The sequence below is a fragment of the Helobdella robusta genome (genome assembly GCF_000326865.2).
Source record: "Helobdella robusta unplaced genomic scaffold HELROscaffold_12, whole genome shotgun sequence".
NCBI lineage: Eukaryota > Metazoa > Annelida > Clitellata > Rhynchobdellida > Glossiphoniidae > Helobdella > Helobdella robusta.
In genome coordinates this window covers 3,414,462-3,548,938 of record NW_008703664.1, presented here as the reverse complement: position 1 = coordinate 3,548,938, position 134,477 = coordinate 3,414,462, and the positions used below count along the sequence as shown (strand labels likewise).

The window sequence follows — 134,477 nt, the reverse complement described above, 5'->3', positions numbered from 1 at the left end:
GAATCAGAGAAAGGTACAGAGAAAGTTATGCAAACCACAGTATTTATAAAAAATTAAAAGGTTAATTTTTATTACACTTTTTCTGCGAAACAGCACAAGGTGCAAGGTGACCTTAACCACCAGGCCGTCACGCCGCCTACAATAACGGACTTCGTTGTGTTGAAGAATTTTTAAATACAAACAAAACAAGCTCTGGTAAAAATAGTTAACAAAAAAGAAACTGGAAAAACGATGAAAGTAAAAAAAACCACGAAAATAATTAAAAACAGCAAAACTGATAACAACAGGATGACTAGTCTTACTAGTCCTGTTACGTTACAAAAAGATGACTCAGAAGCTTTAATTGAGATTGATTGCACTAATTTTTCACACGTATAACATCATGCTGATTATTTTAAAAGAATGACTAGAGAAAAGTATAGAACCTGAGTGAAAAGCAAGCAGATTAAAAAAAGGTGGGAGTACACAAAAAACTTTGATTTGCGATATGTGGTGATGTTAAAGGATAAGTGTTGTATTAATTTGGATAGTCTTGATGGTTGACTCATGATAACTAATCGCCTATTAATAGTGTTTGCCTCTTTGTCTTTTGTCCCTAATGGTTAATTGTCACTTAGGGTCATGTACAATGAAGTTGACGGTAATAATTGAATTTGATATGTGCTTCAGTGGCGGATATAGGGGCCAGTGCCCTTACTGTTGTTGTGTTAAACGTTAGTAAAAGTTCATGTTTAACGGAAAAAGTAGAGTTTTTGAAGGAAAAATTGACTTTATAAGCTCCAAAAAATGGTAAGTGAAATGTTGACAACATGACCAGAGCTGGCCTCCCCTCGTTAAAATGTTGACAAATTTTGCACACTAATATTTCATGAACAACAAGCACAACCAAACCCGAAAACAAGTTAGTATCCGCCCCAAGTTACAACGTAATTTTTGTATTAAAATAGTCATAACTACTAAGTTTTTTGCACGATAGCAAAAAACAATTAAGATCAGATCAATGTTACCTACTTAACGACTACCAACAGGTCAATGTTACCTACTTAACGACTACCAAAACAGAATCGACTCAAACACCGCCCCGTTAAATGCTCAGCCCACTATGCAACAACAGCTCTTGAAATATACAAACCTTTACAACTGCCAAATCAAACTATAACGTATTTGTGTATGGACAAACCTAAGAGAATTCACCATACGACTTAACGAAAACTAAACGGAATATTGCGTTATCAGATCTTCGGCTTGGCAGCGTCAATAATCACGCGACTCTGCAGGTCTTCCGATTCATAATCTTTGAAGTGTTATTTTTGTCGCGATTAGAAAAACAACGAAGAATCACAATAATTCAACGTGGAAGAAGATATCAAAAAATTGTTGGAGAAAATGTGGATAGCCTTTTCTGGTGTCCATTTTTCGTCTATATGCGATGACAATAAGAACGATATCTCTGGATAATTTTAATTTGAACGATTTTTTAACGTTGAAAGAACAATAGAGATTTGACCAATCAATAATAATAAAATTATTAATTGTTCGATTTCAGATTGGAAGATCGTGTATATTTTACAGGGCATACAAGCGTATTTTTGATCAAATCAACTGCTTTTAGAGACAGTTTCAGTATACAAATTTTATTGTTAAAAACGTTTTGAGCCAACCGGCGGTCAATGCTATCATATACTTAAAACCACCTAACTGAATTGTACGCTAAGAATAAAAAACGCTAAAACTAATGAAAAAAATCTGGCTGGTGTGATCACTGAACTTAATGATATTGTGCTACAGAAATAGAAAAGGATATCAATGAAGTATCCTTTGTAACAAAGCTTCGATCCTAAAGTGATAAATTGATTATAAATGTGAATCCAATAACGCAAATAGAATATTGATAAAGTTAGAGTAAAAGGTTTATAAGAAATTATAAAAGACAAATCTAGCGTGTTCATGAAAATACTTATTTAAATAATTAACTCAATTGGAAGTTGCTACTACTAAGATTCAATGAACAACTTTAAGCAATTTGAACTCACAAAAATTTAAAAATTAAAAAAATCAATGTTAAAAAATAAGAATTTGGCAGATATATATATATATATATATATATATATATATATATATATATATATATATATATATATACACATATATGAATGTTTGTAACGAAAGGAATGATGGATTTAAGGCATGTATAAACAACACTAATGGGAAACATCATTTAAAAAATAAATGATACAATGATAGATATAAATATATATGCTTTTATATCCTACAATATTAGATTATCTTAATGTACATACACGTATACAATCTATATGGATAAAAATAGTCGATCTGCTCATGCAGATACGGTCGGCCAGTACGAGTACATAACTTACACCATCTCTCTGCACGGACAATGGTGCATGGCTCATGTACAACTTGCTCATGTACTCATACTGGCCCACAGCATCTGCCTGAGCACGTCAACTATTTTCACCCATATTTTATATTCTACTTACTTTATGGCATGTATATATGTATGGATAGTATATGTATATAATATAACTAAAAAAATAATAATATATATATATATATATATATATATATATATATATATACATGTATATATATAAAAGTGTGTGTGTGTGTGTCTGTACATACCTGTACATAAAAATAACTCCATATGAAAAAAATCCGTTAATATCTAGAAGCTTATTTGATTTGAATATGTAAAATATGCAATGGGAACATAAAAAGTTGCATCAGTAAAAAATTGTAACAATGTAGCAAATATACAGTTAGCTACTTCGTGTAAAGGTTTATAAAAATATTCGCGGGTACATGATGTTGTAACTACAAAAATAGGGTAAAGCTCAGAAAACAACATAAAATTTTTGAAGTAAACATCACTTCAAGTTTAGTTATCTTGAACAAAATATAATTTAAAACAGGCATAGACTAAGGTCCTTTTTACGAGGCCCATGAGCATCTTGTGATTTAGTTTTAAATCTAAGAAAAATTAGTTTTCGTGCTTTTTACATTTAAAACAAAAGTTTTCAAAGCGAATGTGCAAATGTTATTAAAATTTTGCCATTTCAATACTTTCCTTTGCCACTGAACTCTTGTCAACATTTGAGTTCACTCGAATGTTTTTGCGAGAAAAAATTTTTTCGAATAAATATGAACAAGTCTACAAATAAGCAACTTCGAAATAATTGCAACTTTAACTTCTTAAAATCATTATAAAAAGATAGTTATATTTAAATAGTTTCATTTATATTAAAATATTTATATACATAGACCTCAGTAAAATGTTTGCCTACTCTCTGTTTTAAACATACGCACCCATCGATGGGAGGAAAATTTTAAGGCACGTTGTGTGCAGATAATATAAAATAAAAATTACACTTAAAAACATCCTTCTTTCCAATCTTCATTAACTCCGTGGCGTGGAGACGACGTGTTATCATAATCCACGCTGTTGAGTTTAATAAAACAAAAAAATACATAAATTATTCATTTTAAGGTTAAAGAATTACGACAAAACTAATAACCAATTATAAAACTTATATTTAAGAATTGACCAGAAATACTTTGGAGCGTGTTTTTAATTAGTAGAATCATTAAAAATAATTGAAAATACATCAAAATCTAGTGGTATTTTTTATACTGGTAGTATTTTTACATATAATCAAGAACTGCTGAATACGAACTTTCTAATTGGTCTCCCACCTAATCTTGCATTTGAGTTAACTGTTGCAACAGGAGATGGCTTCATAGGCGATGCTCCATTCATTGGCAGGTTGGACTTTTTCAAGAGTGGACTCATTGGAGTGTTAGACCTCAAATTAGAAACCGTTTTTATCATTTTATTAACTGGCGGTTGTTGGTTGGTAGACCTAATGCTGGATGGTGCAACTACCTTACTGCCCCTAGGAGGAATTGTGGTTGAGGTATTTGTTCGCATGGTGCTGCTCTTCAGAGTAGAATTCAACCTTGATGTATTAGTAGCCAGAGAACTATTTTTAGGAGCACTTCTAGAAATGTTAGAATTACTTATTTGTCTTCCAGCAGTAGCCGAAAATGTAGATGTCTTTGACGTTATGCCACTCAATGTGATAGGCTTATTAATGCCGCTTGAATTTGTTGTTGGTCGGCTAGCCGGGAGCCTGGAATTGTTCAATCCAATGTTGCTAATACGACCTCCTGTTACTCCAATCACTGATGTTGCTTTTCCTTGCGATGGATTCGGTAGCTGTCTTGTAGGTGCAGCAGACCTGGCTTGGCTGGTTGGTTGTCTGGCAGCAGCCAGTGATGGGCGTCCACCTGTTCATGATGCAAATGAAATAGCGAGTCAGTTAGATATAGGTCACACATTACATAATTAGAATAAATGCATATAGTGACAACCTATGGTGGAAACATTATTGATGCCAGTTCTTGTAGGTCTCGATAATGCTGCTGTCATGTTCTTCGTTTGTGGTGGGGCGACCGAGAGACCCCCCCGATTCATTACTTGAGAACTGGGCTGATTTATTTATTATAACAATAAAACGACTTGTAAAAGTACAGGAATAATTTTAAAAATTATTAAAAGATTTAAATAAATTGTCAAAAAATCGTGGAATGCAAAACAAACTGTTCTGGTATTCATTGGTTTTTGGACTGGTTTCATCATATGAGAAGTAACAATTGGCTGCGAGGTAGTTCTCACTGGTGGCCCTGATTGTATGTGCAACGATGACGGTCGAGTGTTATTTTTTACATTCACGTTCAACAACCTCGAGCCTTGATTTGATTTTGCAAGACTCATCGACTGGTTTCGATTTATGTTGGGTAAGCTTTGCTGATGACTGTCACCATTAGATGGGTTGGCTAAAAATAACAACCACACCTTGGTTAACAAAATATTTTCATTTATGTTGTTTTCACTCAGCAAGTGAGTCATTGAATTCTTCCATTCAACATCATGCATGCTAATCAATAAAATTTTATAAGCAAGAGTTCAGTCTGGTGAGCTAGATTAATTTTTAAAAATATCGACAGGAAAATTTTCTAATTACAAAAACAACTTACCAGCTAGTCTTCTTGTAGTGTGTTGATTAATGTTGTGTGAAACATTTGGTACACTCTGGTAATCGGACATGTCAGGTTTATTGAATCCAGTTGATTTTTTCAGCATTGATTTGTTTGTCGATGACTGCTGCTGCGATGGCCTCGAGACGGTGAATGCTTCTGCAAATTTTTATTACATCAATTTTTAAAAAATTCAGAATAAACTTTAAATTCCTTTACATAACTTTCTAATATGCATCAAGCGCTCACTCAAACGTTAAGAAGATAGAGAACAAATGCATTTCTCTCCTTCAATATCATCACATATTAACATTCAAATTTAATGAAATGTGGTAGAAAACTGTAGAAAAATTAGGAGCGAACCCTTTCGGGCATTTGTGCTTAGATGTCCTGAAGATGTTGATGCCAACTTGCTCGGCTGCTTAAGTTTGGCAACTGTCATCTGCCTACCTCCTTGGTTACCTAGTTGTGCAACAAGTTTTTCTTTATTCATCATTCATTATTTACTGATGCAAAACATGAATGTACCTGAATTAATAACTTCATTGTTAACATTCCCAGAAGATTTATTCAAAGCCATTTCTGAAAACATACAGAGATGAAAATTAAGTTGAATAAATGTTATAACTTCATACTAACCAAAATAAATTGCATAAAAATTACCAACCCATTCCACTGTTCACCAACGGAGTACTGAAAGACATCCGGAGACCTAATGTGAAATTATTGAATACAAAAATTAATTTAAGATATTATTGAACAAAGTCTCCATACCATTATGACATTTTGAAATGCAATATTTTTTCATTTTAGAGTTATAATAAAAATTTAATTCAGGCATTTGTGTCACCAGAAACTCAGATCAATTGAAGACAACATTTTTAACTATGTTATCATTGATTTCTATAGCCACTTCACTATTAATTTCACTAGCCATAATTTTCAAAATTATTTCATCAAAATTTTTCCTAATTGTTCCAATATTAATCATATTATAAACACACACAGGTTTTCGAAAAACTCAACAAATGTCAATTTTGTATACGATGAAGAAGATATTTTATATATTGATTGATTGGCTTAAAAAACCTTAGATCCATCCGTGTTTGTGACATTTGCAACAGTTTTTTAAAACAACAATCACAACCAATTATTTCACCATTTCATTAAAATACAATCCCACAGCGACGATATAAAAAGTTTTGGGCCAGGATTAGGATGAGGGATGGATACACATCTCATCTAACACCCTGAATGGATCTCCAGTTTTGCCAATTGACTGATTGATTTATTGATTGAAAACATAATTTTGAACATATAAACAAACTCTGTTCTTGCAGTTTGGCAACATTTTGAACGTCATTGACATCAGCCAAAATATATCCCGACCCATACAGCAGGTTACCATTTGAAGTTGAGTTAGTTGAATTCATCTTTGTGAATTCAGCGTTGGTTGTGTGTGGTAGTGCCATGTCCACAGCACGTTGCTGCATGCCACTGTTCTGAAGCTTTGCAACTGATAAATCCCTACCAACTGTGGACAAATCTTTATTGGATGTTGACAAAGGTGGAACTCCAATAATTTGGGTGACAGTACCATAATCTGTGGAAGAGTCCAGTTTGGCCCCATCATTTCGTTTCGGTGTTGCTGACTTGTACAGTGTGGCTGAAATAAATATTTCTGAGTCTAGACTTACAAAATTTCAGAAATTTCGTTTTCTAAAACTGGAAAAATGGAACAAAAAAACAGTAATGAAAAAACTGGCAAGATAAATAACATGAGCTTCAAAGTGTTAAAATTTGTTTTTGAACAATTAAATTATAACACTATACGTAATAAATATACAGTATCATTTTAAGTATCCAACAAGCTTGCGCCTTAAACAGCAATACAAAGTTTATTCTATATGAGAAAAGAAATTAATATTTGAATTAATATTTTAAGTGTGTCCAACATAATAACTAAAATATATATACAGTAACTACATTTTCAAAATAAAAAATTAACAAAACTACTGGGTTGTAAATGAAATGTGCTAAAACTGCATAAACAAAAATTACTATTAGTAATATTTATTTTACAATGGATTTACAATATAATGCTTTTTTGAGACAACAATTTGTTGACTCTCTCTTCACTGAATTGTCTCAAAGTAATAAAAAGATGATTGCAAATAAGCATTCCTGCCAGCACCTAAAATTGTTGTTGTCTTTGCAACCATTTTCATTTCCAATGAGAATGCAAGTCCACAGTACAACATGTATTAATGTCACTTTTCTGATGAAAATCAATGTCATCTGGTTTATTACCATTTAAACAACCATGCTCAGATATCACACATCTTGTACATGATACCATCTAACAAACCCAACAATCATTTTTGCATCATAATCCTATTTCATATGAACCTTTACACAAATCTCAGCACAAGTATTAATGACCAAAGTAAAACCTATTAATAGTGATATCAATGAGCTTTATATAATGGAAGAATATGACAAATTATTTAACTGCAGTAGAAGAGCCGCATATAAAAGTAATGTACAAAGCATACTTGATGATCGATTCAAGGATGCAAATTTGTTGTCCTTCACTGAATGTAGAGGCTTGCTATCCAAATCATCTTTCATCAGCCAGTTTAGAGTGTTTGAGTGGGTTACCATTCCATTTTTTTGTTTTGTTAGCCTAATAAATAACAGTTTGAATCGGTAAATAAAACTAATCATAAGTGTCAGTGCATCAAATTGACATCTCTGTAATTTAGCAGCAAATTCAAGCAAAAGTATTAACTCTTCTAACTTCAGCAAAATTCCAAAGCTTAATTGGATGAATGATGAATTGTTATTAACAGGCTTCCCCCCAATGCTTGCTATATTTTTTTCCATATCCTTCTTATCACAAAAAATGCTACATTCAGATTACTTATTAAATAACTAACCATAATTTATAAACCGATAATTCACATAAATTACTATTGAATTCTGTTTGTTAAATGGCCAAAACTTAACCAATTATTATTATTATATATTTAATTTTTAATAAAATTATAAAAAAAGACATTTAAAACTTGATTAAATATTAATCAACTAACCAATCAGAATCTTCATCAAGAGAAAGTCCATCAAGATCTAATAACCCCGCTGATTCTAATGCTGATTTATCAAATTTTTCATCTGATATAAATTTATTCGAAGAGGAATGGTTATCATCACTGTTCTGAAATTCATCATCTGATGCTAACCCAAATCCTGGAACGTTGTTATTGTAGTGATTATTATTTAAATAAAATTTTGTATTCTTCTCGTCGTCTGAAAACAATTCGTGAGTTGAATCAACTGAAGTCTGGAAGTTTAAAGTTTTGCTGTCCAACAACATTTGTTTATCATCAAGAATTCCTGGAGAAAAAAGTGAATCATCACACACTCCACCTGTACCTATATTACCGCTTATACGACGGAAGACATTTTTGGAGTTGTTTCCATGAGAATTTTGCGCAGACATTTTAAAAACTAAATTTAGCTTAAAATTTATAAATTAAGACGAACTTATTTCCAGAATGTTACAAGAGCATCATCCCACCCCACAACTTTTTGGAATTTATCAACAAATGAAACGTCAATTAAGCTAGATCCATGCTCTAATACAAATTAAAAAAATAGTTTCAAAATCTCGCGGTAACACGCATATACTCACATAGAGAGTAAATATTTAATATATTTTTATATATAAAGAATTGCAATTATTCGTTCATACATATTGGTGGTAGTGGTAGACTATACCAGCGTGTCGATAGTATATCAAAATATCTAACTCCGACTCCGGCCCTTCAAAATATTTTGACACCGACTCTTTCTCAGGTTAAAAATTTCAGACTTCGACCCTTGACTTTGACTCCCAACTATGACTCTGGGTTCCGACTTCTAAAAAATTTTCTAAATAAAATTTCAGTTATTTTATTACAAACCTTTATTTTTAATATTAAAGATAATTGCATATCGATATACACAATTAATTATCTTAAAAAAACATGATCCTAAAAAATAATTATAGAAACAAAAATCAAATTCATACTACTTTTTGTTTTGGATTTGGATAAAAAATATCCTTTTTCAATTTCTCAAAAAATTCCGGCTCTGACTCCGGGCAAAAAACTCCAACTTCAACTGACTCCAAATTCGACCAATTCTGACACTGACGTTTTCTGCTGGTATTTATCTTTAAATGTCTATCTATCCAATTTATCTAAATTTTGGACTCCGACTGATTCCAATTTCGACCAAATCCGATTCCGACTCAGACACTCAACATAGTACCGACGTTTGTTGCTGGCATCCATCATTGGATATCTATTTTTTAGATGTAGGATGCAGACGAAAGGGTGACGACCAGGAAATGATCTGTCAAGAACGACGATCTCAAATCATTGCAACTTGTTACACAAGAAAAAATTACTAAATATGCAAATTCATTAAATAAATCAATTAAAAAGTAATAAAAATAAATGAAATTTTAAAAAATAAATAAATATTTATTAGTAAACAATAAAAATTGTTAAATTTGATAAATAATTGTTTACGGAAATAGAAGAATTATTTTAGATATAAAACTAAAGCGCACTGAAAATACGCGCGGAGCGTTTGTGTGCCGGTATAGGTATTTTAAACATATAGTGACAACTTTCTGCACGATTAAGAAATTTAAAAATTAATCTAAGTCTTTAAAAAGTTGTGGTCTTTTAGTTGCGGTCTGTTGCATTTTTTGTTTCGTAAGTTCAAATTAATTTCAATTCATGAAAATGTTCAATAATACTGATATAAACGAATCATTTCAATCATCGTATTATTGGTTGATCGTCGCTGCGTTTTGTAGCATAGTATGGATCGTTTATTTAACATACTACAACTCCAGAGTGGTTGGGTTTTTTTTAACTCTTGCCATAAATCGCTTTCTCAAGTATGGCTATTTAAAAATTGGTTGGTTGAGTTTTTTTTTTACAAGTTTTAAATGTTTATTATGATTGATTATTAATCTTTTTAAAAATTAACATTTTTTAACAGTAAAACACTGATTTATTTATTAATAATTTTCAATTGAATTATCTTAATAATTAGCTTCAGTAATTTAGTTAGTCGCTTAAGTTTTAAGTGCTAGTGTTGGTGACCTGAGCACAACACAACAAGTTTGACGGCTGCAGCTTAAAGTTAATTGAATATTTTAAATTTATTTTTAGCAGCTTAAAATAGAATTAGAATTTCAAAATTATGATCATGATTTGATAATGGATGTTTGGTGATTGATCTGCAGATTTGAATTAATTTGATGACTTCCAGCTATTTGAACAGCTAACTTCTTTTAAATAGTATTTATCAACTTTTATTTTGCTTAATTGTTATTTTTTCATCTTCTTCGTAATTTGTTGTTATCCGCTCTTTCCTTTTTGTTATTCACCTGCATTCTATGTCATCAGTTTTAATTCCTTGTTATCTATTCATTGTCCATATTATACATTCTTCTTTTTTCACCTTTGTTTTATGGTAAGATTTTGTTGTAGGTGTTTTTTTATTTGTCTGTATGTACTATTTTGATAAAATATCAATATTAGAAAAAAATTTATTTTTAAATTCATATGCTTAGAAATTGCTTGAAAAGTAGTTTGTTCAAGATAATTGGGTTGCACTAGCCAAAATAAATTAGTGTAAATAATTGTCATGATTTAAAAATGACAAAAGTTTTTTGATCATTCAAGAATCAAATATTTTTAGCGGATGAATATAAATTGATTTATTAAATCAATGGCATACAAAATAAATAAAAAGCCACAATTACCCAAATTTATAAATAGTTTGAACATAATAAAGCTAAAAAATTTTCTGAACATTTCATCTTCAGCAAAACTTCATCAGTTTTATAACATCGTACAAATTTTAATAATTCATAGTTGATTGATATTTAAACTCTTAATATACCTTTTTTGATAATATTTATTTACAATTAAATAAACATATAATGTTATCAATTACCAAATATTTTTAGGCTCATTTAGTCTGTCTGTTCTGTCCGGGAAGATTATGTTTAGAGAAGTTTTATGGATAACTGAAGATTACTCAGTGAGATTAAAGCTTGGTTATGCCATATTCAGATGGTGGCAGCCACTCATCAAAAAGGATTTCAATGAAGGTGAGCTAATCTTTTAATTTTTATTTATTTCTTTGACAAGGCTTTAGTTTTCTTTTATTAAATCATAAGCTTGTTGTTATTGTTGTTGTTGTAGTTGTTGTCGTTGTTGTCGTTGTTGTTGTTGTTGTTATGATTCGTCTGGATGTGTGAGATGATGGGTTCATATTCTCATTTGCATTGTCTGTACTTGGCATATTGGCTAGACAAAGTTAGTTTCATGACGTACGAGCAGAAATCTTTACAACCAGCTTGCTGGATGTAAATGAGGTAAAAATACAAATATACAAATAAATCATGCATAAGCTAGTGAATGTATAGCAAGTGTGTATTAGTAACACAAAATAAAATAAAATAGAAGCTCCTTACACCATTAACAAATGTTGAATGTGGGAGTAAAACTATTCTATATGGTGAAATATGCAATTAATCAGTATGCTTTGCTGGCCTAATGGCAATTGATGCAGACTGTTAACAATATTTTTGGAAATAAGAGAATTTTTTTAAAATTATAATTCTATAAAAGATAGAAATAATCTTAGTACGTACAGCATTTTTTGAAAAAAAGGTTTGTGTGATAGTGCAAGGAGAGACCATATATAATTTTGCTTTAATTTATGTTATTTTGGATTCAGATAGGATACATGTTGCTCTGTTAGTATTAATTTTAAGACCCTCTACTTACATGCAAATCATCCATAATTTTAATTTAATAGTACAGTTTTATTCGATGATTTGAAAATGATTAAAATAGTGGTGTCATTCATCTGCACAAAGAGTAAATTGTAGTAGATTTGATGACTTAGTGATGTAGAAAGTCACATTATTTCAATATCCATGGGATGTTCTGGATTGTACTGGAACAGCTGAAGCTGTCGTCGATGGATGCAACGAATTAGTCTGAAGGACCACATCAAATCTACCGAAATCCTGCGTCGTGCTGGTTTAGATGATATAAAGGACGAATGCCGGCAACACCGTCTGCGGTGGTTTGGTCATGTCAAACAAAGTGGAAACAGTGCCATAACTTCTCTTGCAGATGTTGAAGTACCTGGCACACGTCCCAAAGGCCGTCCAAAGAAGTCCTGGTCGCAAACAATCGAGCAAAACATGAAAGCTCTAAATTTAAATGAAATGGATACAACTGGTCGTTTAACGTCCTACCTCAGGAAACTGGGTTTCTAGACGCTAAATGAAGAATGGATACAACTGATCGTCTAATTTGGCGCAAAAATTTGATGGCAAAGAAAACAACGTCCTACCTCAGGAAACTGGGTCTCTAGACGCTAAATGAAGATTGATTGATAGATTAGTGATGTAATTAATAAAAAGAATAAATAAAAGATACATTAAGGGCCCTGGATACATTTTTGTGGAAGATTGCTCTACATTGAAGAATGTGAGGATTTGTAATTGTCAATTGAAAAATACTGTGATCTAGCTTGTCACAAGTCTTTGAAATATTAGTAAAGGCACCCAAAGTCGACAACTCTGTGTCAATATTTTCCCAGACATGTTAATATAAATGCAAAATATCAAACTTTGTAAAACTGTTTTGTTAAACCGTATTGATGACTGCAATTAATGATGTTATTATATTTTAAGAAATTTGTTAAATGATAGTGAACTAATTTTTCAATTGATTTATAGTATGTAGAAATTATAGTGATATGACGATAATTGGAAATATCTTATCTTTTTTTATCTTTACTTTTCGAACAAGTATAAGCTTTAGTAGACGTTTTCAAGCAGTTAATAAAACCATTTTGTTGAAATGATTAGTTTTTGCAGTATGTTAGAGGTGTAATTATTGGCAGAATAATTTGTTTTACAACTGCATTAGACGAATAGCCATCTGCCACTGATGGAGCTCCTACAAGTTAATAAATTTCATTGGAGTTTTTTGAAGTTAGAAATTAAAAAAAAATCGCTTGATAGTTTTTTTCGTTCTCAAAAATTTGGTGTGATAAAAGAACATTGTTAAGAGCTTCACAGATTTGTAATTTATCATATATTTTTTGGTGTAAAATGCATATATATATATATTTATATGTATATTTTGTAATTTAGTTCAATTGGTTCATTGTTTCAGATTTATCTCATTCTGACACTCGACTGTCACTTTATTTGGAGAATGTGGAATTTCATTTGTACAATTATTCATCTAATTTCTCGGAACTCGAAAAGATTTTTGGGCTGGATCAAAATATAATACCACCAGACAAATTGAATACATCTCTACATGATGACAAGTCCAAAAATGAGTTCAAATAATTTTTTATTTTCATTTTCTAGATTTTATTATTGTTTAATTTTTTTTCAAATTTTCTTCTTTTCTGTTTGGTATGTTTATGCAATTTCGCATCCCAATAAATTCTAGCCATCACAAAATATTCACTCCTCCTTGTAACACCTGTATAAAAATTGAACCATATAATGTCTCAAATTCTCTCAATATTCAAATTTTATTGTATGAGTTTCAATTTCGGAATTAACATTTTTTAAATATTTAATTTTTTCAGCATTGCATAATATAACAACGAATTTGACCATGAACTTTGTTTATACTTAATAAACAGTAAAAAAAACTAAATTATCATCCATGAAATAAAATTTGTTTTCATTGCTATTTTAATTAATATTGATAAATTTAGTTAAACATTTAAAATTATCTGTTGGTAATAAATGGTCTCGTTGTTGTAACATTCAGTAGTTCAGCTGTCTTGCTGAACAAGAAGAGATGGCAGTGGAGGGACTTGATACCTGTCATCAAACTTGACATTTCAAATGTTGGTCCCTCAGTTTTTAATTCAACTCTTCGATTCTCATGATGTTAAAGAAATCTCAATATTGTTTTAAAATATTATATTATTGTTATTTTAATATTTTTTGTTCTTTCTTCAATACTATTAGTTTTTGTTTGGGTTTTCAAGTATGGTTTTGCCAGATGTATTTAATGAGCTTTCAGTGAATTATTTTCTTTATGATAACTTTTTTGTTATGTAACTCACATTTTGGTGTGTAATAGTTAAGATCTAAAGATGAAAGGTTTTTATGAACTGCGAAGTATTTAAATGAGGATAATTAGTTTTGATGTTTTTAATTACAGAGTCGAATAATTTTTGGCAATTACCTAATGCCTCAAAGTCTGATGATTACATCAAGGGAAATGAGAATGGTCTACACGACAAAACCATCCTCAACACCGTTTGATTTGTTCATGCACATCGTCAAGTGCAGAGCAGACAATTTTAAAATTATGCTGGTTCCCAGCCCTAAATATTCTGGCAAGGCTGATGAGTAAGTGTGGCCATGTTTCAAGATGATGGATGCCTTTATTCATTGTTTTGTATTATGTTTGTTTTGTTTAAGTTTGAACTTAAATGGAAAAAGTACATTTTTTTTTCATTAATATTTTTGAATAATAACTTTCTTTTATATTTTAAACTTTACCAAAATGAGATTTTAGAAGACTGGCAAATTAGATTTGGTGTATGAAAATTGCTAAACTTTACCCTTTCTTCGTCATTTAATAAGTGCATGTGTATAACAACTCATTAAACTTCTTCATGCACTGACTGAAGGTCCATTTCATCACATCATCACAATTAATTAATTAACTAATTAATTAATTAACTAATTGATTGATCATTATATGTAGGCCTCCACGTTGCATGGGAGAAGGATTTGCCCTTGTTAGGAGTAGCAACGTTGAAATTTATTACTATCAAGATGAACCAGGTTCACCTGTTTACAACAGTCAAATTCTTTTTTAAATTTTAATATCCAACAGAGTTCTAAAGTATCTGTTAAAATCTTAAGAGTTGCTGCTATGTAAAAATTAATCTCAGTTGTTGTTAAATCCATAAATTCGTCGTTAAAGTTTCATAGCATCGTTTTTGTAGGTCTGGTACCGTATGAGCCCGAAAGTGTATATCTGGCTAATGGTGACGTGATATCTGTGAGGACCTGGCCCTGTTGGGGCATGGACATCAAGTGTGGCAAAAACACTGACTTCAGTTATGGTCCGTGGTGTGAGAGGCAGAGGTCAGTTTCAATTTTCATTGGGTTCTAATCTAATAGTGTTTTTGCCTATTGCATAGTTCTCAGTGGCACAAACGGTTCAACCGTTAAGGTACGTACGGTAGGTACGTGAATATATCTTATTGACGCCACTTTTTGCAAAAGATAGGCCGACGGACATCTACATTTAATTGAAGCTAGTTACTGCAAATCAAGACCAGTCATCTAATCATTATCCAAGATGCTTATTTTTACGTTTGATTGATTATTGATTATTTTTATGTAAGATTGATTGATTTTTATTTTAAAATTCATATTAAAAAATTTGTCAGGGAGTTTTTGTACAAATTTTTCCTACCGGCAAACTATGTGCCACTGAAGGCCAGTGAACTGCCACAACCAGGACAGCTGAGAGTTTGTCGAAGTTTCGATTTTAAGATGAGTGTGCAGAATGATGTGACCTTTGACTTACTTTTTACCAAGCAAACGGTCAGTAATCTTTTCTTTATTTACTAAATTCAGTAACGTTTGGCTTTATAATAATTTTTGTAAAATAGTTTGCAATAAAAATTTTTATGTAAGTTTAAAAATATGTTTTTTAATTTTTTTTTAGATATGTTATTGATAGCTATTTATATTGAATGTACAGGAAACTCAAGCTGTGCACATGAATTTCAAGCAGGGGTCATATTTAGAATTCACAATTCCGTGGTTCTTAGATGAGCCCCAATATACATTCACACTGACGGGCCAGCTGATGCATGTCGATGCGAGCACCAGTCTCATGTACAGAAATCTTCTTGAATGCGAAACATTAGAGGTGGTTCCTTTATTATTTAGTCTTTTTTTTAATTTAGACATATTTTTGTAGTTCTTTTGCGTTTAAAAAACTCTTACATTAGCTCAGATTCTGTGTTGACATAACAAAATAACATCTCAGCGATATTTTAATGCTTTTAATAAGTTTCAACCTTGACGTCATGGCATTCACTGCATATTTTTTAGTTCTTTATTTTTGACTTTTTGATGACCTAGTTTATATTACGGCCTGCCTATTTAATGTTTTCTATGATGGTTGTTTTGTATAATTTTGTACGATCACGGTGATCCCATCAATCTTAAGTTGTATATATATGCATGTATATTGCTCTCTATAGTTTTCATCTGCAACTACCCGTTATATTATATTCAACCCATTATTGTTTGTTATATTATGCATTGTTTGGAGTAATTAACGGCTAAGTCATTTTTTATACTTAGGGGCAAGATAAAGCTAAATTAGCCACTTGGCCACTTCTCTACATTTGTTATTCATCAAAGTTGGCGGAAACTAAACACATCTCAGCATCTATTGCTTGGTCTCAGACCATTGAAACATTTTTCATTTCAATTTATTAAATGCATTAATAACCATACGAGAATTTAATCATACTCATTTTTAATATAAATTATTTAACTTTAGTTAAATTATTTTAATAAATTTTCAGTTCTTCATTAAAGTGAAATATTCAACCTACTGGAATGATTTTCAAGATTGGGTGTACGATCTAACAGCTTGCCGGGCCACAGCTCATCTGCTCTATCAACATAAAATCTTTTTCTCAGGTATTCGTCATTGGATGCTTCTGCATATCATTATTTCCTTTGCTGTTCTTCCACGAAATTGCTCTTTGAAAATCGCAATTGCTCTTTTTACATTTTTTTCAATTTATATTTTATTGGATGATTTATTTGTGGTTGAATAATTTCAGATTTGATTGATGACTGGTCTAGCAAAGCGCATCCAGATATCTATTCCTTCATACCTTACAATGTGAAGTTGAACTTGATGATCAAAGAGTTTGAGATTGTGGTGCTCACTAATGAATGGAACTGGATTGATTGCTTTGGCACGTCAACAGAAAATGGCAAGTGATCTCTTTTTATCGGGGCTTATGTTAGATTTGATTGCATTTGTTCTAATTAATTTTGGAGGTATTACATTCTTAGACTGTTGTGCAAGGTTGTTAGTGTGTTTTAGATTTGATCCATTTAATATTAAGGTTGTTATTGAGTTATTATTGTACAACAAGATGAACTGATGTGTTTCACTTTTTCAATTTACAATTTAAAATTGTCATTAGATATATTAAAAAAAGAATGATATAAATAGAACTGGGCTAATTTATAATAAAAGAAACCTTTGCTTAAAGCTTCTCTGAGTGGTTAATGATTTACAGTAGTAATTTTTCGTCTTTGTAGAATTTTTGATGAACAACATGATGGTCAGTTAATTATTGGCATATAAAATAAATTGAACAACTAGCAGTAATATTCAATGATGTTCACAATGTTATGATATTTGTTGATGGCAACAGTTGTTTATACTTAACGATACAGCTCACATAGCAGTTACTGGCGACATGTTTGACTTGACTTTGCAGCTACCATTTGATGATTACCTTCCAGAAACTGTTGCTTGTAAACTTTTCATCAGGGTATTTATTCTCTTGTTTCTTTAATTGTTCATTTATATTCAACTGACTTACGTGTTATAAATTTGATAGATTTTGATTATGATTAAATCATTTTCTTTCCTCTCTATTACGTGGCCGTTATTGTAGAGGACGCACTTGGCTCTACATTGATAACTCTGCTTGACAGGCCACTTGTGAAAAGAATGTCCAGTGGGGTGGCGAAATATTTAGCGTAAAACATCTTTTGAACGTTGTAGCTATAGGCCTGAAAATGTTTGTTTCATAGTGTGATGTTCCTATATCAATAACAACAAGTTTAGTGGCCTCTCTATGAATTGAGAGTTTTGAACATCTCATTATCATTTAACCCATTAAATTTATAAGGTTATCTGATTCAATTATATGACATAACAGCTTAGTTCATGTTTGTCACTGGTGGGAGCTCAAAGGAAACCTCGCAAATTTTATGCTAACAGCCGCAATTTTTCAATAATAATAATAATAATAATATTAATAATAATAATATTAACGTCATTTTATATAGCGCCATGGCAAATGACTGATTTTTTTAACAATTGTATCTTTGACAATTTCAATCCTATATATATATATATATATATATATATGTGTGTGTGTGTGTGTGTGTGTGTGTGCGTGTGTGTGTGTGCGTGTGTGTGTGTGTGTTTAGATGAACCCGTGTGTGTGTGTGTGTAGATGAACCCATGGAAGTATTTTATTTCTTAAATAGTTTTATTTTTGAAATAACTCAATGTTCATGATTGTTGATTTTTGTGACAAAACAAATCTTATTAAACTTTCTTTTTTTAGAAAGTTTGATTCATGTGTCAAATAGTTGTTAGTTGAAAGTGACCTATCCCACCAGTTTCTTTTAACTTATTTTTGGTTTCTTTAATAAACGAATAATAATAATAATGTATGTATTTATGTATATAAATATTAGTTATATATTATATTATTTATTTATTATATATAAACATTATTTATATATATTTGTATATAATATATATTAATGATATATTGATCCAGGGAGAGTCAGCTGAAGGGTTTGTTTACCTTCCTGAAAATTATTCAAGTCGCCACATGTTGATCGCCATGTCCGACCATTTGAAGTTGCTGTCGAGAGAGGGTCTGGTCAAGAATGAGGCTGCATCTGAGGAACCAAAGGACAAAAAATGGCATCGACTCTGTTTGAAAGAGTTAGTAACTTTTTTTTTATGTTATTTTGAATTTAAACGAATTTTTTAATATTTTATTTAAAGCTGCATTTGTATTTTGATAAACGTGTGATTTTTGTGATGTTTCATGAAATGGTTGATAAGATTATAAATATATATTAGCAAATTAATGCAAATAATTTATGTAGGATTGATGGATGGTAACTTAGAATTTCAATCGATAATACTGTTATGTCATTATTAATACAAAAAACTTAAATTAAATTTTTCAATGTTCCTTGTTTATTTACTTTCTGGACTAATTAACACTTGATGTAATTTTTCCAGTCGTGATTTGCTTTGGCTGTTTATTAAATTTTAAAACGTTGTCATCAATGGTATGTTGCAATTGAGATTGATTTTCACCCGTTAATATTTCTTGACAGAAATGGATGGGTCGATGTAGTGACTTCTCCTATAGTTGCTTTCAGCATGGTCTACACTTATCATCCCATGCCTCTGCTGTACACTGGCAAGGAACTTGGTTCGTTCAATACCGAGGAAATTGATGCTGAAGAATCCATCTTGATTCCATTCAGACTGATCCCACTTAGACCTCTCAGGCCTCAAAACCCCTCTAAAAAGAAATCTAAGCACCATTCTCAAAACAAGACCAGTGGGGGTGACGATGAATTTGATGCATCTGAATTGGAGCCAGACAATATATCAATTGAACTTGAGATAGGACCGTCTGTTTTGAAGGCTTACGGATCCCTCGTTGCTTGTGCTTTAGAGTTCAAGGTGCGTTTTTGCTTTTACCTATAATCAGTTTTGTAGCGAAATATGTTTTGTATATAACATTAAGCCATATTTTATTTGTTTAAAATAAAATGAGCTTCGTTGGTCTGCTTTGTTGAAGATTACAAAAAAACTAACAAATTTCTACTGGCATCAATTTGTTATCTACAAACTGAACGTAGTTAATTTAACAAAGTAACATTAATTGGACTGCTGTGTCTTACGGATATTAATTCATAAAATGTTTGGTCTTGTTAGCAGAGCCGGCCTTAGGCATAGGCTAACTAGGCAGTTGCCTAGGGCCTCCGATTTTTAGGGGCCTCTCAGTGCAGATTAAAACAACTTTTTTTTAGAAATCCTGCTTCGAATTTTATATACCTAACTGTTTTATTTTTAATTAATTGCAGTATTATGCAGGAAGAATTTATCATAAAACAAACGTATTCAGGTTGAAATTTTTTAAATGTGTAAAAATTTCCTGTGCACATTTTAAAAAAATGTCGCTTGGGGCCACCAAATTTTCTTTGCCTAGTTGCCTAGGGCCTCCTACTACCTAAGGCCGGCCCTGTTGTTAGAATGCTCATCGTCGTAATTCAATTTAATAAATGATATTATATATGATAGATAGACGTTATGATGTTAGTTTGGTTTTTGACAAACTTTCAAATGTGTGCATGGGCATCATTTAAAATGGAGTTGTAAAGTTGTGTCTTTGAAAATGTTTTTGAAGTAATGTTACAAGTGGTTCAATATACCCAAGTTTAAATAAACTAGAACTTTTTTTGAACCATTCAGAACTGAGTCTGAGTCCATCTAATCAGATTCTGTTTGATGGCTGGCTGTTTAAGCATTTGAAATATCGAAAAAATGAATTTGTTAAATTTTCATATGCAAAAGCGAGACTGTTAAAAAACAGTTATTATTATTATTGTTATTATTATTGCTAAAAATTATCTTTAAAAATTTTCAGAGAAGTTTGAAAAAATTATTATTTTCTTGTTCTGATTGATTAACATTTCATTTTTTGTTTTATGAAATTAAACAAATTTCTGAATATGGTTGGTTTTATTAAACAGTGGCAGTTTTTTTTATATAGTGAAGTGTTTAACTTTCTCACCCAGGAAAATTATTTAGGTTCCTATCAGAATTTCACAGATTTATCTAAAAACGTGGACTTTTCAAATATAAATGTCCCATATAATTTGGGAACGGATGATGATGGTGTTAAATATTCCTCAAAAACAAATGAAGACACATTCAGAAGTACCTCTACATCAGTTGACAATTTTGATGCTAGGATGTACAGGTCGTTTAACTTGATGTTCCATTTGACACTGCATGACGTTCAAGGACATCTTGTTAAGGTTATTATGCCATTATCTATTTTTATTATACGTAGACGTGTTCACGTTTTTATTTGAAATTATGAAAGAGTTTGTTTGGTTTGGAGTTAGGCATAGAAGAAGTAATATGAAATTTGAAAGGACTAACTATGTCTGCTGAAGTCTGGATCCAGTCAGCGAACCTCACAAAACTAACACTGTCATAAAATCTACCATCTATGAATTAATATAGAACATTATTTAAAAACATTCAAAAATTTTTCAAAAAAATATTGGTTGGTAATTTAACACAAAAATTTTGAATCCATAGGTACAATCATTAATTATAAATGGGGTTTCATAATTTCATAACCTTAGTAACAAATCTATATAACAAATATTTTTTGTTACAATATTTTATATACTAAGTCTTTGATAAAAATTTTCGATATTTGACTTTAAACTGCTCGAATGATAGAGACATATAGCGCTGAACAAACGATGATATATATGATGTATTATACACAAATATTAATATACATGATATATTATATCACTGCACAAATGATGATATGGTATATTATTGCATTGCCCATGTGATGCCCAAATGATGCTATATATGGTAAAGCAAACATTATGTATCATAGCACAAATGATGATGTATCATAGCACAAATGATGATGTATCATAGCACAAATGATGATATATATCGTACAGCAAAAATGATGCATCATAGCACAAATGATGATTTATATCGTATAGCAAAAATAATGTATCATAGCACAAATGATGATATATATCGTATAGCAAAGATGATATATCATAACACAAATGATGATATATATCATATAGCAAAGATGATATATCATAGCACAAATGATGATATATATAGTATAGCAAAGATGATGAATCATAGCACAAATGATGATATATATGGTATAGCAAACATTATGTATCATAGCACAAATGATGATATATATGGTATACCAAAGATGATGTATCATAGCATAAATGATGATATATATGGTATAGCAAAAATGATGTATCATAGCACAAATGATGATATATATGATATGGCGCAAATGATGATTCATTATAGCACAAATGATGATATATATGATTTATTACAGCACTGCACAAATGATGGTCCACCATGTCCTAGTGTATTTATGGAGAGAATGGTTGTGGAAGTTGACAAAAGATATCACGAAACCATGCTCCAAGTTCTCTTCTCACCAATCATCGTTGTTTGCAAGGATAACATTGAAGTTGTTTTTTATTTGAAATTTTATTCTTTGTGCTTATCATTATTGTTTTTTTTTCAAATGTTCATTTCGTAACGAGATTTTGATTGGGTTTGACATAATTGATATGAATAATAAGCGGATTTTTTTTTCTAATAAATGACAGAGACTTGACCAGCACTCACATCTGCAGACGGGATATTTAACTCTGTCTGCCTTGCAAGTATGATTCCTTGCTGCTCTTTAAAACTATATTTTCAGTGTTTTAATTTTAATTATTAGGTTTTATATTAATCCAGAAAAATGTTGTTTAATATTAATTGTTAAATAATAGAAATTTCAATGCAAACTTTAAATCGTGTAAAAATAATGAATCTAATTTTAAATGGATTGAACGCTGTCTAAGATAAGCTTGAGCTCATATAAACCATCTTATTACTTTTCATCTACAATGATGGATTTATAATTTTTGATGCAGATAAGAGGCCACGCCATGTTCTCCCACAAAGGTCTGCCCATTGATTCTGAAACTTTGGAATATGCTTGGTTGATTGAAGTAACGATGGGAGATTTTGTTGGCAGACTTACATCTTCCCAGGTTTTTCTTTTTTAATTTTGTTGTTTTTTGTATTTGTTACACATTAATTGATTTTAGTTGATTTGCACTGTTGGATATGATTTTTTATTTTTCTTGTTATAACATGTGTAATTGTAGTCTGTTGTTATGCTGCTGTTTCATTTTCAATGGTTTGACTATCTCATCAAAATTTTGAACAACCATCTTTTTTATTTAAAGTTTTCAGTTTATCAGTTTTAATTATAATTATCCACATAAACAGACTTATATTAGAATTTACAAAATTTTCAGTTCAAAAAATAAAATTCTTTTCAAATTGAATGAAAAAATTGCAGTTACAGATTATTGTAGAAAGTTTACAAGCTTTCGTTGTTATGGTCAGTGACAAAGAGAACAAGCTGGTTCGGCCCCAGGAGTTTCCCCCATGTCAACACATGGTTCCTCAACCAGAATGTACAAAATCATCGGTGATCAATCTGAAGCCATGTCCCACAGTTGCTGATCTCAAATATGAATTCGTCAGGTTGTCTGTGGATTGCATTGACTTCCATATGGTTGAAGCTGGCTCAGCTCTTTCCCTTCAGGTTTTTTCATTATTCTCGTGGTTTTAATGATCATGTTTCTATTTTCATTAACATACTGATTTTCATTGATGTTATACACTCAGATAAACCCGATACGACTGGCGAAATGCAATATATTCAATTCTAAAACAATGGAAGGACTGACTATTCTTCTTCCAAAAATTTCTCTGAAACACTACGTGTCAACTCTACCAATAGATATTACAACAGAGGCTTTTAACTCAGAATCCAACACCTGGCTTGAAAGTGGGGGATTGAAACTTGGTCCAATTCATATCGACTTAAGCAAAACGTTGTTAGATCTTCGACTTCTAAATACTCAACAAGATTTTTTACGCTTTCATGATCAGAGATCCCAAAGACTTCATTTTCTTTGGAACATGCAAACTTGTGGTTGCGTTGGAGGTTGTGCTTTCTTTGGAAACAATCGTAACGGGCCCAAGTTTTTTAATCCATCTCCTGACGACTACAGTGAGAATATTAATGTAGCAGTACCGTATGTTACTGATTTTGTTGATAAAAGTATGTCATTCGGTTTTGGGCAAAGTTTATTGAGAAATCAGGAATACGTATTTTGTCAAAATTGTCTATCAGCCGCTGATTATTTGAATGAAATATTTGCAATATTACCAATGAATAAACCTTCCATTTTTAATGATTTTTCGTTAAATGGGGAGTTGTCTGATAAATATAGGCGCAGTGTCAAAAGTGAAGCGGCTATTCATAAAACTGAAAAACTTTCAAATGCGAGACCGCTGTCGTTGAAAGAAATTGATAAAATACCCAGACACTCTTCAGAAAAACAATCTCATTCAGATCACTATTTCGTCAACATTCCATCTAATAGCTGGAGAAAATCAAAGTTTTTACAGTTTTCTACTGGTTCTTTACCAGCCACACAATTGCTGGACTTAAGTTATTTAGGAAAAAGTACCAGCAAGGAGATTTTGTTAGGTAAAAAAGAAGTAGAAGAGAACACAAAGAAAGGTAGCAGTACAAAAATTGGATCTTACAAAAAATTTGATGATATTTCTTCAAGGTTTCACTTTTTTTTCATTAATCTTCTTTTATTAAGCATTTTTCAATTTACCAACAGAGAAAGCTCTAAAATTACCGTTTTGCCTAGTGATTCTAAACAGTTGAATGATAAAGAGGCGTCTGTTGAATTACGGTCACTACCATCTCAACTAACAGCAGAAGAAAAAGATGGTCATATTACACCAATTTCATTGAGTGAGAATCCAAAATCTCTTATAGAAGATCTAGGAATGAAAGTTCATTCCATGTTTGATAAGTTCCGTTCATCAAAATCTTCACACATTTTTTCAAAACAATCCAAATGGCAATCTGAGAAGGAATTGCGATCGACTCCAACGTCACCAAAGGTTTTTATTGATATTTGTTAATTTTTGTTCAACCCTACCCAGATATTATGTTGGGTATTGTTTTTTAATTTTATTATATATACAAAGGCTCGATATGTTTCTGTATGAAAAACTCGAGATAATGATAAAAATGTTTTTTAATTTTTATATTAAGCAAAATATAAAAGAATTTACAGCGCTTTTTACTAAGCCCTCAAAAGCACTTTTCGACTGGAATCCAGGTCCGGTGAAACTCCAGCAATGTCATTCCAGGTTGACGTGAATGCTCTGGCAAAATTTTCTAATTAACTGGTCCAGAGACGACAAAACTTTTAGACTCTATTACTAACTACGTTGGTGGGACTACCAGATAATTAAGTTCGTTTGATAAATGTATCGTCTGTAGTGATGAAACGTATCGGTTTTTTACCTGAGTTTGTCAGACAGACACATAAATTGGACATATTCCATTCAAGATTTTGAAAACTAAAATGGCTATCATGATTTTATTCTTTTTTTAATAGGTAACTAATAAAAATTTCGCAACATTTGACTGCAAGGATCAAATTGTAATCTTTTTGAGACTAGCTCGGCCGCACGATTTCGAATTGACTTTAAGTGATCATTTAAAATATTTGATACATTATAAAGAAGACAGTTACGGAAATCCAATTTAAAGTTTTTTTGAGGGAAATCTGAATTGACTTTAATTTACATAGTTGAAAGCAACATCGTTTGGACAGCATTCTATTATGCTCATGCTACTGTCAAAAATAACAAAATAACTTTAAGATTAATCACTGTGGCGAAAAATTTTAGCTATGTTTAAATCTTATCCAGTTGCTGCCATGTGCCCACCAGTAGGAATTGTTTTTTGTTCAATTTGATTCTATGATACATCAATTCAATCTTTTTTCAAGTTCGTAGAAACAATGAGCAAACCAAAATCGTTCAAATATTTCGAAGATCGGAAAGGAGCAAGCACGATATCTAAATTCAAAATTTTCAATAATATTTTTGGAAAAACATTTGCAATAGACAGTGAAAACAAACAGAGCCTTGTGGCTTGCCTGGGATAACATTTTCGATGTTGGTTGAAACATCGTTAAAAAACCTGCTGTATACCTTTAAATAGACAGGATCTAAACCAGGCAGCAACATTTCCTGAAACACTACAGGATTTCCAGAAGCATTGAATGATCCACTTAGTTGAACGCAGCAGTTCTGGAGGACCAGCAGTGTAACATCCTTATCATCCATTGAAGCGTACAAACCAGATAAAACATCAACCAAAGCTGTCTCTGTCAAATGAAAGTGCCGATAACCTGATTGATAATTTGGCATAAGACCGTGTTCATTCAAATGATGCAGAAGCTGTTTGATATTTTTTGTCAATCGGAGATTTTGCCTCAGCTGCTGAATTGCTGTTTGTGTTGATTGATGATGAATTGTTTGTTGACTTTATGTGCAAGTGAGTCTGAGCTAGACGCCATGTTGTTGATTTTATTTGAAAATGCTGGTAAATGTTTATTGTGAGATTTTTTAGCCTGTTATAGTTGTTGTAGCGACTGAATGTTGTCGTTTTTGAATAAGTCAAATTTGATTGTCATGAGACTTTCACGGTAACAATGTTGTAATTTTAACAATTAACTTTACTGACACTGGTGTTGTAACTTCAGAGATCTCACTTTTGCCGCCAGTGTTGTGACTAGCACTATCCGTAAGTTCAAGATTTCTTATAGATCAACACAACTGCTTCAAAAGCAGACTTGTTTGAACGTTATTTCAAATGCCGACAGTAAATCACAACTACAACCTCACTCCTAACTTTTCTATCAACCTCGCTCCAAACCTCGCTACTTTCACAATGCACAACTCCGCTTATATGCAGTTTTACAATCGATGACAAATATAGCTCTGGACTATTGCGTACGCTTAGGCGCATCAAACGACCTTTAAGCAAACATACTCTTCAATGTCAAGTTCATTTCTTTATCCACTCAAAAATAGACTATTGCTATAGTCTATATTACGGCCTGTCTGGTGTAAATAAAGCTACATTGCAGCCAGTGCTGAATCAAACATTGTGCTCTGACAATTCAGGTTTACTGTTTGTACCTGACACAAATTTGGCATTTGGTCAAAGAAATTTCTCCGCAATGGGTCCTGCTGTCTGGAATGGTTTGCCTAGGAACCTTCGTGATCTTGCGTTGTCTGTTATTCAATTTCGTAAAAGGTTGAAACACTATATTTTTGTGCAAGCTTAACGGTGCTAATGTCTTTTTCTCTCTTTTTCATTGCATTGCTTTAGAAAAGTGCTTCGCAGTGTACTGCAGTAATCGTAAGCGTCAATTTTTATTTTTCATGAAATTACTTTCTCTCGCGTTATATTATCAGCATTATTTTACGGCTGCTTACCAATTTAATTTATAATTTATTAATTTTATTTTATTCTCATTAATTTCTCCCTTGAAAGTTGAGCATCGATGAAGTACATAAAGCGGAGAGCAAAGTGAGCATGTATGAAGTAGCTGAACACAAATCTAGTCACACCAGTTCAGAAACTTTTGTATCGGCTGCTCCTGATTTTGAAAATGTTGAACCTGCAACAGGAATTCTTGGTTCAGTATACTTAGATGTTGCTAATATTTCAGGTTTTAAACATTTCTAAAAGTTTATAATTTTCACTTTTTTTGCTAAACTAATTTTTTATATATTCCTAATTTTTGTAATGAAGTTTAAAAATGTTATAATTTTTAATTTAACTAGATCGTGTCAGCTTTTGTTCGCCAGTTGTTCTTAAAAAACCAGCGGTCCTGCCACCAGTTCCATCAAAATCTGTCGTCAATAAATCTGTTCCGATTCCACCATCACATTTAGAATTCACTCCTCAACCTTCGTCACTACCAATCTATCCCCCATCTCCTCTACCGCTGCCCCCTCCACCACCACCTCCATTACTGCCGATAACTGAATGTCCAATTCTTATGGAATGTTATAAGTGCTACATGAGTCAAATGGTCTGTCACAATTGGAACTCTAGCTCTCCTGTTTCAACAGTCATGAACATCAACCAGCAGCAGCATCCTGATCTCGTGTCCGAATATTCAGGAACGAACCTTGTTGCTTTTGAAAGTTGTGTACCTTACTTCATGTGCTCCAGTAGAGGCTTTGATTGCGACTCCATTGCTCAATTCAATGCTGACGATGACGAGTCCAATGTTGATTTTGTGAGTTACAAAGAGGATTCCACTTTTGGATTGAAGCTCGGACATTTTTCATTTTTCAATGGATTCACTACTGATAAAAAGCGTAAAGAAATTTTACATTAATTTTTTTTCTTATTTATGTAATTTATTTTAACACAATGACGATAATATCTTTTATTCAAACGCTACCTTGTATTTTAGCCATATTTATTCGATAGATTAAGAATCATAATAAAATGACTGGAAAATTATATACAATAGTTTTTTTTATATTTTAAAGCTCATTATATGTAAATTATTTAATTTTAAATGCAGACAAATATAGCTTTTGTTGTTTATTTCATTAATTACTGATTATGTTTGATTGGCTAATTTTAGCGGATTTCGCAAGTGAGTTAACACTGAATGACTGGGTAGCAGTTATCAAAGTGAAGCAGTCTCTCAACATCATGATGTCACCGCTGATGATGGAAGCACTACAAAGGCAATCGATTTTTCTCTCCCTTTCTTTTCCAATTGATTCTTCAGTAACTTTATTATTCCGTTAAGTTTTTCCTTTTTTTAACAATATTTGCATTATACCAAAATCTTTACCTTTATTTTGAACTATCCCGGCAAAAATCAAAGTTTTGTAACATGCCAATATGCGACGCAGGTACATAGAATCAGCAACTCCTTACCTCTGCAGCGTTCATCCGTCGACCATTGTTGACATGCTTCACATGAAGTGCTTGAATACTGTTCTCGATCAAGAGGATAAGAATACCACTCTGCCATCTTGTCTTTCGGACTGGGGTGACAACAGTGAAACGACCACAACTAGCATCGATAAACTGCAACTCAATAAAATTCTCATCTACTCTTACAACTACCTCAAGTTTGCGTCTAAAGTTTTTCAATTTTGATTCACAATGTTTTATTCTATTTTATTTATTACTAATCGGTTCGTACTAGATTAACATACACAATTTAGTGAAATAGAAACAGAATTACGTTGCAAATTAAACGCTAAATAGAAATTACCCGATGTTAAATGTTACCTCATACATACATTAAAGATGCATTATTGAATTACTTGATTTCGTAAACAACTTTGATGATTCCAGGTTTTGAAGTTATAATGTACGTTTAATCACTGTTTAGTAATTAAGGGTCATAATGTTTATTCACTTAATCTCTGTTGATGAGCAGATTTCTCTAACAAAATTGCTAGTTTAGTTAAAGATCAATTGCGATGGTTATAGCAATTTCATGTCAACACTTCTTTAGATTAGTTAGATCCGCTGGAGATAATGAATTTTATCTTATGATGAACTTATGCAGATAAACATATTTATGCTGCAAGTATGTGTCTTAGATGAAAGTATATTATCAAAGAACTGCACACAAGTGAAATCAAATAAATCGGATGTTATTCATCCTCAGTCTGGGTTGTCAGCTGTTGCCTCGAAAGGCGGCTTGTCACCCCCTGAAACCATTAGTCTGTTTTCAGAATTTAAATCAACGAAGAAGGTCAACAAAGTTATTACTCAAATAGCTAAAATTTTTCATCATGATTCGGAGCAGACATCAAAATTTAGAACATTATCTTTCAACCCTACTAAATCACCGAATATTCCAAGCAAAAATAAAAAGAAAACACTGAAGAAAGCCGGTGAAGTGACGTCAATTTCCTTATTTGCCATTTGCTATAACAAAGTTCAGCTGCAACTGTTGAATACTACTGAGATCAAAACTACCACCACCATTCTTTTGTCTAATGCCGATTGTCCAAAAAATAAAAAATCTGCTCAAATGTTAGTGATTCATTTTTTTATTCTGAATCTGTTATATTTTGTTTATTGAAAAGTTATTACCGTGGAAAAAAATCAGAGCGTATGTTATCAAATATGCAAACAAGAAAAGATTATACTCCATTATATCAGTATTCTGAAAATTTAATTTACTTGTTACTATCTCAATTTTTTGAAATTTTTTTTTGCAGTCGGACAGTATTGATTAATTATTTTTTCTTTTAAAACGCATCAAAACTTCATCTAATGTTAACCGAAATCGACTTCTTTTTAGTCCACTTTACGTCACCAATTTTTTCACCTTCTTCAATATGGCCTTCTGAAATTTTTTTCAATTTTTTTGTCCTTCTATTGATCCAGGTTATTTTGATCTCATTGATGTTAATTTAGAATCGTATTAATTAACACCAAGGAAGTTTTTCAAGTTTTTATTTTATTGTTAGTTCTTTACCGGTTGCTGCAATCAGGCCAAAGTTTTTTTTTACATGAAAATTTTTTCAAGAGGAACTTTTTCTACATGTCGTCTCTCATCATTATGACGACGAGCGTGAGCTTAATAGTGAAAGTCAACCTATACATTAAACTATTTTTTATTCCTATTTTTTCCATTGTACTTAATTCTTTTTCCCACAAATCCACCTCACTCTACCATACTTGGTGCCTGTTGGATCAATGCCTTGATCACTCTAACAGGGTTTTTCCTTGTTAGAAAAGCAGTGTGTAGCCTTTTTCATATTTGAAAACCCTTATTGTTAATATTTTCTCAATCAATAGTTTTGTGTTGAGTAAAATGTGTTGGCGTTTTGTTTTATCTTATTTTTCAGAATTCTTTTTTTTATATCTTCACGAGCTTCTTTAGCATCTTAGTTCGTTTTTGTGACCATTATTAATTACGACTTTGCTCTTATAGAGTTGTACAATAGCATGTTGAATGTTTTTTTCACTCAATAAATTGTACAGGGACCCAGCAGATTTGAACATAATGAGCATAGCAAGTATTGGAAACAAAATAGGCGTAGGAAGAAAGAAGGCACAAGATGATTACCGCAAGCTGATTAAAAAGACAAATACCAGTACAGTCAAATGTAAAACATTTTCTGAGGCTCGTAAAAGTAATTCAGTAATCCAAGTGGACATTAAACAACTTCATTTGCAGTTAAGGAGGTCTAAAAGCTTTTTGAGCAATTTGACTGACCCATATTCTTTGACTGCCATTCCACCAGCGTCATCGAAAGTGTTTTTCAAATTTGAAACCGAACTTCGTAATTGCAGTTCACACAGTTTGTTCAACGAGATTCCATTTTCATGGGAGCTTTATCAAATAGCTGAAGGTTTTTTATTATTTTTTGGTTTTGAGAAATATATTTTTGTATTTTTTTTCATTTGTAATTTACGTAGTGTGGATTTTTTTAATTGGGCAACTGTACAAGTACTAATAAGAAACTTTTTAAAATAGTGGAGTGAAAGAATAGTTAATGGAAACAGTGACAGAATGTATTTATGTTGATTCAAAGACAGTGGTTGAAATGGATGGAAGAAAGATAAGAAATTGGTTCGATGTGGGGTGGAGCTGTGGATAGTTGGAGGAGGGTCATGATGGGGAGGCAGTGTGGCTGATGTTGTTCATTGTGGTGGTGGATGGTTGGAGGAGGGTCATGATGGGGAGGCAGTGTGGCTGATGACATCGTTCATTGTGAACGCTGTGGAAAGGACATTAAAAATAATTCAATTTTGTTGGGAATATGATAAATGGAGCATGAAAGTTAAAAAGTTAAAGTAGAAGCGTTTCAAAAAAAGAGCTTGTTTCAAAATGTAGGTGATTCAAAATGTAGGTGATTCTAGTATTAATTGTACAAAGGATGCGTTGTGGAAAAAAAATGAGACTACCTTGAAAAATTATAAAATCAACACTATTTACACAAAATAGAATGGCGCAATATATAAGATACCCATCAAAGTTTTTAACTTTGTAAAGAACCAAAGAAAATTGAAAATAGCTGAGAATCAGATGTTATGAAAAATAACTGAAATTACGTGGCAGTGTTGATAAAAATACTCTCAGAGTAGATTAGCGGTCTTTAAGAGAAAATAAACCAAAAAATTTGAAATAATTTTTTTATAAAATTGTTCAGAGGGACTGGATTAGTAGAGGTGAGCGTACATTTGTAAGAAAGCTAACAGCGAGTTACATTCCTGCCCGTAGGAGCTCTCCGGTTTTCGCCCTAGTATTTTTTAAAGCTGTTGTTTTTATTTTATTTTGTTTACGACAAAGGTTGTTTCCTTTATAATATTAATTTAATATTTTAATGAAGCGGTTGAAGAGTCACCAAAGAAATGTTCAAATGATACTCAACAAATTGAGATAGGGGATGTCATCAATTTGTTAATGTTTGAATGCGGTTTTGAAGACATTAAATTTACTTCTGCTACTAGAACTGGCTACATGGAAAAAGCTAAGCTACAAACCACGCCTAAAGATAGATTCAAATTTTTCCAGCTTGTTGATAAAAATCAACCTACCACGGCTACTTCAACTTCGTTTATGATGGATGATTCTTCTGTGCAAAATACCATTACAAAAAATGCTTCGTGTTTTGGCGCACCAAAAGCTTTATCAAAAAGTGCCAAACCACTTCAAATGAATGTTGAGGTTGTAAATGATAAAAATGTTAATGCGGGAATCAAATCTAGCATAATTTTATTGGAAAATAAGGCAGCAGATAAATCAAATAACAATACAAATGGGGAGACTTCGAAGGAACGAGTTCTCTCTTTCTCAACTGTCGAAGAAAATTTTGCACCTCCACAAACTCCAGCTGCTACTACATCTACTGCTGCCAATGATGCAGATAAATTTAAAGAACCAAATAGAGATAATCCATTGAATAACCAAGAGACTAAACTAACTAACAAAAAATTAACCGGGGATGCTTCTAGCTTTGGCCTCCAAATAAAAACGGTTTGGTTCAATTTTGCTGCTCCACCGGCATCATCGAAAGAAATAAAATACGCGGCAAACAAGTATTTAGATCAACTTTGTAACTTATTCTTTCATTTAATTTTGTGTTGACTATTTTTGTTAGGCTGTTGCTTTTATGTTTTCACTGGTTACATCAACGAATGCCTCATGGTAACATTAATTTTTAACAATTTAAATTTTTAGGCATGATTGGAACTTGTTATCCACAGCTACTCCGTCCATCAACGCATGGATGAATCCTTGCCACAAAGCCATCAAGTCAGCTCAGCTAATGTTCAACCGGTTCAACAAACGCATGCACTCAGTTATGGCTTGCTTGATGACTGGAGCTCTAGATATGCAGAACATTCACCTTATGCCCAAGGTTCAAATAAAAAATTTCAAGTTGACTTTTATTTGGTGAATTATATGTCAACGCCAGTTTTGGAAGAAAATAACTAATGCAGGCACACTTGTATGAAATTGATATTCTTTGTTTGGTTATAATGTTGACTAACGAGGAACATAATGATTGTATGTTTTTATGTTATATTTCATTATTTCAACTGCAGAGCAAGTATAATAAAACTACCTGGGAGTCAAAATTTCTGCAAGATGATCCCTCCTGCCAGTTGGTGACAGTCATGCGAAAGTTCATCCATGCAAGTCACGTTGAAGACATCGAGAAGTGTATGGCTGAAGATGTCATTCCTCCAAATGAAATATTAAAAAATGGCATCATGATCCTCATCAGACAGTGGAAGAATGTCCTCTACCTTCCGATGTTTGATGAAAACACCTACAAGGTTTATTTATCATGAGAACAAAAATTGGCTGGCAATTTCGTTATTTATAAAACTGAGTGAGATGTTTTCAGTTTGCAAAAACACATGGTCTAGACATTTTTTTGTGTGTAACACTATTTAAAAATGTTCAATTATGTCTGCCTGTTAAAGCTGCAGGCAATTGTTCCAAATACTGTTACTAGTGAAAACATTCCAGTATTTAATGCAACGTTTAAATTCTGCTCATGTTCAGAAATGCATAAATCTAATAAATTAACATAGAAAAAAATTAATGTATTTATGCATAATTTTTAGTTTTAATGGATATGAATGTTTTTTGTGATCGTTCTCGGTCAAGAAGAAGTTTATTATTTAATTTGTCTACCAAACGACGCTCAGGCCAAGAAGAAGGTCACAGTAACATTTGCACTTCCCGTCATGGATGACAACGAAAATGAGCATGAACAAATTTATGAACACTTGAGGCATGAAAGTGATCATCATAATTCATCGACAAATGCAGTTACAATGGAAGATATGGATGTTAATTTGGACAATGTGGACATCATAGACGAGAGCACATCACTTCTCAAAGCGGAAGGTGGCTCTGTTCAAAAAGCTACACCTCAGTCGTTTTCGGAACGCCATTTCAACCAGCAGCGTCAATCTAAAGTGGGTTCTGGCTCACATTCGGTGAGGGACGAGTTTATTGATGATCACAGCAAGCAACAAAATTTTACTATAGTTGAAGGTTCCAGTTTGTTTCATTCAGCTGGTAAGTTTTGTTCTAATTCCCAAATTTATTTTTAACTTTAATACAGATTTCTTACAAAAATTTGAAGTATTTTTTTGAAGGGAACAAACTTCCATTCACAGATTCCATGACCCCTCTAAAGCAGAAACTAACAGACAATGATGTCAGTAATTTGACATTGAACTCTGGCTGCACGAGTGACCACATACTTTTTACTAACAACATCAATGAATCAATGAACAACGTTCATGCCCAGCAGCACACTTTCAGTGACGTTTTGTTTCTCCCTGCTTCCAACACCAAGAGTCAGCAAAAACGAGACTTGAATGAGTGGATGAACAAACAACACGAGTACATAAACAATCACAATATATTTCAATCTAAAGGTCAGGAGAGCAGCTTAAGAGGTCCAGAACAAAGATATCACTATCAACAACAGTTGAATAGGCAGAGAATAGCGCAAGCAGATCCGAAACAAAATTATTGGTCATTTGGCACAAAATTTACAAAAAATACTGGTTCGAGTGATGCAAGCAAAGATGGCAGAGTTCACTATCAAGCTAGTTCCACTTTTCAACTCATTGATGCCCAGGTGTTTAGCATTTGCGTTTTTTCATCCTAGATTTTGTTATTAGTTAATTGATTTTGCTATTTATTTTTTGGAAATCTGGTTTGACGTTTCACTAATTTTCTTATCGTTAGGTGTTGTTCAAACCTTTGTTGGAAGCAATGGGTTTGGGAATGAAAGCAATAAAGATGTCGTCAGTGATGGAAAAATTTGGGGGAGAACTTTCAGTACTAGCTGATTTGAAAGAAATCAGAATTGACATAGTAGATTCAGAAACGATGATCAGGTCGAAAACGTTGAAGAAACGTTTGATAACAAAATCTACTGGACTAAGAGTCAGACCAACGTTTTTGTGCAAATCATTTTGTATCAACTTGTCCATGGTAGATGTTTTTGATTTTGAAGAAAATGAACAAGCAAACAAAGAGGAAGATGAAAAATTAAAAGAAGGTGGTGGATTAGAAGTTGGAGACAGTGGAAGAAGCACGCATTCTGCTAGAAATTTCGGTAACAAATTTCTGTTTTATCACAAAATGTTTTTTTAAGGAATTATTATTGCATGATTTAAACAGAAATATATTCTGATTATTATTTTTTCCAACAGACCACGAACCTGTACTTTTAAAAACAGTACATTTGTTAAAAGATACTGTTGAACAAATTGAAGTGAAACCAACCACTACTAAGGTTTTTTTTATTTCAAATTTACATAATTTTTTATTTACTCCGTTTGTTTAATTTTTTCATTTCACGAAGGAATTGATTTACTTTGTTTATTTCTTAGGTAATTTTTGGTTTGACAAGTCAATCGGTTAATCAGCACGTTAATATGTCTTTGTTGAGATTGGTCCATCAGTTTGTCACCATGGTGGAAAATGTAGCTAAAACAAAATCTGACCTTCAAAGGGACACACCTGAAACCTTCAGCACACCTCCATCTGCTGGCATAAATGAGACGACTTCTCCATTTTTCACTCTTAATAATCCTTCCAAATCTCAAAATACCGTTTTAGATGCGCCTAAATCTAAACCGTTCTTTCCTGGAGCTGAATCGAATGTCAAAAGGAAGCACATTGATAAGCAACTTGACAGTGTTGAAAAGGGATACGGGGCATATGCAGGCTACGAGCAAGAAGACATCAATGTTTTGCCACAGTCGTTGAAACGACAACAGCAATCCAATGTTGCAGTTGTCACTAATGTTGCTACTCCCGTGTTAGCAGGAAATCAACACAAGGTTCTTTTTTCTGATATTAAAGAAAATACTCCAAAATGTTGGAAAACCATGTACCACCTCATTAATCTATACAACAACATGCCCGAAATGATGAAAACAATTGAAAGGTTTGCTTCTTTCTAAAACAACCTTTAATAGTTTATTTTATTTTTTATTTTCATTCAAAATTATTTATTTTTGCAGACCGGCTTTGTCAGTGGTAGAAGATGAACAGAAAACAAAAATTGCAGGCCATGGATCTCCTCCAAAGTATGCAAGGTTTAAGAAGAATTGGTTCACTAGACCCAAGAACTCTGCTGCCAATCAATTTACTCAAAGCTAGTCACATATTATTAATCATGACATAATTTTGAAAAGTTTCTTCTTAGTTTACCATGACAATTGTAAATTTCTAAAACTTTTTTCGATTTTCGAAACATTTATCTTACTTTTTAACTATAATGAAGTATATTTGATTTCGTTTAAATTCAATTTTCAATAACATTTATCCAGATTTATTAGTAAAAGAGAAGATATCTGTGATACTTTTCGGATCAGTCCACGTAAATTCTTTCAGCATATCTGCAGTACTTAGTGGTCTCAAGTTGCAAGCTGAACTTCAAAACTCAACTGCGAGTTTCACGCATAGAGAAAAAATAAAAGGTTTGCAGTTTTTTTAAAATTTTTTTTGACATGATGGTAGTAACTAACTAGTCTGCTAGAAAATATCTTCTGTTTTGTTTCAGTGAGTGCTGGCGTCATGCTCACGTTTATAATGGAAATTCCATTCTGATAATTTAATCAATCTTTGCTAACATATTTTTGAATTTTTGAAACACTTTTTCATGTTAAATTCTCTGTTTATGATTACAGGTGTAACAAAAAAGAAATCAACAGAGTCGTCGGCGTTTGTATCTACTGATCAAACCACAGTGACTCTTCTTGAAGGAATGCAATCTTCCATACAACAGTAAGTTTCCACGGAACAGTCCTTTTTAATTCTGTATACAGCTCTTAATGTTTAGCCGTTCCCACTGCTAATAGTTTATTAATAATTTTTTAACTGATTATATAATTTTAAATTAATCTTTTTGCCATAAAATAACCTGCACACACACACACACACACACGCGCGCGCGCGCGCTCGCGCGCACACACACAAATGAATACAGTTTCACAAATTATAATGTAATGTATTATAATGTAATGCTGGAGTTTTGATGTGACCTAATTAATTAAAGCATGTTTAATACATTGATTTTTAAAACAGTAGCACTAAACTCGTTTTGAACTTTGGAAAAAATTAATTCTATTTTAGCTTAAAACATAACCTTTAGAACTGTAGTATCAGTGAAAGTGTCAAGAACAAGTGGTTTGTTTTCTTCGTTCATCAAGAAAGCAAACAACAACAGCTTTTGTCTTGCATCAATGGGTGTGGTTTCCATCAACATTCCTCAACACCCAGTTGCTTTGCACACCATGGTAGTTCACAGCTCGAAAAGACTGTCCAACACGCTCCAGGAATTCATAAAAATGCCCAGCAAACATGCAAAGTTTGTTTTTATCCTTTTTTCATTTGATTATAAACACATTATTTGTTGTTGTTTTTTAGTATAAAAAAGTTGTTGATAATTCAGCAGGTATAATGTAGAGCTAGTTATTTCTGGCAGTAAGCTTCTTTCGACATTGATTCTTCATGAAAAAACTGTTTAGCGGCGCGATGGTGTAATTGTTAAGGTGCTCGGCATTGTTTATGCAGTGTCCGGGTTCGAATGCAAAAAAAAGATCCCCGCCTATCACATGCAAAAGTGTGTGACGCGTTGATTCTCGTGTATTTATGCACCGTGTGTTTGTACTAATAATAATAAAGCGTCTCAGTCGCTTGCCATGGCGATATACAAAATGATATTATTATTATTATTATTTATTATTATTTCCAAGACAGTGCGATCTGTTGAAGAAAGTTAGTTTGCGTTAAATATTATTTCATTTTTGTTACTCCGATGAACCGTTTTGGCGCTGTCGATCGTTTAACGGAAATATTCACGACGAAACCGAGCGTTTCCGCATTTTTGGTCACTTTTGTATGGTATAATCTTTTCACAGTGCAAGCCAACAGGGGAATTGTTAATTAATATTTATTAATAATAAATTAATAATTTGCATGTATTTATGCACTTTGTTGATGGTTTCATGAAGTAAGTTTATTGAAATTCAGCATGAAGCCAGGGGACGTTGTGGACACGCCATACACAGCCACGTTCAGCCAGCAAGAAACAACACCTAACTTCTTCCATACGTTCCCTCACCGCTCACATAGCTTAGCTGCCTCAGCTCTTCCTCCGTCTGCTGATCCTGCATACTTTCAACACAGTACCGCCAACAACACTCCTGTGGAAAGAGTCCTTTTGAACAAACCTACCAAGAAATCAGCATTTACTCTAATGGAAGTTCATTTTAAAGGTTTGCTGAAAGGGTTGGTTGTCGGTGCATCTCTGCTACCATCTTTGAAAGCCCAATACCAGGTTTACTGAAAATCTTTTTCATACTGGCTTATCTTTTTTTCAATCTTGAACACTTTTAAATATTTATGCATCCACATTACATTGATAAATTCTGATTATCAGTTTTTAATATGCTATTATTAATTTGATAAAGATGGATGAAGTCACAAGTTTTGGTGTTGCTGGTGAACATTCTCATTTCTTTGTTCATCTCCAGAAACACTCACTCAGTTTTAGTTCTATGGTTAGTTTTTTGTACAATTTTTACAATAATTGCTTATTAGTACAGTTTTTGTGTTATATTGATTGAAATTTGTAAGAATTGGCTTAACATAACATTATGGCTTTGTAAATTTTGTATAGCTTGAAATAGTTAAATAAGTTAAAGTTGTTTTGCATTTTAGTGTTTTTTTTTTCTCAATACATGTAAGTATATAAAACTTTTTTACTTTTAGCAACGCTCAAAGCAAGTTGTTACATTTTGTGGTTTTATTTGTTGATTCGATCTTAAGGCATTTATAAAGTAATTAAATTTCTTCAAATTTGTTTAAAACTTATTTTTACACTTTAAACTTATACTTAAGCAATTGTTATGCTATCATTTTACGACTGGCCACCGTATCAATAAATAGACATTAGGAAGTCAGAATTATGTGTGGAAACAGATTGTTGGAGATAGATGTGTAAGTGTAGTGCCATCAACTAGCAAAATATTTTATATTTTTTCTCACTCATTTCTCATTGGTCAGATCTTTTAATTATGGATATATTATTTTTTATTTATTTAGCACTTCTGTTACGACGCATGCTAGCATCTTAATTTCAGTTTTATATGTTCTTCTGTAGTCAATCTGTTTTAATCTTTCCATATATTCATTTTCTTTCATTGTAGCTTCTTTTTATGTTAAAACTTATTTTTATTTTTCCATGTAAACATATTAACGTAATGTTATTAATTACCAGTATAATTCATGGCTTGATTATTGTATTTCCGTTTTACACACACACACCAAACCACACACACACACACACACACACACACACACACACATATATATATATATATATATATATATATATTATTAAGAAAAATTTATTTAGCGCCAATTAAAACCTCCCAAAGGCACTATCAAAATAATTTAGCATCTCTTTTTTGAACATGCAATTCATGTAAAATTGGCGTCAAACGGTCAAAATACCGTCTACACGTTTTGCAGCCCTATTTTTGAAATCTACCGTTACATTTTTTAATATTTCTAAACAAATTCTGGCAATTTTTTTCAAAAATTTAGCAATATCTTATTTAATCTTATAGTTGATATTACTTTGTATCCACTGGTTTTCATAATTTGGTTAGAAATATTGAAAAATGTAATAAAAAACTATCCAACGCTAGTAATTCGGTAGACTTTATAAATTACTGCTTATATATATACTTTAGTCACAATATTTTTAACTGTATTTCAAATTATATATGTGCGTGTGTGTGTACGTGCGTGTGTGTGTACGTTCGTGTGTGTGTAATAGAGAATAATTATTTTGTTATGTGCCTCTGTGAACGCGTAGATAGGTATGAAATGAATATACATCCTCTCATTTTTTTGTCTTTTCAAACAAGTTAACTTACAATTTATTTCAATATATATACATATATATATATGCATATATATATTATATATATATATTGTTAGATTAAGTCGGTTGGTATATATATATATATATATATATATATTATGGTTGTTAAGGTAAATATCAACGCTCAGCCGAGAAGCGCAAATTAATTTATTTAATTAACTACATATTTTGACAATATTTAAAAATTTTATTATTATTAACGTTATTATTATTATTATCATCGCTGCGGTTCTTCTATGCTTTATATATATATATATATATATATATATATATATATATATATATATATATATATGCGTTTGTACACTTGCATACAGGTGAATACTTCATCTAATGTTCCAACTTCAGCAAGCATTGCCATGCCTCCAATTCACATTGAAGCGGAATACAGACAGGACTCTTCGGACAGCAGCAATCCAACCGACTGCCCAACAAATCCGCTGGTCGATGGTCTGGAATTGAGGGAGGGAAGTTATTTGAAGGCAACTGCTGAGGTGGGAGCATTCGAACATGTCCTCACAACTGATCTCTTGAACCATCTCGTTTTTGTTCAGAAAGTTTTCATGAAGGTTTTTAAACGTTGAATAAAAATGACATCCTAAATCACATTTAATTTGCTAAAATTTTTTATTCTTTGACTATTCAGGAAGTAAATGAAGTGGTACAAAGAGTTTCAGGTACAGACCAACCTGTGGCACTGTGGACTGAAAATATGCCGCCGATTGCCGGCCACCATCGAAAACCGTTGCTCTATTCGTTCTTATTCAGATTGAAGGCATGTTCTTCTGTTGAATGTTTTTGAAGTTCATTTTGTAATTTGCTCAAGTTGGATTTTTTATAGTTAATTAGTATCTTGTAATTTTACTCTTGAGTTACCAGTAGGAGTAAGTAAAATGTTAATAAGGTTTTTATATTTTTATTTGGAAATATTTTTAATTTTAGTTCTTTTTTTATACCAGCAGAACGTTTTTAAATTAAAGGTAGTAGTTAAGAAATAATTTATTACTGAACGAAACCGATTTCATTGTTGAGTTTTTGTTTCATTTGCAGTAGTTTCCTAACATCACGATTATTTCACGGGTAAAATTATACAAATTAACTAAATTAAGAGTCGTTGCTTAAATTAAGTTTGTAATGTTATATCAGTTATGCTTTATTGTATGTTTTGAGATTTCAAAACAACAACGTTCAAGATACACAAATGGTAATTTTTTTGTCATGGTTGATTAATTGTGATAGAATACTTTATTGCATACTTGCATCTTTAAAGCACAATGCAAGACGTTTTTTTAATGAAATTGCAGTCTTCAACTTTTTTGATTTCACATTTTTTTAAACTATACTAAATTTTGAAAGTATTTTTCTCTATCAACAGAGCATTCAGATAACAGCAACTACACCTACGAACAATGCTGTAAGATTTGAAACTGGAAAAATAGATTTTGAACTTTCAAACCGAGTTCAGAGATCTAGGAAAGAGGGAAGTCAATCTAAACCACATGAATTTAAATTACCAATGGAGAACAGGGTTAACAAATTATTTCTTCATTAAATGGTTCTACCAATATTATAGAATCTTTTATTTGTAATTTTACTGCTCAACTTGGAAAAACATTTTAAACTTGTATCAACTTTATTAAAGATTCCAAAAGTGTTTTTTCAAGTAAAAGTTGATCTGAATCTGGCTCTGGGTACTCTCATTAAGAATCTGATGTTTGAAGAAGCAGAGGCTGAATTTCCTCACCTCGCATCTTTTGGCACTAGTATCACATTGAGAAACGCTTTGCAAGTTTGTTAATCACACTACTTTTTTTATTTTAACATCAAGTATTGAATAACTTCTTGGACTGATGTTTCATTAATATTAGCAATTGTTCAAACATTTTACACTTTATTTTGTCGTTTGAGTAGGATGAAATGATATCAGGAGCATCGTTGAATCAAGAAGCGTTGCTGATAACTCTGAAGAGACCTATTGTATTCGTACTTCCTTCCGCATTCGATAAAGGTTTAACGTTTGCTATTACTGTTGTTACCGTTATTACTATTATATTGTAATAATTATTATTTTATTAGTCTAATGTCATTAGTATTCTTAAAGTTGAAATGCTTAAAAAGCTTTTCTTGGAGTCAAATGAATATGAGACTTAATTGCATAATCTGCTATTTTAATTAGTTCGTTTTAGACTTCCTATTATTTTAAAGCTGGAAGCATTTCAGTCTTGCTGACTGTTTTTAGTTGCTGTCTTTCATGATTTTTTCCAAACAAGTTATAAAAACTTGCATAAAAGCAAATATTTGTTAAAGAGTGACGTTTGCTCTAACATTACTATTTTAAAGTATGTTAATTTGTATTTTCAAATAAAATTTTAATGCTCTCAAATTGCTCGTTTTGAAAATTAAAGCTATCCTGGTTTGGCTGAATTATCGCAACGCATACGAGTATTGGACAGAACAAAGAATGGCTCTCAATAAAGAAATTCAACAAGCTACCCAACAAGTATTAAAAACTAGATGATTTTTATTTACATTCAAAGCTTCATGTACTCCGCGCTGATCACTAATTGTTGCAAGTATCGTTCTGCTTAATATGGTAATAATTGCATGATGCAACATTCTGTTTTTGTGCTTTGCTTGGCTGGTGAACCAGTCTAGGCAGACTACCATCTCAATAGTACATTATGAGGAGTACCCTCATGCGAGTCTTTCATAGATGTCTGTTTCTCAGTTGGCTTTTTTAATTTAAAGCGGTTTTAAAACATTTGTTTTTAAGATTTATAGTTGTTAAAGAAAGCTTGATCGTATTTATTTCTTGATACTTTAATATGTTTTTATTACCTAATTTTATTATAGAGTTTTATTTGTTGAATAAATGTGTAGTTATTAAATTGGCTTTCAATTAATTGGTCAATGTAATTGAAGAATTTTTTCTATAATGTTAGTCGAAATTTGTTTCAACTGAAAGGTCCTGACTAAACTTCCACCTCTTGCGCTCTCTGAATCTTCCTTGGGTGTTCTCTTCCTTCAAATGACTATCGATGATTTGGGCATTTGTTTGCCAATTAACCCTTTCACACAGGTTAACACGAATTTTAACGTCAACTCTTAAAAATTATTTTAAATTTAATTTTAATCCAAAATTTTTATCACAGACTATAAGTTGTTTCATATGTAAAATTTTATGGAAACAATTTTATAAATTTTTTGCTTGGTAGAAAGGGTTTGCCGTCACCAGAGAGGATTCCGGACTGTCGGGAGCTTTAGTGTTAACTTTAGAAAGTACTCAGATATCTGCTTGCTCCTATGGCTCATTCGTTAGCAAGGGAAAGTTCACAGGTTTGAATTTCTTTGCTTTTTTTGAAATTATAACGATTGATTTGCTTTAGAAAGAATAATTAGTACTTATGTTTACAACTGAGTTTCGTTGCGTTGAGTTCATCATTCAGTTTTTCATCACGGACTGTCATATAGGCAATTGTTGATGAACATTACATCGTTTTTTTTTACATTGTTTTGCACACTACAACTGATGTAAACTAAACAATGTATATTTTAATTTCAAGATTTCTGTTTGAGGTTTGCCGAAGATTTTGAAGTATCATGGGATGATTGGAAGCCTGAAAAAGCTTCTCATGAATGCATAATGAATGCTTTAGTTGTTCCAAACGGAACTTTTGAGATGTGCTCAAGAACTACTAACAGCAGACAAACCACCGTTTCAACTCAGCCACAACAAAAGCAACAGCAGCCGCGCTATCAGCCTCAGCAAGAATCTCCAACAAAGCATCAAACGCCGTCGTCAACACATAAATCCAAAACGATGCCCTCTGAAAACACTGAGCAGATGCAGCAGAAATGTGAGACAACGAACGCAAAGTGGATCTTGAACATTTTGTGGCAGATGAAAGGGATAGACATTCATCTTGATACCAACATTGGAAAGCGGTTGAATGTCGTATGGAATACACTGACTTCGTTAGCTGGAGAAGCTCAGATACATGATGCAATTATCAACAGCCGCCAGAATATATCAATTAAGGTTAATTTTATTATAACATTTTTCCGACATCATTGGTCTGATTCGGTTTTAAATTGTGTTTTTTTCAATTTAAAATTTATTTTACAATAATTAGGTGGAACAACCTTCTCGCCAAACTAGTATATTTTCATCAGAAGACCTTCCGGATTTTGTTTATGATTTGTCTCTTGATCCCAAAACAAGAACTCGTCTGATTGAAAAGGAGATGAATGAACAAGTTATTTCAATTTTTTTCTTTTATTGATTGTTGAATTCATTATATTGATTTTAACAGTATAGCATATCATTATATTATTATTATTATTATTATGGAATTTTTATAGCGCTGCTTGAAAAGAATTTTCTCAAAAAAACTTTAGTAATGCTGTAAGAATCATCATCTTTATGTTTAACGGTTCATGGAGTGTACCGCCAAACGAAAACATTTTCACTTTAATTTTCTTTTTTCTTATTAACTCTTCATGTCCAATCACATCTTTTTCGTTCTATCGATCTCAGATCATTCCATAGCAACTTCATTACTAATCTTATACATTGTGGTCAAATTATAAATTCGTCTGAATTTACTTCTGATAGACGCTTTTTCAATTTTTGGAAATTAAATGATATACCAGTTGTAAGAACCTTCCCTCAAACCAAACAAAAGAATTTTCACCGGAAGACCTGCTTCACTCTGTTTTGCTTTCTTTTTCATTCCTAAACAGAAATTCATCTGATTGGGAAATGTCGTCGTTAACTCAGGAAAGAGAAAAGTCATCCACCACCAACAATTAAATATCAGTTTAAGACTACACACATGCATATACTCCTCAAACACACACACACACCACACACACACACCACACACACACACCACACACACACACCACACACACACACAACACACACACACAACACACATACAGACCCCTTTTTTATTCTATCAATCTCAAATCATTCTTTAACAATTTTTTCACTCATCTCATACTTCGAGGTCAAGTATAACTCCTAACATTTTGTTATACCATGCCAGCTCGATCAATTTGTGTTATATTGCCTGTTTGTTGACTTTTTTTCAATATTATGTTTGTTTTGGACAACAGTTGTTAAGAATAACGTTATTTTTATTTTTGTATAAACTAATCGGGCATTCACTATAATTAATTTACCATAACATTTTTGAGCGTCAGTTTTTTACGTTGTTTACTTGACTTGGTTTCTCTAATACAGTTTTACATAGTTTTTGTAAAGCGTAGAGTTTGTTAAAAATTTACTCAGGCCAAAGTGGTGCAGGACTTGAAGAGTTTGAGGGCCAGTCAGAACACCATTCAGGAAGAAGAACGAAAGCTGCAGGGTCTGGAAGCTGCTCTCTTCCACGATTTCAGGCAGGACATCATCAAGAAGTTTAGGTGAAGGCCGCTTATATTTTTTTACAGTTATTTGCTTATCATAATTTTGTTTTTGACATATGATTTTCATCGTTCAAACGTCTAATTCTGGCAAAACCTCACACTTGCCAAGAATCTAAGGAAATAAGGAAATGACAGTTTTGGGGTAAGTGTTTAAATTTACTAAAAAAAAGTCAAAATGGTTAGCAGAATAGTTAAGATTTCATTGTTTGCTCTGTTGCTCTAACCTTTAAAGACATTTAAATGCATCTGTTTAAATGTTTTTTAAATCTCATTTTAACTTTATGAAACAAAAATCTTATGTTAACCGTTGTACGAACTATTAATGGATAATAAGAAAATTTATTAAGCGTTTTTTATAAGAGTTCTCAAAAGCGCATTCAAAAACATTATTAAAAGAAGGTTTTAAATTACCTACTGGTAAATAAAAAAGAAAAATACTGTTCTTATTCTTATCAGACATTGACAGAAACAGAATAGCTTTCATGATAATAATAAGTCATTTTATTAATTATATTATTATTATCATCAGAAAACGAAAACTCTCTTAATGATTTTATTATAAAAATTGTTTTAAACATTTTCTTATATTTAAAATTGTTTTGAATTTACACTTTTTAGAAGCTTCGTTTCGACGTTTATATCTGAGAAAAATCTAGGCTTACGTAAGACGTCAAAAAATGTTGAATTTTAACAATTTAAAATTTAGTCCAAAATTTTAAAATCAATTGAACCTTGGGATAATTAAAATTTTTGTAGTCATAAAAAAGATTAATACGTCTTTAATGTTAGTAAAATCGAATTTTACATTTTAAAATTATCATTGTTAACATTAGCAGCAGTTAACATGATTATGCTGATAAAAATAAATATTTATTAAACTTTTGAGAAAATACTATTTTGTCAGATCTCATCACAATCCCAGGAAGACGTACGGGGCCAGCAAGTTATCAGTTCATTCACTTGATAACAGACATGTTTTGAAAACCTCCTCACTAGCCCCAACCAAAGTAGCTAAATTTATTTTTAACAGTTTTATTTTAAAAATGATTGAATTGTTAACGCGTGTCATTGAAATTATTTGAGCACCAACAAGCGGATTACGAAGCACTGTCCGTGCCTGTGACAACACCCCAACAACCACAGCAACAAGCAGACCAGCCGGAAAAGGAATTGGATGTTGCACCTCGGCACACGAACTCATCCACTGGGCATTATAGAACTCAGTCATTTGACGTATCGCAACTTCATTCGTTAGGAGTGAGGGGTGCAAATGCTGCACAAATTGCCGATAAACCAGATTCACTCTTATTTAAACACTTTCCAAAATTAGATTTTCAAAAATCAGCGGGACGAGACTTGGTCGCTTTTGAAGAGGAGACTTCGCCTGTTGTCGACAACAGATCATTACTACAAGAATATGGACAGCAAACGAAACTTCAGTCTGATGCACTGCCCACATTTGATATACATTCAGATGAGGATGAGGATGAATATGAGTATTATGATGACCTCGCTAGTTTAAATAACCCATCTGATAAAACTGACGCGTTAGTTTTATCGTACAAATATTTTATCATGAAAATGTGTCTTTTTATCAACGTTAAAAATTTTGTTAATTAATTTATTTGATCGATGGTGTTGCTTGGTTTAAGTTTTCCTTCATTTAATTATCGTTTAACAAAACGCTCTCTATTGATATATGCTAACAAAAAGATCTTCCAAGGTCACTGCAGTTATGTTTTTACATTTGTCACTTTTTCCAACACCCAAAACAACGCTGAAACCAATTTGCTCATGTCTATTCGTTTATTTCTTTTAAATTTTTATCTTAGCGCGGCTAAACCAACTTAACTAAAACAAAAGGCTCACACAAAATAAAACAATTAACATTTATACATTACTATTTTTCCTGATCGTTAGCTCTTGTTTCCTCCAGCAGTTTCTTTCAGTTTTTCTTGCTTTTTTTGCCTAGACGTGAATTCTTCATCCACATCAATGTATCAGTTTTCTAAACATTTGAAAACACAACCTATCACAGCTTGTCCATACTTATCCTATTTATTTGCAGTCCTTAAAATCCCACTTAACAGCGATTATTTGTCAAATCTTCTACATCTAGCATAGCCTGTATCGGTATCTTTTAATGAGTAATTGAACATTTTTAAAACATCTTTTACTGAATTTCTTCAAATTCATTTCTGGTTCCATTTCTCACATACACCCTTTTAACAGAATTTTAATGATTTCCATTCATTAATTCATCTATTTTTTTCAAATTAAACTTTCCTTCATTCAACCATTTTCTCTTTTATCACTAGTTTCTTTTATATTTATGTTATATTATATAATATATATATATATATATATATATATATATATATATATATATATATATATATATATATATATATATATATGTTTCATGTTATCTCAGGTTTCTATAGTCAGGAACAAGTCATTTGTACACAAAATTTTCGAGAGCAGTGTTGTTTTTATCTCTATTTACTTGCAGCAAATTTTATTATTTGAGGATTTTTTTTGTCGGCTCAAAATTAATTTTTTTTGATCTTCTTACTACAACTTTTTTCAGTTTCAAGTGGTGCCACATAGCAAAAAAGTTTTATTTTGAAATTTAAATACAATTTGTAATGGATTATTTAACAGAAAATTGAAAAACGTGATGTCAAAGCACAACTTGCAACAGCAAATAGTCGAACCAGCTGTTGATTTTGAACTGGACATCAGAGCTGAAATAGATAGTGGCAAATGTGTTTTGCATCCAAAAGAAATCAAAACTGAACAACTGCAAACAGATTATGAAAGTGCTAAAAGGTTACTCTTTTTGAAATACAATCATGAAATAAAAATAAAAATATATTGGTGCCAAATTGTAAATTTTGTAAATTATGAAATCAAATATTGAAATTATTACCATGTTTTTGACAATTTTTGATCATGTTTCGCCATCACTGTGTTAGACCAGCTACGGTTTGGAAAGTTTCACCTAAATCAGTCGATCGTCGAACTCGCAAGAGAGCAAAAGAGGGAGTGACGTTCACTGGGGTAGACATTTTGCCGTCACAGATCAACCGCCTAACCATGGCTCAAAATAACAACACCGTCTTCATCATTCCTGGTGTCGACGTTAAGGTATGTGTGCGATGCCAAATGATTTTAAACACATATACATTTATTTATATCTCTTGTATATATTATACGCATTATTATGATACGATTATATATATATATAATGGAAGACCATATTTTATACAGTGTACTACCGAAATGGGATTAATCAATTTAAAGCAGTGGTTCTCAAACTTATTTGTGATACTGCATATGCGTGGTTCCAGTCTTACTTACTGGGTCGTACCCAGCAGGTTCTGTTTAGAGACACTTAATCAGAAATTAATTTTGTTTCGTCTGGATTATCTTAAGGTTCAGTGTTAGGGCCCATTCTGTTCTTACTATATTCTTCGGACATAGCTAGGATGGTTAATTCACATGGATTCATCTGCCACGCGTTCGCTGATGATGTTCAGATGATTGTTACTGGTCGGCCGCAAGTGTTTCCGAGAGAAATTGATAGATTTGTCAAATATTTGACCGATGTTGAATGCTGGATGTCCAGCAATTTGCTCAAGTTGAATCAGTGCAAAACCCAGTTGCTCCCGGTTGGCACTTGGCAGCAGATGACAAAGCTAGATATGCACTTTGTGAAAGTAAACAAAATTGATATAATGTTCAGCAGAACTGCATTCAATTTGCGAGTTTTGATTGATTCTGAACTCGCAATGAAAGAACACATAAAGAACGTATTAGTTGCTAGTATGGTTGAAGTTTGATCACGTTACGCCGATTTTGAATGATCTCCACTGGCTGACAATCACTAAAAAGATAATCTTCAAAACAGCAGTCATAGTTTTCAAATCATTAAATGTTTTGGCTCTGGAATGTTTGAAACCAGACGATGCGAACCTTTTGATGGTACCAGTTAATTGTTTACAAATATGATTGTGTGACATTACTGTTGCTGGTCCGATGGTTTGAAGCGCTCTGCCTGAGTTGCTAAGAAGACCTGGAAATTCATTGAAAAATTTTAAAAAAGAATTGAAAACGTATTTATTTTCGTAGGTTTAACATTTAGTATTTTCCTTTAACCTTTCACTCGTATACTGTTCTATTTATGTGAGTGCTTTTGAGATTTTTTATTTAATTAGCGCTATATAAATGAACATTAATAATTATACAATTAAACATATAAATATATATATATATATATATATATATATATATATATATACACTCCCCTTTCTATTTTTGATCTTATTTTCTTATTTTTATTTATTAATATTTTTTTCCAGTTGCACTATAACTCTCGTACAGTAGCTGCTTCTGACGATCCACTGAGAAATCATTCTGAAAACACAAAGAAATATTTAGGTTTCAAAAGAGCAAACCTTTATATATGGTGTTCTATTCAGAAACTGCCTGAAGTATTTCATTTTTAAGGAATTTTCTATGTTATGTTTGTTTATTATTTTAGACTGGATCAAATTGTTTTTTATTATTTCAATTGCCTCTATGTCGCTCCAACATGTGCAAATTATCCAAGTTTAATTATACACTTGTTCATTAATTACTTTGTTTTAAGTAACTTTGTTTATCAGTTTAAATATTCAATAAATAAATTTATTTGTCAATTGATACTTTTCGTAAATAATTTAGTGATAGAAACTTGACTGTCTATCTATTTGCTTGGACTTCATTTTTTCATTCATCATATACGAAGAATATTCAGTTTTATATATATAATAATTTATGTAATTTATATTATGAATATAAATTACAAGTGTAGATCAGATTTGCCATACAGCCTAAAACGAATTTTCCTCTTCAAAAATTTTATCCACATACATTCTTGAAAGTCGAATTACAGGATTTAAGTAATATTTTTAAATCAAAAAATTGTCGTAAGAAATTTAATGAAGAACAGCTGTTTGCGTCGTTAAAAGAAATCAGGAAAAGTGGTAATATATCTACCAGAAATCAGAAATAATAAAAACCAGTGTGTTTTCCACACTGATGTAAACATGTAAAACTTGGACCGCGTAAAATGAAAAGGATAACTTGGAAGGTTTTCAAATGAAGTGCTACGTAAAATAATTGAGAATCAACTGGAAACAAAAGGTGATAAACGAGGTCACGAGAAACTAGCTTGACAAACTAAGAAGTGTACACGAAAAGGTAAAAATACGAAAGTTAAAACCTTTAAAACTTAATTGTAGAATGCAGCATAATAGATATATTAACTAAATCTTCTCTCACGAGGGAGAGAAGATGGAAAAGAAAAGTTGGAAAACCTTACAAGAAATGGGTGGATGATATTTAAGAATGATCAGGAGTGGGAGTATTGAATCCAACGAAATTGACCAAAGATGGACAAGTATTTTGGAAATCTACCTAAAGATGGACGTCATCGATCTCAACTTTCCTCAAAGGATCAAAGCGGACTATGGATTGATTGGCTGAAAATGTGTTAGCAAAAGATTATACTTATAACAATGTAGTTTTACACAGAGGTTGAAAATTTTTTAAGTTGGAAAGGTCTAATAAGTTTAGATGTTATTTCAACACAGATCTGTTTTTTTTTTAAATCATATAAAGTCTGAATAGACATTTACAAAACAATATTTATACTGTTACCAAATGCAAGTTTGATTTTAGCAATTTTGAAAATTCAAAGCCTAAATATTTAACGTTGTATTGTACAAATCACTTATTACGCATGTTATTATCAAAATTATTACAAATATTCGTAACTTTCACATTTTATTAATTTTCTACTTCACATTTTATTAATAGCGAAGTTATTTATGAATTATTAACTAAAGACATTTTTTTCAACCTTTTCAATATTATTCATAGCTTATTTTTTTGTGTCTAATGGCATGAGTATTCAAAATTTGATACGAATCAGGAAATGCTGATAAGTACGTCTCTACTGGACTTCCTTGAACAGGCCATCGAACCAATCCCAATTGAGCCATTAAAAAGGACTGCTTTCAAGTTAAATAGTAAGACTGCTTTTATATTTTATTTATCCTGCAATGTTTGAGACAAGTAATGTGCTTTTGTGTTACTTTTTATACCAGGATCTATATGATACATTTAAAATCTGCAGATTTATACATTTTAATGCATTTATTTAATTTTAAAAAAATGAAATAAGTATTTGTTGTTAACATTTCATCAGCTCCAGATACAGATTTTTTGATAGACACAGGGAGTGCTTCCTCAAGCGCGCTATCAAAAACACAACAGCCCTACGCTTCATTCCCGGTGGAAGTTGTTGTTTACGTTCGAATTCAACCATCGATGGTTCGATTCACGTGTCTGCCTCTGTCCAGGGTCGAGTGCTTGCTGCGGATACCATCACTCGACATTGTATTCTCTACAAAAAAAATCGAACATAGTCACTCCTGTGATGTAGACCTACTCAAAGAAGGTTCGGATTATTTTTATCGCCTGCTTCAGTCAGGCATGTTTTTTTAAATTAGTTTGCTTCGTTTCGTTGTAAAATTCGTTTTAATGATAGTGAAAGAGTTAATAAAGATTATGTTTCAAATACCATTTTCCAGGCATGTCCAAGCAGTCGGTAACAATGTTAGACAATGCAGAAGGAGTCGGCGGGCTGAGTGTTTCCGTATGTATGAATGATTTCTCGCTCTACATATTTCACCCTTACGGTGGTAGGCAAAGAAGAACTTCCTTTACTGTATCAAATGGCATGGAATCTACAGCAAAAAGTTCATACCTGAAACTTAACTTTTCATTTGAATTATCTGCTATGAATTTCATTCGTGTTCATCATCAAATAAATTCTTATCATTTCGTTATGAAGAATATAAACTTATTGATAACATAGGCTCTTCAACCGGCGTGTCTAAAAGTACTTTGATACACGAAAGTAGGAAGGATTCCTTGAATTTGAATGTTGAGTTTGTCAAGGTCAACATATCAAGAGGTCGTAAGATTGTTCAGAAGGATGCTAGCACCAATGCCAATGTCGTCAGATTTTCACGTTTGTTGCTTCTATTTATTTCTCCGATGAATAACTTTTTTAACTGCTCTATCCAGTGTCAATTTTTTCTACTTTTTAAATTTTGTCATTATCAACTTGCACCTGTTATTTTTTCAGTCATGTCAAATGTGCTTGATTTGTGATTATTTATTTTTTTGTTAATTAAACAATAAACGTGTTTTGTGATGGTCCCATAATCTGCTTCATCTCTTTTCTTAACATCTTCTCTACATAATTGCATTCTTTATAACAAAGAATTCTAACAATTTTTTTCCCATATATCACACGCTGTTTTAAATGAACATTCATAAAATTATTATTCAACCCTCTTAGACTATTCTTCGCAAAAATTCGCTTTAAACTGCTTTAAATTGTGTTATGCACCAATTAAGCTATCCAAAATTAATTTAATTTGAATAATTTGTACAGTTGTCTGCGATATAGGATCAGCTTCGTTCAAATATGACATGAGGCGTCTTTTGGAGATTCTTGCTCTGCCTAAAGCATGGTACAGAAGAAGTCTTGCCAGAAGATTGTTCCTGGGAGAGGAAATGGCTGTTTATGATAGTGAATCGGACTCAGGTTATACAATTAGTCTACTGTCCCGTTAAAATTTGCTTTTAATCGCTTATACAGGCTCACATATAATTTTTTTTAATGCAAATAATGAAATGTTACAATCTTTCAAATGGGTTTAAACAAAGCTCAACACTAATCTGAAAAGCAACTGGAAATTGATTAAGGTGCTGACGATTGAGCATTTAATCCAATTTTCCACAAATTCGTTTGCTAAGATCGATCTCAATCGAGTTAACATACGGTTTGAAATTACTCAACGTATACTAATTTATCACTAAATTTTATTGTTAAGTCTTTTAATAAAATTTTTGTCAAGATTTGAATTAGGAAAGGAATTAATATTAGTTTTGGTTAAATTTTTTGATTCTTTGATTGAAGGTAATAAAAGTTTAAATTATGTCAGCAGATGATGCCTCACATTTTTCATCTGAAACTTCAATAGTGGGTTCAGCGATTGATGCTAATCCCGATAATACGTTTTCTTCTGGTTCAACAGTGCCTGAAAATTCAGCTAAAATGGCTATTTCTAAAGGTTGAAAAACTTTTTTATTGGCATTCAAACACATCAATTCTGTAAAAGGCTTACTTAATTTCATAGTATATTGAAAAACACCTCATGTAGCAAAGATATTATTGTCATCATTTGTTTTGTTGTGACGATAATGTATTTACGATATTTTTTCTATAATTTGTTTCGTTAGTACAGCAAACTTTAGCATAACTTCACTCAATCTTTTTTGACATAAATGGTGATACTTAAATTATGATACAATCCTCCATGTAGAATGCCTGCAGATTATAAGCTTGTTGATATTTTTATGTTTATTTTAAATCAATTATTCATTATTTTATTGTAAAGGAACTGCTGTCTCAAGTAAAAATTTCACGAAGGGTCATAAAAGCTTTTCCCAACATAAACACCCGTCTCAAATACAAATCAACAAATCCTTGCACTACATTCCATTGCAACATTCTGCCACCAACAACATGTCTCAACCTCTCAAAACCTTGAACTCCTGGGAGACGTTGGTTTTGTTTTCAGTCAACTTACCCCAACTTGATGTCATGGTTAATATGAGTAATGCCATGGGAAACACAGTGTTAGCACTTAAACTCATTTCATTTTAGCTTCTGAAGTTTTTAAATTTTTATATTTAGTAGTTAGATAACTACTGACTGTTTTTACAAATATAAGTGATTAAATAGCGTTAAGGCGAACGAGTTTAGGTGGCGAGTTTTGAAATATTGTTCAAACAAGAACTTTTAAAAAACATGATAAGCACATGTATATTTAACTAAATAAAGTGGCAATAATACATAAATCGACTAAAAAATGCCAACGTTGAATAATTAATTGTTGCACATAATCTCAGCTGGACGACGAAAGGTCTGCAGTGTCGAGGGCGTCTAATGATTGACAGTGCTGGATTTAAGAATGTTAACATGTTCGCCGGGCTCAATAGTTCCAAATTGGAAGCCAAAGGTGGAATTATAGGGGGGCTTATTGAACTTCAAAACGTATCTGGACAAGGTTAATTTTTATTAATTTCAAATTTTTATGTTTGATCATTTAATTATACAGAATTATTAAAAACTTGATAATGAAACTGTATAAAATTTTTAATGGCTGATAATTATGACAAATTGATTTTGCGTCAACATATTTCTGTTTGTTCCATTACTTTAGAGTCTTAAAATTGAAGCTTTTGTAATAATTCTAAAACATTTAACTAGCTCTTGTAAAAGAAGTGCCAGATAAAGAGCCAAAACATAGAATCAACACATCTCTTCACATCCTGGAGATGCGATTGGATTACATGGGGTCCACCATACTGATAACAAGAATTAGTGACTTGATGGTGCAATTGTATGATGAATGGAAACTTAGAGGTTTGCCCAACATCAACACAAAGGATTTTGACGTTTTTGATGATCAGTTAGTTTTGCATTACTTATTAATTATTACAGTTAAATTTTAGTGCTTCCACGATTCTAAACGTTTGTAATATTAATTTAATTAAGGTCCATTCTTGTTTTTGTGCATGGCAAGTTATCTTGGGATAAATTGCATATGATGATTTCCAAGTCGACGACACCTGATCTTCTGAAGATGGCTCACAAATTGGAGGAATTTTTTAGTCAACAGTTGGTCAGCAGCAAAAGAGTTCTTTCAACTTTTGGCACCTCTGTGTCTACTGCTAAAGCTAACAAAAAAAACTTGGCTAAAGAAGATGGTTCGTTACTTACCTCTTTTTGTTAAACCATCTTTTAACGTGATTTCTAAAACCATGCCTCAACAAAATGACGAAAAGTATTGTCACGTATTTATATAATGTATTCGGTTTATTGCTATGGAAAAATTGCGTTGTTTCGTTTAAAAAAAACCAAATGCGTTCTGATAATCGTAAAAATTAATTCGACAGTCTTTATTTCAAATTTTACAAAAGTTTGCAACGTTTATTAAACTTTTTTAAACTTTTTTAAACCCTTTTAAACTCTTTGCATTTTGCTTCTAGAGATGCCTTGGTTGTCAGAGATCAAGTACCACAGGCATTGGCAAAAAGTGTTTCAACATTTGTCTTGCTGCAAATTAGCAAACTTTTCAAAAATGTTGCCGGAATTGGGTTCTATGCTGGGTGGATCGATGAACCTCCTCGGCAAAAACATAACACTCGCCTGTTTTCACGGAATCAATTTCAGGTTGGTCAATTTTTAATTTTTAAGATACCAATCCAGGTTTGAAAGTTTTACCGCTATTTGTTTTATCTACGTTCTTGTTTTCAACCAAATTAAGTATTTAATCACAAATATTGTTCGTTTCAACGCACAATTTGGTATACATATACGTTGTTTTCCTTTAACTGTTAGTCGTTGTAAATATAATTCGATGGAATAAAAAAAAGTGTGATTAAATTCTTCAAGACATTTATAGCATTTATCTATTTTCAATTTCGGATTTTACCGTCGTAGCAAGTTTTATTACATTTCCTATGAAACAAACTATCTATTTGTTAGGATGATTTAAATTTGATATATTCCATTTACGGTGTCCTGGTTATAACATTAAACTGACCCTCACTGCCTTGTGAGTGATGTTGGATCATCAAAGGCTAGGCCCACCGCTTATAACTGTGGTTGCGTAAGGAAGGGCGTCCTGCGTAAAAATTAGCCAAATAAATTACTTATGATGACAGAAGTGACAATGGCCCTCAGTATCCGGCAGAATGGCGTCGAGGGGTATTTCGGTTTCATCATAGGTAGCCAAACGGCAACCCCCGATCTCGGGGAAAATGTCGTCTAAACGTGTTGTTGTTGTTTATATTCCATTTAAGGTTTGGAATATTATTTTGGCAAAGCACTTGCATCATAGTTTATATTGACATCAGGGAATGGTGAGGACGATAGTCTAATGTTTATAGTTTTCATAATAATTTTGATCTTTAAATATCTTATATCTTCCAAAAATTTTAAAAATTACAAAACCACAAAACGTACAGGGATGAAACTAAATTGACTTTTTGAAAAATGACTTTTTTTGATGAAATATTTCATGATTTAGTCCTTTATCAGTGTTTCCATAATGTTACAGTTCAGAGTTTAGGTGACCACGGGTATTATCGCTTGTGCAGTTGTTTTTCATATTTATAGATGAAGTTCCATGGTTGATGTAATAGATCCTAAGTTTAACGGTTTCATGTTCATTAATTGGTTGGACATTGTTTCTAATAATTCTTTTCATAACTTCCTCATCCTGTTAAAACGCTGTCGACATGTGGTTCTTGTAGTATATTGTAAAGCTTTTGTTTCCATTTCTATTTTTGTTGTTGTTATTGTTTGCTTTCTTTTTGGGATCACTTTTTCTATTAATGATCATTTACAGTTATTTTTGATTATAAGGTTGGAGATTCTTTGTATTTCTTTGTTTCTGTCATCTACGTCCGATGAATGTGTATACGCACGGTTTACAAACGATGCGATTGTACTTTCCAGCTATTTCTCGCAGCATTCACTTTTTCCATTTAAGCATAAACCTTTGTTTTGAGGCCTTTGTGTAAACCGACATCTTAAATTCGGTATTGTTGCCTTAAACCTAAACATCGAGGAATGGTAGCAATGTTATCATATGCAACAAAAATATCGTGAACATATTGACAGTATATATATATATATATATATATATATATATATATATATATATATATATATATATATATTTATTTATTTATATTTATATATATTTATATATATTTATATTTATATATATAATATATATATATTATAAGAAAACTTGTATAGCGACTTTTATAGAACAACCCAAAGGCGCTATCCGATATAACCAAAAAAAATTTTGTCCATTTAAGTGATCATACAAAAACATTAATATTTCAAAATAAAAATAAAATAAAGATCTCATTAACACAGAATCAATAAATAAGGTTTCATAACACAATTCAAACACAATCACAAAGAGTACGCACACCTGCGACCAATATACACACACGCACCCAAAACCTCCAGCAACTGAAAGTACAGTTACTATTACAGCAATAAATAAAAAAAGGCTGAATGACTTTTAGAAGTTACTACGACCCATGGATAATATCCATTTACCAACAGAGTTACCATTAGATAGATATAACAGTTATTTCATCTACTCAACAAAACGTAAAGCAGAGAATAATTAATTTTCTGAATAAAACGTGCACGTACACACACATAAACATACATATAAATATAATGAAAAATAATAACTAAATAAACAGCATTATTTGACCTGATATCAATCATAAATATCTGTACACTTTCAAATTCAAGCTAACTCATATATATAACTAACTCATACCAATAACAATAACAAAATACCAATAACAAATATTATTATACAATAAACAGTATGCATTGTAAAAAAAACTAAAATAAATTAACTCTTTGAATTCATATATAGATGCACAGGCACACATATATCCTCGACCATACCTAATCCCTCAAAGTCATGTAACAACCATGTAAGAACCATACACATTGTTTCATCACGATCAACTGGAGAAAGCCACGTTTCAACAACAACAAAAATACCAGAATTATACTCTAAAAGAAATAAAATTAAATCATTCTGTTTGTTTTGCAAACTTCTGGCATTGGTCAAGGCCATCCGAAGAGGTCTGATCTTAACGAAAGGATCTTTGTTTGGATCATTTAATTTGAATTTTTCAGCGCTTTATTTTGCAAGGCGTCGTGCCTGCCGTTTGAGGAATGCCTCTTTAGCCTGTCTCTTGGACAGATCGTGGTTGATGAACATATTTTTAGTATCAGGCGATGTGCGTTGCAATCTCGATGAAGATATCAAATCATCAACTGCAGACCGACTTGACAACGTTACGCATATTTTCGAGGTACCACTTCTCTGTCACCAACTCCAGGTTGTTGAACAAGGCCAGAAATGATTACGTTGTTGGCCCGACGCTCTTCATCCTTTTTCTCTTGTTCCACTGTCCATAAAGCCTTTGTCATTTGTTTAATCATGGTGTTTCATTGAGCTTCGACACCTGAATTTGACATTTGCCAACACTGGTGCTCAGTGTGGACATGGCTGTGTGAAGGTGACTCATCGAATCTGTCACATCAGCAGACATGCTTCTGACCGCTCGTTCGAAACTGTTGCTGAGAGCTTCCATTCGAAGTAGTGTCGATTTGAAGAGTTTGCTCATTAATCCCTCTGAATGAGCCAACAATTTGCGTAGATTCTCATTAGATTTTTCAATGACTGTTGTGAGACTGGCGTCGAATTTTTCAAACATTTTTACGAGGTTGCTATTGGATAACATTATAGTCTTCTCGAGATTCAACAGAGATAGTTTTGTTAGCCATAGTTTGATTGTATACGCAGCTTAACGGACGTAAACCAACATAAATCGTAGAAGATGAAAATCTTGGAAAATATCAGTTTTATATCAAAATTAAGTTTACGTTATAAATTACTATGAGTTTTCAACGAAAAATGAGGTATTATTATTATTATTATTATTATTATTATTATTATAAGCTCGGGCAAAGCTCCTTGCCAAACAAAATACAGAAAAAAAAACGAAAGCAATACCAAACACTAAACAGGAAAAATTATGCGTACGTAAAATGCAAAAGATAAATGAAACACTAATATAAATTACAAGCATTACATTGTTCATCAGCAGATCACGACAGGCATACGTACATTGTCTTTATTGCTCACTAGGGTGGTCGCAAGAAATTTTTTTTCAAAATTTTATCGGGGGAATCCCCTAAATTGTGCCACTTGACTAAAAAATGACTTTTGTAAAGTTTATACTCAATTGGATAATGCTAGCACGGGCCTCATCGAGGTTGAAATTTCGAAAAATTGGAAAATTTTGAAAAAAAAAACGCAGTTTTTGGTTTGTAAAATAAAAACAGTTCACTCTAGAAACATGATTTTGGTTTTATTTTGTTCATTGATTAGTTTTCTTCAAATGTTACTATGATCACTCTTTAGCTACAAGTTATAGTTTCTGACATTTTTCCATTGTTACAGATACACATTGAAAAAACGTTGAATTTCTCCATAACACAAAAACACACAATAACTTATTTACTATTACTAACGCGGATGCTATATATTGTTTTTATGTATTAATATTAAGATCTTTTGGTTTTTCTACGATTTCTCATTTTTGGTAAGGAGCAGTTGTACATTGGGATGGGAAATTACTTCCAGATATGTTAAATTAAGAAAATGTTGAAAGAGTTGCAGTCTTAATTAGCTGTGGAGAAGAAAAATAGTTAATTGGAGTTCCCCAATTAGAAAATGGTGCTGGCAGTATAATTGCAAAATCTGTTTATTCAGAACTTGGAAAGTGGAGTGCACTAGACAAGATTCAAGCAATGTCCTTTGACACAACTGCCGTGAATATTGGACGCATTAAAGGTGCTTGCGGTTTATTAGAGCAATTGATGGAGAAAAAATTATTGTATCTACCATGTCGCCACCACATTTTGGAGGTAGTGTTGAGATCCGTTTTTGATGCTGTGATGGGAAAGACTACAGGCCCTCAATCGGATATTTTCAAAAAATTTAAAACTGAATGGAACAACATTGATAAAAAAATTTAAATCAGATAAAAGTGTAGCCAGCAAATTGATTAATCCGGGTCAAATTTCAAGTTATCTTCTAGAACAATTAACAGTTTATCATCCAAGGAGCGATTACAAAGAATTGATTAATCTTTGTCTTATATTTTTAGAACGCTTTCCATCAGAAAACATCGTGTTTGCGGCTCCTGGTGCTTATCATCACGCAAGGTGGATGACAAAAGCAATATATTTGTTGAAAATATACCTGTTCATAGAACAGTTTCAACTGACAATTTTGAAAAGCAAGGATTCCATGATATTTGCCTATTTATTATAAAAATTTATGTGAAAGTGTGATTGGATGCTCCGAAATCTGCACTTGCTCCAAACCAAGATTTACAATTGTTAAAATCTTTGGTAAATTACAATAAAGTTAATAAATTTATCTCAGATATATCAGTTTCAAAATTTATCAACCACATATAGTACCTCAATCCCAGAGCAGGCTGTTTTTTCATTATTCGATGATTCATTAAGTAATTGTGTAAAAAAGAGAATGGCAACAAATTAATATCTCAAGCAAATGAGGATGAAGAACTTGATGACTACTGTGATATGAAACCACTAATAAAAATAAATATAGTATCAGAAATATTGGACAAAAATGCGGACCATTTTATTTCATCACAATCAAGTAATTTTTTAAAAAGATTTAATATTAATGATCAATTTTTGCATACCAATCCAGAATTATGGAGTAATAACGAAGAATATTAAAAGAGTAAAAAGATTGTGGACGGATTAAAAGTTACAAATGATACAGCAGAAAGGGGTGTTAAATTAATAACAGATTACAACTCATGTATTACAAAAGAGGAAGATCAAAAACAATATCTTTTGCAAGTAATTGCTGAATGTCGGACAAAATTTCCTTGTTGCTCAAAAGCCTCATTATCCGAGCCTCTACCTTTTGAACAATGAGTTAAAGTAGAAATTTATTTGATGTATAACAACTATAAACAATATAATATGAATAAAAATTGTGTTTATTTGTTAATAATAGTGATTTAGATACAACGGTGTTATTTTAAAAACATTTCTTTATAAACAAATTAAGTTATTGTGTGTTTTTGTGTTATGGAGAAATTCAACGTTTTTTCAATGTGTATCTGTAACAATGCAAATATGTCAGAAACTATAACTTGTAGCTAAATAGTGATCATAGTAACATTTGAAGAAAACTAATCAATAAACAAAATAAAACTTAAATCATGTTTCTAGTGTGAACCGTTTTTATTTTACAAACCAAAAACTGCGTTTTTTTTTCAAAATTTTCCAATTTTTCGAAATTTCAACCTCGATGAGGCACGGGTTAGCATTATCCAATTGAGCTAAAACTTTACAAATGTCATTTTTTAGTCAAGTGGCACAATTTGATAAATCAAATTGGTAAATCCATGAAAATCCAGTATATTAAAAATCTCAGCCGTATATAACAAAAATAATATTGGTCCTAACACCGAGCCCTGTGGCACACCGGTTGAAACCACATGAATTGCCGATAAATCATCCATAAATAACACCTGTTGCGTTCGTTGTAACAAATAAGACCGAAACCATAATTCCACTGTACCTGATAAACCAAAACAGATCGCCAGTCGTCTTAAGAGGATATCGTGATCAACGCAGTCAAAAGCTGCGCTCATATCTAAAAATACCAGCAGGGAGGAATTTCCAACATCGATGTTTTCCAACAAAACCGATAAAACCTGCAACAAAGCCGCTTCCGTTGAATGATGTTGTCTATATCCTGACTGAAACACAGGCAATAAATTGTTCCGGCGTATGTGCGTCAACAGCTCCTTGGCAACAATTCTCTCAATCACCTTTGAAATAAACGAAAGATTGGACACTGGTCTATAGTTGTTTAAATCATTAATGTCCATGCCTGGTCTTTTTAACAGCGGTGTAACAATCGCATGTTTAAGTCTGTTTGGAAAGTTGCCTTGTTTGAAACAAAGGTTAATAAAACTGGTTAAAAACCTAGTAAACAAATTTATATGTTTCTGAAAAATGTGCGTAAGCAAAATATCCAACGAACATGATTTTGATGGAGAACTTAGAACTATTCTTTTAACATCATCTTCAGTGCATACTGGAAAAGTAGAGAACACATTTTCAACTTTGAACTCTGACTGATTGAAGTTTGGATAATCTGCAGTCTTCGTCAATTCTCGAACTTTATCTATTTTATTATTGAAAAACGTTAAAAATTTTTGAGCTGTATGGTTAGTGGCATCTTTTAAACTGCTACTACCAATTTCCTTACACAGCAATTTATTAATAATACTCCAAATTTTTTTTGGATTATTTTGATTATCCTTAACGAGCTCCTTCCAATATAGATTTTTTTTTGAGTTTATATGAAACTTTTTGCTTTCATGGCCATTACCCAGTTTTTTTTATCTTCTTCCTTCAACGTTTTTCTATATCGTTTTTCCATTTTTCTACAATAAGCCTTCGACCGTCTACATTCAGAATCAAACCAAGGTGCCATCGGATCATCTCTAACCTCAACCATACGATAAGGTGCAACTATTTCAGTGATTTTCGTCATTTCGCTTTCAAATAAATTCCATAAATCATCAGTATTTCCACCCTGGCATAATCTATTTAAAGGAGAATCAAGAACCAAAGAAATAAAACGATCGTGATTCATGTTTTTCCAAGATCGAACCATCCTTTTTTTTTCATTCTTATAACTTGATCAATTGATAAACATGCCTGAACCAAACCATGATCAGAGAAAACTCCCGGAGGCAGAACTCGAATATCGAAAACTGGAAAAGACATAGAAGTGATAATCAGGTCAAACACACCTTCTAATTCATGCGTTGGTTCATTTATTCTATTAACAAGATTAAAATTACCAAAAATCTCACATAATGACACACTGTGAGGATCCATGTGTTTCTCTACATGCACATTAAAATCACCAGCTAAGACAACATTGTTACTAAGCAAGGATATTATCTCTAAAACAGCAACAAGCTCCTGAAAGAATAGAGATGAAATTAAAGCCGATCCTGGTCTATAAACAGCCAATAAAACAATATGAGTTCCATTTATTTTTAATTTAATGGCTAATGCCTCAAAAGTCTTTAACACAGGTAATCTGATGAGTTTAAAATTAAAACATTTTTTAAAATAAATTATTAATCCACCATGAAATGGATCATGAGGTCTGACAAAATCCACAAAATTATAACCTGGTGGCATTGCCCATCTAACAGCAATTTCATTACTGGACCCATGCTATGTTTCAGTCAAAACTAAGATATCCAAACCATCGCAAATTACCTCATACACTTTATCATATTTCGACAAAATTGACCTAATATTCAAAAGCCCTAGTCCTATTTTAACATTGTTAAGCATTTTACAACCATTGTTTTTCATATGACTTTTACCTTTACCTTTTATGACTTTTTGAAACTCACGATCCGCCACTTTCCCACAGGTCCTCTGACCCTGTATAAAAAACCTCCCGTACATGCAGCTTCTCTTGACTTTACATTAGCAATCAAACTTTTCAATTCACTCCTCTGTTCAGCAGTCAGATCATTGGCAATCCATACCTTACTAAGTTCTTCAGACATTTGCTTGAGTTTGTATGAACTCTTCATCACCAACTCTTTAGCTGAAATGTTATCCATCACTATCAAAATTGGCCTATTTGTTGATTCAACCCTTTTACCCAGTCTTATTATTCTTTTCATTTAAGAATCTTTGATATCACTCGGCAGTTTCTTGATTATTTCCTTGACTCGATCTCTGTCATTATCTCCTTCAGTTACATTAAACATCATAATGTTTTTTTCTCTCTCTTTTATTTCCTGTGCATCATCTAATGTTTTTTGTACTGTTTTTACTTCAACATTAATGCTTTGCATACCTTTTTTAACCTCCTGGCCAACAACACTTGCCCATGTTTTTTGCAATTCACTTTTAAAATGATCAATTTCAACACTTAACTTGGAACCTGGTTCATCAAGCTTTTCTAATTTTGAATCATTATCTTTAATCATATTTTTGATTATGTCCAGTTCATGTTTTAACGAAATATTCGCAGCATTAATTTGATCCACCTTCAACTTGATTTCATTGTTATTATCATTTACTGTCTTTGTCGATAATCTAATGTTGGATACCGTCTTCAAACAAATATCACAGTACCATTTGAAATTCAACAAAGTACGTGTTACCTCAACAACCTCATCATTTACTCCAACACATTTTGCATGAAAAATATTTTCACATTGAAAACATTGCACACATTGCACACCGTCTTTAGTAACTTTTACGCACTTTTTACATTTACTCGCCATTGTAAAATTCCAGATAACATATCACAACAGAAAATAACAAACGTATATATTACCAATACAGTTTAAACCATTTAATTAATTTTCGAAATATTTAATTAATTTTAATATTAATCCTAAAAATAAAAATATATTAATACTTCCCCTAATTGTAACTATAAATTAATACCAAAATTAACAATATAACATCGAACAAATCACCAAAATAAGAGAAAATTCAAATGCGGCCAAACCGTTCAAAATATATATATACATTCATATATATATATATATATATATATATATATATATATATATATATATATATATATATGTATTTTCAATATTTCAATATTTTATTTATTCATCAATTCAAATCGAACAATTGTAAGAAATGAAAATGATACGGAGATCAAAAAAGAAAAGATCTTATGATAGACCACCGTTAAACAGAAAACTTTAAAATTAAACTTACGTACAGGCTACAAAAAATATTGACAATATAATGAATTGATACAGCATAAAAACATTGACACGTAGTTCAGCGAATAAACCAATAAAAATTAGTTATTGACAAAGTAAAAAAAGAATACAATTCAATGATATTATGATGATCGTGTCCACATACAAACACGAGCTTATACATGTTTACATATAAACACATTTATACACATGCACACATATGCGCACATACACACACATTTATACATTCCTATTCCTATAACGACATATATATAACCCACATATATGTATAATAACATAGCATACCTAAATAGTGATATCATGTATACAGGATAAAAGAAAAGTTTTACAATGATGTTTGAAACAACCCCGTTTGGAGAGAGAAGTGATAGATTGTGGCAGAAGTTTAAACCAAATTTTAGGCGCCATAATAAAAATGCTATCATTTAGAAACAATCCGAAAGTTTATGTATTAAAAAATTAGAAAAGTTAGAAGGTAATCGTTTATTCATAAATTTATACATGAAAAGGGATGCATTAAAAATAAATAATTGAAATATGGTTAGCACGTTTAAAGAGAAAAAATAATCATCAACATGGTCAGTTTGTTTAAGATAAAATATAAGTTTGATAAATCTTTTTTGCAACTTAAATAATTTTAAAATATGAGTTTTTGGAGAGTGACCCCAAATAATATTACAGTACGAAAGATGATGGAAAATAAAAGCGTGGTACAATTGTAAAAAAGTAGGAATATTAAGCTTATGCCTAATTTTGTAATACAATCCCAGTGTTTTGCTAATTCGAGACGCCAGCGAATCAATATGTTCAGCCCACGACAAATTATCAAAAACAACGAGACCCAATATTTTGGCACTTGTTTTCCTTTCAATCAAATAATTATTAAGGTGTAAATTCAGGGGTCCAAATGTATTTGTGAGGAGCACATGTAAAAACATTTTTGATAGTTTACCTTTAAACTATTTTGAGAAAACCAGTTGGTAATAAGTTTTAAATTAGTGTTTATGAGATTAGTATCTTGAGTTAAGGACTTTGATGCATAAAAGAAACTAGCATCATCAGCATATAGGATGAGTTTAAATATTGAATTAACATAAGTCAGGTCGTTAATGAATAATATAAACAACATAGGCCCGAGAATTGACCCTTGTGGGACACCTTTGGGCACTAAAATCTTGCTGGAGTTGACGTCATTAACTCTGACATACTGAGATCTGTTAAGGAGGTACGACCTAAACCAGGACAGCGAAGAGAAGTGATTGATTGTGATAAACCTATATTGTGATAAAGTGATAAATATATATATATATATATATATATATATATATATAGTTGGCATTAATCATTTTAAGTTTCTCGTTTGTCTTTTCAATACTAGAATGTTCTGAAAATTGTCCAATTTATTGAAAATAGAATTATTATTCCAAGTTCATCATGAAAATTTAATAAACTGTTTTTATCCATATTCATCATGCAGATAGGACTTATTTCGATTTTTCAGAGATCATTTTTCGGGCAGCTTTAGTTTATATAGATTCTTTAGACAAAGCAAAGTTAGTTGCTTGGCAAGGTGAGTTACTTAGTTGGTGTCGTATTCTTCATCTTCTTTCTTGTTGTCATTTCCTTGTTTTTCATTGTTATTTGAGTTAATATTAAGGCGCCAAGTTGATAATGATGTAATCATTTTTTGTAAGACGTTAATTTGGGAATCATTGATTTCGTTTCTTTGGGGATCAAACTTTCGTTTTGTTGATTCTTTCGTCGATGGTTTCGACGGGTGTTTTTTTCGTTTTGTAGCTATTTGGCTTATCGCTGGTTGTCGAAGAGATGATAGCAAACGTCCGCGGCGACGAAAGACCACCTGACAATGCCCTGTCCGGGGAAAACAATTTGTTGTCGAATTTGAACGGTAACGTTGTATTACAAATTTAAGGTAAAAAAATTTCAATAACCTCCGTAACTTCATTTTTTTATTTTTTTTTACCTCTTGCTTCTCATTGGTTAAAAACACATATATGGTGCAATACAAAACAAAAACGGATCGCTCAACTTTTGACAGCTTGCTTTTTCTAATTTTGTGCAGCAAATAGTGTTGGGCACAGCGTTCAACCATGCCGAATTCAACTTCCTTTTTAACAATTAATAGTCTATAGAGAAAACATTTAGTTGGTTCACAATATCAACTGCTTTGTTTAAAAAAGTTTCATACCATTTTTTGTGACACGACTTCTACACTAATAGCGTCAAAAATATTGAGTACCAACTTTCGTATATATCTCGCTTCTTAAAAAATCCACATATGAACCAGTAGAGAGTAACAACAGGCTCTGGAGTGGAGCCGTGGCCGCGACAGAAGATAAGAACTTGATGTTTCTCTTTATCTTTCTTATACTTTTTTACATTTTCCAACACATGTAAACAATTATCGCAGCACCAAAAAATTGGAATTCTTCAAAATATCACCAATCAGTTTTTCAGAAGCTTTATTTAAAATATTTTGCATGACGTGCACATTACCAACGATGCATTTCAAATTATTTTTGGAAGAGACCACTTTATTGCATTCCAAACATGTCTAGTTCCCATTTACTTTTTCGTGGCTGAATAAACAGTCAGTCGATCACAAAAAAGATGATAAATCTGTTCAAATAACGTTCATTTCGGTGTTTTTATTTATCTTAAACACGTCAAGTATAAAATTGTTTTAATAACAAATGAAACAAAAACTTACATCTATTTAAAGAACAAAATCATGGGCTCTCTTCACAATGGACGAGCCTTTCATCATGTTTGCCACAGATGCATCCAACATCGAGAAGCCTGAAGGTTTGCTAGTTTCATTTATATTTTTTCTTAAATTGAATAAGTAAAATTAAATTGAAAATTTTTTCTTCCTTGACCTAAAAATGCTGTGTCGTTTTTAATAGAAATTTTTTTACATAAGTTTAAAAATTGTTAATGTTTTTAAATCCTCGATTTCGAAGTGAAGTAACAGATGGTAAAACAGAGATATACAGCTTATTTAATTATAAAAGTTTTTAAACCGCAAAATGTTTAGAAGAAGGGAAGCTGACGCATGTTGTCCAGAATTTAACATTTCAGCTTCGTCATAATGTTACTGACATGTCTGTAAAGAGGCGAATGGCTACGGTTGGTTTTGGAAGGATACATTTTTTTATTTTGACATGATTTTATTTATTTATTTATAAGGTAAACACCGCTACAATGTTTACTACCATTGGAACGAACTGTTCTGCAATTAATTTAATTAAATTTAATTTTGCGTTATTTTTTTAATGCAACTATGTGAAACAGATAATAGGAAATTTAAAGAAATGATACGATGAAATTAAGAATTAATGATATACACGCAGGTTTACAAGTTGTCGCGTGGTCATTACATGCCCCCTCCATTCACTAGCGTCCAGGAGTGGTTCCATTACGCATTTGCCACTAACGATATCGCCACTAAAAGTTTGTTGAGACATGAAATGAAACCTTCATTGAATAAATTGCTTATGATACTCATGACAAAATATTTATTTGCTTTATTGATTTTTTTCACTGTAATTTAAACAAACGTTATGCTATCAAGCTCACTGTGAAAAAAATTAGATGTTGAAGGCTTTAATAATTTAAAAGATGATTATTTGAGCGAATTCGTTCATTTGAAACTTTTACCGCTATTTAATTCAATATTTTCATGAAACACAGCTTGATGAATTTTTAATTCTTGACAAAAAAAGTTTAATTAACAATGCAGATCTTGATAAATTTCCGACAAACCTAACTGGCTCCTCGGATGCTGCATTAGAGGAAAGTCGAAAATTTACTCCTGGTCTTAGAGGACGCATGGCTGAGTACAAACATGACACAGAAATCATATTCATGCTGCCTTCATTTCAAATGAATTTAAAAACAGTTCACTACCAACAATATCAACAGCCGTCAGATGAGGGTTGGTGGACGTTCAGCGTTTTTGATTTGTTAACTGCATTCATTGATATTGTGAATTGGCAGGACGATTTGTTATATAGTAACTTTGAAGAGTCTGTAAATTCTTGTTTGTTAGATGCGAAACCAGTAGTGGAATGCAGCTTTGTTACAGAATTCGATGACCACATATTCGTTGCAATGGATGCGGAAGCTGTCCTCTTCCTTCATGATCTCATCACCAACTACATTAAAGAGAAAGGCCAAAGTTAGCTGACTTCAAACTATTATTATTTTTTTAATTGTTGGGAGTCATTACTATCAAAAATAGTTAAATTAATTTTTTATGGGAATTAAATATTTGGTAGCTTAAATATTTTACAAATTTAGCTAGTGGTGCAAAAGCAGACTTTTATGGAAATTTATTTAGTTAGTTTGTTCAATACAGTTAAAAACCAGATCATTCCTTACTGACTCTAAATTTGAAATAATTGTCTATAGTTGTAGCATTCAATTTTGGAAGTAATCCACCGTTCATGTATCTTTTCATGATTTTCTCTCTTCTCTCTCTTTCTCCTTTTTTTCTATTTTTATCAGATAAAACTGGCTAGAAATTGTCGTTCGTACCGAATCCCTTACAAGGAATGCAAAACATGCATTTTAAGCTTTGCTTTTCAAATTTTATGAGATCATTTTTTTATCGACAAATTTTTAGCCCTGATCGTTAATTTTCAGCTACTTTTGCCTCAATGTCGGATGGGAAACTTCAGCGATCAACCGAATCAGAGAAACCGAGTATGGATAATCCAACAAAAATATTAAAACTCGATTCCAGAGTATTCGACTGCAAGACTTGGCACTTGGAACCAACTGTCAGGTGAAACGATTTTGTGTAAATTAAAAAAAGCAATCTACTTAAGTTATGAAAACATTTGTCAGGTAAGGAATTATTATTCATTGAAAATTTCGGTTATTTTCATATTTATAATATGAGGCTTAAAGTTAGTAGCTATTCGTTAACTTCTTCGTTATTTAATTTCTTCGTTTATACTGCTTCGTTTATGCTCTTTAGAACAGGTTTTAGGTTCTGTTGAAATCAATTTTATCTTGTGTTTTATCAAATTTTCATAATAGTGACTATAGATTATAATATTTTGATCGCTTCATAGACATTATGAATTATTCGTATTAGTACATTTATCGTTAAGATGTTAAACTGGTAAACTTTAAACTTTTTGAATTCATCATAGGTTGTTGTCGTGGGGTGGCAAAGAGATCGACCCTGTAGGGGTAGATTACATATTGCATAAGTTAGGATTTCAACATGCCAGACTAACCATTCCAAAATGGTTGCAGCGCGGTTGCATGGACCCCCTCGATAAGGTGTTGTCCGTGCTCGTTGATAGGCTTATTGTCGCACTACAGGAATCCAACAACGAGTGAATCTCAGTCAGCTATCAATGGTTTACTTGCGACGTAATAACACAATAAAATGATTGGAAAGCATCTATCAAGTTATCTGGCTGGGTGAACATTTTTAAAGATTCTTAATGACCAATTAAATTAATTTCAACTAAATACCAACATATTGTATATCGATTTTTTTCTTCAGTCTAAATTATTTATAAAGCAATAAATAAATTATATTAATGTGGTATTCAAAAATTATTATTCGTAACGGATCAATTTGCTTGGCTGATATTATATTTTAGTTGTAACGTTGTATTCCGTCTGCTTACGTGGTTCATTTTATTTTTTTTAGATATCTTACCACATGCTATTAATTTAAAAAAACTTAAACATCTTCAATTTTATCCGTGTTTTGTTATATGTATATATATATATTGTATATGTATATTTGTTTGTATGTATGTATACATTGTATGCATATATAATATAAATTTTTATATATATTTATTTATTTTTGCTTGTTTTATTTTATTCATTATTTCATTCATCTATATATTTATTTATCGGTAATCGTATTTTTATAACTTATAAAAATACTAATGTTAACATTATTTGAATTTTTTTATTTGTATTCGTTAAACTGCTACATAAAAGCTAATGACAAGAGGAGCACAAAACTAAATCTCACTACTAACATGCGATGTACAGTGTGTAAAAAGACACCAATTGGTGAACTAAAAATCTATTTTCTTTTAAAAAATTGCGCGTGTTATCTTTTTATTTATTTTTAAAGTTTTTTTTAGTTAATTTAATTAATGACTCTAACATTTTTCAATTTCCGATTTAAACGATTAAATAATTTTTTTGGTTAGTTGATTGAACTGTTTTCCAAGACACGTGATGCACCGCTCTTATGACACTTGCATGCACACAAAATCAAAAAACAAGGATGATATGTTTGAATAATTGATATAGCCGAGGCGGAAGGCAGAATACAGAAATACTAGCAATTTTGAAAAAAAAAATTTCAGAATCAATCAATCAATCTATCAATTAGCTTACAAAGCGCTATTTCCGCGATGTTCAACAGCGCTCCTCAATGAATTTTGAAAACAGATGGGTCTTGAGATCCGCTCTGAACTTCGCAAGTGATGGAGAAGTAGTCAGAGAAATAGGTAGAGAGTTCCAAAGAAAAGAAAGAATGAAAAACAAGTTGGTAAAAAACGGAGCGATTCATGCCTATCGAACAATTTTTTAGCAAGATTATATTCAATCACTTGTATAAATTCAGATGGCCAAAATAATTTTTTCGGTGTTGTGCCGCTTTTATGACACTTGCATGCACAGAAAATCAAAAAACAAGGATGATATGTTTGAATAGTTAATTTTAATTTACTAAAATAATACTCAACAATCATTGTTCGGGAATACAAAACTTAATTTAAACGAAAAGTACAACGTTTTTTTATTCGGCTTAAAAATGACTGAAGCCAACTCCCAAAATGTTAAATTTCGCTCAAATTTTTGACCAGGTATAAATTTTATAGATTTTGTTGATAACGTAATTTGTCTAATGTGTAATATATATTTCTCTCTTTCTCTCTCTCTCTATATATATATATGTATGTAATCTACTATGTAATTTATATATGTATATCATGTAAATCAATGCAATCAACTTTAAAAAAATTATTTTATTAAGTATTCTAATTTCTATTCCAAGTATATTTTCTTTCCACATGCAAAGCAACACATTATAGCACGTAATAAGCGCTGTCATCGTTCCTAACGTTCTGCTGTCATTTCATACCTTTCACTGTTTTTCTCTTCGTGTGGTTCGTCGTGCGGCTCTCTTCCTTTGTCATACTTCTTTGTTACTTAGCGGCGTTTCGAACACAAAAATATATTGTGTCATCTAGGTTTTAATTGCAAAAAATTTAACTGCAATAACACATGGCAGACGCGGATATTTTGAATGACAAACCCAACAAATGTGACGTGCTATTTGCAAACGGGACCGCGTTCAGTTACTTGTCAATTGATGAAGTACCAGAAGATGTACAAAAATCGGCAGATGCTCTCAAAGAAAAAGCGAATGATCACTTTAAAAGTATTGGATTAACTATTTTTATGAATGCCTTGTGCTTCTTTGCTTTCTTCTTTTGTGGGTTTGTTTGTGTTTATGCCTTATATGGGGTAAATGGTTTGAAATTATGAATGATCCTTTTCTCTTTTTTCTCCTGTTAGCAGCCGAGCACAGTTCATTACATTATTGTAGTTATTGCTAATATTAATAGTGTCATTCTTATTTTGTTTTATAATTCAATTTAGCACAGCACAAGGCACATTCAGAATTAAATTTGCCACTACAAAATTATTCACAGCATACCCTGCAAAATAATTCATTTAAAAAAAAACAGTGAGAAAACTTTTGAATTCATTTATATTAAAAGAAAATGGTTTAATTTTAACTTTTTGCATTTTTATAATGAATCAAACCAAACAATCAACTGCTTCTTTACTTAATTAGACTTCTTCAGACATGCATCAATGTTTTAACTTTTGTTTTTAAGCAATATTGTATGCTGAAGTGTTGTTATATTGACTTGGAAGATTATATATTTAATTTTATTAAAGTAATTTAATTTAAAACAAAAACTGCATATTTAACTTTTCTAATTTTCAGAAAAAGATTATGACAAATCTATCGACTTGTATACAAAGGCTATTGAACTAAACCCTTTTGTTGCTTCCTATTATGGAAACAGGAGTTTTGCATATATAAAAACAGAGTTTTATGGTTATGCATTGGCTGATGCAGACAAAGCTATAAAACTTGATCCTAAATATGTTAAAGTAAATTAATTTTTTTTTTAAATTATGCTTTCTACTTTTATTAATTTGATTATTTGTTTATTTAAAAGGCATACTACAGAAGAGCCACTGCTAACATGGCACTTGGTAAATTTAAATTAGCTCTTAAAGATTTTGAAGCAGTGACAAAGAGTCATCCAACTGATAAAGATGCTCAGAAAAAATACAATGAATGCAACAAAATTGTTACAAGAATAGCTTTTGAGAAGGCAATATCTGTTGAGGAAAAAAAGAAATCTGTTGTCGATCAAATCAATCTTTCTACCATATGTAATTTTTTCAGTTTTTCATCCCTACAGCTAGTTTTAATTGTATTTCTTATCAGTCATTTCTCTAGCTATAATATATTTCTCAAGCTATAATATATTTTTTGAAAAATTAAATAATGCAGCTGTTGAGTCAGATTACGATGGTCCAAGACTAGAAAATGAGGAGAAAGTCAGTCTGAAATTTGCATTGGATTTAATGAAAGCGTACAAAGATCAAAAAAAGCTTCATAGGAAATATGCTTACACAGTATTGATTTTCATACATTAAGACCAAAATGTTATCAACGTATTATGAAACTTTTATTTTTTCAGATTTTGCTAGACGCAAGAAAATATTTCTCTGAGCAGTGTTCTATGGTTGATATAAAAGTTGATGATGTAAGTTTTCCATAAAATCATTTTTTATACTTTTTTCAATTTTAGATTTATTGAGACTTTAAAGTTTTATTTATAAAAACAGTGAATGAGAGTTTAAAAATGTTTTTGTCTATTAGGGAAGAAGTTTAAAACAGCTCGAGTTGCATTAAAAAGATTGTAATGACAGCGAACATCATTAACATAATATAATGAGTTGCTATGTATGTACTTAACATGCAAATTTTATCCTAAAACTTAAGAAAAGCAATATACAAAATTATAAAAAATAAGTTTGAAAACATTTCTGCATAGGGCAAGAAGTTTACTGTGTGCGGCGATGTTCATGGACAGTTCTATGACTTGATGAATATATTTGAACTCAATGGCATTCCATCGGCTGACAATCCATATGTAAGCTCTGTTTTGGTTGATTTATTTTCAATTTTCCTCTAATATACTCTTCATATGTAGCTGATATTTTTTATGTTTTTTGTTGGGTGTGGTGAGAGGATATAAGCTCTTTTTATCTAACTAATATGTCCTTAGTGGAATGAATAATGCAGTACCATCTATAATATGGTTCTGTTTTATTAATCTACCAGAAATATTAGGCTAATAAAAAATTCATGAAGCTTAATAACTAGCACTTTAATAACCAGTTGTTCATAGTTTCCCCTTTTGCAGTTTGAAAAATTAAATGAAAGCCATACAATTTTTGAGGTGTCCATTTAATAGTACACCTCTCTACAATCTGTTTTAGGTGGATGATGTTGTTGATAATCGTGTTGATGAACAATGTATTTGAAGAATAAATGAATGATAACATACGGCTGACTTGTTTAGTTAACTATATTAATGAAACTTCGCCGCAGTTGTTCAATGGGGATTTTGTTGATCGAGGATCATTCTCCGTTGAGTGTATTTTCACCTTGTTAACATTCAAGTTGTTGTATCCTAACCATTTCTTTATGTCTAGAGGTTGGTTGGCCAAACATCATTCCAATTAGAGTTATACATAGATATATATGTACTTTTAATAATTGTTTGTTTATTATATTATTAGATAGTTAATGTTTTTCAAAAAGTAATTTTTTTTCAAAATTCGACTATGACATTGTTTTCCGATTGAAAGAATAGGATCTCATTCAGATCTTCTGCAAATTATTTCTTCTGCCAAGTTAAGCATTCTTGTGCAAACTTGAAATAAAAGACTGTTGTTTTGAAGTTTAAACTGTGCTATTCACTAACTAGTATACACATTTTAAATAATTGCAAGCATTATATTTAAAGAAATGTAAAAATACTTACAAGTATAATTCGAGGCCATAATCAACATGATACTCTTGACTGTTTGGCGTGGTTGAGTGTCAAAAGGATTAATTGGACCATTTTTTACTAAAGTTATGATAGATCCCACTTGCTTGAACGTTCTGCTACAGTCATGTATACCAGGCACCAGAGTAGGCTATGAAGATGGAGAGTTTTATGTTTGACAATGTTAATGTATATTGGATAAAGGGATTTTGTTGGGTATCCTTCCTATTCACCAAACCTCACAGCCAGATTTTTTTATGAGAAATCCTGAAAGACAGCGCCATGAACTTAGCCAAAGTTGGTGAATTTAGTAAAGTCACTAAGCGTGATGCCAGCCCAAATATACCAAAGAAACTGTATTATGGTGTTTGTGATTTTATTGCTTGCTTACTCAGCAGTGTCCGAATCCAAATGGATTGAGAGCAGTGAAAAATGAGACTTGTAAATATTTTAAATTTTTATATAATAAAATTGTAATAAACACTGACTTTATGGTTGTTTAAAATGGATTTACATCTTTCTGAGTATTCTCTTCACAAAGGCAATTCTTTTGCAAGTTTTGCATGCTAAACATGCATACTATAATAATTTCTACATTCAAATCCCTTTTGCCATCAATCAAATTTTTTTTTCCTTCTTTCCTCCTACTCATGTTAGTCACATCGTGTTGTGGCATTATGTCGACGCAGATTCATAAAGTTCGTATCATATTTTAAATTAGATAAGTATTGCATTTCATATATGTTGCATCTTCAAACTCTTTTCCTACGTTCAAAACCAGGAAATCATGAGAGTGAGACAATGAATCAAATGTATGGTTTTGATGGGGAAGTGAAATCAAAGTAACTTAATTTTTCACTTTTATACATATTTCAAAATTATTAGTTCTATTGCGTTCATCCATTTTTCATTAATTGCTGCTTATTAGTTACATAATTTGTTTGCTAAATCATGAACAAAAACTTGAATTAGATTTTAACATTAAAAGTTTCGTAAAATATAGCGGTAATTTTGCTTTTCTTTGAAATAATAAACTGTTCAAATTAAAAAAGTTTATTTGCTTAAGAACGAACTGAAAATGCTTGTATTTTCACTGGTCAAAACATACAAAAAGTTATGAATGAATGCATTATAAAATAAATATGCTCTATGTTTTCAGGTATACAGGCCAGATGGCCACACTTTTTACAGAAGTCTACAACCTGCTGCCATTATCCCACTGCATCAATAACAGCATTTTGGTTGGCGTGTTCTTATAAACTTCATTTAATTTCCTCATTAGATTGCAATATGACTGACCGTTTCTTGCTTTTGTATTTCAGTTTCTTCTTTATATATATCTATCTTGAAACAATAATGTCCTCAAACTTTTTATGATCTTGTTTTGATGAAAAAGATTATTATAACCAACCACTATAAAGTTGACTGCATTTTAATTTGAAATGCCTTAAAACCCTGAAGGTGATGCATGGAGGATTGTTCTCTGATGATAACGTGACACTCGACGACTTGAGAAAGATTGAGAGAAACAGACAACCACCCGAATCAGGTTTGTTGCATTTTTTATTTTAACATCCCATGATACTTTATTACTTCAAGGCTAACACTCCATGTTAATTCACTTACGTGCTTACGTCATACATTACGTCACTTATATGTCAACATCGTGGGTTACTTTATTTATGTGTCGATATGATGTGTTATTTATATGCAAATTATCATCTTCTGTTGCTGGTTCGCCTTGATGTTAACATCCGATATTTCATCATATCATCCATTTTAACATTATTACGATGCATCTACGTTTCTTTTTTGAAAAAACTTTATTTTTATTTTCAGCTCAACATTACCGTTTTTTAAGATTTGGTAAATGCAGTGTTGCGCCTAAAAAAATCTTTTTTACAATTCATTTCTGGCAGCATATATTGAAACTTTACATTAGAAAACTCAGCACAGTAGTTGGGAATAACTTATAAACTTGGCCAGGTAGATGATCTCAAACACCCAGCAACGTATTTCAGTGTTATGCTGGATCGCAATCTTTTGATGAAAACCCATATGCTGACTATTTTTTCTTTCATTGTGATATTCCAAAATTTAGATCTTATCATTTTGAAAAGGGAAGATGATTTTTTACCAATGATTTAAAAATTTAACACATTAAGTTGAAATAATTTAAAGAATTATTTGAAGATAGAAAGGCAATGAAGTTTGCGCTCTTGAAGCCAACTTATGATTGGTTATAAGAGGTATATACAAATTTGGCAATGCGACAATAGAATGATGTTTATTCAAATGTCAATACTAGTTGAAATCTATCAAACCTTCTCCAGTTTCATCCCAAAATCTAGTCATGTTTTTCAGCAAGAGCAAATTTTTAAATGCTCTCCTTATTTATTTTTGTTACTGCATTGTTCATTCCTTATTTTGTTTATACCAACCTTCTGACGTTCTTGTTTTCTTCTGGGTATTTTCTCTCTGGCCCACTGCTGTTTATAGAATTTTTATAAATTATTTTTTTGCAGCTTTATTATGCTCTGAACATAAGTTGCACAGGCTTTCAAGTTTAAACTGGTCATCATTTCGTTCATTTTCTATTACTTTTAACATATATTATCTGCCTCTTAATCTTGTTTATCTACCTTGTCTTGATATAAAGTCTTCCATATTTCTTTTATAACTTGTATTTTTCTTATATGTGCTTCTTGAAACACTTCTTGAACGTTAAAAAATTTATTTAAAACTCCATTTTGTAATTTTATAAATTTGTTATGCATACTCATCATTGAAGATTGCAAGGGTTTGCAAAACTTTTTGAATCTATGCAGCTTTACTGTGAACTATTTGGTATTAGCTATGCAACACTATCTTAAACCAAATGCTGCAAAAATCTCTAAAACAGCACAAATTCTCTAACGATAATATTTTTGTAAACTTCGAGACATGATAAACAGTCCACAGAGTCTCGAAATGAAGCACTTCAGTCCCGCTTTTAATTCCGCGTTATAATTATAATTAGATAGAAGGTTTGACAAACATTGTATTTCTTCCACATGCCGTTGTTGAAAACTTACTGACAGAATTTTTTGGCACATCACTACTGTGTACCGTTGCAGTTCTTTTCACTGTGGCTTATTAACTTAACTTTCCTTCTGCATATTCATAACGGGCTGATTTTTGCTGAATCTCACTGCTTTAAGGTTTCAGTTCATCGAAACATCACCCACTTCATTTCTACTCATCGAACGTTTGCATTTTGTATTATCTACCTCTATCTTGTTCATTATTTTGCACATCAACGTAGTCCTATTAATGGTTAATGCTCATATTTCACTATTCAACTTTTCAAGAAACATCTTATAGAAACTTTTACATCAAGTCAAACTACCCACGTGCCTTATTTAGCTCATTGCGCTCCCAAAGTTCACATGTGATCGTAGGAGGCATCACACAATTGAGCAATGAAGTTCAATATAATGATGTCTGCTTAAGTGTCATCACCAATGATTGGTGAATTAATTGTATTATGAGCAGTGCCTAGTACGTCTTTTTATTTGTACTACACATGTGTTTAGGTATACAATTATAACATATTAGGGATTTTTTGTGATGCAGATGTTGGTCAAAGAATTTAAAAATTACCATTGCATGTTTTTTTGATTGAATGGCTGACTGCAGGTCTCATGTGTGAGTTGTTATGGTCTGATCCGCAGCCTCAAAATGGTCGATCGCCGAGCAAACGAGGAGTGGGAATACAATTCGGTCCCGACGTCACCAAAAAGTTCTTGGAGAAGAATAACTTGAAGTATATAATAAGAAGCCATGAAGTGAAACAAGCTGGCTACGAAGTGGCCCACAATGGTCAATGCATCACTGTTTTCTCTGCTCCTAATTATTGGTCAGTTGTGCCGATAACTATGCCATATTTGCATATTTCAATTCTTGTTTTTCACTAGTTCTTATTTCTTTTACAAGTTAATCTTATTTGTTTCATTTTACTGGTTGTTTTAATAATAACAAGAGTATATATTTCATTATACAGTGATACCATGGGCAACAAAGGGGCGTTTGTAACATTGAAAGGTGGAGACTTAACTCCAAAGTTTACATCTTACGAAGCTGTGGTTAGCATTTCAAGAGAAATAATCCTCGTATTTTCATTTTAATAACTTTAAATCAGTTAATTAACCAACACACACAAGCAACAACTTGTTAGTTAGTTTGTGTTCAATCTGATCTCTGCAAAAATTCTCTAAATTACAGGTTAACGGTTATTTTAGTGCCAGGATATTTTGAGCTGATCTTTTTATCAATTTAATGCTCTGGATTTAAAATCTGTTTTCATTCTTCAAAATTCATTCTCTGTCAAACGAAGAAAATGTTACAACACGCGAGAAAATATGTAAATAATAAAATAAAGTTAAATAAGGGGAAATAAATGTAAAATAATAAGGTAATATATAGAACAAATTATTTTAATAAAATTTTTAATTTTTTACGATTTTACATTGCAAATTTTGCTATTCAAAATCTTCAGCTTTTTTCCTTGAGCTCAAATTTTTTCTAATTATCTTTTTTAATGATTTGTTTTTAGTAAAGTAGTAATAAATTTTATTTTTTTTTATAAGTTTAAAAAATATTTTTATATACAGATATCAACAAAATGTTTGTCAATGAAACATATATAATTTCTAAATGCTTAAAAAGTTAATTCTTAGTGACATTCCAAACCAGGGTTTGGGAAAGTTCTTTATCAAACTTGGCAAATAAAATAATAGCTGATAGAAAAAACGACTTCATATGGCTGAAGTTAGCTTCAAAATGTTTGGCACAAAAAATTTTTGTTGGCCTGTAGTTGTTCTTTTAGGGAAAATAAAATTATTAAAAATTATTTTTAAATTTTTATCAACAGCCTCACCCGAACGTCAGACCTATGGCTTATGCCAATTCCCTCTTGTCACTGCTTGCTTGAACTGTTTTTTGTATGATTCTGTTAATTTCGTCACCAATTTTTCACAGCAAAATAATGTGAAGTATCACTTATAATTTCTTACTGACTGTCTAAATTTCAAACAACTGGTACAACTTTATTTGCACCATTCGCACTCACATGCTTTGAGTTGGTGAGTTTGTTGTTGACCCGCCACCAGGCAGATAAATTAGCGTGTACAGTTGTTAGTGATAGATAAATAGTCGCATGGTTATTGATTTCATAATTTATAATGCCAATAAATTGTTTACTTATAATCATTTTTTACGTTTTTAATTTACAAATATAATTTTTAAGACTTTTCAGTTTTGCATTGTTTAAGATATGTTTTATAAAATGCAATTGGATTTGATTCAATTTGGAGTTGTCAATTTTTATATGCCTACGAAGAATATAATTATTTGTACAACATCACGTCTGAACATGCCGTTGTGTTTGCAATAAAGAGCATGCATTTTTAATAAGAATGCACGTGAAATATCCGTTTATAAAAATCATTTTTAAAATAAAATTATTCCAAAAAAATTGAACACAACAAACCTCATGAATATAAACAAAAAACAAACGGACATATATCATTCATTAAAAAACATCATATGATTGAACTATCCGTCCGTTAAATGGAAAGTGCACGCAAGCTTTTATGAACAGGTGGAATATTATGTGGTCGCGTGTTATTACCTATTTCTACCATTTAGTTTCGCACATGTCAACTTCATTTGCCTTCTTTGGACATCTACATCCATTGCCACGTCACATCTTCCAATTTTTTCAGCATTGTGTGACATGGGGAAGGCCTGTATTATAAGTATTCGCGACGTTTGATATCAAAATAAGCACCAGAACCACTTCTGAAATTAGATAAAGGCACATCATTGCTAACAAATCTTCATGTATTCAATGTAAAAAAAACTGGCTCTAACATGAACACGACTGGCTCACTTTGAAAAACCTTAAGACAACGAATGCCCACTTAAGAAAATCGGTGCACGTGCTGGTGGTCAGTTTGAATCAAATACTGTCCAGATTCATTTTAGTTGATTCACATATATATATATAACAATGAAATATCAATAATGTGACAATAGCGCAATAAGAGGGAGTTGTTGGTGTCCATTTGCGTGTTGGGAAAGTCGTAGGTAACGAAAAGTGAATAATTCAATAAAAGTTCAATCCGGTAATTTGAAAAATACATGCTCATAAATCTTGCGACAAAAGATTATTGCAGTTCGAATAAATTAAATAAAAAAAAAGAGTGAGCAGCGTTCCACTAGAACGAATCTCAATAATTTAACATCAATATACTCTATTCACAATTTGGCAATAAAACATGAAACCATATGACGTATTGTAACATACTGAGATAGAAATAAATAGAAGCATCTCGTTAAGAAAATATATGCTTGTCGTTAGTTAGAATACTCTTGAAGGTAATTTCCCGACGACAAAATCTTATCAGCTGCTCTTCTTGCTGAAAGTGTTTCTATTGTTGGCGGTGGTTGTGATGGAGTGTTGGATCATCTGCTGATTACCACCTTGCAACAACTTCAACCAGACTGGTCCAATGAACTACAAAATGTATGAAATCAACAAAAATGATTAAACATCCTGTGATACATAGTTCATTAAAAACATACAATATAAGCTGACGGGAGGCAACTTTTTAAAATATCAATGGATGCGGTGTTTAAAAAAATGACGTTTTAAACCTACAGTATACTAACTAAAAAGTCTTCGTTAAATTTAATGTTAAATTTCAACACATTCTTTTATGTTTACAAAATTTATTCCAGTGTAATGTTGTTCAAACCAATTTTAGCAAATTTTACTAAGACTGAATGAAACTGCAGACGTAGTAAAAATGCAGAGGCGGTAGATACCACGGGGAATCAAGAGACAGACAAAAAATTACACAGATAGATATCGTAAAATTTTGTGATAAAAAATTAAAAAAAATGGAGTAAAACTCACATTTTCCCAGAGTGCAGATGCCAAATCATCTATGCTTTCTCCCAGCTCCCTCATCTCACCTGTGTACCTGGTGTAGACCCATACACTCAACACCCCGATGGCAATCAACATAATAAGGTTGGATAAATTTGCTAATGGAGTCAAATGAATAATGTTCATCACTCCATTTAAAAAATAGAAGGCAACTATGGTGCAGAAGAGAACAGCTGGTGTTTTGGCTGCAGCTAGAACGTTCTTTGACTCGTTGTGCTTAATCAAATATTCGTACTGCTCAGCTATTTCTTTATCTAGCTTTTGTCGGTAGGATGCACTGAACTCTGTGCCACCCATCTTTCGACATGTATCGAACATCTTTATTGCCGAATCTTTGAACCGAACATGTTGAGAGAGAAGGATTTCGGGATTAACGTATGGGCGATTCCCGCCACAAATCTGGTCCAACAAATTTTAAATTTCAGATAATAAATGTGTAAAATTGAAGTCACATGTAAAATGATTGATTGCAATGTTATATTTGAAAAATGTTTCTACATTTTTTAATTGAATCATCACAAATATTTGATTGTTTTATTAATCAGAACATTTTAAAAATATTGTGATTTCAGCAAACTGAAAACATTCCGTGGTAAAAATCTGCAATGTTAAAGATATCACCACCTCTTCCATTTCTTTTATGTAATGTTCTTTAGAATTGGCAACAGCACTCAAGTTGTTGGCTTCTGCTGTGGCCTGTACAAATATGTCATGTAAATTAAACTACATGGAGTACACATAATAACTTTATTCGGTCTAAGTGCAAGTAATTGAAGGTACACAATTTTTTCTTTTTAACACTATTAATACAAACCTACAAATTTATATTAGTTCCTAAGAAGCAAAGAAAACAAAGAAGCCAATAAACTATTGATTTAACAAAAAAATAAAACTAACAATGAGCATTGACTTTGGCTCTGGAATCTCATCTCCTTGATACATTTTCAAGTAAGCCTAAAATGTTTGAGAAACATGATGCATTGCATACCGTGAATATATAAAGAAAAAAGTTTTAATCATTCCATTAAGAGTTATTATCATAAACTATAAACGAGCTTGTGAATCTATCAAAAAAATTTACTGCTCTGTTTGTGCCTATCTAGGCCTATCTATGCAGTAAATTGAGATAAACTAGAAGATCAAATAAGTTTTGAGCAGATGCTGTACATTCAATAGAATTTAAATAAAAATCAGCAGAATATGTAAGATTGAATGTTTTCTGATCTTGAAAAAGACTGAGAACTAACTTTGAAGTATTCCAAAAGTTCCCTGCAAGTAATTTTGGAGCCATTGATTTCTTTAACAATAAGTTTGTCAGCAGACAGGAGAGCTGGTATGAATTTCTTCAAATGCTCTTTGAATTCTGGAGTGATATCTAATATTACGTTGATTAAATTAACTACGGTGCAATGATTTTTCTCAATCAACATTACATCCAAAATATAAAATGAATAACAGCAGAGAGCTTATATTTTAAAAGTTCACCTTAATTCCAAACAACACTTCCTAGAAAAAAATGCATGAAAATCTTGATGGAACTGACCTGACAATCTGCCATCAAAATATGGATTGGTGGCCACTTTGAGACCAGGATGTGGCATGAGGTAGCAACCAATCTTGTGAAAACATGATCGAATGTGCCTTCGCAATTGTTCTAATTCTGAATGCTGGCCTTCTACTATCTGTTCTAGGGAATGGTTAAGAGCAAGCATTTATAATCTTATTATCCTTTGAAAAGTTTTTTAAAATTATTTTCGCATTCTAGAATGGAGATAAAAAATTATTTAATATTTCAGTTTTTTCTGGCTTCCAACATAAAAAACAATAACTGGTACTTTTTCCAAGCAGCTAACAACTCAGAGAATGACAAACGCAAATGCTTTTAACAATTTTATATAATACTTGAGATTTACTAGTGACGGTAATTGCTGATTAAAAATTGTGACAAAACAAGGGGCAACAAATTTAACATTGCCTCAATTACTAAACAGTTATCAAATGTCTCCGAATAAAGATTATAATTTCAATTTGAACATAAGTAATGCAAGCATCAAGTCATTCTATTGACAAAAAATCAACTACTGGACCCATCACATGTCAATGGTGAGATGAACAAACGAGCAAAAAATGAAATAAATAAAAAATGAAATATGTTGAACATAGAGGACCTTGAGTCGCTTATCAATCAGTTCCTGTCCTCCAACATTTCCATAATCATGTTCATATGGATACTGCCAATCTCGAACAAAAAAGTGCAAGTCCTATGGAATGAACAAAACTTTCAAGCAATTAATTATATAAATATATATATATTATATATATATTAATTAGTTGATAATTACCAATTGGTTATTATAATTGTGTTATGCCAGGTAGTTATTAATATGATCTAAGGTTTGCAATATTCATCTACATGAATAATTATTTCAAAGAATCTTAATACAACAAAACATTAAATAGCAGGTCATTACATCTCAGCTCATAAAGCAATTACATAAAGATGATGATTATATTTAATAATGAGAGAAATAATAATATATATAATTTAAGCCTTTGCAATGAGAAAAGTAATAATATATATAATTTAAGCCCTTGCATTAAATAATCACATCAGAAGATGTTCATGGAATATTTATTAAACCACCGTAATTTACTTGGTATTATTTCCACAGCATTCAAAGGCAGACACTCTTAAACTTTAACAAAGACAAAGCTTAAAGATGTGCATATGGGCAGAATAGCAGATTGTACATTTCAGTACAGTGGTTCTCAGCCTCATTTTTTAGGGTTGATTGGTAATTTGCGAGTTTACTAATATGCCCCCCTACTTATTACTACGAATATAGTAAATGGTTCAATAAATCATAATTTAATTATGATTAAAAAATTATTTTGAGTTTTAGTTATATGATACATAGAAACTCCTTGCACCCAAACTGGGTTTTGAAAAATTGTTATCAGTGAAGCTCATTAAAGAAATATAAAAATTTAAAAAATAGGTGAAAATAATTAAACAGGTAACCAACTTGAAAAGGTTTGGCATTGCTATCTTCCATGGCCAGTCGACCATATTCTGTAAATAGCTGAATTAAGAATTGTAAACTTAATTTAATAACAAAATAATTAACAGAAAAATATTAGGAGGATAAGATGGACCACAAGCAAATTAATGTTAAGAATTCAGTAGAATTTATAAAATATTATATTAAATATGGTCTCCTTTCTTTCACTCTCTCTCTCTCTCTCTCTCCATATATATATATATATATATATATATATATATATATATATATATATATATATATAAATATCTACTATGAGATATTATGAGATATTATACATAGAGAGAGAGAGAGAGAGAGAGAAAAGAGAAAGAGAGGGAGGGAGAGAAAATTATATATATATATATATATATATATATATATATATATATATACATATATATATTATTACCAACATATATATATTATGTATATATATAAATATATATAAGCCCTGGGCTTTTTGTGCCTCCTACGGTTGGGCACCGATAAACGTGCATGATGATGATGGTGATGATATATATATATATATATATATATATATATATATATATATATTATATATGTGTGTGTGTGTGTGTGTGTGTGTGTTTGTGTGTGTAATTAAGCACCTGTAAGTGTTGTAGATCATCTTCTTGTATGTTCAGCATTATGTTGAATACTTGCACAGAACTCAGCAGCTGACTTAAAGCAAAAACAGTAGCACAGTCTTTAACAGTTGATAAGCTATCAAAAGCTCCCTGGGTGTCCATTAATAAGACAACAACCTGTCCAAAGATCATCAAATTTTAATTATTTATTTATCATATGTGTTAACATCTTTGTGCATCTGCATGGTAGCTGGATATATTTAAAAGGTTTAAAATTGAACCAATCTAACGCTAAAAAATAGACATAAAACCAAATAAACAACAACAACCACGGAAATTACTTTAATACAGTGTTTAACTTTAAGCAATTAAAGAATAAATGATGAGTTGGTCTAGAACCTCTTCTCCAGTTTCTGGGATTGTCATGGTAAATGGTTCACTCCAAAGCAAAATTCCAGTTGTGTCCCTTTCTGCCCCACCTCTCCATGGAAAGCCATCGAGAGGGGAATCCTCATCACCCAGCCAATCCGCTGAGTTCTTCAGATTATTAATTTTTTAACTATTAACTTACATTTAAAATAGTTCAGTAATGATACAAACATATCAAAAATTTACTTTTATTATTTTAAATAAAATTTCATGTTTATAACACAAAGTTGCAAATAAATTAAAGTTAAATAAATGAATATGAAATAATAAACATGAACAAAAGATATAATACTTACATAAGCATTGAGATACCTCAGGCAGAAGTCAAGAAAAAATGATTTTCCTTTTCTGAAGGCTCCAGCAACCGATAAGACCACCACTTTCTTGTCTCTCACATTTGGATTCATTAAAATCTCTGATAGTGCTTCTTCATTGAGTTCAAACAAGTGATCATCTTTTGCTTCCACTACTTGGACTGGTTGCCCTTTCAACTTAACTCCACTTGCTGACACTTAAAAATGTTATAGTTCAATTTACAATTTAATAAATTGCAGTTGTTATTATTTTAATATACTTAATAGAGCTAAACTTACTTACACTGATTACTTAGAAAATATTTATAGTCTTTATTTTACTAAAATTCAATTAACTACTAACAAAGAACTAACTAATAATTATTATTAGTATTAGTATTATTATTAGTATTTGTATTATTATAATAATTAATTAATTATTATTAATTTTTCTAACAAAAAAACTAATGAAATAATTAATAAAATAAAAATAAACTAATCAATGTATTTGCATCTTGCATGGCATGCCTATGATGATGGAAACGAAATAACAACTAGTGAAAATTCATTTGAGGCTTACATTTTATTGAGATAACTCAAAATAACAAAACTCAACAGACACACACTTGGACTTCTTAGCTAGCTGAGCAATAAAAACAAAAAATTAAAAAAAAAGGACTTTTTGAAAATTCTCTTGTTTAGAGTTTCAAAATAAATGCTAGACTAAATTCTACAAAATCTGAACCCTAATAAATAATAATTTCCAACAATATAAAAACAAGTTGCTGTAATATTAACCTGGAGAGCCTGAGGGAATTTGTTTAACGCGAGAAGGAGAATCCTTGGCAGCCATTTTTTTCAAAGCTTAAAATATCACTCAATCCATAGAAATTAAAACAGTTTATTAACAGTTTAAGCAACAATTTTAAAAATGTTATGTTATATAAGAAAGTTTAAAACAGAAACTACAAAGATAAAAATTAAATTAAATCAACAGAATCAACATCAAAATTAAAAATGACAACAACCACCACATAAAAACGACGACATTATTTACCAACAGCTGCGAATCAGAATTCATGCTAAATGAACAAAGATTTTTCCATCTCCGATGGTTTACTACCTTGTTTTGTAAAAGTGAAATTATTTGTTATTAACTGACAACAAATACTTGCAAAATGTCAAGGAAAACTCAGTAGGAAATGCAAAATATTGTTATTAATTCAAGATGCTGCCTGTACAAATATAAACATTAATAAATTGTACATTCTTTCAACAACGCGCACAAATGTGGATGTAGAAACTTGAGAGAACGTCGTCAGTGTTCACACGTTGAACGGGAGTTTAATAAAACTCCATATGATACAACTTCATTCAAAATGAAAATATTGAATATGTATGCCACTAGTTTTGATCGTCAGTTGGTTAATCTTAATATGCATTGAATATGTGATTCAATCACTGCATGGACTACTTTGTCTAGAACATTTTCATTTTTTGTTCAATAGTTTTATTTTTAAGTTTTGCGGGACATAGTGTTTCATTACTAATTTGTCAGGTAAAATTGCATAACAACAATATTTATGGTTACCATAAATCTCAGTTTTCTATTGCGATGTGTGTATTGTTGATACCCCTGAAAACTAATGTGAACTCTTTTATTATCAAAGCCAAGTAAAATCAAAATAATCAAATAAATAGACAAGCAAAATAAAATATACAAATAAATAAATACAGTTAATTGTTAAAAAGATATGGCTAGTCATCGCTGCTCGTCATTCAAAAATGAGTATAGTGATGATAAAGTAGTATAAAAATTACATATTGTTCACGCATTATTTCTATCGCAATATATGGCATATGATGATGAGATTACATTATTAATTAAGCTATATCTAAATTGATCAGTCCATTTAACATTAATAAAAGACAGATTGAATGGATTGTAAAAACCTATGGGTGAAATTTCAAAAGTGTTTATTAAAATATTGAAATGTTTAAAATCGTTTAAAATGTTGTCTTTTAAATTGTTTATATATTTATTAAGTTTATATTGTTTAGATTTCATGAAGTTTGTTTCATGGCAAACGGTCAGCTCGAGTACTTCAATGGTATCTTTGCTGAGGACAGCGATGTCAGGTCTCAACGATTTGAATAGATTCGATATTGGCTGTACCATTTCTTTTTCTAAATCTGCAAAAATCTCAATACCCGGCCTTGCGCTTGCCCTGATATTATCGATTATCAATGTGAGAATTTTGTTGTGGCGATTCGTATATCTACTCAATGCTGAGGCTGAGCCACAATTTGACAGGACGTGTTTATTCGTTTGTTTTTCATTACAAAGCGAGCATAACGCGTTGGTTGATTTACCCCATCTAAAAAGGTTAGCGTTTGTGGGTAGCTGTTGGATGAGGTATTTTCTAGTGAATTTATATAAGACCTCAGATAGTTTTATTGTTGACTTGGACCATCGGACAATTTCGGAACCGTTGATGTGCTCTCTTATTGAATTTACAAGGATGCCTTGGCATTGCAGCAGCGAAACAACGAATAATGATAGTAGTAATAATAATAATAATAAATAATAATAACAGTCTTTCTTCTTTCTTGTGCCTTATCCTTACAATTGACCACCTTTCACAAAACCCGATCTTTAAGACTTTGTAGTAGTTGAAATGTGGTGATATTCAGCAAGTAACACAATGACTTCACGAATGTGATTTGTTGTTGACCGCGATCTCTTTTCTCTGCAATCTTTTCAGTATTTGTTAGATTTTCCATTCTTTCCTTCCGCATGATGTGACCAAAAACTTTAACTGCCCCGTCGGATTATCTGCAGTAATTTCCTCTTTTCATAATCGGACTGTTTTGATACATCCTCATTCGAAGTGTGAGAAATGTCGATGGTCATAGATAATAACAATAACTTAATATTATTTTAGCAAACATTTCATGAGTGCACAAAGCGTGCTTGTGAGTTTAAAAAAGCCAAGTCGAAGTTAATTATAAATTTTACATATTTTACATATATGCATTTATTAATTGGTTTTTATATGTATGCATATATTAATTCTTTAAAAGTTTTAAAAAAGAAAGAAAAATTATTTAGTTTACATTTATTTATTTAGTTTAAATTTATGGATTACTTTTTTGAATATTGGGGATTCCGCTTAGTTAAGATTTACTCTTTTGGATTGCCCCGTAACAAATTTATTGTTTGTTCATAATAAACAAGAATAATAATAATTTATGAACTATCGGAGCCGTTGAAAAACCCGACTTCGGTTAAATTTTCAAATAAGAATTTCATAAAAAATGTAATTTAAAATTTTCAGAGTCTACTAAAAAACTTTCAGCTACATTTAACATTCCTGTCATGCCACATTTGCTTACAGTTTGTAATTCTAATTTTAAGGCCTATCAGAGCAGTTCAATTTTGATCGCCCAATTTTTTTTAGTTCGTCATTTACGTCTGAGTCTTGAAGAAAGTTTTAGAAAATAAATACACACAACTTTTTGTTGTGAAATGTGTGTTCATTAACGAACGACGCTTAACATGACGTAATTTCATTTTGATAAAAATTTTAAGCTTCTTTTTTCAAATGTTTTTGACGTATTCTTTTCAAAGAAATTAGCACCGTAGATCACCTCCATATTTTGTACATCGTGAAATTTTAAAATTTCTTCTCTCATTTCCAGCCCTCCTTTAAATTTCAAAGTCTATATTTAAATGCGATAAATATATTGATGACAACACTTTTATTTGAATCAATAAACCATTGAAAAATCAGTCCAGATAGTATGCAGACGATTAAGTTTCAAATAATTCTCTGAAAATAATGAATGGTGTGATCAGCTAAATCAATATGAAACATAAAATGACGTCCCCATACAATACAGTAGAAATATTTTCATACTTTAAAGTGTGTCTGCTGTAGGCTGAAGCTTGCCAGGTAGCAGACATGCCATGGAGTCATTCTGACAGCCCAACAACACAACGATTCGTTGTTTCGGTTATATCATTGCAGTCAAGTGACTGTATTGTATGACAACGAGATAGCAAAACAAAAACAACAACAACAACCACGCTGTGTTAACACGGTGAAAAAACACAAGCGATGTTTGGAGCAAGTTGTGCATGCATGCATGCAGGCAGGCAGTGGGGACCCAATTAATGCAGTGCCAAGGCTCTCCAGTGCATTGCTGTAGGTCTAAACAACATTGTTGGTTCTGCTGTATTGTTATTTCGGTCTTCCACCATTGTTTTATCACCATGATGTCTGAAAGACAAGTGTTTGTTTTTAAAGTTTATTCAATTTCATGACTTCATTTTAAGGCAGTGCCGTACGAAATTTACAAAAAGGTATTTGTCACATTATTAAAACATCTTCTAATAACCACTTTGTATAAGTTAGTTCTTCTTGATTCCTCATCATTTTTGTGTGCATTTAATTTCTATTTTGATCTCATGTTTTGATATTTCACATGAAACGGAGCAATTGTTTGTCTTGAATCACCTGGGATTGGGGCCGTTGCAATTAAAAAATGTTGGCACTGTGTCGGTGATGAGTGAAGAAGTTTTGTTTACAAATATGATGATGAATATTTATTCTGTGATGGTATGAATGATAATCAATAATGCATTGAAGTAATCAGGTTTACATGAAAGATGCGTGTGTGTGTGTTGTGTGTGTGTGTTGTGTGTGTGTGAAAAACTACAATGTAAATATATACAGAAATGTAACGTTGTATATATTCAACATGGCAACAGACACTTACAATTAATAGCAGTGCTGCATGTGTCTAATACATAAAAATAGTAAAAAAATATTTTAAATATGTAAGTTACGGCGGTTTAATTTACAAACGGTAGATGATGATAGTGAGGATGATAATGATGGTGATGAGATTGATAATGATGATGATGATGATAGTAATGATGATGATGGCAATGATGATGATGATGATGTCGTTCACACTATTTTGTTGGTTAAGCAACCGAAAACGAACAAGCCAACCAATCAATACAATTATTTGGACGGATGAATGGGCAGATGATGAGTAATTGATTGCAAATCGAATGAATGGATGAATGAATGAATGAATGAATGAATAAATGAATGAATGAATGAATGAATGAATAAATGAATGAATGAATAAATGAATGAATGAATAAATGAATTGACTGAATGAATGATCGATTGAATGATCGATTGAATGATTGATTGATTGATTGATTGATTGATTGATTGATTGATTGATTGATTGGTTGGTTGGTTGGTTGGTTGGTTGGTTGGTTGGTTGGTTGGTTGGTTGGTTGGTTGGTTGGTTGGTTGGTTGGTTGGTTGATTGGTTGGTTGGTTGGTTGGGTGGTTGGCTCGTTGGTTGGTTGATTGATTAAATGGAGTAAATGAATAGGCAAGTTATGAAATAAATAGACAAATGCATGTTGGATAGATAGAAGGTGAAGAAATTGAAATTGAATAAAATATGGACGGAGATTTGGTTGGTGATGACTGAGTTTGACAGACTGATTGGCTGGTTTGGTTGGCAGAGGAAGACAGCATCTAAAAATAATATCCCAGAGACAAGATGTCTTAAATATCAAATTATAACATGTCACAGAATATCTACCATCTCTTAGTTATAACCTTATTCCGCGAATATTTTTATAAATAGATTTATAGAAACGTCATAATTAGAAATTATCATTAAAGATTCCAATTTATAATTAGTAAATTTTATTAATTTTTCTCAAATGTCTTGAAGTTATTTGCTACATTTTGTTGTATTCGAATCATGTATGCAGTGATAATGACGCGATGAGGTACGATGAAGTTGAAGTTGATAACGAGCATACATGCATGTGTGTTGTACGGTACGTACACGAACGATCAACATCCTACAATACAAATGTTGAAAAACAACAATGAGATCAAGTCAGAAAGACGCTAGAATGTTGAGAATAGCAACTAATGCCTATGTAGCAAACAGGATGACGTAACAAGACACGTGATGTGACGTAATGGCCTTGACTTGGTTGGGGACACACGCTGAGTTGCGCATTGCAAACAAGCATGAACGAAGCACGCAGAAACATATGTGCCACTGCTAACTGCAAACATCCTCACAACTGCACTTCACACATTTCCATGCATGCACCTCCGCGAGTCAAGATTAGAAACAAAAATTGTAAACCTCGTTTCATCGTTCTTCATTACAAGTAGTGGTAAATAGTAAGTATTATGCTTTAAGTAAGTACCCCGTTATAATAAAAAACTGACCATTATGTGAAGATTTTAGCAGACAGGTAAGCGCATACACTGCCCACACGTACACAAACACACACACAGACACACACACCCACACACATACATACACACATTCATACATTATTATTATTTACATTACACCCTTACAAACAATGCTTAGGCGAAACGTAAATGCAAATAGGATAAGATTGCACTTTAATACACAATCACACAGGCATGCATTTCTGAAGTTTATTAATTTCTTATGCATCGCGTGTTGGATCATCTTTTAACGTATCATAACACAACATCTGCCCGGCAAATAATTTCAATGCTATTCAAAGCAACCAGTGAATCACCCATCGGTCGAATTAGAGAACATTTGAACTCATATCATCCGCACGTACACGTACACACACACACACACACAGTGGCGGATCTAGACAACTTTGACAGAAGGGACCAAAAATTTAAAAGTTTAAATTTTCACATGGATGCCAAAATTTTTACGGGGGGGGGCAAGATTTGTGGTAGTGTGGCTGACGACCTTATTTTTAGTTTTTTGACTTTTGTTAAAAGCTGCTCACAACGGGGGTGGGAGACAGTGCCCTTCGACCCCCCTCCCTAGATCCGCCACTGCACGCACATGCAGACACGCACGCACACACACACATATATATATAGTAAGGCTCGTAATCTTATGTTTCTATGCAATTAATTTTCACAAGTAAGAGTAACTAACGACAATGGCAATACAATAGATCTTTAAAATGTTCAACGTGCACCGATGCACGCATGTACACACACTTATGTACACACGCACATGCACGTACACACACGTACACACACTCATGTACACTCGCACATGCACACAGTACATCCACAATCAACCACAAACACCAAGAAGTATTTATTTAGATTGAGAGACTTTTAAGTTTATAACTCTGGCAGAACGTACATAATAAAACATTTATGCAAAGCCCGAGATAAAAACACAACGGTCAACCAATCTTGAAAACATTTTTGCAAAATTAAGCAAGTTCTCGGGGTGAACTTTCATCAAGTATAAGACAAAATAAAAACTTTGTTGTCAGTTTTTAACAAAGTTTAATTGATTGTTAATTTTAAAAAATTAGTATACAGAAAATTATAACTCTGGTTCATTGTTGATTTGTATCAAACACACACACACACACACACACACACACACACACACACACACACACACACACACACACACACACACACACACACACACACACACACACACACACACACACACACACACACACAGAGCATGTGTATCAATGAGCAATGCAGACGTACAAACGACGCAACGCATGCATGGGAAGAAACACGCAGTGAGGTAATCAGTAGAAACAATCTGTAGCAATAATTGACAGACATTGAGTTACGCAGCCTTATCTCTCTAATGAGCTTTCCGCATTTATTTCGTGTCTTTGAAGTTTTTACACGGTTGTAACTGGTTCTGAAAAGTCAAATTTTAATGGCTGGATGGATGATTTAAAAGTGAGTGACCAGAATATTGAATGACTCTTGCAACTAATTCTCCAATTGTTTCGATAAATGAATTTTGTAAAGCATTTAAAAATTATGTACTTTCCAGGCTGATATTTTACGATGCATTGCATTCTTCAATGAAAATACCCATGCTATGGTCAGACTGTATGTCAATATAAGTGACATTATCAGATGGACAAGAAGTGTTCCATACATTTGTGTGTTGCAATTTGTAATGAAATAAAACATCACTTGATCATATCTGTGTGCGTGTGTGTATGTATGTATTTGTGTGTTGTGTGTATGTGCTTGTGTGTGTGTGTGTGTGTGGTGTGTGTGTCTCTCTCTCTCTCTTCTTTCTCTCTCTCTCTCTCTCTCTCTCTCTCTCTGTGTGTGTGTGGTGTGTGTGTGTCGTAAGTTGTTGAAGTCCTCTTACAACGCAATATCTCTCGAACACAACAGAGCAGCCCCGAGTTGATGAATTAAAATGACGTCCTCCAGCTGCACCATGCTAGCCAGGCATGTTTGGCACGCTCCATCCCGTCTCCATGGGCATCCAGTTTCATTTTAATTTTTATATTTAAAAAAAATTCGTTTCCATTTTTAAAAGATGAAATAAAATTACAAGTTATTTCGTGCAATTAACTTAACGACTCAATTATTAATTATTATTTATATAAAGTTTTTTGTTTTAATCTAATAAACAAAACTAGCTTTTTTAATTTATTAATATTTTTATTTGTTGACTAAACAATTAAATTAAATACTTCCAATAGAGACGCACGAGTTGAACAAATTCTATAATTCCAGAACAAATTATGTTCCACCTAACATATTTAGCTATTTAAACAGAATATTATTTTTTTATTATTTATTTCATTCTTTTGATTAAACAGAATGCTATCAAATTTTTATAAATTTATTTAATGAAATTTTTTTAAAATTATTCGTCTCAAATAAATTTCATTAACTGGTCATATAGTTTATAAGCTGCACGACAAACTGCTAAAGTGATCCTACAAATAGTTTGTGAATCAATTATATTTAAAAAATTACTTGAGTTTGGTTGTTTGTTGGGCCACTTTTCTGTGAACTTTTTTAGTTCTCTAATTAAAATGAGCCATAGAAAAATATCTTTGTCGCTTGAACATGCAATGCGAGCCTCATTAAATTTCCATGTATTATATCGGTTCAAATTAATCACAATTTTTTAAATTCATCAAATATTCACACGTTTTATTTTGATTTGCAGATAATAATTTTAATAAAAATTTCATTCTTCACGCAATCACTGACATCTGATAACTTGGCAGACAAACACATACACACGTAGACACAGTCACATACACACACGCGCACGCACACACACGCACACATTTGCTCAAACCTGCCAATTAGATGTATAATAGTAGAAATTGATTGGTCATGGAAGCAGAAGTGGGCCTGACTGAACGTTCTTCATTATTAATGATCGCAAGATCATACGCATGCATCTCAACACGTGTCATCTTGTTGCTGGTGTTGTTGCTGCTGTTGCAGTTGTATGTTGCTGGTGACGTCGTTGTTTGTGGATGTTCGTGTTGTTTGATATTGATTGTTGCCATTGCTGATGCTACCACTGTTTGTTTTCAATGTTATGGTTGTCCTGCTTTTGTTGCATGCTGCAGGCTGAGGTGGTTGAATGTTGGCTAATTCTACAAAATATTATTTGGTCCAGTATGATATGGAGCAAAAATGCTCATAGCTGAATTTGATTTTTTCAATTAAAAACTTTTTATTTTCATCCAAGTAATGCACCTAATGAGTATAAACTTATTAATCCCTTTTAAAATCCTGGATCTCGATGGACTCTTAAAAGAGCATTTTGGTGGCCTCTGAAGTATTGAATATTTTCAAAGTTGAAAAATTATTCAATTATTAAAAATTAATAAGTCAGTGAAGAGAAGTTTGGCAATTGTGATGGGCGATGGAAAGTTTCAAACCAACTCCTGTTGCTTTGACTCGCTCTGTCATTTGAGCAGTAAGTGGAGTTGTCCAATTGATTAATGTTGGCTGTCTAATTTTAAGATTTGTTGTCATTCCGTTTTTTTGATTACCAGAAGATTTTTATTAGGATTGATAGGCCAAATTCTAAAAAACAAAACTGTGGTTGATTGCACCTGAGCAGTGGCGCATATCTCGCTTCAGACGCTGTTTTGGTGGTTCATCATTGTCCAGATCTCAGATATTAAACATAATCCATTTTGTGTCACACGTAACAATTTGATTGTAGAATAATTTGGCTTTGTTGTGAGAAAGTAGAGGAAGTCATGTGTCGAATGTTCGTTCGGTCAACTCATGAGATGACAACTTGTCCAGCTTTTTTACGTTGCCAACATGTGCCAATGAGTGATGGAAGTTTGGTTTCATTCACTGTACATTATTTACAATTTACCTGCTTGTTGGCTGGGATTCGCTCTCACAGTGGGTTCCAGGACGTCCCTATTCTGCGATGTCTTGGATCGACCACATGATTCATTGAAAAAGGTAGGCTGAAATCTTTCGAACGAATTTTTTAAAACCAACGAGCTAGAGTCGCGTTCTCCATAATGTTGATGTTGAGACATGTTGATGCTGAATTGTGTTGATGTTGAATTGTGTTGATGTTGAATCACGTTAATGCTGATTCGTGATGATGTTGAATCAGGTTAACGTTTTTGATGTTGAATCGTGTTGATGTTAGATCATCATCATCATCATCATCATCAGCATCATCATCGTCGTCGTCGTCATCATCATCCTAGTGCTTGCTTGTCTGAAGGACGTGTTGACCATGGTCGATGAATAATGATGATAGGACGATGAGGTGAGTCATGACAGTCGCCAACTCGAGTGCTCCTCCAACATCATCATCATCATCATCAGCGTCATCATCATCGGCATCATCATCGTCTTTGTCGTCGTCATCATCATGACCACAACATCAACATCATTATCACTTTAACAACAACATCATCATCATTATCATCACAACAACATCATCATCATTATCATCACAACGACAACAACAACATCATCATCCCAACAACATCATCATCATCATCGCAAAAACATCATCATCATTATCAAAATCAACAAAAACACTATCATTTTCTTCAAAAAACATCATCATCATCATCCCAACAATATCATCATTATCATCATCCCAACAATATCATCATTATCATCGTCATCATCACAACAACGAAAACATCATCATCATGGAGGACAGCAACAATCCTTCAACGAATCCTGTAACCAGTAACCATTGAAAATAACTCTGCATGGCCTAATATCAACAACAACAACATCAACAACAAAAACACTAACAACAACAACATCAACAATAACATCAACAATAACAATAAGAACAACAGCCACTACAACAATAACAACAACAAAAACAATAACAGCAACAACAGCCACTACAACAATAACAACACTAACAACAACAGCAGCCACTAAAACAACAACAACACCAAAAACAAATCTACAACAACAACAACAAATACAGCCACAACAACATCAACAAAAACAACAACAACAACAAATCTATATCAACAACAGCAGCCACAACAACAACATCAACGAAAATAACAACAACAAATCCATGACAACAGCCACAACAACATCAACAACAACAACATCAACAACAACAAAAACACAACAACAACAAATCCATAAACAACAACAACATCCATGAACAACGCCACACGTTTAACTCTTAAATAAACATAATTTTAGTTATCATGCGTCGTCCACCACATCCGTTGTATAGTACTACTACTACTATTACCACTACTACTTCTACTACTACTACTACTACTACTGCTGCTACTACTACTACTACTACTACTACTACTAATACTAATACTACTAATACTACCACTACTTCTATTACTACTACTACTACTACTACTACTACTACTACTACTACTACTACTACTACTACTACTACTACTACTACTACTTTACTACTACTACTACTACTACTAATAATAATAATAATAATTTGTACTTTTATGACTGATATATACAAGTACCAAGCTGCTGATACAAAACACACACACACGCACACACACACACAAGCACACACACACGCACACACAAGAGCACACACGGACACACGCACGCATACACGCAAACATGCGTACAACAACATACACTCGACCGAATGGAACAGATGAACATCAATATTTGTACATATACACGTGTGTATGTACGTGTGTGTATGTGTGTGTGTGTGTGTGTGTGCACGCGTGAAAGGTGAGGGTCGAGACGATGTGGTGACGTCATGTATGTGTCATCACGTGACGGGTTCAAAGTTCAAGATGGTCAGTTTTGCATGGTAGGCCTTGATAACAAAAGATGCATGTTGCTGATGACGAAGGGATGACGTCATGCTTGCTTCTGTTTGTAGATTTCCTGCAAACTTTAAAAATGATGTCCACAATGCAATGGAAAATGAGTAAATCATCTTTTTATAATATTGAAAAAAAAAAGAAGAAAATAATTTTTTGGGAAAAAAAAATTTTGAATAAAATCTATATTGAAAATTTGGTGACGGTGATGACGACTACGATGATGAAGACAATGATGATGATGATGATGTTTTTGTTGTTGTTGATGATGATAATGATGACGATGATGATGATTATGATGATTAAGAGAATGATGATGATGATGATGATGATGATGATGATGATGATGTTGTTATTTAATGAGACCGATTGCTGGTGCTTCCTAACGATATGATAAGATTTATCTCACTGACTCACTAGCGTTATAGAAGTCTGTACCAGGAAGAGATTAAAATCGAACCTGTATCATCATCATCATCGCCATCATCCTCATCGTCGTCATCATCAACATCGTCATCATTATCAGCCCCATAATTTTTTATAATTTTCATCATCGTTATAATCATCACAATCACCACCGACATCCTCACAATCACCACCATCATCATCACAATCGTCATCATTATCATCATCATCATCAAGTATCTTATCACAGTTACCTTAGGATTTATCTTTTATATGATATAATAAAAATCATCCTAATCATCATGTACAATATCACACACACACACACAAGCACACACACACATACACACACGCGCGTAAACACACGCACACGCACGTACACACAGACACACCTACACACACGCACACACACGTACACACAAAAACACACACACACATATATATATACACACACATACATTTGAACAGTGTATGCGTGTATGTGTGCGCGTGTATGTGTGTGTTCTACGGTAGTTTTAAGGATGATATTACCGTTACCAGAACGTGGGAGTTGTATTTTTATTAGCACAGTGAAGTGGAGCATTGTTACATCATTATTGACTGTTTTGTTAGTGAAGAAATCATTTCGCTTGTTTGTCTTTCTGTTTGTTTGTTTGTTTGTTCATCTGTTTGTTTGTTCATCTGTTTGTCTGTATGTTTGCCTGGGTGTCTTTTCGTTTTTTGTAGACAACTAAATGGTTTTTTAACATGAAAGGTTATCCTACAGACCATCAGAAACATCAACGATTTGACGGATGTATAACATGTTTAAAACTAATTTCCAAATTTTGTATCAAAAAATATAGACGTGGAATGATTTTGGAAGTTGTGTAAAAATAAATCTGTGCATGGAAGAACGATGAAGGCCAAATGTAAAGAAATGGAAATGAAATTTAATGGCTATTTTAAAAATTTTTTACTAACATTTATTCACGAGTAACAACAATGCATTGTTACATTAGCAATGCATTGATACATTACCAATGCATTGGTGCATCTCAATTCACCTCCACACCTTGGTATACAAGCAACACTCAGTAAGGAATAGACCAGATAACTCGATCGATCGGTAGTACGTAGATTTTCACCAAGCATTCATGCAACTGTACTCTACATTCACATAAACCTGAACTGGCACGTTCAGCAACACGTAAATATATTTTTGTATTTCATATTCATTTCAATATTTTTTATCTAAATATTAAGTATATATATATTAATATTATACTTGTGTGTGTATGTGTGTGTGTGTGTGTGTGTGTATGTGTGTGTGTGTGTGTGTGTGTGTGTGTGTGTGTGTGTGTGTGTGTGGTGTTTGTGCAAACAAGAAACAAGAGAAACAAGAAACATATTATTTTATTAATGTGCCTAAATAAGTGCAAACACACTTCAGCCTGGCCAGTACAGGAAAGTCATAAACAGCACATATAAGTTAAGGCACTTGTTCATCATTTGTTTTGATCACAAACACACGCTTACAATAATAATTGTAATTTGTTTTAAATTATAAGCACTTATTTGTTGAGACCTGCTGCTTGTGCTACTGCGTTACATGTTGTATGTATTCGTATTTGTACAGATACAACATACAAACACTTACCAATGCATGCGTATGTATATGTGTGTGTGTGCATGTGTGAATGTAGGTGTAACTGTATGTATGTGTAACTGTTCTTCTCACGTTGCACATCCATTGTTGTTTTCTTATATGTTAACTACTCTAATCAGCAACAGCAACAAATTGCTTGAAGCATAATTCAAGCCGCGTTTGAAATGCGTTGAATATAATCGATGAATTCATTTATAGATACAACGCTTGAAAATTAAAAATATGTAGAAAAAAGAGAATTGCAAAGAACCAACAACCAGCCAGCCAGCCAACCATGCAAACATACAAAAATTCGAACAAAATATACAAAAGCAAAGCAATCTGAATGAACGAATCGGAAATGTGAAGAAGTTTAACAGCTCAGCGATCTGGAAACATTTCGGTGCAGGCGCGTAGAAAGAAGTTAAAATGTTTAACAACGGCAAGTTGCACTTTTATTATCTGCAGTTCCTCATTTTTTTCCAAACATGCACTCAACAATATGTGCATTGTGCATGTATGTATGTATGTATGTATGTATGTATGTATGTATGTATGTATGTATGTATGTATGTATGTATGTATGTATGTATGTATGTATGTATGTATGTATGTATGTATGTATGTATGTATGTGTGTATGTATGTATGTATGTATGTATGTATGTATGTATGTATGTATGTATGTATGTATGTATGTATGTATGTATGTGTGTATGTATGTATGTATGTATGTATGTATGTATGTATGTATGTATGTATGTATGTATGTATGTATGTATGTATGTATGTATGTATGTATGTATGTATGTATGTAAATATATGTGTGTGTATGTATGTATTTACGTACGTATATATGCATGCAAGAATGTATGTACGTAATGTTTAAATTATTAATATATTTAATTAGTCATATCACAAACGAACGCACTAATGCGTAGACAAACACACCCCCCCACACACACACGCACACACCACACACACACACACACACACCACACACACACCACACACATCTGCGTTCTGACCAGCATATATCTCTCATAAAAGTTGTATTTCACATGTTAAGAAAGATCACAATATATCACAGAAGTATTAAGATTAATTTAAAACAACAGCTCAATTAATGAAGAAATGATACAATTTTATTCCATGAAACGTTGAAACAACTGAATAAATATTTATTTGAAATTGAACTGCGTGAAATCAATGAGTATCGAGCGTTGCAATCCAAACATTGAAGCTAAATCAAGTCTCAACCCATCTCTCTATTGATAATTACGTTGTTTCATTTGTATGATATGATTGTGTGCGTGTGTGTGTGTGTCTGTATGTATGTGTGTGCGTGTGTGTGTGTTTATTTTAATACAATATTTTTGACAGTTACTCATGGATCAATTAACACGTATCAACCACCCACCACCCCAAACTGCAGCCTCCACCCACCCATCCACCCAACCTCCCACCCAACAATTCTTTTCATGGATAACTTTATTTCTAATTATGTTTAAAAGTGAAGCGTTGCAAAATTTTGTTCTTCAGCACGTGCGTTGTGTTCATGTGTGTGGTGTGTGCGTGTGTGGTGTGTGTGTGTGGTGGTGTGTGTGTGGTGGTGTGTGTGGAGGTGTGGGTGTTGGGGCATAAATATACAATCTGGCTAGTTGAAAACGTTTAAAATATTGTTTATTATTTGTTGTAATTCATTGTATTTTCATGAAGTGATTTGAGGTAGCAAGATTTAAATTGTTGGCTATCTTTCGATCCAATGAACAACTTTTTGAGCAACGTTACTTTGTGGTTCTGTTTGATAGTTTATATTTTTTGTCTTTATTTTGGGTAGTTGTTGGTAGAATAATTAATGCTGTTTTCAATTAATAGTTGCTTGTTGTACAGTTGTTGATGATGCTGTGTTGTTTCATTATATTGTTGTGTGTTGTGTTGTTGTTCTAACACGTTGATGTTCTAACATGTTGTTGTGTTGTTGCTCTAACGTGTTGTTGTGTTGTTGTTTCAACATGTTGATGTGCTGTTGTTCCAACATGTTGCTGTGTTGTTGTTCCAACATGTTGTTGTATTGTTGTTGTGTTGCTGCAGTTGCTAACAAGTGCAGAGGATTCCTACCTCACTCACGGTCGTCACTGCACCTGATTGCATTGCGGGGAAATCAACTCAACTCAACTTACGTGCTGCACTCATCTTGCATCTCTTCCTCCTCTTCCAACAGCACACACACACACACGCACACACGCACACACATACACACGCACACAACACAACATACCACATCCTCCATTGCACCATTGCACTAACTGGCTTTATTACGATCGTTTTAAAATTCTTTCGTGCTTCTCTAACAATGTTTTGTTTTTTGCTAACAATTTCTGAAAGAAAATCATGACAAACTCTTGAAAGACCGTCTTAAAAGAAAATTTAGAAAGAAATTTTGTAACTTGTTATTTTTCTACTTTGGTTGTTCTTCAGTTTTAAATACTCAGACATGTGATGGCTAACATAATTTGTTGTTAAATGAAAACATTCGTTAAATCTTGCAGACTTAGATTTGAAAAACTTTTGAATGTTTGAGGTAAATGCATGAAGTCATTTATAATTTGTAACCATAAGCAATGCAAATATTATGGATCACCGTAACATGAAAAACATACAAGCCTGCAATAATGAACACTGTATTCAAACATAAATATAGATAGGTTTAAAATATTAAAGCTGTTGGAGTAATTAAAACCAGGGTGGCCACCATCATTTGGTCAAATTTGGCTTTAGCAGTCCGGCCAGAACATTATGTGATGAATGGTAAATATCTGTATCTATGTAATTATATATAGTTAGTTAGTTCCTTTGTCACTTTATGAGTACATGATTGAAAACAATGAATTTGATCCTCACTGAAAAAAAGTCTTAAAGAGTTGTGGTTTGTGTGCTGATGGAGAATCGGAATCATATAAAATCTGTATGATATCTACATATATGCTATCTATATGATACCTATATAATATCTATATGATACCTATATAATATCTATATGATACCTATATAATATCTATGTGATATTATAGATAGATATCTTGCGCGGATTCGGAAGCCATTTCAACGATTCCGTATAGAAATTTTAAAATTATGATAAAAATTATTAATAATTAATAGTTTTGTTCTTTCAGTAAAATAGTTCCACTTTTTCAGCATCCAAACTGGCAACATGTCCTCACTTCGAAACTTAGAAATATTCTCAACATTAAGCAGCCCAACCAGTTTTTGCAATAAAATTTCTTCGAAAATTAAAATAAAGTATTAGAAAAAATCAATTTTTTTAAAGTTGAAATTGTGCCAGCAATAGCAGCGAGCGGATGATGAATGAAATGAATGCCCACAACACATGCTGAAGGAATGATGCTGTTGATAACAATTTTGATTTTAAACAAGTCTATTATTCCATTTTTTTCAAATTTAAACAAACGAAATGGTAAAATATGTTTGGACACAAATTTTTGGTGGTGGTGGTAGCATTGATGATGGTTAAAGTAATTGTGATGATCATGATGAAGATAATGATGATAATTATGGCGTTAAAGGTGAAGATGACGATGGTGATGGTAATGTTGTTGATAGTGATGGTAATGTTGTTGATGACGATGATGATGATGATGATGATGGCGATGATGATGATGATAGTACTTGAGTGTGACAACGAGATAGTTACTGATGTGGAGAGGCGTTGAACAAACAAATAAAATTTGATACTGTTCACGTGTGTACTTCTGTTGATATATGTGTGTGTGCTTGTGTGATTGTGTGTGTCTGAGTTTGTGTGTTTGCTTGTGTGCGCGCGCGTGTGTGTGTGTGAGTCGGTGTCTAATCGTCCGTGTATTTTGGTGTGTATGTAAGTGTGCGTGTGTGTGCGTGTGTGCGTGTGTTACTTTTAAAAACAAGTGCATATTGTTGTAAAAGTTTGTAAACATTTTTCCATCCTTATAATTTTTTCTCCCATTTCACTTTTCATCGTCCTCTGAGCTCTTTGTATTTATTTTAGTCATTTCTGAACTTAATTCTTAATGCTACACACACACACACACACACACACACACACACACACACACACACACACACTCACACACACACACAATCACACAAACACACCACACACACACACACACGTATATATATTATATATAATAATAAAAGTAATAATATATATATATATATATAATTTTTTCTCCCCCCCTTTCTCTCTCTTTCTCTCTCTCTTTCTTTCTTTCTATGTATAGTATCTCATGATATCTCATAAAAGATATTTCTATATATCTTTATTTATATTCATATGTGAACAAACATATGTTTGCAACTGTATTTTGAGTCACTAATTAATATTCCTCTAATTAATTAAGGTCACGTAGGGTTTGATTCTTGACTGATGTTATCAAATCCATGGTGTGTAAATTGTTGCAAATGGAAGAATTCTTGTATTTTAATACTGAAATGTTTAAAAATGTTGGCATCATCTCTCTGTATGCACCTTCGTTAATGTGGAGGCGTGGGTGCTTGCATTGCGTAAGAAAGTAATTTTTTTGATTGATTGGTTAGTGGTTGGTTAGTCGGCTGGTTGGCTGGTTGGTTGGCTGGTTGGCTGGTTGGTTGGCTGGCTGGCTGGCTGGCTGGTTTGTTGGTTGGCTGGTTGGTTTGTTGGTTGGCTGGCTGGTTGTCTTGTTAGGTAAGTGCGTGTTCACACGAGCGTGCTACTGTGTAGTTAGTTCTCTTGTACTGTTTTTGTTTTCATATCTGTTCATCTGCTGAGCAAATGTCTTATAGGTTACTTCAACATGATTAGCCTCAGTTAAGTGCATTGTGTGTGTGTGTGTGTATGTATGTGTGTGTGTGTGTGTGTATGTGTGTGTGTGTGTGTGGTGTGCTGATAAAAATTGTTTGCAACAAATTGTTTCATCGTAAGCCTGAGTGAATATAAACTGGTATTGCTGAACAACAATGAGATGTGATAGAGTAAAAAATGTGGGAGCTAAAAAAACATACTAAGATAGAAGAAGGACCCAAAAGCGAGAGAAAAAGAGAAAAAGAGAGAGAGAGAGAGAGAGAGAGAAAGAGAGAAAGAGAGAAAGAGAAAGAGAAAAAGAAAAAGAGAGACAAGAGAGAAAGCGAGAGAGAAAAATGAAGAGAGAAAAAAATAAAGAGAGAGAGAGAGAAAAGAATAAAAGACATATAAAAATTAATCTTTTATTTCATATTCTGCAATATAGTCTGGCATGTGATGATTTTTATATAATGGGTTGCATTTAGAGACCATAGCACGAGGATATACGTACAATAAAATGAACGTGAGATAAATGCACGTTTGCAGGCGGGCAAGCAAGCCATGACGTCAAGAATTTACTACGATGACGTCACTAGAAGAGAGTCACTTAGTCATCACCTCGGTCTCATTAAGTGCTATTTGCCTAATTATTCAAACCGTCATCATTATCTTTATCATCATTCTAGCAAATGTCATTATCACTATTCCATCATAATTTATTCCCATGGTTGTACTATCAACTCCTCATCTCCGTCACAGGATCACTTCACCAAGATGTCACTCATACACAGTCGTTTTCACTCCATACATTCATTTATTCATTCATCATCTCCATCATCATTTCTCATGATGTGTGTAATCTATGTGATGTCATCTCTATACCATTAAACACCACGTAACATCGGTACTGTATCATTATTATCACTTCTTCTTCATCATTACCATAATTGTCATTTATTTAACACTATGTAGCATCATAATCATCATCGTTATCACCTTCTTCTTCTTCATCGTCTTCCTCAACATCATGACCATGATCCTCAACATGACCATGATCCTCAACATGACCATGATCCTCAACATGACCATCATCATGACCATCATTATCATCATCATGACTATCATCATCATCGACATCGACATCATCATCATCATCATCATCATCATCATCAACATCATCTTGTTGTTCTTCTTCTTCTTCTCCTTCTTCTTCTTCATCTTTATCATTATCATCATTATCATTATTTCCACCATCATTGGCAGATACTAAAACTGCTGTCATCACCACACATCACTACTATATCATCCAACCCATCATATCATCATCATATCATGACCATCATATCTCTATTGGCCAGGAGCTCTTGATCGCACACCTTATCATTACACGCATCGAGTCATCTTACGTAAGGAGTCGTGGCATTCTTGTGAAAGTTCAAGCATCTCTTCTGTTTACATTCCGACTGTATAATGACTATATTTTCAGGATAATTGTATATATGATGATGGTTAGATTTCGACTTATAATGATCCCTTACTCACTTATTCGTTCGTTCGTTCATTCGTTCCTTCGTTCCTTCGTTCGTTCATTCATTCATTCATTCATTCGTTCGTTCGTTCATTCACTCATGCAATCACTTATTTAAAGACTTTAAATTATTTATCATTTAATTGCTTGTTCGTTCGTTCGTTCGTTCAGCCAATTAATTGCATGTTCATCCACAAATTTGTTTCCACAAATAAATTTTTATAATTCCATTCTAACCTTCCACAACACTCGTTAAACGTAACGCAAAATGTTACAAAAGTCTTGCACAAGAGGCATTTACATTTTGGAAACCATTTTAAAAATTATTTTGATTTAATTAGTCAATTAACTAAATAATAAATTAATTAATTAATTTTTTTATTTATTGGGATATTGTTGTTCAGCAAAGGACGCAACTTGGGAATGATATGTAACAAATAAAGAGCAGTAGATGCAATGGAATGAAACTAAGCTAGGCCTCACCAGATTCTGCCTGTCAGGATTCCAAATTTAAAAACAAATTATACAAACAAAACCTTTTTAGACATTTTTTTAAATTGAATTTAATTTGCGCTTAATAAAAATGTGTAAAGGTATAAATTCATCTTTAAGGCGATGTGAATGAAACGAGGTTGACAGTGGTCGCATTCCTTTGAATGCCAAACAGTCGCCAAATTGAAATAAAAATCTTCTTATTGAGTTGAATAAGGCCACTTAAACTGAATCTTTGAGAATAAATAAGTTGATCCCATTTCAATTCATTCAAAAGTCCAAAACATTTCAAACCAACTTTCAAAACATATCCTAAACAGTTGAAAATATGAATACAGCTATTAACATTATTAATTTTTTCACATAACATTACATGCTTTTTACATAACATTACATTACATTACAGGCGTATTACATTACAACACGGTACAGTTCAGTAACGTCGCATTTCATTGAGTCACGCTTTACGAATGTTTAAAATTAAATTTTGCAATATTTAAAATTAAATTTTGCACATAGCCTTACATTGCATTATGAGACTGCGAGTGGAAAGACTCGATAAAATTCTTTCATTTCGTTGAATCAATCATCATTGTTACACATCAAGTCGCTCGGAAAATTCATACAATATTAACATAAGTATCATTACACTTTAAACATTACCATCAACTTGAATACCACATCTCACGCACTCCACACACAACAACTCACACACACACCACAACTCACACACACCACAACTCACACACACACCACAACTCACACACTCCACACACAACAACACACACCACAACTCACACTCCACACACACACAATTCAGCATAACACAAGAAAATATCTCTTCATGCTTCAAACGTCTCAATAAACACTAACACAGATTTTGCTTGGACCGCCCCATACAACAAAGCCAGCCAATAAGAATTAATTCATCTAATTTGCAACCAATAAAAACTCAGCTTCTAAATTTGACGTTATCTGACGAGAGAATATAAAAAGAAGTCTCATTTCAAGCAGTGATTGGAAGTTATAATTGAAAATACTTTTGGGTTTATGTCAGTTGGATATTTCATTCAAATAATTAATTTGCATTTCATTCTAGACATACCTATTATACACAGTATCATCCAACATTTTAGTTTATCAGCTATCTCCTAACATTTACATATAATTCATTTTTAATAACAAAATTTTGAATCTAAACTTTCCTCAACTAACTCATGAATAATGTAGAACGTACGGATACGAGAGCTGAATCAAGCATTCCAAGATTTTCCAGTTGAAATTCGCAGTTGGTAACTTGCCTGGAAGAAATCGCAAGAAAAAAACAACTTCAGCCCAACTTTTTTGTACGGCAAATTGAAAGAGTATCGTCATCAATTTTCTATACTTCATCCTGGCTATAAAATCGGAAATTAACTCAAGTAAATTATTTTATTTAATTATTTAATATAATAATCCACTTTTTGTTTGGAATATTTTGAATTTGTCGAAAATATTCATCCTTTAAATTGCTACTTTAATTTGAATTCAATTTAGTTTGTTCAATTTTAAAATTTCGCTTCAAATTTTTAAACTTGAAAAAACGTTTCAGTGCTTAAAAATGTTACGACGGTTTGACATTTAAATGTTGACATTTTTGTGTCAGTGCCTCACATGATAAATTGATACAGGGCTGGCAGAAAGTTTCTGCTGGGTTTTTCTGCTGTTTAGTCACCGTTGTTGTGAGATGTTTTTTACGTTGTACTACTTTATTGCTTATTAACTGATATTGCGGGGCGTCGTTTCTCAACGTTGTTGTTCAGTTGCATTGTTAGAATATTTTGTTTGTGCTATATCACCCGCTCAACTGTCTTGTCTTACTAGGTGTCCTCGCCAATAAACGTGCAATCGATGTCCAGCCTTACTTATCATCATAGTTTTAGCCATCCCCCACCTCGCCCATATTTCCTCTTCGCTCTCACCAACACGATCACGTACTACAAATACCAACATCGTTATTCTCTGGTAGAGAGAATTGTTCATTGTACTATTTTGGCGGAACTTTTCAACATTACAGACGCGTGTTACACACTGACACGCGAAAAGTACACTAATTACAACAATGACAATAACAGCACACATCAATTTTTATAGGCATTTTTTAAGACAAAACTTGACATATCGTCTGACTTTCATCTTATAGATGGTAAATCTATCAAACTCAAACATATGTTCGCGTTGCTATTTTGAAATTTAAAAATTCTTCAAACTGAAGAAGTGCGTAGGTGTAAGGTTGACGCTTGAGCGTGTCTGTTGATTTATAGACATCACCTTTCTTAAATTCGGAACGCCACGCCGAAAATATGACATGAAATTTGTAAAAAAAAATCGCGTCCTACAACAATAATACAATAAGCATAGTACTGTCGTAAATGACATTTGTATAGCTATTTAAAACGTGATAACATTAGTTATAAATATTAATGCATAACAAATTAAGGGAAGAAACAAATAAGAAACACATTTTGTTAAAAATTAATCTTTTAAAAGCTTGCTACTAAAATCAAACTCAAGACTGTGTTTGAGTAACTGTATTTAAACACATACATTCACATTCACACACACATACAACCACATACATACAGCACAAACACACACACACACACACGCGCGCACAAACACACGAACTAACACGTCTTACATGTTTTTATACACAATAGCAAACATACATACAGATACGTGAGTATATTTATGAACAAAATATCATTTTATAGTACACACGTACATCATACATCATTACATACATGTGCATTGTACATATATGCTAATGTGCACAAACACACACACACACCACACACACACACACACCTACACACACCTACACACAAAGAACTCAGTAGTTTAAATAGCAACAAATACAGATGGAATAAATATAGAAACTCTTAAAATTCATTAGTCCCAATAAAAACGTCAAACCAAACGATGATCGATAGGGTTCTCATTTTAGTAACAAAAACAAAAGCTTTACTCAAGGAGTGTTGTTATTCATATTTTAAAAATTGCAATAAATTAATTAAATTCATTCTCCAATCTGGCGCGTTTTCATGGATGAATTTATATGGTGGTGTGGCCAGTGGTGGCGTGTTAATATTGGACGTTGTAGCAGTCAAGTGGTCGGCACTTATTTACATAATTAATTTTTTTTGTTCTTGCCCATCTCAACGTCTGTATGAACAAACACGGACAACTACAACTATAATGTGTTAAGCTATTCCATTTGGGCATTCATTGTTAATAAATAATAAACTGCAGGTTGTTCTTTCACCACCACCATCCACATCTATATTTCAAACCAATAAATTTGGATGCCAAAAACATTAGAGACCTCTCCCTGAATAACACTCAATGAACCGGAAGAATAAAAAGTAAATAAGTAAACTCAAGAATACTCTGGAAGGGAGGCATAATGATCCTAGATGGAGGGATGCGCAAAACTCCCCAACATCGGAACCATCATCATTACCACCATCAGTGCAACAACTTTCAACATCAACAATCTCTAAACAACAACGTCAGCAACACTTTTGACGACAACAACAGCACCAGCAACAACAACTGCAGCAACAACAACTGCACCAGCAACAACAATAGCAACAGCAGCATAAATAACGTCAACAGTCAAAACAACACCAACACTGTTGACACGAGTGAATTTGTATCAGTATGCGATATATCCTCTTATGAGCAACATCAGCTGAATAATCAACTACAACCGCACCAACAGCTACAACACGGACCACTACAACAACTTCATCAACATCAACAACTACCGAACTTACAACTTGAACCACAACAACATCAGCAACATATTCATCAACAACAACAGCAACTGAAACAACACAACCAAGTTCCCAGCAAAGCATTTCTGCCCGACAGCATCAACAGTAAAATCAATAGTAACAGTAGCATTCACATCATATGCAGCCCCAACAAGATAAACAACAACAACAACAACATCAGCGGCAACAACAAACCAAACATCACAACTTCCTCACGTTCCACCCCACCAAGGTGTTACAGTTGTTGGAAGTTGATCGAGGACGAGTATTACCTGGGCGGGGACGAAGAAGTGTGCTGGCACATGTCGTCAGGCTGTTTGAAGTGCCAGGAGTGCGGGCTGGTGTTGGAACACGGCACGAAATGTTATGTCCTCTCCGGCTCCATCTACTGCTCGGACGATTATAAAAAGTTAGTGTAGTGCAGTTTGAACTTTTTGGAATTGCTTTTGTTTATGCAGTGAAATTAATCCAGCACTGTATTCGTGTCACTTGAGTAAAATAATTTTCAACACGTCAGTTTAAAATGACGTCACTTCTCATTCCAATGCATCATAGCATTTGTTTTTTATCACGGAAAAGAGGCAATTTTTTACTTCAAAATATATTATTTGTATGTTATTCACATGTCAATCATTTTTGTGAGGAAACATCGTAACATCATGACGTCAAAACGTCATGATGTCATGACTTGAAAACCTTATAACGTAAAAATCTCATGACATCAATACATCATGACATCACAACATCATGACATTAAAACATTACATAATATTGCACGAGAACGTAATGACAAAACATGTTCCAAAAACTCTACATAAAATTCAACGTCATGCAAACAAGAAACGAACAGCGAATAGCATGCTGTAGCAGCACACATCGACATCACCTTAATAATAATAGAACGTCACGATTCACACACGTACAGAATGTTTAACTTTTCTGTAACAAATTAAACCACATAAAATCAAAACATTTCAACAGCAGGACAAATAACAACAACACAACAACAACACAATAGCAACAACGCAACAACAACACCACAGCAACAACAACAACACAGCACATTCATACAGCATGAGATGATGAGATATGTGGTAGCTTTTATACATAATCGACTTTCTCACGTCGTAACAATAGAAAATGAGGTTCACCCATTGTTTTCACCAGTTCACATTTACTCGTGTTCATCCAATCTTATTTCAATTTCCATTCAAACATCGAAAACTTCTTCGTTACGCTGAGCGTTAAATAATTTTGAGATAATGTTCTGGCAACTTTTCCTATGTGCAAATTTTTTTTTCATTTTATTTTTCATTTTTCATTCTTTCGTCTTTAAATTGACAATTATTTCCATTTGTTCGTTCGTTCGTTCGTTCGTTCATTCGTTCACTCACTCACTCACTCACTCACTCACTCACTCACTCACTCACTCACTCACTCACTCACTCACTCACTCATTCATTCATTCATTCAATATTTGTTGTGTTAGCTGTTTGTTTGGTTGTATGTTTATTGGTTCATTTGTTTATTTATTTGTTCATTTTGTAAAATGTTCTTTTGTTCACCTTGTTTCATTTGTTTGCATTTGTTTGCTATGTTCATTCATTCCTTTATTTGGTTGTTTGTTCATGTTTGTTCAATAAACCATTTATTTGCTGTTTCATACGTGTCAACCATTTAATACCCTCTCCCAATCGTCGCTTGTTCGTTATTCTATTTTTCTTTCTTTCTATTATTCACTCGTTTTCAATCACCATTCATTCACAATCTTCATTGAAACACACGTGCACACACAAACATACATACACGCACACTCACACACACACACATGTGTGTGCGTGAGTGCATCTTAGTCGTGGGACAATCAGTAGCGATATGTGTAATGTAATGTTTGTATAGCCATCCATATATTCGTGATTTATATATATATATATATATATATATATGTGTGTGTGTGTGTGTGTGTGTGTGTGTGTGTGTGTGGTGTGTGTGTGTGTTGTGTAAGTTAAATTTGCATGCTAATTATGTTCTGCGCGACGATGTATGCCTGTGTGTTGTACACACACACACGCACAATTACAGGCAAGGGCGTGCAGGATGTTTATTTACTTTTTGTGACAAAAATCACGAACCCAATACAAAAGATTGTTTTTAAAAAAATCAAGTGGGAATGGACAGGTGGTTGTGTGGGTGTGAGCTGTGTCTTGCTGCTGTCGTTGTTGTTGTTGTTGTTGTTGTGGTTGTTGTTGCTGTTGTTGTTGTTGTTAAGTGTGGTTGTTGTCTTATTGTTTGTGTGGCTGTTGGTTTTGTTGTCATGTGTTGTTGTTGTTTTTTATCTTTTATTCCTCCTGCATTGTGTCTTGTTTGATGATTTCTCTTACGTCTTTCCTTCCTCCTGCTTCACTCTGCGTACGTTGCTTGTCGTAGTTGAAGTTTCGTTTGTTTTGTTCTCCTAATGTGTTTTGTTCTCCTAAGTTTGTTTGTTTGGATTGTTTGTTTGTTTGGATTGTTTGTTTGGATTGTTTGTTTGTATTTTTGTTTGGTTTTGCAAAGTTGTTAGGTGCTGAGATGTGATGAGGTTGTTTGGCTGCTTCAGAACGACGTCTTGTTGAGTGATTGCACAATATTTTACTTTCGTTGTGTGATGTTGTTGTTGCTGCTGTCGTTGTTATTGTTGGTGGTGGTGTGTTGCTTGCTGTTAACTGTTTTGTTGCTACATAATATAACTACATACGTTGAACCAATGATAACAATTTGATGCGGTTGATATTTCAATGTTGTTGAGAAATGTATTGCTGTTGTTATTGTCGTTGTTGTTGTTGTTGTTGTTGTTGTGATATTGTTGTCATATTTCGTTGCGTTGAACGTGATCTGTGTTTTGTTGGAGCTGATATGTGTTTATAACTTGATAGTAGTGTAATGGCAATGGCTGGTTTTGTTGAGTGTCCACCAGACTGTCCTCTCATCTGCTATATGTTTGCATGATTTCAGTCATAGTTTATCGTTTCCATTGTTGATCTACTAACTTGAAGGTGCTGCCTTGTGAATCTTATGGAAGTAATGTTGGTTGGAGAGGTTGGTGAGGCAGTCGTGCTGGGTGGATTGCAGACTGTGCTGTACGACTCATTCATTATTCATTTAGTACATCTATGCAAACTTCAACACAACATGCTATTAAAAATGAATGGATGAAGAAATTTGAATGAAAAAATAAACTTGATGCGGTACTCCTTAGTTACATTGTTATGAAGCGATGTATTGAAGTATTGAAGATGTATTCAACTTAACAAGAAAGTTCAAAACTGAAAGATTTTCACAATTTTGAGAACGCGCGGTTTTAACGTTTACACTGACTTGTTTCAAAAGGTTCGATTGTTGCATGTTTACATTTCATAGAGATAACAATTGCTAATTTATGGCTTTCTAATGTGGCTGTCTTGCGACTGTGCTTGCGTGTATGTATGTGTGTGTGTTGTGTGTGTATGTGTGTGATTGCTGTATTTATTTATGTGTGTGCTTGCGCACGTGTGTTTTTTATATATGAGTACCTACATGTGTAGAAAAATATTTTCAAGTTTTCAAGTATCCTTCCTAATCACTGCTACACCTTTCGAAAATCAGCCTCTCAGACAAGTTGCTTTGTTTTCCAGAGTTAATTTCTAATGATGGTTGAATGCTTAACAGCTCATGATCGAACAAATTTTTAACACAAAATGCCAGAAAAATATGAAACTCCTCGCACGTATTTTCATTATCACGTTATCACGTGTTCTCCAGAAGGCTGAGACTTCTTTCCACTTTTAAATAACAGTTTCATTTCTTCATTTGCTAATTAGTGAGTTCCAACATATCAGGAGTTTCTTGAAAGATTTCCACAAATTAAATCCATTTTGTAATTTTGTCAAATTTCAACTCATTAAGCATTCTTTTTTTTATTAAAATTGTAAGAAACATTCGCGTATGTATTTCAATGGATGCATCGCGTATGCGAGTTATATGAAGTTGGGTTGCGTTATATGTTCCGTGAATATTTGTACAAATTCCTTGTAGTGTGTTGTATCGTGAGTTGTTAATAGAGCTTCACACGCGCGTACCTTACCCTCTTAAATCCAGTGTGTGTTGTTGTATGTTGCATATTTGTAGACAGACCTGCGCATGCTGTAATTTTTGCATTGCATTAGTTGCGTGCTATCGTTTATTTATTTATTTATGTGGCAAATCTTTGTGTTACATGCATCTGTGTGTCATATATATATTTGTATGTTGTAGATAGTTGAGCGTCGCATGCATTCGCACACGTGCGCAGACTGCTCCAGCGAGGTGCAAATGTTTGCTCGCATGGAAGGAGGGGCAGGAGGGACGGAATGGTTGATGTTGCTGCTGTTGTGATTTACTCCCTGCTTACCAATCACTGGCAGGCCTACCGCGAAGGAAACCTGCTGCTTGATCTCATTTAACAAATTGAGCGCATATATGCCAGGATAAAGTGCTGGCCACCAATTTTTTCACCATTTTATTTCCACCATTCAACTTACGCTACGCATATTAGCAGTTTTTGAGTTTTTGAGAAGTTTAATGCATGAATTAATTTTTTATTTAATGAAGTTCGAACAAATGAATGCTATTGTTGATAGATACGTCATAAAATGTTGAACACCTCCATCCACAAGCGAACAGATTCAACACAAGTGTTTCGCATAAGGTCTAATTAAGTCATTAATTCTCATTTGTTGCCAGCTTCAGACAACCATTAACACAACTTGATAACAAAAATAACAAGAGCTACGTAAGCACATGTGTTGTGTTGTTTCTGTTCTGTTGGGAATGTTGATAAGGAGACGTTTGCATGTATTTACGTATGACGGGCTGTCACATTCATATTTCATTCCATCCATATTTAAAAGTTACAAATTAAAAACCAAACAATCAATTGCATCCAAACTCACATAACCACACACTAAACACATACATTTGAGTCGAGATACTGACACACGTGAATAAAAACTCATGAAAAAAAACGAAAAAACAAACATAAACATATACACAAACAAACACACAAACACAGACAAACACATACAAACATACAGGCAGAGAAAGAGAGAGAAACATGTGCGTATGCTAGCACGCCTTGTCTCAGAGCATTCATTCATTCAATCTTTTCTCCATTTAAAAATGTTCGACATTAAGAGCAGGCACGCGTTTCACATGACTTGTTGTTGCTATTCTTATTCATTAACGTCGTTATTATTTTTATTATTGTTGTTCTTATTTTTATTATTATTGTTGTTGTTGTTATTTATTGCCATTCTTTCGACATCATCAACGATAATAATTTTGCAGTCTAAATCATTTTTGTTGTTATCGCGTCGTCGTTACCAGCCTCACCACTAACCACCACCACCACCACCACCACCACCACCACCACCACCACCACCACCACCACTACCACCACCACCACCACCATCATCATCATCATCATCACCGCCGTCGTCATCATCATCATCATCATCATCTCTATCATCATCACCACTACTATTACTATCATCATCATCAATACTACCGCCCTTTTCATATTACACACGAGTCTCCTCCACCATCATCCATCTTTCAACCCACCAACAACCATCTACTCCAAAGTTTTTACAACAAATTTTATTCATTATTTTTTAAGCAATTCACCTACCTGCCTACCTACCTACCTACCTACCTACCTACCCACCTACCCACCTACCTACCTACACACTTACTTACCTACCTACCTGACAACAATAACAACAACAATCACGAACAGCGAATACCAAATCTTAAACACATTGCCCAACATAAACATAAACAATTGCACTATATTAACAACATTAATAACATCAACAACAATTTTATTAACTATATTAATGATAGGTTTCAACGGTAAAATAAATTATAAGCAATTGAGAAAAATAATATGTATAGTCATACATAATTGTAGCAATATATGTTGGTGCCTATGTAATTGGTGTGTATACTGTATAAATTGGTGTGTGTGTAATATGTATACATATTGGTGTGTATATATTGATGTGTGCATGTGTATATTGGTGTGTATGTATTTGTTAGAGTGAGTTGTTGTTGTCTGTATGTTTGCATGTATGTGTTGATGTGTATGCTAATGTGTAGCTCTATGTTGGAGTGTATGTTGGTGTGTATTTTGGTGTGTGTGTGTAAATCTGAAGGTAACTTTTATATATTGTCCCCGCGACTTGTAAACTTCAAATTACAAAACTTGATTGTAATAACTTTCCACTCCACTGGAAGCATCCGACTGTAGAGATCTGTACCTCACTACAGACATATCGTAACAAATAATAATAGAGACTTCTTTCATTTGAATAAAAATAATCGACATTACCGACAGAAAATGGAAAAAAGTTTAATCCATTAATAAAAAAAGAAAATTGTTAATGATTTCAATTTACGTTACTATGAAGACTCATAAAATGTTCATTTAGCATCTCCACACGGATGAATTGTAGCTTTCTTCATAAATTTTTTGAGTGCATCATATGGCTTAAGGCATTTTACCAGTTCTTTAAAAGATTTTGACAATGAAATCTTCATATTTTTTGAGTAGTTTGACATTTAATCTTTGACATATGGTATTTGTTAGGTTTGTATTGGATGCTTCTAAAAAATTTAGTCTCGTGGCAAATTATGAATTCCAGGACATACTCGTTTCTATTTTCCATTATGCAAATGTCCGGGCGATATGATGGTTCAAAAATATCTAAAATTGGTTTAACTTTGGTCAACATTATATTTGCAAACAGGTTTTCATTGGGCTTTTTAGCAGATTTCAACCAATCAACCATTACTTCTAAAAGAGAGTTATGACGTTTCGTGTATCTATTTAAAGGTATATGTGATTCAAAATTTGAAAGAACATGTTTGTTTGCCTCTGGTCTATCACAGTCGCGGAGCGGAGTTTGCACCGTGAATCATTGAATCGCTTCCCTCGTGCCGGGTTTGCAGCCGCAGGAAGTTGTTGTAGGATGACTTGTCTAGCAAATTGGAAGATAGATTCGGGTAGAACGGTTTTCATCACCAAACTTTCAACTTTTAATTCAAAAAACGTTTTTTGGTTTTGTTTTAATGTTCAGTTTCATCAATTTTTATATTTTTAGCGTTGGTGTCGGACCATACTTCTTTAAAAGACTCATGACTGCTGTTTTCCATCAAAAAGCATTTCTGACATAATTTTGAAAGTTGGAGTATCTAGAGCGCCTTAAAGCTCAGTGAGGGCCATCGTCTCTCTTTAACACACGCATTATTGATAGATTCAGCCAAACTTTACATGTTTTGTGCTTTTGGAATCTCGATTTTGGTCAACCCAAATAAAACAAAAATCAAACCACGACTTTAACTCAAATTGCATTTGTGAAAAAATATATAATGTGAATATTTTTGGTTTCATCTAAACTTTAATGTTTAAACCGGATGTAATATTTAGTAACAGTTCAAGTTTTTCTTTAACTTTAGCCTCACTGGCCTGATTATCCATTTTGAAATCGTACATTTTTCTTAAGTAGGTGAAAAACTCGTTAATTGTTTGTTATTGGAGATATTTTTCTATTTTTTAGATTGATGGCAGGTTTGATTTGCATATATTTGTTGTTGCTGACTTGCATCATATCGAATGAGTTGCATTTATCTATTCTAATTATCAACTAATCTAGCCTATTGAAACAAAGCAGAAAATATTTCTGTTAACTATTGCGCTTCTCCGACCTCATCTGATTCAATTACTGCATCGTCTTCAAATTTCAACCAGTTGCAATCTTTGTCCAGTTTGCACATGTAACCCAAATTTATTAATTCTGACTTTTGCAGAGTTTTCATTAACACGTTGAAACACAAGTTGAACAAAGCAGTAACTATGGATCACTCTGTAAGACACCTTTACCAACTCTAATTGGTTGAGTCTTTTTAGTATCTTTGTCAGTGATTTTGGTGAAGCTTTTGCAAATTTCTTGTCTAATTTGCCACAATTGAGTCGGTTTTTAATCACGCCAAAATTTTCAGCAAAATAACTGTAAATTTTATTTTGTGCATGTGAGACATAAAACAACTGACGATTTATTTATAATAATATTAATATATTAATAATAATAATAATTATAACATAGCACTTTAGACAAATGTTTCAAACTCTAATTTGTTGTAATGTGCTTGGTGTTTAATGTTAATATACCGTTTGTTACATATGTTGAAGTGTATTTCTTCACATGTTTCTTTCCCTAATCTCGTCTGATGTTCACCGCAATCTCAACGGCGAAACAACTCAAGCATTGAATCAAAACCTCATAACGTACGTTCCCAAAACAAAGCCACATCAACCTCCACACACACACACACACACGCACACACACGCACACACACACACACATACACACACACACACGCACACAAGCATTGTTGGCGACGACTTGCACTGCTCCTTCCATGCACTGTGCTTGCTGTCTGTCGCATCGGTATCTCATCCAAGCGTACATTCGTAACATTTCATTTACACACACACAAAATCTACACACACACAAACACACCACACAGACACAGAGACACATACACACACGCACCACCTACACTCATAGAAAAACACATACCAACACACACACACACACACACACACACACACGCGCGCACACACAAAGTAGCACAGCGTGTTCCTCATTGTTAGGCGGTGCATGAATTTTTGTCACGGTTGTTTGAAGAGAGTGCATTCCCCTGTGTGACCTTTGAACTCTAGGGAAGGAAAAAGGAAAGAGAGATAGAAAAAAAGACAAAAAAATATATAAATAGACAAGTTTTGTATTAAAAAATATTTCTTTTTAATTTTACCTGTAAAATAGACTGGCAAATTTCTTTAATGAAAAAGTGGTGATGAATAAAATGGTTAGTGACGACTTTTTTAAAGTTAGTTTGGTTTTCAGAAATAATCACCAAGCTGTTTTAGAAAATTTTCAAATATTGCATATTTGAATGAAATCTTTTTGAAGACTTGAAACGTGTGATATCCTTAAAGAATTCTGATGTGACCCATGAAATTTGCATCAAACAAGTTCGTGCATCAACTAATCTGAAGATCAAGATCAACAACAACAACAGCCAGATTGTTGTCAACATTATTATCATTGTTGTTGTCCCAATGTTGTTTCTGTTGTTGTTGTCATCATGTTAGTGCTGTTTAATAATAGCACCAATAACATCAGCGAAGTTTATTTAATGCATCACTGAACCATCTTCACATGTTTGTATTCTAAACATCAATAGACAATATATATATATATATATATATATATATATATATATATATATTGAAAATAGGCATAAAAGTGGCACTGATTAAACGTTAAAATTTTTTTGCTGTTTTGGTTTCAGAAATGTATCATTTAAATATATCATGTACACGTATGCGATCTGTGAAAATCATCTGGGACGCTATCCACGATACCCTCCATGATGCCATCCGTGATACTCTCTATAATATCATCCACGGTATCATCCACTATACCATTCATGATACTATCCATGATAAAACCAACGACACTATCCACTAAACAAAATGTTACAAAGTACAACCAAATAAAAATAGTCGAACTTTTCCGTTATTCTTCTTTTCCTTCTTTTTTTTTCTTTTTCATTTTCTTTTTCTTTTTCTTCTTATTATTATTAATTTAGTCATCTCGTTATCGTCATAGTCTTTATCATCGTCATCATCATCGTCATCGTCAGCATATTCATCATCATCATCACCAACCACTATCATCATCACCACCGCCACCATCATCATCATCGCCGTCGTTGTCGTCATCATCATCGTCATCATCATCATAATCATCATCGTCGTCATCATCATCACCACTACCAACCACTACCAACATCGTCATCATCGGTTTGACATGAAGATGTCTGACTCAGAACAACAACAACAATAACAATAACAACGAAAATACACACAGCAACAACAATAACAACAGACTAACAACAACAACAATAACAACGACAACAACAGCAGAAGAACAACTATGAGAGCACTTGTATCATCACAACGATGTTAAGATGGCGTCGTTTGTCGTTGTTGTCAATTTGTTGTTTTTATTAACTTTCTGTTGTTTCTCAGATTTGCTAAATACTGATTACTCCTATTGTATTGTGTATTGGTTTGTTTGTATGTATGTGTTTGCATGTGTTTGTGTCTATTTGTTTTGTGTTGTTTTGTTTGTGTTTTGTGTTGTTTTGTATTGTTTGTTTGTTTTTGTTTAATTGTTCGATTTGTTTTGTTTATTTTTGTTTCTTTGAAACAGTTTTTAACTGTTTTTTATTAGTTGACTTTGTTTTTGCACTGAACAACTCATCCTAAAAAATATTGTGTCAATTTTTTAGTTCAACAATTTTTAAAAAAACTGGTTACTCGACATCTCGATGCTTAATGAAGAATGCATACAGCTTGTAGACGATGTTGGGTCGAAGAGAATTTTGCTGGGATTTGATGAAAGTGTAACTTTGAATGTTTATAAGCTTAATTTTCACAATACAGACGTTCATAATTTATACGAATACTCAACTTTATGCCTCTATGCGTATGTACGCACACGGTGAATAACGCCTTTACATAGGTTGTTTGTATATACACATAAATAATGCTCAACTACATATGTGCACGCGCACCTAACCTACAACCTCACACACACACACTCACACACACATATTCGTTTATACATACGCACGTACGTTATTCTTATTTACACACACACACACACACACACGCACACACACACACACACACACACACACATACACACACACACACACACACACAGACACACACACACACACACACACACACTTACAAACAATCATTCATACAAGCATATATACGTATGTATACGTATTTACACACACACACATACCACACAAACACACATACACATACATACCTACTTGAGCATATTCACATACTCAACGTGCATGCATGCACATGCACATATTTTACATATACACATTATATATCTGGTCTATCAGCTGGGAGACTCTCACAACAACATGCACCAACACTTTGTTTTGAACACGGATGACTTGCCATTGAAGAGTGCATGAAGAGGTATGCGAGGCTTTGCAGTCGAGTGTTCTTCTTCCACTCTGTCAGTTTGTTTGTTTATGTTTGTTTGTTTGCACGTTTGTATCTTTTTCATACGTTTGTATGTGTATGTTTGTTTGCATGTTTGTACGGCTAATCATGCATCCACATTTGTTAACTCCATACTCACAAGAATTCGATTGTGTGGATGAAGTTTATGTTCAGATCAGCTTATTTAAATGTGCACCTTCAGGTTTATAAGTTTTCAAGTTAGTTTTATATTTCTGCACTTCAATACTATTTTATGTTTCCATACTATTTCAGCTGGCAACAATTCATTTGTTTTCCGATTTATGTGTGTGTGTGTGTTTGTGTATGTATGTATGTGTGTATGTGTGTATATATTTGTTTGTGATCTTTAATGTGCGTGTGATCACAAATACAAGTATGTGATCATACATGTGCACGTAATATACATAATGCGTATGCACGTGCATTTAATTGCTTTAATAACGTACGTTGCCACATGAAGACACGCACACAGACATGCACGCAGACACGCACACAGACACGCACACAGACGCATGTGAGACATTTTCATTAGAGACTTCTTTTTAGCATTCTAGGGAAGTCTGTAAATTTTTTTGTGTGTGCAACGAGCCATAAAATGAAAATGCTTCACAAAAATATTTTACACGTTTTAATATTTTTGAATGCATGTGTGATTGTAATTGTTTGTTTGTTTGTGTGTGTGTTTGTTTGTGTGTGTCTGTTTGTTTGTGTGTGTGTATGTATGTGTTGTTTGTAGGCGAGGTTGGTATGCAAGCATTTATGTGTTTGTATGTATTGGGGATTGAAGTTATGTATCACGTTTATTTTTGAAGATGAAAAAGGTTGAAATAGAAATGGAAACTATTCAAATAAAACAACTTCAGAAATATTTTCTTAAATTTATTTCCATCCTACCCTTCCTACATCAATCAGACTGCTCTGTGATTGTTGTGTGAAATCATGTCTAAAAACGCCGATGACTTGTTGAAGATACCAACTCTTTCACTACAATGTTCATTCGGTTTCGATTGAGGATTAGTTTAAAATTATCACTCATGTCACTCGCCACTTTCATCATTTGACTCCAGACTGCTGCTTGGATCGATTCCATACTTCGTGCGATATATTTTGATTTTGCGTAAATATTGTGGGTGGAACAAGTGGGATGCAAAAGTTGGATCCTTGACAAGTTAAGGATTCATTTAGTTTTGTGGAGTTTCTGCTTAAAGTGGTTTTATTTCTTTTGGATAATGTAAACTAACGGATGCATGCTAACATTTTACCCTGTGTTTTTTTTTCTCAACCTGTTTGATTGACCGTTGGGGTCTTAAAACGTGGGGCGAAAATTATAAATTTCATCACTTCTACTTCCAGTCTCATTTGATATTTATTTAAAAACATCTATCTACTTACTCATTGTTTCCAGTAAGTTTTTTTAATCCTATTTTATAAGAATCACTCAATAAAATAATTTGTCATTAATTTGAATGATTTGTTTCAATAATTTGAAATAATCAATGATTGTACTAATTGGCCGATTGACAACAACAACAAAAACACAATAACAACAATAACAACAACAACAACACTAACAACAACAGCAACCACAACAACAACAAAAACAACAACTACTACTACTACAACACAACAACACACCACCACCACCAACAACAACAACAATACAACAACCGCAACCATTTAATAAGAAATGAACATAAACAACAAATCATGGGACTGGCAGTTATTTGAATTGCAAGAATAATGTTGCATGCTATTAATGTGCGCTTAATTATGCCTCCAAATTAATAAGCAACACATGGAAAGAAATTTTAGCTCCGCTAGTTTTCTCCCTCTCTCTTTTTCCTCTTTCTCTCTTTTCCCTCTCTCTCTCTTTTTTTCTTCCTCTCTCTCTCTCTCTCCCTCTTTCTATCTACTTCTATCTCTTCCTCTCTTCTTTTTGCACAAATAACTACATAACTTTTATATATTATTTACACTCGTTAAATTTGCTGATGCTTGTATTTAAAAGTGATTTCTTAGGATGAAATTTTTCAAAAAATAAAATAATAATAATACTCATAAACATGAAAAACATGTGGCTATTTATTTATCATTGCCCAGCGTAACTTAATTGTTCGCGCAAGGGTGAGTGTGTGTGTGTGTGTGTGTGTTTGTTCAAATGTGTGTGTGCGCATGTAAATATATGTGTGTGTGTAAGTGTGTGTGTGAGTGTATATTTGTGTCTTGTGTGTATATGTGTGTGAGAATAAGTTTGATGTTGCAGACCCATGATTGTTGTTTCTTATTAGAGTGACACGACCGAATGACATCATCAATCGCTAGTAATCATCCTCATCATCTTCCTCCTCCTCATCATCTTCCTTCTCATCATCCTCCTCCTCCTAATCCATCTATCTTTTTGTCTTTTAGCAAATCCATCCATCTATCTGTCTATCAATCTATATATCCATATATCCTACCATCTTGTTTTCCTTATATATTTTTTTTTATTTTCAACTGTTGATTTAAACAGATGCATCAGTGAATTAGAGAGGCTTGATAACAGAACAACAGTGCATGCAGTCATCATCATATCAAAATATTGTTATTCTCCATTTGTTTGTCTTGATACTCTGCCAGCTGGTTGGCTCTTCGCTTCGTTGTTTCGTTGAGCGTGCTGTAGTAGTGTAGCATCAACAGGATGCAAACTGTGACGACGACAACGACGGTGGCGACTATTTCATTCGAATTACTTTGCATTAAATGTTTAATTATGGTCAGTGTTAATGATATGCAGTCTTTATGAAACTGATGACGATGAAGACAAGATGAGTAGTGCATGCTGCCTTGGTACGTTAATAAGGTCGGAATAATAACCATTTAATTGACAAACACGTGCCAACTTTCATGCTAACCTTAGCCAACTTTTAAATTTTCAAATTCAAACGACTTTGAAAATTAATTAATTCAAAACGTGCAACAGCTTCTACTTTTTCATTTATTTACAGAGGTAAAATAACCAAAGTTAATGACAAAACACTCTTTAGAATTTTGTTTAAGTTCTTCTCCTTATCTTAAACAATTTGCCCAGCTTCCAATCTCACATATTGCCTGCATTTTCAATCCAACATGCCCTCATATTAACAATAATTATGGACACAACACAATCATTCAAACGTGAAACAACCATCACTGCTGACAGAAGAACTGACAAAAATGAAATTATACTAAGGCAAAACGCATTGATTTCGATAACAGTCTAAATTTATAATAAAAAGTCATCATACTTTCTTAGTTTCATTATAAAATATTTTATTATTAACATTTCTATAGCGCTTTTTTATACAAAAGTTTTATAAAAAAAAGCTCTCAATGTCATGAACTGAAGCACCAGCTTCAGTTCATGACAAATATTTACCAGCAATTTTTTAACGTGCAACACTTCACACACGTTTTGTCCAATTTTTTCAAAGAAATATTGTTTTACGTTTCTTATATTCTCAACTATTTTCTATAAATTCTCGATTTAAACTTTAAATAGAGTTTATTTTTAAATCAGCATCATTTACTGTAACTACAAATATAAAGGATCTTTTTCTCAGTTTAGTTTATTTTTGTTATAAATTTCGAATGGCGGTTAACTTTTATACATTTTGGACAAGAGTTAATTTTTAAAGTTATCTGAAATCTTTTTGAATTTTCAAGAAGGACAAATCGCATTTAGGATGACCACACTCGTATGCAGCAAATACTTTTATTGATATTATCAGATTTTATAAAACTTGTAAGAATCGTACTTACACAACTTTATGTTTGATGATACACAAAAATACACACAGACACGCACACACACACGCACACACATTTCACTTGAAATCACACACCAATGAACAACGTATGATATGGATACATCACATATCACATAGCAAATTGCACGGCATAGCACGCGAGATTAGCAGCAGTATAACGAAATAATTGCACGCACGTACATCTCCACAAAATCTACTAAACACAAACTCGCACGTTATCCGCTTTTCAAATTGGTTTCATCGTTTGTAATGCGAGTTGCAAATCTTCGCAGTGATGTTGTCTCTCCTTTCCTATTTCATGTTATCGGCACGCATTTGGTACTCAGTCTCATTAAGGTCATGAAGTCCTGGCTGGTCGATCCACCATGTACAAATGAAGAAATGTTGTTACTCGCTGAATAATTTTGCACCATTCAATTGTTAACCATTTATTTACTTAACAAGTGCATTCCGATATGTGCATTCAATGAAGTCTTTGAATTGAAATTATGCGATGATATGATGACGACGATGATGATCAAGATGATGATGACGACGACGATGATGATGATGAGGATGATGATGATGAGAAGGATGACAAAGTTGGAAAGTTGTGCTACTCATTTATACATAAAAGTGTCGAAGCAACTTTTTCAAGTCCTCGTATCGTCGTCATTCTTCTTGTTAATCTCATCATCATCTTCTTCTTCATTACCCTCATCATCACCATCGCCATCATCATCTTCATCGCCATCGTCATCATCATCGACCATAGATAGATAGATATTGTTGAGATACATTGAAGATACTGCTATCTTCATTATGGTATGCAACGTGGGAACATCAGCTTCGCCTGTTAACTGCACCCATTCTACCAATTGACCTAATGAGCCAGCCTTAGCCAACGTAGCAATGAAAGGATGTATAACAAATTTCTCAAAACAAGTGCAAATAAACGCACAATATCTGTCTCTCATCATCAAACCAATCAGCAACAACACATTTTTCACTATTGAAAAAAAGAACTTGATGAATGAATGAATTAATAAATGAATGAATAAACGAATAAAAGAATGAATAAACTTAAGATGAAGATGAATGAAGTGAGAAGTCGTGATGAAATGAATGGTGGTGTTGAGTGCAAATGTGCATGTTCTTGTCAGTTACAATTAGATCAAGTTTTCCTGATTTCCGTGTTAGATTGCATTGATGTTTGTTGCCCACACATGCCTACATACCTTTTCACATACATACATACAAACATACATACATCCATACAAACATACATACATCTATACAAACATACATATATCCCTACAAACAAACAAACTTACATACAAACATACATACATCCATACAAACATACATACATTCATACATACATACATACTTGTATGCATCCATACAAACATACATACGTGTATTTGTATACAAATACATACATAAACACATCCATACATACATACATACATACTTGCATGCATCTATGCAAACATACATACGTACATACACAAATACATACATAAACATACACATACTCACACATGCGCAGTTGATTAGCGTGATGGCGCAGGGTTAGTTGCTGAAGAACATGTAGCGTTGATGTAATGTTGTATTTCTCCACATATCCGTACTGAGATGCAGAGGCGGATCTAAACGGGGGAGGGGGGAGCGAAGTTTGATGGAGGGGGCCAGCCAAAAACTGGAAATACACTGCAACCTTTTTTTCATCACCAAATTTCGTGCCAATTTATTTTCCTATATATCTAAAACTATATTTTCATGTATAAAGGTTGTGTTTCATTGTATAAAAGTAATTAAATTTAAAAAGAAGACAGCAGAATGGTTGTTGAGTGTTGATATGCTGGCTCTCTGCGACGTCGGGAACTGTTGAGTCGGGAAGATAAGATGAAGGATGTATGTAATTATCACCGGAGTTCAGTCTAACAACTTCATTCAGTTGCAAGGATAACTATTTTGATATAATCGAGCAAGCGTCCATTTGAGAACTATCTCACATAAGAGAGATAAATTAGTAATAAATTAATTTGTGCATTTGTATGTAACTGATAATTATCTATTTACATTTTTCTCAAAGACGATATTAATCACTGCAAGTTACAGATTGGATTAGATATTTTCGTAGAAATCTTCAATGTACTCATTTCGACGGTGCTTGATTGGTGCAAACAGCACACACACACACAAACACACACACACACACACAAACATACAGACACATACACACATAACGATGTACATACATGCACTTGAATGTTTGGTGCTCACGTTGTTATTATTTGTTTCTTGTTACATTTGTCATGTTGTCTGCGTTTTTTTGTTAATATTGTTATAATCTAATTTTGTTGTTATTATTATTTGTTGTTGTTGTTGTTTGTTGTTATTATTATCATAGGCGTTGCTGTTATCATAGTAGTTGTTGTTATTATCATAGATGTTGTTGTTGTTATCATAGTTGTTGTTGTTATTATTATAGTTGTTGTTGTTGTTATTATTATAGTTGTTGTTGTCATAGTTGTTGTTGTTGTTGCTGTTGTTGTTGTTGTTACAACAGCGTTCGTCTTATCGGATGTTGCGTCGTTGAAGATTTGTGTCGTCTGCTCGAGTGCATGATCGCCTTCGTTCCTAAGTTCCTAACAATAGATTCTAAACAAACAAACAAATGAAAAATTCATAAACAGGCAAACAAACATACAAACAAACAAATTAATAAATAAATTAATAAAACAAATAATAAGACGAACACGAGTGCATTCTATACGTAAGCAATAAGAATGATGATAATGTTTCGCAGATTAAAACAAACACAACAAGAAAGTATTTTGTGGGAGTGAATGAATGAATGAACGAATGAATGAGTGAGTGAGTGAATGAGCGAGTGAGTGAGTGAATGAATGAATGAATGAATGAATGAACGAATGAATGAAGGAACGAATGAACGAATGAGTGAGTGAGTGAGTGAATGAGTGAGTGAGTGAGTGAGTGAGTGAGTGAGTGAGTGAGTGAGTGAGTGAGTGAGTGAGTGAGTGAGTGAGTGAGTGAGTGAATGAATGAACGAATGAACGAACGAAAGAACGAATGAACGAATCGATGAATCAATGAACCAATGAATGTGTGCAAGTTGGTGATGAGCCAGAGCCATCATGTTAAGTGCAATGCGCAATGGAATAACATTCGACTCATCGATTTTTAACGCTCCTCATCACACCTCATACTTTTTAGAATTTGTTGAATGTTCGGGTGCAAATCAAAATTTGAAACTTGAACGTTAATTTGACAGCAATTAATTACGTTAATTAAAACATTGAATTAACAACATACAAACACCAACAACATACAAACAACGTACAAATGTCAATAAAACAACATACAAACAACAACAACATACAAACAACGTACAAATGTCAATAAAACAACATACAAACAACAACAACATACAAATATCAATACACAGCATACACAAACACCAATAAACAACATACAAACACTAACAAACCACCTACAAACCACATACAGACAACAACAAACAACATGCAACTATCAACAAATATACAAACAATATAAAAACATCAACAAACAACATACAAACATCAACAAACAACATACAAACATCAACAAACACCTACAATGCAACATACAAACACCAACACAAACGCCAGCAAATAGCTATGTAATGAACTTTGTCGCTAGTGGTTTTACGTTAGGAGGACTTATAGAACTGATGGTGAAAGGACTGCCCTACAATGATTGCAATGATTGGCTGCAAATTCGTACACACACACACACACACACACACACACACACACACACACACACACACACACACACACACACACACACACACACAAACACACACACAAACACACAAACAAACAACACACACACTATTTATAAACTATTGTATTTATTCATTTAAATTTAATATGTGCTATGTATACGAATGTGTGAGGTATGTATGAGAACTATTATTTGACAGAAAAATAAGAATGTGGTTTTACTCTTTTGAAAATCATCTAATTTTAAATTGTAATAAATTATGTAAATGAGATTAGGCCCAAGTTACGATAATAATAATTTACCCTTCTTGCGATATGAATGGTAACAAGGATGAATAATTTTAAACCATCAGGTTCACTTTTGGCAATTTCACAATTGTAACTAAAGAGAGTCAATTAACGATTTTGATAAATATTTGTTAATTTATTTGCATAAGTAAATGATCAACACTTATAAAAACAACTGAGAAAAATGATCTCAGTGGAGAATGCTAATTTCAAAAAAGTATGATGCCTGTTGTGATAAGATTCGAAAGTACAGTAGTTGTTTGTCGATGTGATTGGTTTGTATAAATATTTAAAAATAAAAATTCCCTGAAGATATTTTATATCATATAGCCTCACATCAAATAAACCACATCACCTGATATAAATCACATCAATCCGATCAATCCCATCCCGCCAATCACACCACCTTACATCAATCACACCAGGCAATGAATCAATTGCCTTGAATCTATCACCTCCAATCAGTGACACCAAACACTTTACATCAGATAACGTATCATATGGCACATGATCATCACATCAGGTCGGATCCAATACTTCATGCAGAGCAACACCATTGAACATGCAATCCCAACACAGTTAAATAAACATTTAATCGTAGGTAGTCATGTCATGCGACTAAAACCCAACAACAGACAGACAACCAACAAACTCACAGAGAAGAAAATAATGACAGAACCAAAGTGCCACCTTAAGATATTCAGACTCACGATAATAACGAAGTACCTTGAAATAAATGTATAAAGACTGTTCGTAGCTCATTAGCAACTGTCAGTATTAACATGTCAGCGTGTGATTGTGCATGTGCTTGTATAGTATAGAGCAGGCATGTTGTATAGGGGAGTTTAAGATTGAGTAGGTTTAAATCGCGTTAAGTACATGATCAAGCGTGAAGTTGGCGAAATATTTGAAATGTCATACCTGTCTCCTTCTTTTCTCTCACATTCACTTGTTTTCTATCTGCTCCAACAACTCAATTGAAAGATTTTAGTGTTTATTTTTGAGTTTTTTCTATTTTTTTTATAATTTTTCAACTATTTTTGAACCATATAGTTCAATTCAATTCATGCTGTAATCAGAACATAAATAGGGTAATAAAAAATTTCGCAATAACATGCCGCAGAAACAAACATTTGATGTTTTTATTCCATGCACAATCCAACTGGATTATTGTGTTGCGAGTTTTTCGTTAATAAATAAAAATTTGTCTCTCAGCTTATTTAGGAAATGTTTTGTTGTAGTTGTAAAGAGATGACATTCAAAGTTTTTTTAGTTTCTTATTAATGTTTAGTTTTACGATAAAATTGTTACAACACGTAACCTAAGTAACAAGTTGACCACCAACGGACCCTCCTGCAGGCTAGGTTCGAGGAAGAAGTGCAAGCGATGCGATGCCATCATATCAGACCTTGAGATGGTTATGTGCACGAAACTCAACGATGTCTACCACGTCAAATGTTTCTCCTGCGTCGTGTGTCACCTCACTTTGACTGCCGGTCAGCAATACGGCATTCAGAATGGAGACATCCACTGCGGACCTCACTTCGAAGCTCTTCTGTCCAGCGCAGGCAGCTCAAACACGTTCAACCCGCTGCCATTCAACTCACCTCCTCCCACATTTCAGTCGCCATCAAGTTACAACAACGCCACTGAGTACGATGAAATGAATAAAACTCAGGCTGCCAGCGCAATCGTTAACGATGATGACGACGACGACGACGACGATGACAACTACGAAAACGCCATGGATGATGATTGGAGCAGCGATAACAACGACGGCAACAGCTGCGTTTTCACAAATGACTTTAATAATTCTGGCGAACTTGGCTCGCTCGACAGACAATCGATGAACATTTGCTCGAAATCTAGGTCAAAAAGACGGAAACTTTCCGGAGATGTCAGCTCTTTTTCAAACAATGAGGTCGTCCACCAGCACCACCACCATCATTCCAATCATGCCGTTCTCCAGCACCAGCTTCACTCCCAACATTCATATTTCCAGTTCAATAATGGTGACAACATTTTTTTTTATTGTAAATGTTTTAAATTTTGTTGTAAAATAAAATAATGGAACAACAAATTATTAAATTAGCAGCTAATTAAAATGATCGTAACAAACAGATGAGCATCACATGTTAGGCCTGGAGTACGGTGAACAACTTTATTCAAACGACTTGCACTATTTCAAGGACCAACTATTGAGTAACAAGGGCAATGAAACTGGTAACAACAAATCCTTCCCGTGCAACGGCTACGTTAGCAGCAACAACCAAGGCAGCAATAACAACGGCAGCAACAGGCAGAAAAGATTGAGAACATCATTCAAACACCACCAACTTCGCACCATGAAAACATACTTCAACATCAATCACAATCCTGATGCAAAAGATTTGAAAGATCTTGCTCACAAAACAGGATTAACTAAACGAGTTTTACAAGTGGGCTTATTGAACATTAAAATTTTATCGGAAATGCTTAAAAATATAATTTGCGTAATGTCGAACAAAAATTGATAAGAAAATGTGAAAGATAAAATAGTCATGAACGCATTTTAAATTTCAAGGTCTGGTTTCAGAACGCAAGAGCCAAGTATCGTCGCAACATGATGAAACAAGACTCTGGAAAGCTGAGCGAACCTGCAGCAGAAAACAGTCTACCCTCACCCTCGTCTAACCTGGAAATAAATAAAATTTCACAAAACGTTTCATCTCTATCGTCATCTTCATCGCCATGCTCCGTGAAAGCAGCCTTAATCAAAAGTGACCCATCCACTCAGCACTTGTCCGGTTGCAACGTGTCCGATCTATCTAACCTTTCAATGTCCGCCCAAAATTTTGTTGCAGACGAGACCGATTCAAACTGTTGTCCTGCCGATGATATATCTGTTCAATTTTTAGATTGAAATCTTTTTATAAAATTCCCAACAATTAAATTATTTTCAGCAATCATTTGTGAATTATTTATTGAGGCCTTCCTGTAATGCAAAACAGCCTTCGTGTGTACACTCTTGTGCCTTTTGTTCATATACATTATTTTATTAGAAAAGTTATGATAAATGATAAAAAATGCTTTCGTTTAATAATTAAAACATTTCTTGAATAAAAAAATATCGCCAGTTAAAATACTTTTCGCATTCAAGAGCAAAATATTTAACAATTAATTATCAAGCCAGTCATCGGTGTATCACAAGACACACCGATGATCATTGAATTTAGATTAAAATTTTAAGACTATTTCATGAATAACTTAGTGCGATTTATAATAAGTTGAACTTTTCATAAAAAAATAAACCGCTTTGTATTTTATATACTCAAAAGATGCTGTCTACTGAACCACTTTAAAGCACAAGCACAACTTAATTAAGATGGATCGATATGAAGCAATTGAAATGCTGACTATATCGTTTGTGTCATTCTATTTCAGTTCTCGTGCATCACCATAATTTATGCTTTGATGTTTTTAATCCGTTATTATAATTTGATCATTGCACCAATAGATAAGTTACGTCATTTCCGCTATTGAAATTAAGTGTCTTTTTATTTGTTCCCAAAAACTAAAAAGAAGGCAGATTTACGTAATCAACGTAGTAGTGTCGGAAAAAATGTTGACAAAACCATAATGCTCTCATGTTTTTATTATCCAATCACAATTAAAGTTCTGCTCTGAATATCTCCACAGGATCAACATAATCAAGCATGGCTATTAAATAATTTCATTCACCAGATATTTTTTCTTCTAGAAACAAGTGACGTAATTTTTTTGGTTTCAATTCAAGTTTCATTGAATTAATTGAAATATTTCTTATAAACAGTTGTTAAAATTTAGCATTTATTTTATATGTATTGTGTATTATATTCTAAATACATGGCATG

General features: G+C 32.7%; 10 protein-coding genes across 10 annotated transcripts; 5 read left to right on the top strand and 5 right to left on the bottom strand.

Annotated features, from left to right (window-relative positions):
- Nucleotides 1-3,673: 3,673 nt before the first annotated feature.
- HELRODRAFT_168017 (hypothetical protein) lies at nucleotides 3,674-8,560 on the bottom strand (the record flags this gene model as incomplete). Its single annotated transcript, XM_009013718.1, has 10 exons — nucleotides 3,674-4,308; nucleotides 4,622-4,704; nucleotides 4,764-4,857; nucleotides 5,059-5,217; nucleotides 5,422-5,520; nucleotides 5,587-5,640; nucleotides 5,726-5,770; nucleotides 6,386-6,724; nucleotides 7,614-7,744; nucleotides 8,151-8,560. 10 exons carry the CDS (start codon nucleotides 8,558-8,560, stop codon nucleotides 3,674-3,676), a joined length of 2,049 nt encoding a protein of 682 aa, XP_009011966.1.
- A 1,294-nt stretch (nucleotides 8,561-9,854) lies between these two features.
- HELRODRAFT_72794 (hypothetical protein) lies at nucleotides 9,855-23,987 on the top strand (the record flags this gene model as incomplete). Its single annotated transcript, XM_009013717.1, has 21 exons — nucleotides 9,855-10,032; nucleotides 11,093-11,236; nucleotides 13,326-13,497; nucleotides 13,947-14,022; nucleotides 14,343-14,533; nucleotides 14,895-14,974; nucleotides 15,139-15,284; nucleotides 15,593-15,745; nucleotides 15,906-16,076; nucleotides 16,744-16,861; nucleotides 17,008-17,167; nucleotides 17,614-17,615; nucleotides 17,636-17,733; nucleotides 18,760-18,929; nucleotides 19,334-19,688; nucleotides 20,807-21,049; nucleotides 22,138-22,275; nucleotides 22,418-22,474; nucleotides 22,730-22,849; nucleotides 23,164-23,412; nucleotides 23,496-23,987. Coding segments are annotated over 21 exons (3,513 nt in total), but the record flags the coding sequence as incomplete, so codon positions are not given.
- Nucleotides 23,988-28,629: 4,642 nt separating this feature from the next.
- Nucleotides 28,630-37,884, top strand: HELRODRAFT_168014 (hypothetical protein; the record flags this gene model as incomplete). Its single annotated transcript, XM_009013716.1, has 16 exons — nucleotides 28,630-28,875; nucleotides 29,411-29,781; nucleotides 30,739-31,109; nucleotides 32,091-32,799; nucleotides 32,942-33,122; nucleotides 33,310-33,543; nucleotides 33,922-34,297; nucleotides 34,399-34,868; nucleotides 34,979-35,351; nucleotides 35,449-35,531; nucleotides 35,629-36,188; nucleotides 36,265-36,339; nucleotides 36,638-36,723; nucleotides 36,934-37,030; nucleotides 37,526-37,613; nucleotides 37,774-37,884. 16 exons carry the CDS (start codon nucleotides 28,630-28,632, stop codon nucleotides 37,882-37,884), a joined length of 4,431 nt encoding a protein of 1,476 aa, XP_009011964.1.
- A 395-nt stretch (nucleotides 37,885-38,279) lies between these two features.
- On the top strand, nucleotides 38,280-56,008 carry HELRODRAFT_190394 (hypothetical protein; the record flags this gene model as incomplete). Its single annotated transcript, XM_009013715.1, has 27 exons — nucleotides 38,280-38,585; nucleotides 40,517-40,768; nucleotides 41,575-41,727; nucleotides 41,842-41,988; nucleotides 42,111-42,207; nucleotides 42,605-42,699; nucleotides 43,165-43,278; nucleotides 43,415-43,535; nucleotides 43,763-44,238; nucleotides 44,333-44,455; nucleotides 45,496-45,626; nucleotides 46,534-46,636; nucleotides 46,713-47,176; nucleotides 48,294-48,461; nucleotides 48,608-48,779; nucleotides 49,994-50,125; nucleotides 51,610-51,706; nucleotides 51,886-52,137; nucleotides 52,271-52,438; nucleotides 52,558-52,713; nucleotides 53,143-53,295; nucleotides 53,699-53,824; nucleotides 54,152-54,392; nucleotides 54,666-54,823; nucleotides 55,027-55,228; nucleotides 55,315-55,526; nucleotides 55,809-56,008. The coding sequence occupies 27 exons, from the start codon at nucleotides 38,280-38,282 to the stop codon at nucleotides 56,006-56,008; spliced, it is 5,019 nt and encodes a 1,672-aa protein (XP_009011963.1).
- Nucleotides 56,009-56,457: 449 nt separating this feature from the next.
- HELRODRAFT_168012 (hypothetical protein) lies at nucleotides 56,458-59,090 on the bottom strand (the record flags this gene model as incomplete). The annotated part of the gene is made up of 3 exons (XM_009013714.1): nucleotides 56,458-56,589; nucleotides 58,690-58,794; nucleotides 58,860-59,090. The coding sequence occupies 3 exons, from the start codon at nucleotides 59,088-59,090 to the stop codon at nucleotides 56,458-56,460; spliced, it is 468 nt and encodes a 155-aa protein (XP_009011962.1).
- Nucleotides 59,091-63,093: 4,003 nt separating this feature from the next.
- Nucleotides 63,094-64,766, bottom strand: HELRODRAFT_168011 (hypothetical protein; the record flags this gene model as incomplete). The annotated part of the gene is made up of 3 exons (XM_009013713.1): nucleotides 63,094-63,553; nucleotides 63,865-64,078; nucleotides 64,334-64,766. 3 exons carry the CDS (start codon nucleotides 64,764-64,766, stop codon nucleotides 63,094-63,096), a joined length of 1,107 nt encoding a protein of 368 aa, XP_009011961.1.
- A 2,286-nt stretch (nucleotides 64,767-67,052) lies between these two features.
- HELRODRAFT_156394 (hypothetical protein) lies at nucleotides 67,053-80,354 on the top strand (the record flags this gene model as incomplete). Its single annotated transcript, XM_009013712.1, has 12 exons — nucleotides 67,053-67,134; nucleotides 73,255-73,424; nucleotides 73,493-73,712; nucleotides 73,834-73,958; nucleotides 74,381-74,479; nucleotides 74,941-75,046; nucleotides 76,164-76,224; nucleotides 76,542-76,623; nucleotides 76,844-76,931; nucleotides 79,061-79,280; nucleotides 79,425-79,506; nucleotides 80,295-80,354. The coding sequence occupies 12 exons, from the start codon at nucleotides 67,053-67,055 to the stop codon at nucleotides 80,352-80,354; spliced, it is 1,395 nt and encodes a 464-aa protein (XP_009011960.1).
- A 1,926-nt stretch (nucleotides 80,355-82,280) lies between these two features.
- Nucleotides 82,281-86,927, bottom strand: HELRODRAFT_73066 (hypothetical protein; the record flags this gene model as incomplete). The annotated part of the gene is made up of 10 exons (XM_009013711.1): nucleotides 82,281-82,775; nucleotides 82,998-83,072; nucleotides 83,274-83,330; nucleotides 83,624-83,751; nucleotides 83,920-84,058; nucleotides 84,545-84,637; nucleotides 85,403-85,459; nucleotides 86,029-86,184; nucleotides 86,407-86,544; nucleotides 86,715-86,927. Coding segments are annotated over 10 exons (1,551 nt in total), but the record flags the coding sequence as incomplete, so codon positions are not given.
- Nucleotides 86,928-95,898: 8,971 nt separating this feature from the next.
- HELRODRAFT_168007 (hypothetical protein) lies at nucleotides 95,899-98,924 on the bottom strand (the record flags this gene model as incomplete). Its single annotated transcript, XM_009013710.1, has 3 exons — nucleotides 95,899-96,053; nucleotides 96,939-97,165; nucleotides 98,833-98,924. The coding sequence occupies 3 exons, from the start codon at nucleotides 98,922-98,924 to the stop codon at nucleotides 95,899-95,901; spliced, it is 474 nt and encodes a 157-aa protein (XP_009011958.1).
- Nucleotides 98,925-111,792: 12,868 nt separating this feature from the next.
- Nucleotides 111,793-133,507, top strand: HELRODRAFT_73313 (hypothetical protein; the record flags this gene model as incomplete). The annotated part of the gene is made up of 4 exons (XM_009013709.1): nucleotides 111,793-111,980; nucleotides 131,965-132,298; nucleotides 132,795-133,043; nucleotides 133,169-133,507. Coding segments are annotated over 4 exons (1,110 nt in total), but the record flags the coding sequence as incomplete, so codon positions are not given.
- Between the last annotated feature and the right edge of the window lie 970 nt (nucleotides 133,508-134,477).